Here is a 144,179-nt window from a genome sequence, read left to right as displayed (position 1 = left end):
TAACAGCGCTAAGAAACACAGTCAAACAAGCGACAACAGCCATAGATAGTTATAGTAAGACAAGCAGGGTCAAGATCCTCTTCCACACTTTCTATAAATAGCCATAGGACACTACATCCCTCCTTTTCTTTAGAAATTTGAGTTAAAAGCAATTTTATTAAAGACGTCAGTTTTGTTTAGTTTGTGTGATTCTTTTTACTGTTTCTAATATAAAATGGTTCGTTTGTGTGTGTGTGTGTGTTTTTTTTATCCCGTCCGAAAGTAACTTCAGATTTGCATTCTAAGTCTAAGGGAAGTAAATCTACTACAGAATTGCCTTTTGCTTAGTTACGTCCCTTATTGTCTAAACAAGTCGCGAGAATGTTCAAGCTTTGGTTACCTAGTTATTTGTCTAGACTAATTGTTCTTGATTAAAAAATGTTTTATTTATTTATCAAAGTTGTAGAAAGAGCAGGTTTACATCTCATTACTTCAAAATTTTAATCGTTTTAAGAGAAAAGTGGCAAAGAAGTGTAAGCTTGTGTATGTGTGTATTTATTCCGGACTTTAACAAATAATAACTGTGATTATGGACTAAGATGTCATCTGTACTTTTTGGTTGGTAAATAAGGTTGGCGACATTAAGAGCTCTAGATCAGTGGTTCTCAAAGTATTTCGGACCACCTGACTTATGCCCACGGACCACACTTTGAGAACCACTGCTCAAGATAATAATAATAAAAAATGTTTTTGTGCTTTTCTTGAAATGTTTTGGTAAAATTTGTAAACCGCAGTGCTCTATGGCTATGAGGAAAAAGGCCTCTGCAAAAATAGTTTACGATTGCTAAAAAACAAACATGGTGATAGCCCTTAAGTTAGAATAAATAACTGAGTTAAGACTTTCTGACAAAGTGATGACAGATTGAAAAAGCCTCGGTAGTTATTTTTAAACAGCAACAACCGCAACACAACGAAGCTGTGTTGGTTAAACTCTTTTCTGTTTTGTTTTGATAAACATTGATAATTTCAGCTGCAGAGAAGCTAATTACTAAGATACAAGAGCACTACAAATGCATGTTACAAGGAATAGTTTAGGTCACGTGAACATAGACAGGTCTAACATCAGGAGCTGTGTGACTGATGATTGTTCTTCGATTATGAATTAAACGTTTAGCGAGGAAGCAAGTAAGAAACAATTCTTTCTTACTTTATAATGTGTATTCATGGTCGTGAGCTCTACACCCTGATCTCATTCTGTTGTGTGCATGTGACATTTGTTTACAGGGCTAGCTGCCTTGTCACAGCCTTAGTTGCGGGCTCGGCGTGAAACACCAGTTCTCCTCCCCCACATTATCTCTTTTATCCTTTTTTCAAAAGACATCACAAAATATTACTTCCCGTAGATAAATATATCTGTATTTAAGTACTATTTATATTAACCTCAAAACCAACGATTCAGAAGAACATAGCGGGTGACCTACATATCATATAGGTCAATGAGTTTAGAATTCACCTTACTGACCTTACTAATACAAACTAACAATACGTAGACTGTTTACTTATCAGTAGCTTTGAGGCTGTTTTGCAAAAACTTACTAGTAAATTGGTTTTAAAAAATAAATTCTGGGACTATTAAATTCACAAAGTCTGTTTGGTAAACTTACTCCGAGCATGAAAGGCATTTGTTGACAAAACTTTTATTTGATGTATAGTTTATTATGTTTAAAACACATGTCCAAAGTCACCAAGAAGCTCAATCAAAATAAAGTGAAATTGACGATCAACGATTTTAATCATTTAAATACTAAATTTAAAATCGCATCAAAATACAATTAAAATGTAGATTAATAGAAACAATAAAATAAAAGATTAACAAAAGAGGAAACAAGTAAGACAACACACTGTCACATTCTCATACTCAACAAACAACTGATTTTACGCTTCGAGCTTAGAATTTATTTTGGATACATACAATACCAGCAAACTGTAGAATATTTACATAAACAACTCATATCATGTCCGTGATCAACCTCGAATCATTCTTCGTCAGATGATGTGAGTGATTTTGTAACCTTAATAATACTAAATAAACATAATACTAAAAAATAACACGCCTCTCAACCAACTAAGAATTCTATTGTTTTTCTATTGTAAAAGACATCCCAGTTCAATGTAAGTAGCAGGGTTTGTACTATGAACATTATTTTGTTTGGTTACTTTAGCTTGACACACGCACTATACTATAGATATCATTTTCATCGTACTCTCATTTCTCTTTCGTTTTTATAGAGGTCTCCTGCCGCGCTTTCTTAAAGACCAGAATGAAGGGCTTTCGGCTTTTTTAGGGATAAGTATATATAGGTGATATAAAACTAACCTGTAAATTTCAGCCTTTAAAACCCATCCGTTAATTAATTAACCGCTAGAATTCGTGTACTACGTCACGTTAGTGAACAGTTTACAACAGTCCCAGCAGTCAACAGAGAGAGAGAGAGAGTTCGAATTATTCGGACTCTGACAGTCTACATTTTTTCTAATTATGAAAAACTGTTACTTTAGTACAAAACTATCGCTCATTCTGTCTCTCTGGTGTTGACTGCTGGAAACCTTGTGAATGGTGCACTAGCGTGGCTTGAGTATAGTATAAAATGTGTCTTCTAGATCAGGGGTGGGCAATTAATTTTCCCAAGGGGCTGCATGAGAAATTAGGAAGGTTTTAGAGGGCCGGACTAATTTAGTTAACTCAGTTTTACCCAATATTGTATATATAGTATATATACTGGCGGGTGGGCCAGCGGGCGGGCCGGTCAGAGACAGAAGGCGGGCCGGATCCGGCCCGTGGGCCGGCCTTTGCCCAGGTCTATTCTAGATGAATTCAAATAACCACCAGCATGCTTATGCCTTCTTTGTTGTTGTAAAAGTCAAATGTATGCAATTCATTTTCTTAACAGAGAATATTAAAAAACCGAGTAAGCTGGAACAGCCAGTGATCAGACAAATAATGCTCTACGACCTTGTAGAGACAAAAGTCTGATTGTTGCAATGATTTGATGTTTGGATATCAATGTCCATCTATTTTTTTCTCTACCATTACATCTAACGTGCTTTGCATATCTTCTGCTCAGTTGGGAAATCTTAGAGAAAGAGCAAAGTAGTTACCTTTGAGTACTAATTATTTAATGATTGAATTAGTGATTCTTGAGTTTAGCTCTCTTAAAGGATGGAAAGTTTATCCGCAAAAGACGCTTAAAACAGAATTTCCTTTTTTCTCCAGTTTTCTTTACCGTCTTATTTACCTCCCTTTTCTTCTCTCGTTTTCGATATATTGTTTATGGATAACTGTATGCGGTTTTGCTCCTCTGTGTATGCTCCGAAGGACTTTTTATTTTTTCTCCGTCCCTTCTTTTCGCTTTGTATCAGTTAATCTGCACTTAATATTCTGTACTAATGAAAGGACCGTTCATTGACTCCAGAATGTTACCTTCCTCCAGAGCATTCATCGAGTGGAAAACCTTTGATAGTCTCTGCACATGGTACTCTCACAATAAAAAGGACTTTTTACGACATTCAACAATTAGTAATAAGACCAAGTAACAGATTCTAACGCCCATAAAAGTGACATCTGTGTTGTGGCTTGAGTCAAGAAATAAAAAATGTCATGCACAGAATGACAAGCGATTGATATCGTAGCAAAGACGATCAACCGCTTTGCCCTCTTTGTAGGTCAAAAAGTATTTTAAAGGGAAGTAAATCTGCCAAGAAAGCAGCATAAGTCACGTGAATTGCTTCCCTTGGCTGCATCTATCTTAATGAGAAAAGAGGATGAGCAGATTCCCTGTTTTCTTAAGCTTCTTTTAGCATAAAAATACATGACACTAAGAACTAATGCAGCATCAAAAGTTTTAACAGATAAACTCTTCATATCTTTATATTACAAACACTTTTACTGCCTTTTGTTTTAGAAACAAGCTTTTTTTCCAAATACAGGTAGTCCTCGGGTTACGACGGTCTCGAGTTACGTCGTTTCGTGGTTACGACGCTCATTCCCACTTACGAGGTTTAGCGAAAGTAGACTCATCTGATAACAGTGCATCAAAGAAAAGGAAGGCCATCACCGTGGAGGTGAAAGTGGATATCATAAGGCAATCTGAGAAAGGGAAACAGCAACAGAAATTGCCAGGTCATTAGGACTTAGTCGCTCGACTGTCGCTACGATTATCAAGGATAAAGATCGCATCCTTGAACACGTGACAGGATCTGCTCCTATGACAGCGACAGTGATAACAAAGCGTAGTGTACTAACAATATTTTACTGTACTTATGTTTATTGATAATGATGTAGGGCACTGTGTTAGGATAGGTGTTTGGATAGGCTAAGTGTTTGCAGTACTGTACTGCTATTATGCTACAGTAGTGTATGAGCGTATGATCCGACTTACGTCAAAATTCGGTTTACGACTCCGCGTTAAAAACGGATCCCCGTCGTAAGTCGAGGACTACCTGTAGTCTTAAATGCAACTCTCGGAGACTTCAGCTTTTGTTTACTCAAACCTTAATATACCGACTCAAGGGATGGTATAAAAGACTGATGGACCTCGGGCGCAAATTCTCGATCTACCCATGCATTGGTTAGTCAAAATAAATTAAGATGAAAAAATAGGCGGCACTTGGCTTAGTTAATTCATAAAAAAGACTGTTATTAGCTCAGCAATAAAGCAAAAGCCGGATCACATTAAGTAAAAGAAATGAGCTGTGCAAACCACACATCACACAAAGTTAGTTCTTTTTCAGTTGTGTTTATTTCTCCGTGTTCATGGTAACCTGGATCATCTGTAAAAGTAAAAAGAAAATAAAAGACAAATTTTGGGTTTTTGCTAAAGGATCAGTTCAATAAGTCTGAGCTAACAAAAGCAAGGGAGGAGAAAATTAAAAGTCTTTCATTTTAACAAAGACTATCAAAGAAGGTATTGCAATAAACGAATAACTCTAACCCAAGGAAATAAAAGAAAAAGGAAAAGTCTGTTTTAAGCGTTTATTTGCGAATAAACTTTCCATCCTTATAGAGAGCTATACTCATTCATTAGTAATCTACGAGTTATCTACCTCAACAAAACACCTCTGTCTATAACGAGTCAAGTATTATTAGGAACTTTTGTGACTCAAAGAAGCATCAGTCTGTAACCAGATTAAAGATTAAACAGAGAATATGAAACATCCGACTAGACCGTGATGTGTTTTATGTTGTCCTCACCTTGTCTGTTATATGAGGTCTGATAAGCAACTCATAGTGCTAAGGTAGACACGGACTGATTGCTTTTTAATGTGAAGACTTCATATGTTGTGTCCTATCTATCTATTCCTCTTCGTGCATCAGGTTGCACATAAGGCCTCAACCAGAGTCCGCCACCGATGTCGATCGGCTGAAACCCGCTCTAGGTGACCCCATGTCCAGCTCTTTCCCTTCATCTCCCTTTCCACTGTTCTTCTCCAAGTTTCTTTTGGGTGGCCTCGTTTTCTTCGGCCATCTGGAGTCCATCGTAGGGCGACTGTGGAGAGGTCTGCTGTCTGCTGTCTGCTGGCGGAGCACATGTCCGATCCATCGCCAACGCCTTCGTTGAACCTGCTTGTTGTGTCCACTGTAAAACTATTTCCTGTGTGACGAGTGCTACTGTGAAGTCCTAAACAAGTACATGTATTGTTTTAATTCCTCGCTATCTCTATGATCAACTACTTCTAAATACCGAATTCTCGTCCTAATCAACAGTCTTTCCCTTTCATGGTTAGTAAGCTAGTGCAAACTATTATTCAGAAATTAAATTTTGAAAAAAAGCCTTGATGGCTTGGCTGTGTTTGTATTGAAAATATTGTAAGGATCAAGGAAGTGTCAATGTGCTCAGCATACCCAACATTCACATTCACACAAGCAATGACACCTAGAACAACGAACAAAGTACACAGAATACACAAAATACACAAAATACACAGAATACACAGAATACACATCCATAATAGCACTTTCTCATGCTCACTCGCTCCGCTTCACTCCAGGGACTCTTTTGTTCCAAAGAACGAAACTGTTTAAGAAATAAAAATATGTTGGAAAGAAGGAACGGACCGAAAGAAATAAAGTCGACTAGAAAATGAAATGGACAGCACACTAGATAAGGAATGTGAACGCAGACAGAAAGGGATAGTTAGGCTAAATCTTCAAATAATTTTATTAAAATTTTTGGAGAAGGCAAGAAAGCGATGTGTTATAAACTGTGATTACAAAGATGTCATGAAGCTAACTATCGATACTGAAATAGGAACTGCCGAACAATTCCACTGGAAACTTTTTCTTCGTCTTTGTTCTAAACTACAGAAGAAGAGGAGAGGGTGTGGTGCCTTTCCAAAAGAACGACGGGACGTGTGAGCTGAGTTCAGGCCGCGACAGCAACTGGCTGCAGGTAGGCGCTGCAAGTCACACCAGCCTGCCGGGTCCTCCCAGCACCTTGCTTGTCGACAACAGGTATAGAACAATACGCCGGGGTTTAGTTTCTTGATAAAACATGTTTAAATTTAGTTCACAGCGGGGTAGAAGACACCATTTAGAAACTATCTTTTGTTACTAGAATAGAAGATTGAACAAATCTTTGTAACTTTGTATTCTTTTCAAAAACAGCTTTAATCGTTGCACACCTTTTGCACAGAGATACCTCCACCGACTTCCGTGCCTTCCAGACATCTGCTGTGCGACTCATCATGGGTGTCTATGGTCAGGTCACCGTCAACCACCTTTTGACCGCGAGGTGACCTGTTTGAGTCTAGTGGTAATCCAGTTGTTTTCCCATTTTGTGCGAGTAGATTCAAATAAACACATGCTATCAGTGTAGAAGTTTTATGTTTGTTGATGCCATCAGATCACTTATAGTCTAACAGTCACTAGCAGTTGATTTACGAACTTTAAACTAAATACCCGCTTTAATATCACAGATTAAACAGGGTATCGGGAATCTCGGCGTGAGCACAGACCTACCGGTTGGCGAATCCTGTAAAACAAGTTAATGGATCAGAAACAAATAATGTTAATCTAAATATTTTACAAAGCCCGTCTTCGGCTGTCACTGGTCAATAAAAAACACTCATTGTCTTTCCACAGAGGGAGAGAGAGAGACAGGAAAAGACAAGTTTTGATATCATGTCTGGGCACATAAAGCGTATGAGCAAAGACTAGGATAGGGGAGGTAGTCAAGTCGTATCCCCCACAGTTTTTCAGTTACAAAACTTCCCCAGAAGTCTGTATTTTTGGAAGTTGTGCAGAGATCATCTCTGCGCATGTCTTCTCGTCTTTCACAGCGCCCTCACGCAGCGACACGACCTCTTTATCGACTAGTTTCCGCTTTACCTGAGTTAACGGACACGTCATGACAGATAGAGCTTTGTGCTGGGTACATTAATTGACAAATTAGTAACATTTCTCATATGAAGACTTTAATTATGTTCTCACGATTTCTATTCTCTTTAGGTGTTCTTCCATTTCGCAAAAGTCAGCCACAGCCACTGTCATCAGTCGACGGGAGGTCGTCCTTGGTCTTGTTGGACGAGTAGGAGTGTGGAATACTGTTCAGTCGAACAGACCAGAAGATGAAGATCAGCTGGAAAATGGTCCTGTTTATAAAACCTTAATGCCAACTGCGTAGAGATCGCCACAGTCACCTCCAGAGAATTTGCTCCTTCTCATGGCATCACTGTGTGTGTGTCTCTGTGTTCGTGCATGCAAAGGGATTTCAGCAAAAAAGCATAAGAAAAAAAAAATTTCTGTGCAGAATGACTGTGTTGACGGCAGCACTGATCTGTAGGTGCACGCCCCACTGTGTGTACAGGTGCTTGTACATCGCTCTGTGTGAATAACGGTCACACGCTGCACGCTGCTCATGCGCTTCCTGATGATTGCACGACACACACATTAACACTTGTGAAATACTATTAAAGATTTGACATAATGAAACATTATTTCTTTTTAAAAAAAGTAAAGACATTTTTTTTTCTTTTTCTCTCTCTTTTATGCACTGTGTGTGTGAGTGTTCCTTCAGTCTACATACGTAAGTACGTGTGATTTCCTGTCAGTGACTGATCACGTGCTGTGCGATACAGTAAATGTAATTTTAACATGCGTGTGTCTGTGTGTGCACAGCCCTGCAATATACACGCCCATTCCTAAACTCGACTTACCTTATGTGCTTTATTTTCTCAATGAACATTTTTTTTAACGAAAACATTTGTCTTTAAGGTTTTTAAAACAAAGTTTTCTAGCTAGCGAAAAAAAAAAAAAAATTTGAGAATGCTATTCTGGGACAAAGGGTTTCCTGTAGGCGTGGCAGTAGGTAAGTGTATTTAAATCAGCTTCACAGACCAGGAGCCCACACGGCGCCACTCAGTCACAGAAATGTTTTCCACTGTTGAGAGGTTTGTTGCACTGACGAGTGTTTCTAGTTCTCAACTGACAGGCGCCGACACAACGCTGCTTCTCTTAGGGTTAGTGCTTCACACACTGTCCACTCAAACATTTGTTTCTTCTAACTCAGCGACATTAGCAAACACTTCGCACACAGAGAACCACTCGCGACAGTTTGATAATGAATACTTGTTATCTTCTCTGTCTCTCGTCACACGCGATGTTTCTACTAGTCACGTGACAGTGTCTACCCCTGACGTCACGTCTGACACTGAACAGTTAGACAGGAGACTTACACCGTCTACACTGTCAGATATCGCCACTAGGGAGGATGTGTTAATGAAAGAAAATAACAATACAAGTGTAAACATGTCTTTACGAAATGACACCTATGGCTCCGTTCTTATTTCTCTAAACTACATCATAGATTGTTTGAAGGCAAGATCAGGAGATGCATTCAAAGTAACTGACATGCAGATAAGAATTAATGTCTCCGATTTTATTCCGGAAGGATCTTGTATAATAAAAGTAACCCTACCTGATGACCACATGGCTCATATTCAGGTAACTAGGAAGGCAATGTGTGTGAAATTTCCTGTTATTGTGTATGACGATAAAGAAGAGCACGTGTTAGTCGATGAGGCGGATTGTAGGGATTCTGTAGATACCTTCTCCTTGAGCAATAAAATACTGGTTTCAATGGAGTCATTAACTATAAAAAAAATGTCAATTTCATTATATATCAAAATATCCGCAGTTCATATTCAAAACAGACCTCATCTGCAAGTCATCTATACGACAAATAACTCTGGTACGTAAAAATTATTTTGTTTTTTGTGTGAGTAAGTAATTAAAACACTGTCTTGATATATTTTTTAACAAGGCCGAGACATAAAATTGCAAGAACTAAAACTAAATGTCAACGGCCACGAGAAAGAAGACGTTTACGTCACTTATTTTGACATCACGATTTACATTTGTAGGGCAACACTTCCAGTACCCTAAATCAGCAGGTTACAGTAGCCGACCTTCAATAACAGGAGCTGGGTACTTAAGGTGTTCTACTAACAGGAGCGAGACAAAAGGCAGCTTTAAACAGAGATGGGGAGCCTGTTGACAAGCTGACATTTTCAATATTTGTGATGAGAGGAAGTAAAAAATTTAAGCAATCGATTAGAGGGAGTGAGGCCATTGGGTCTAACTGACAACTTGTTGGCTTGGTTCCTAGTGTAATCGCCTTTACAAGTGGCTTCAGAGACTGGTCCAAACATCATGCTGTTATTCGGTGTCACGCTCGCTTATCTTATATCTTATATCTACACTAAGGCACACATCATAATCATAACTGCAGTAAACTATCCTGATCTGGCATGAAACCTATGAATGTAAAGCTCAAATCAACTATTTGACACAGCCACAAGAAAACACAGTCAAGTGGCTACAATACTCAGGTGCACAGCAACCCTACTCAATACCAATGTCCCACTCTACCAGTTCGTTTCACAAAGTTTCTCAGTATTCTTAAACAGTTCACACATTTGCTCTTACCCTGATAATTCAGCTAATGAGTAGGAAGTTATTATTGTTCCCTCTACGTGGGTGACGATGGTGCCCAGTCACGTGGCACCTGCTCCGCTCTAGTCAGGTGTCTCCTGAACTTTCCCATGCCGGCTCCCGTGGTCGTGCTGTCAAATCTTGCCGTCTTTTGTTCTAACTGATCCTCATTAGATGTCGAGACACTAAGGGAAGGATCATCAATAACTGTAAGCAAAGAAAAGTCATGTTGGTCTCAATATCAAGCAGCATCCTTTGCAGTTGTGATTTGAATACTAGCATTCAGTTTGTAAAGTGTAAGCGGGAATAAAAACTTATCCCGATGAAGGGCATTTGCGTTCAAGTTCTCTTTCAGTATCAGGATGAGACTTGTTTCTGAAGTAAACATCAATGCCTCTAAGAAGTATTGGTCGGTTTGTTGAGTGCATTGTTGTAATCGCACAGGTCATGAAATTCTGAGGGTAAGGTAGAGATGTAGGTGTGATCTTGGTCCTAGCAGGGGGTCTATAGAGGAAAAGGCGCATCGAGCAGTAGGGAGTCGACAAACAAACCTAGACAATCACACTTATGTGGGACAGGTAAAGTAGTAGTAAAGGACAAGTACATGTTAGGTGAGCGATAATCTGTAGATTTTTTCATTGCCGCTCCCTTGTTGTGACTATCCTTGTGTAAAAAAGTTTTTCACACACTCTCATTCATTTTCTGTGTGCGTGTAAGAGAGTAAGAACTGAACTGAGAACTGAAATATTTATTTGATGTTTCGACGAACCTTTCAAAGCAGGGCGAGATATATATTTCACAGTCGGCCACAGCACATACACAGGCAGAAGACGTGGAGTACATAAATACATTCGTATCGTTTGAACCACACATTACCTAGCTCTTACTCTCATGACAGTCATTGTTCGTTTGCCCTCTCTCACTCCTACTTTCATAGACAGCTCGTACACACACACACACACACGCACACTCTACTCACACAGAAACCATTTTTAATTTGTCCCACTCTCCCTCTCTCTCATCTTCCACCCTACACCTACACACCTGCACACACATTATTAGGCCCCAGCCTGCTTTACATGTATATGGTTAACACTGAAAAATATCTTTCTAGTGGAAATTCCTATTTAAACTGTCCATAGGGTGACAAGTAGGTGTAGCGGGCATAATGGTCGACAGAATCACCATTTAACACATACAAGGACACCGTGAAGCACAATTAGAGAGTGAAAGATAGAGTTTATGTCTTTATCGGAATATATGTTTTACTTATTAAAGGCTATGTTCGAACACCCTTCTGGAACGTGTCAATTCCTCCAAGCATGGACAACTGGACAAAGATTCTTATCCCCAATCACCATATGGTAATGGTTAGTTTTCAAGAAAAAGCTATGACTGAAACATATAAATGCGAAAAAGACGAACTCTCTCTGTACAGAGAAGAACCTCTCGATACACATTTGATCTTAAGGACATGTGACAGCAGACAGCCACCTGTTTCTCTCTACAATGTCAGCAAGCTGCACATTCACTTCAGGTCTGCGAGATTATCTGAATGGGCAGGATTTCGACTTGATTTCTCTTTTCACACCCTCTCTGCTCTTCCCCAACAACTGAGGGACGGCAGGTGGAACTGCTCTGTGCCGCACTGGCCCGACTTCCGCCTGCACTTCCCGTGTAACCTGGTGTCCGACTGCGTGGGCAACGAGGACGAAGAGGACTGTCCTTACACCAGTCACGTGTGTGGTCCAGGCTTTCTGTCGGCTAACGTGGCACATGTCTACAGTTTGTAAAGCCAGTCCGGGATGTATCGTGGGAGACAGCTTCGGAAACCTGCAAGTCTCGAGGTCTGGTGCTGATGACAGCGAACACACCTGAAGAATGGGAGGCAATGCGAGATCTTCTGCGGCTTTATTTTCCATACCCCGAGTTTGTGCTTTATGGGGCACGGCAGCCTTCCTCGTCATTGTCCTACATGTAAGCTACTGTAGCTTTAACATTTCTCTTTCCATCTGCTACTAAAATAATCCCTGTAATCTACTGTTTAAATAAACTCTGTGTCCCGAAGGCTGATCATGTTTAGTGATTATTAAGAAAACGATACTCGTCCTTGAAGACCATCAAACCAATTGGTCTTACTTTCTAGAAGGAAAACTCGTAATCCTTGCTGAAACATCTCACACAAAAACCAGTAAAAACTTTAAGCCGTTTTTTTTAATTTGATAACTATTCATATTTCTCGATTACACAGTCTCTCTTTTTGTTTGTTTAATAAGAATTATTATTAGTCAGAATGTTCGATAAAGTACTCATCCCATTATCAAAACTAAATGACAATAATAAAAAACCATTAGATTTTGATACTTTTAAGGGTAAAAAAGAAAGTATACGATCAGACTGAAAGACACATTTAATCACATTATTCTCTTTCCTCTCTTGTTAGGTACAGACGGATGTTGATAGGAGTGGATGGAATAGTAAATTATATGCATACAGTGGATTATTTGTTAAAAGTCAACGACTGCCTGGGAATCACTATTTTCTCAGACGAACCAGACCATTACACTCATTTGACCAAAAACTGCGGTGACAAGTTCTGGTCATGGTTCGCCTGCAAGGTTCCCGTTAGTCCCGATGACACTTTACCACAGATGCCGGTGTTGCTCACAGCCAACTGGTCAGTGGACGTCTTGCAGTGTCCGTCACTCCACTACACACACACTTTCCTCGCTTGTGATGTCAAGAGTGAGTGCTGGGACAAGTACGACAACTCTAAGACATGTAGCACTCCTCTGACGTCACGTCCTCCTTTGTTCTCGTGTATCAACGAGATTCAACGTGTACCTTACTCCTTTGTCTGCGATCATCGTTCTCACTGCTCCGATGACAGTGACGAGAAGTTCTGCATCTTTCCTTCATGTCCTCGGAAAAAGAACGTTTTTGAGTGTGACAACAAACAGGTAAACAGTTGAGTGTCGGGATGACGGTTGCCTTTTTTCTCAACTACTAGTATGGTATGTTGGGACAGATATATCTAAACGTTATTCACATCATGGTTTTACTATTGTTTACGCTAAATGATAAACACGTAAATAAAAAGATATAATTGCAACGAGCATGATCCCGAAAACACACGGATAATTTACATCCGTTGTGCATGTCCATAGCTTCATAAAAACTATTCTTAAGGCTTCTTTGTCAGGGCCAACATTACTGCCAATGAGTAAAAATTTTCTGACTCCAAAGTTTAGTGACTCAATAAGACTGTTTCACACAGGACATGTCTCTAGCTAAATATAGTATTAAGTATAATAAGTATCCTTTTTGTCTTCGTCGTCCCATTTTTAAAAGGGAAATTTTTGGTCTGTGTAAGATCCTTTTTTAGAATCTATATGTCTTCATTTGCTAATATTTTATGCTGACTTACTCTCATTTATTACATTGTTATCGTCTTCTGATGAGCACTTTGATTGACACTTAAACGTTTTCTTTGTTCTTTACAGTGCATTCCAAATCATTTTGTATGCGATGGTTTCTTGCATTGCCTAGATGGCTCAGACGAAAGAAGATGCATGGAATTATATTCAGATAAACTCAAACCCAAAAAATATATTCCTCCACCTGCTATCATAGACATGGACACGGATGGATTGCTGAGACCAGTAAGCCATTAACGACGACACACCAACCTCTGTGTAATGAAACATATTTCCAGTGTCCAGGAGTTGACTATTACTGTTTCCCAGTCTATGTTCGCTGTAATGGTGTCTTTGACTGTCCAGGTAAACAGGACGAGACGGCGTGTGACACCTACACCTGTCCCGGCTACTACCGCTGCCGCTCGTCCCACGTCTGCCTCCATCCTGATCACGTGTGTGACGGTTGGCCACAGTGTCCTGAGGGAGACGACGAGCTGCTGTGTGGCCTTTCTTGTCCTGACACGTGTGTGTGTCACGGACTGGCCTTCACCTGCATTAAGAGGTTTGCAGCTTCCAGTTACTTACAACTGCGGTTTCTTGACGCAAGTGGGTCGGGGATGACCCCCAGCGATGTTGTCAACAACACCATGATCGTTTATCTCAGCTTTAACAACTGTAACATCAGTGTTCTCGACCAAATGAACTTGGCTAACCTTCAGATCCTTGACCTAAGTAACAATTATATTACCTCATTCAGTTCTAATATAATTGAAAACCTACATAATCTTAGGACATTAAGTCTTGCAGGTAATCCTCTTGCATCTTTATACCCAACTGACAGACATCGTCATTCTGTATTAAGGCAAGTAATAGACCTTGATGTTTCCAGAGTTCAGTTTCCAATACTGGATGTTATAATTTCTGTAACATTTCCTAATCTACAAAAACTTAATCTCTCGAGCTGTGGCGTTGAAACCATTGCTGGCGAGGTGTTCACAAACCTGACTGAACTACGAAGTCTAGATTTAAAGGGGTCTGCTGTGAACTATTTCTCACCACAAACATTCACCTCCTTAAGTAAGTTAGAGTCCCTGTATGCAGACAACTACAAGGTCTGTTGTCCTGTCTCACTTCCCGAACGGTTTATTGTACAAAAGTGTGAAGCGCCATCTGACGAGGTCTCGTCCTGTGATGCTCTCCTGCGCTCAGACACATACCGTGTCTTCCTCTCGTTATTCGCGGCTTTAGCTCTGATGGGCAACGCGGGAAGTTTTGTTTACCGCGTGTTTATCAGTAAGAAAACAAGCAACCTTGGTTTTGATGTCTTTGTCACTAATTTAAGTATAGCTGACTTTGTGATGGGTGTTTACCTGGCCATCATAGGAATAGCTGACCGTGTGTACATGGGAAACTACTTGTGGAACGACTTAATATGGAGAAATAGTTGTGTGTGTAAGCTGGCCGGCTTTCTCTGTCTACTGTCCAGTGAAGTGTCAGCTTTTATTATCCTTCTCGTCACATTAGACCGATTACTTGTCATCGCGTTTCCATTTAGTATCCTTCACTTTTGTAAACAATCTGCGTGGATTGCTTCAGGTATAGTATGGAGTGTCGGTGTTCTCATTGCAGTGATTCCTTTACTGCCATCAACATCTGATTGGAATTTCTACAGTCAAAACGGGATCTGTATTCCGATTCCAATCATCAGGAACTACTTTTCGGGAAATGATTACGCTTTTGGTGTCATGATTGTCCTTAACGGTTTTCTCTTCTTGCTTATTACTGCTGGTCAGGTTTTCATCTTCTGGTCTGTAAGAGTCAACAGTATGACAGACACATCCAAGAAGACCAAGGACCTGACCATCGCCCGTCGACTGATGACAGTGGTTGTGTCTGACTTTTGCTGCAAGTTCCCCGTGGCCTTGCTGGGACTTCTAGCGGCCCGCGGCACGCCAGTCTCTAGTGAGGTCATCGTCGCTCTCGTCATCTTCGTTGTTCCCCTCAACTCCGCTCTCAACCCCTTCCTGTACACATACAACGTGATGAAGGAGCGCAGGCGCAAGGCCAGAGAAGAGAAAATGAGAAAGTATTTTATGTCACTTCCCAAATAGAAGAACATTGAAACATTCCAGTGGTTGTGTAAAGAAAAAAATGGCTTTGATTCAGACATTTTTTTTGCTTTTTTTAGTAAACAAATGAATTCTTAACAGAAACATTAAACTTGTGACAAGATTCATGTTAAGCTTTAAATCTGGAATTTGCTTAGTTGTTATAAGGTTCTCTAATCTTTGTCTTTATTATAACTTAATTTTTTGCGGAAAACTTAAATACTGTATTGTTTATTCTAGGCAGCACACTCAGTCTGGTAAAATAAGTTACTAAATAAAAGTGTTTGTAAAATTTACTGGTTTAAAGGTAGGATGCACTGGGACGCTGAAACTGTGTAGAGTAAACTGAAATCCTTTTTTTAGTGGAGGAAAGACAACTCGATCTCGATTCTTGTTACGGACCACATGTCATGTCACGTGACATGTCTAACCCTGACATTACAGCTACTGGAGGATATAAGGACCTGGCACGAATAAACACTAACACAGATGGGGTTGCTGACCGTCAACTAAAAGCTCTATCTCCTTATTACAGCTGTAATGTTACTCCGCGCCATTCTTGGGTTGTGAGGGTTCATCACACACTAGACTGCAAAGTTCTAGACCAGCATTCTTCTAGTACTTGTTGATAAGAATAAACATTTCATTGTGAAGAGCACAGACCTTGTCACTGTGCTGTCACAGTACTAGCTGGACCTGTCTTCTTTGATGTCACAGCTTAGTTTACTAATATGGCAGTGGTCGAGGGCAATAAATAAATCAAATAAATCATATTTGAAATAAGCATCCCCCTGAGATAGAGAAAGCTGTTCCCAAACAGATTATTGATCCCTTGAGCTGTTGCCTGACCACAATTGTATGCAAATATTTGAGGTGACAGAACCACAGGTCAGAAAATAACCCGTAAGTCCCATAGTTGCCAATATTTTAAAGGAGGACCATACCCCACTACACTACTGCCCCCTACTGGGTCCAATATATGGTGTCAAGGGACCACATGTGACAAGTAGCTGCTACAGCCTGCTGACACCGGGCAGTTGACGCCGTAGGTGAAGGTGAGGACGTGTCATGGTGTCGTGGGTAGTTGCATGTGTCTCCACGGATTGGTTGTAGTATAACTGTTTAACAGACAGTCGCTTACAAAGAAGAAAAACACAGACAAGAGTGTTGGTGGCTCGCAAAGAAAGAATGTGACCGATGGCGCTGTTCTTACGAAGCTTATAATAGACAGACATCTGTAACTTGTTTATCATTATAGGTTGACTGAGAGACAACTATAACATGTTTATAATAATGGTTAGACTGACAGACATCTGTAACTTGTTTATCATTATAGGTTGACTAAGAGACAACTACAACCTGTTTATGTTAATGGTTAGACTGACAGACAGCTGTAACTTGTTTATCATTATAGGTTGACTGAGAGACAACTATGACATGTTTATAATAATGGTTAGAGTGACAGACAACTGTAACTTGTCTATCAAGAGTCATGTCTACAGTGTCAATCAATCCCACACTTCTGACGGATGACACAAAGGTGATGTAGGTCTCCCTATTCTTGATGTGATTGGGCACATCAACGAGTGAAGGTTGATATTTTCTTCTAGACAATGGGAGAGCTTCCGTTTTTTTCCGTTGTGTGTAAGTTTGTTTGTCCCTATCCAGACCTTAAGGTCGCTAATAAGGGTTTATATAGGGGCAGTAGCAGAGTAAAACTTAGTAAAGTGCGAGCGGGGTTAGATGTTTGACCATCAACAAACAGACTGGATCCTTCCGGTGAGGTAGGAGTTAAACCACGAGAGTGTAGGTCCAGAAATTCCGTATTGAGTGTGGAGTCTTAGAAAGAGCAGTGGTTGATAATGTCGAATGGAGCAGACAGGTCAAACAGGGTCAATACAGAAACCTTACTACTGTCAAGGGCAGATAATGTCTGTGGTCACTATAAATATAGTAGTCTCGGTGCTATCAAAACGTTGATTTTCACCCTGAGCTTATGAAATAAGATGATGCATTGCCGGAATCAGGCAGTTCTTATTATATCTTGGACATGACTACCTGCCTCCACTTTGTGAAGATGTGGGTTACTCTCTTCCCATGTGAGGTCAGACGAAGGGAGACCACTCGTGGCACTGAACGGAAAGTGCAGAGTGACGACGACAGGACGGTTAGGACAAAGACAGGTAAATCCAGTTTCGTGCACAGGACAATTGGTTAGGACACTACGTAGCACTGCAAAATAAACAAAGTATAGTACATGTATATACTTTAAAATTATTACCTTATACCTGCCCTCTGTCAATAGATATTATTGATTACAATTTTAATTTGAAGGAAAAAAAATTGCTAGATGTAACCATCTTACGAAATTACCTCGCGTTTAAAAGAGAATAGCTGTGAAGAATGCAATGTTTTACACAGACAATACACTTTGTTACAAGATGGCTGTCATGAGATAACTAGGAGCAGAACTATAGTGTTCGTGCCGCGAGACTTCGTAGTACACGAGACGAACACGCGGTCAAACGGATGATATCGCGATAGACAGGCCAAGGAAAACTCTCGGCCATTATCTCCTCAAAAGTTTGGTCAGCAACTGGTAGCCACGGATGACTACTGGGCAGCGCTGACCATTGCGTGTTGTGTAATTTACTGAGGTTGACATTAACTCCGACTTTCTTACAGCCGGCGTCAACCCTGACAGTGAATCAGAAGCTCGACTGTGTGGATCCTCTTCCTCCTTTTGCGGAACAGAAAGGAGAAAAGAAGAAAGGATTGGATAGGCAGCAGGGAGCTAGAATGACCACCTGTCCGTTATGTACGAGATAGGTAGTGATTAGTTGTAGTTCAAAGGCTGCACGGTGTAAATAGAGGCTGTCAGGTGTGTTGACATCAGATCCTCTGTGGGATGTTGGTCGGGTATTTGTGACTGTTTCAGCGCGACATACTCGGGTGTGTGCAGACACCATCAGCAATAAAGCGCTGAACGCTTCATCTCACCAGTGGCTGTCTGGTGTCGGCAGCGGAATCTCGAGGCTGGTTGTAGTCTGTCAATGATACTATAGTTTTGTTTTTTTTCTTATTTTTTCTGAGCAAAAGAAAAGAAAGTGACTATAAAGATTACAGAACTAATCAAGTGTTGTTGAAATGCGCTCACTACTTTAATTATGCTGTGTTTTGTACTAATCACAAATTAATAAAGATTTCTTCAAGAAACATGTAAAGTGTGCAGTGTTACTTGTAAATTATATAAAGCCGGCTGAATCGCTCTGCAGAGTATTTTATGATGAGAGAGTAGAGCCTTTAAAAGTTGTAGGAAGAGTTGCTATTGAGGAAATGTATGTTCGTGCTACATGAATTCGAACGCGCACACACACACACTCGCAAGTGCACGTGGACACATATTTGATGTTACACGCAGATCACTGACTAATTTATTGTATTTCGGATCATCATCATCAATCATCATCATCATCAGTCAATCATCCATCCATAAATCATCCCTCACTCATCCCTCAATAATCCCTCAATCATCATCAAACAGTTGTCATTCCTCAATCATCATCAATCATCATCACGTTTTTCGTAACCTTGATCATAAATAATTAACAAATACAAAGTAAACACTGTCCTGAATATCTGATTACGTTAATTAACCTAAATGGGGAGTAGCAATCGTATCAGCTAGGGTCCAGGGTGGATTGTTCTCCAGTTAGAGACCCTCTGGGAGGATGGGGGGCGTAGGTGGCAGCGTGGAGGTGTTGTGTGAGGTAGAAGCGCAAAGGTGTTATACAGGTGAGACAGGTGTGGAGTGTCACACCTAGTGTCGCCGGATGCACGCTGACAACCGCTCACACAGCCGGCACGAACACACACCCACTCGCTCAGCCAGAGGAAGGACACGACGGACCTGTCGAACCTTTGATGAACGCAGACAACACCAAGGACGAAATGAACGCTACAACGAAGAAGTTTAACAAAAATGTAGATAAATATAAGAGAAAAGAGAAAAGGTGACTACCCCACGCAAAGAAAAGAAAGGTTAACGAGGAATTTTGGTAAGGGAAAATAATAAATGAAAAAAAACCCCACAAAAATCCAGTTAAGCCCCAGCACACACTGCGGCACACCTATGCTAGAGTTGTTTCCCCTGAGGCCTTTAGACCTGAGGTAGATATAGAGAACAGTGTACTCTGTAAACACTGTGTACACTGTAACTTTGGGTTTGCATGGGACAGACTAGAATGCGAGTAGAAAATTCTAAGTCTAAGGGAAGTAAATCTACTACAGAATTGCCTTTTGCTTAGTTACGTCCCTTATTGTCTAAACAAGTCGCGAGAATTTTCAAGCGCTGGTTACCTAGTTATTTAGTCTAGACTAATTATTCTTGATTAAAAAATGTTTTATTTATTTATCAAAATTGTAGAAAGAGCAGATTTACATTTCATTTCATTACTATAAGAATTTAATCGTTTTCAAAGAAAAGTGGCAATGAAAGTGTAAGCTTGTGTATGTGTGTGTGTAGATATATTCCGGACTTGAACAAATAATAACTGTGATTATGGACTAAGATGTCATCTGTACTTTTTGGTTTGTAAATATAGTTGGTGACATATCAGTCAGTGAAAACTATCTGTAAAATAAATTTTGGGGACTTCAGGATTGTTGTAAATGTTATAACTGTAACACCTAGCACTTAGCACAGCCTTAGTTGCTGGCTCGGCGTGAAACACCAATCCTCCTCCCCCACATTATCTCTTTTATCCTTTTTTCAAAAGACATCACAAAACATTACTTCCCATAGGAAAATATTATCTGTATTTAAGTACTATTTATAGTAACCTCAAAACCAACGATTCAAAGGAACATAGCGGGTGACCTGCATATCATATAGGTCAAAGAGTTTAGAATTCACCTTACTGACCTTACCAATACGAACTAACAATACGTAGACTGTTTACTTTTATCAGTAGCTTTGAGGCTGTTTTGCGAAAACTTGCTAATAAATTGGTTTTAAAAAATAAATTCTGGGACTATTAAATTCAGAAAGTCAGTTTGTTACACTTACTCCAAACATGAAAGATATTTGTTGACAAAACATTTATTTCAAGTATAGTTTATTATGTTTAAAACACATGTCGAAAGTCACCAAGAAGCTCAATCAATATAAAGTGAAATTGACGATGAACGATTTTAATCATTTAAATACTAAATGTAAAATCGTGTGAAAATACAATTAAACTGTAGATTATTAGAAACAATAAAATAAAAGATTGGCGAGCGACCCAACATACTTCAGGACAAAATCAAACGATTCCAACTAACAAAAACAACAACAGTCTTCAAGTACTCTGTGGTATATACCAGACGACACGTAGTCCCATCTGAAGGCCCTATAGCTTGCGCCTTTTGACACACATTACTTCTACAGGTAGTCCTCGACTTACGACGCTGATCCGTTCTCACGCGGCTTCGTAAACCGAATTTCGACGCAAGTCGGATCATAGTTCATACAGTACTGTACCATAATAACAGTACAGTACGGCAAACACTTAGCCTATCCAAACACCTATCCTAACACAGTAGCCTACATAATTATCAATAAACATAAGTACAGTACAATATTGTGCAGTACAGTACGCTTTGTTATCACTGTCGCTGTCATAGGAGCAGATCCTGTCACGTGTTCAAGGATGCGATCTTTATCCTTGATAATCGTAGCGACAGTCGAGCGACTGAGTCCTAATGACCTGGCAATTTCTGTTGCTGTTTCCCCCTTCTCAGACTGCTTTATGATATCCACTTCACCTCCATGGTGATGGCCTTCCTTTTCTTTGATGCACTGTTATCAGATGAGTCTAACTGAAAAACTGTGGAGGATGCGACTTGACTACCTCCCCTATCTTAGTCTTCGTTCATACGCTTTATGTGCCCAGACATGATATCAATACTTGTTTTGTTTTTCTTTCTGGAAAGACCATGAGTGTAGTTTAACTGACTAGTGACAACCGAGGACGGACTATGTTAAATATTTAGAAAAACGTTTTTAGTTTCTGGCCCAATATCTTTTATCACAGGATTCGCTAATAGGATGTTGTTTCTCTGCCTTGATTTCCGATACCCTGTTTGAGTCTGTCTTATTAAAGAGGGTGTTTAGCTCAAAAATTGTAGAAAAAAACCCCTGAAAATGACTAGGAGATCGTTCGATTATGTAAAATGGTATCAACAAACATAAAACTACCAGACTGAAGGCATGCGTTGATTCAGAACTGTCGAATCTTCCGCAAAATAGAAAAGAAATTTTATTAGCATGCTACGCAAACAGGTCACTTCGAAGTCAAGAGATAGCTGAGGTCGACCTGGTCATAGACATCCATAATCAGTCGCAGTGCAGGTGTCTGGAAGGCTCTAAGGCGACAGGATATATCGCCGTGCAAACGGGAAACAACGATGAAAGGTGTTTTTGAACAGAACATGGCTTTGTTGTCAGTCACATATCGCTTTGCAGTCTTCTATTCTTGTAACAAAGGATAGTTTGTAGATGGTTTCTAACACCCCGCTGTGGACTAAATTTAAACATGTTTTATCGACAAACTAAATCCCGGCGTATTGTACTGTACCTATTGTCGACAAGCGAGGTGCTGGGAGGACCCGGCAGGCTGGTGTGACTTGCAGCGCCTACCTGCAGCCAGTTGCTGTCGCGGCCTGAACTCAGCTCACACGTCCCGTCGTTCTTTTGGAAAGGCACCACACCCCCTCCTCTTCTTCTGAAGTTGAGAGCAAGATGAAGAAATCTGATCGTATGGCAGCTTGTGTCTCAGGCTGTGTCTATAGATTGTTAGTTTCGTGGCATCCCTGTCATCAAAGTTTATACCTCATCGCTTTTCTTGCCTTTTCCAGAAAGTTGAATAAAATATGACAAAGAATTTGCCAAAACTGTGACATAAATTTATGAAAACACTACTTTTAAAGAAAGCGTCTGTTAATTAAGTTCTGTTTACTTTGTAAATTTCAATTTTAAATATGCATGTCAGAATTATAGCTATAGAATCGATTTTCGATCCTCAAATTATGAGAAAAATAAACAAAATATGTCACATACGCAAGCATATTTAACGGCTAAGCGTGTCTGCTTGAATAAATGATTTAAACCACTTAGAGGTCATTGCGCGAGCACCCCTCTACAAGAGATTTCATTCTTTTTTTTTTTTTTGAGAGTGCAGTGTGTACTAATTAGCGTTAGTGTTAGATATTTAGTGGCTCATGATATTGTCACGGATCAGTCTGTGCCCATATGTTTTAAAGTAAGTTTAATCCCTTCGCTGTTTGTAAATTGCAAGGGTAAATAACAAGTTTGAATGAGTGAGACTGGCAGCGAGAAAAGGGAGATCACTCTAGCGAACAATATAGAAGAAGCAGACGGCATTGGCGGACATGAGAGTGGAGGGATGTTGTGTGTGTTAATGTGAGCGTAGATGCCAGAAGTGATTCCTTCCTGAGACAAGGTTTTTTTTACATCTGTGTGCGGGCGATTGTGGTAGGTAGCGCCCTTGTGATCGACGATTCGTCGACATCTAATCTTGTCGCCTTCGGTGAAGCACCCAGCGGTATGTAGACTGTGTGTACCGTGTGTACTATGTGTACTGTGTGTACCATGTGTACTATGTGTACTGTGTGTACCGGGTGTACTGTGATTATTAACTACATGATAAGAATATAAGAATTGAGATTAAGACTGGAGGTTAGGATTAAGAATTAAGATTACGTCGAGTTATTTGAAGTGTAATTTATCGGGGAAGGCCCCGGATTGTAAACATTGTATGTACCGATACCTGAATTTCGCCGACAGAATATTGTGTTGAGGCGAATTATTATTTATGCATATGTGTCTTGAAGTTTGTGAAGTCCTGAGCCATTCAGCAACTCATTAACATCTTGTAGACAGCCTCAGGCAATCGTTGTTTTCTGTGTTGAAAAAACGCGTACGGACCTCGTGTGTGTGTTACTCGTGTGAGAGAGAGAGCCGGCGTCCGTGACAGATAACTGGATTGGAGATAGATAATACGTGACACCTAGAAAACGACCAAATTTTTCTATTCTGAAATTGTATTTTTTTTTTTTGGTAAATGTTTGAATACTCTCGATGATTAATAACTGTCTTTAATACACTAAATTGCCTTGTGTTGTTCATTGGGGTTAAACGGGCTGGGGTCTTGAGTCAATCAAAAGTGTAATTAGCAATTTAATGTAAGTGTGCGTGTTCACGTAAATTTGTATTTTAAAGGGAAGTGAATCTGCCAAGAAAGCAGCATAAGTCACGAGAATTGCTTCCCTTGGCTGCTACGTTGTGTGTTGCTGCCTCTATCTTACTGAGAAAAGAGAATGAGCAGGTTAAATGTTTTCTTAAGCTCCTTTTAGCATAAAAATGCATGACACTAAGAACTAATGCAGCATCAAAAGTTGTAACAGACAAACTCTTCATATCTTTATATCACAAACACTTTTACTGCCTTTTGTTTTAGAAACAAGCTTTTTTTTCCTAATAGTCTTTAATGCCACTCTCGGAGATTTCAGCTTTTGTTTACTCAAACCTTAATATACCGACTCATGGGATGGTATAAAAGACGGATGGACCACAGGCGCAAATTCTCGATTTACCCATGTCAGAAGCAGAATAGACTGTTGATCACTATTTATTTATTTATTTATTTTACTTGATTCTTGCGAAGTTCAATCTTTGTAGTCTAACCGGCTCGTGTTAATGTAAGCATGAAACACTAAATCAGCTGCACACCATCTCGTAAATATACAAATAAATAATAAACAAAAGCATGCATAAATACAAACTCATGCATGCGTACACATGCTCATCTTTATGTGAATAAATCTTTCAGTTTGGTTTTGATTTTGCACTTTTCTCCGACAAAAAATCTTTACTTAAATCTTTTGGACAAACCTTGAGCATTACAAACCAAACTAATAATATTGGACTTTGTTCTTTGCTTGCTCATTCTCCTTAGAAGTACAAAGCGAGAAAACTTTCTACTGCATCTCATATTTTATTTGCTAAATATCTAAAACCCCATGCATTGCTTAGTCAAAATAAATAAAGATTAATATGAAAAGATAGGCGGTACTTGGCTTAGTTAATTCATAAAAAAGACTGTTATTAGCTCAGCAATAAAACAAAAGCCGGATCACATTAAATAAAAGAAATGAACTGTGCAAACCACACATCACACAAAGTTAGTTCTTTTTCAATTGAGTTTATTTCTCCGTGTTCAGGGCAACCTGGATCTTCTGTAAAAGAAAAACAGAAAACAAAAGACAAAGTTTGGGTTTTTGCTAAAGGATCAGTTCAATAAGTCTGAGCTAACACAAGCAGAAGAGGAGAAAATTAAAAGTCTTTTTCATTTTAACAAAGACTATCAAAGAAGGTATTGCACTAAATGAATAACTCTAACCCAAGGAAATAAAAGATAAAGAGAAAGTCTGTTTTAAGCGTTTTATTTGCGAATAAACTTCCCTTCCTTTTAGAGAGTTATACTCATTCATTAGTAATCTACCAGTTATCGAGCTGAACGAAACACCTTTGTCTATAACGAGTCAGTAATTATTAGGAAGTTCTGTGACTCAGAGGAGCATCAGTCTGTGACCAGACTAAAGTGTTAAGATAAACAGAGAAAATCAAACATCCAACTAGTCCGTGATGTGTTTTATCTTGTCCTCACCTTGTCTGTTATATGATGTCTGATCAGGAAGTCATAGTGCTGAGGTAGACAGGGAATGTTTGCTTTTTAATTGTAAAACTATTTCCTGTGTGATGAGTGCTACTGTGAAGTCCTAAACAAACATTGTTTTAATTCCTCGCTATCTCTTTGATCAACTACTTCTAAATACCGGATTCTCGTCCTAATCAACAGTCTTTCCCTTTCATGGTTAGTGAGTTAGTGCAAACTATTATTCAGAAATTAAATTTTGAAAAAAACCTTGATGGCTTGGCTGTGTTTGTATTGAAAGTATTGTAAGGATCAAGGAAGTGTCAATGTGCTCAGCATAACCAACATTCACATTCACACAAGCAATGACACCTAGAACAACGAACAAAGAAAGTACACTGAATACACAAAAGACACAAAATACACAGAATAGGCAGAATACACATCACTAATAGCACTTTCTCATGCTCACTCACTCTGCCTCACTCCAGGGACTATTTTGTTCCAAAGAACTAAACTCTTTAAGATATAAAAATATGTTGGAAAGAAGGAACGGACCGAAAGAAATAAAGTCGACTAGAAAATGAAATGGACAGCACACTAGATAAGGAATGTGAACACAGACAGAAAGGGATAGTTAGGCTAAATCTTCGTATAATTTTATTAAAATTTTTGGAGAAGGCAAGAAAGCGATGTGGTATAAACTGTGATTACAAAGATGTCAGGAAGCTAACTATCGATACTGAAATAGGAACTGCCGAACAATTCCACTGGAAACTTTTTCTTCGTCTTTGTTCTAAACTACAGAAGAAGAGGAGAAGGTGTGGTGCCTTTCCAAGAGAACGACGGGACGTGTGAGCTGAGTTCAGGCCGCGACAGCAACTGGCTGCAGGTAGGCGCTGCAAGTCACACCAGCCTGCCGGGTCCTCCCAGCACCTTGCTTGTCGACAATAGGTATAGTACAATACGCCGGGATTTAGTTTGTCGATAAAACATGTTTAAATTTAGTTCACAGCGGGGTAGAAGACACCATCTACAAACTATCCTTTGTTACTAGAATAGAAGACTGAACAAATCTTTGTAACTTTGTATTCTTTTCAAAAACAACTTTAATCGTTGCACACCTTTTGCACAGAGATACATCCACCGACTTCCGTGCCTTCCAGACACCTGCTGTAGGACTGATCATGGATGTCTATGGTCAACCACCGTCAGCCACCTTTTGACCGCGAAGTGACCTGTTTGAGTCTAGTGGTAATCCAGTTGTTTCTTCATTTTGTGCGACTAGATTCGAATAAACACATGCTATCAGTGTAGAAGTTTTATGTTTGTTGATGCCATCAGATCACTTATAGTCTAACAGTCACTAGCAGTTGATTTACGAACTTTAAACTAAATACCCGCTTTAATATCACAGATTAAACAGGGTATCGGGAATCTCGGCCTGAACACAGACCTACCTATTGGCGAATCCTGTAAAACACATTAATGGGCCAGAAACAAATAATGTTAATCTAAATATGTTACGAAGCCCGTCTTCAGCTGTCACTGGTTAATACAACTACACTCATGGTCTTTCTCCAGAGGGAGAGAAAGAAAAACACATATTTACATAGATTATTAAAACTGACTGAGAATGTTGCCTAGAATCGAAATATTTAGTTGTTTTCCATAAAAATAATTCTATAATAAGCATTGCAATAAACCTTTTAAATTTTGCATCTGAAGATTATTAAGTATGTTCTGCCAAAGTTATATTTCTTGTAAGGAAGGACTTTCTAACGACAAAAGCAAAAGTTTAGTAACATTTCTCATCTGAAGACTTTAATTATGTTCTCACGATTTCTATTCTCTTTAGGTGTTCTTGCATTTCGCAAAAGTCAGCCACAGCCACTGTCATATGTCGACGGGAGGTCAAGTCCTTGGTCTTGTTGGACGAGTAGGAGTGTGGAATACTGTTCAGTCGAACAGACCAGAAGATGAAGATCAGCTGGAAAATGGTCCTGTTTATAAAACCTTAATGCCAACTGCGTAGAGATCGCCACAGTCACCTCCAGACAACTTGCTCCTTCTCATGGCATCACCGTGTGTGTGTCTCTGTGTTCGTGCATGCAAAGGGATTTCAGCAAAAAAGCAAAAGAAAAAATAAATAAAAATAAATTTCTGTGCAGAATGACTGTGTTGACGGCAGCACTGATCTGTAGGTGCACGCCCCACTGTGTGTACAGGTGTTTGTACATCGCTCTGTGTGAATAACGGTCACACGCTGCACGCTGCTCATGCGCTTCCTGAAGATTGCACGACACACACATGAACACTTGTGAAATACTCATTAAAGCTTTGACAAAATAAAACAATATTTCTTGTAAAAATAGTAATGACAATTTTTTTCTTGTTCTTTCTGTTTCATGCACTCTCTGTGTGTGTGTGTGTGTTCCTTCAGTCTACATACGTAAGTACGTGTGATTTCCTGTCAGTGACTGATCACGTGCTGTGCGATACAGTAAATGTAAATTTAACATGCGTGTGTCTGTGTGTGCACAGCCCTGCAATATACACGCTTATTCTTAAACTCGACTACCTTATGTGCTTTATTTTCTCAATGAAATTTTTTTTTAACGGAAACAGTTGTCTTTAAGGTTTTTAGAACAAAGTTTTCTAGCTAGCGAAAAAAAGAAATTACAGAATGCTATTCTGGAACAAAGGGTTTCCTGTAGGCGTGGCAGTAGGTAAGTGTATTTAAATCAGCTTCACAGACCAGCAGCCCACACGGCGCCACTCAGTCACAGAAATGTTTTCCACTGTTGAGAGGTTTGTTGCACTGACGAGTGTTTCTAGTTCTCAACTGACAGGCTCCGGCACAACGCTGCTTCTCTTAGTGTTAGTGCTTCACACACTGTCCACTCAAACATTTGTTTCTTCTAACTCAGCGACATTAGCAAACACTTCGCACACAGAGAACCACTCGCGACAGTTTGATAATGAATACTTGTTATCTTCTCTGTCTCTCGTCACACGCGATGTTTCTACTAGTCACGTGACAGTGTCTACAGCTGACGTCACGTCTGACACTGAACAGTTAGACAGGAGACTTACACCGTCTACACTATCAGATATCGTCACTAGGGAGGATGTGTTAATGAAAGAAAATAACAATACAAGTGTAAACATGTCTTTACGAAATGACACCTATGGCTCCGTTCTTCTTTCTCTAAACTACATCACAGATTGTTTGAAGAAAAGATCAGCAGGCGAATTCAAAATAACTGACATGAAGATAAGAATTAATGTCTCCGATTTTATTCCGCAAGGATCTTGTGAAATAAAGGTAACCCTACCTGTTGACCACATGGCTCGTGTTCAGGTAACTAAGAACGCATCGTGTAAGGATCTTCACATTGAGTTGCAGGACGTTCAAGAAGATTTCCTTTTAGTCGAGGAGATGCACGGTTTTTATTCAAGATACATATGTAGGGATTATGTAGATGCCTTCTCCTTTAGCAATAAAATCCTGGTTTTAATGGACTCAAAAAGTATTAAAAAAATGTCAATTTCCTTAGATATCAAAATATCCGCAGTTCATATTCAACACAGACCTCAGCTGGAAGTCAACTATACGACACACAACTCTGGTACGTAAAACATTATTTTTTGTTGTTTTTTTGTTTGTTTGAGTAAGTAAATAAAACTCTGTGTTATATTTGTTAACAACCGAGACATGAAATAGCTAAATTAGTACAACAAATGCCGAAGCATATATGCAAATAATAAACTACACACTAAACAGCCGCCATCACGCCCGTTTACTTGTGACTAACAAATAATCATCAAAGACAATAACTGAAGTGCTTCACAGTCAGTGCTGTAATGTGGCAACGAAATGTCATGTAGACACAAAATCACTAACAACTAAATGTCCAGACTAAAACTGACCACGTGAAGAACAGACGAGCTTTGAACTGTAGGGAAGAAGTCTGCAGGGTGGCCGACCTTCAATAACATGAGCTGGGTACTTCAGGTGTCTACTGTGGCAGGCTGATTAGTTGGCTGACACGTCTATAGCTTCCCTTCATTTCCATCGACCTTATCATGGAGACCTAAGCTTTTGTTAGAATAATAACGATAATTACAACAATAATAATAAGTCCAACATTTTTATTACTAAAACGTGCCATTTGTATTCCTGTCAATCACGCTCCTAAGTAGAGTTATTTCGTGGGATGGAGGATATAACAACTCTTCTGATGACTGATAAAAGACAAACAAAGACAACGCAGAGAAGAATCGCATATCAACAGCTCAAAGTCTCTTGCTTCTATCGGGTAAGATGAGGATGGAAGGAGCAATAAACGGAAAATAAGGGGAGTTGAAGAAGGACAAGCATTGTTTGGATGTTTATCAGGACCGAGACAAAAGGGCAGCTTTAAACAGAGATGGGGAGGCTGTTGACAAGCTGACATTTTCAATATTTGTGATGAGAGGAAGTAAAACATCTAACTGACGAGTTGTTGGCTTGGTTTTGAGTGTAATCGCCTTTACAATGGCTTCAGAGACTGGTCAAAACTTGAGGAGCATCCCGAGAAAACATCATGTTATTATTCGGTGCCACGCACGCGGCTGTCACCAGAGCAACACACACAACACGTCCACGCGCATTTTTCACACAATAGACAAACATCTGGCCATGGGCTGCTCGTCTATTTACTGACAGAGGTCTAGTGTGTTGCTTATCACACTAGCCCTCCTAATCCACTGGTCAACACAAATAATAACAGTTTTACACAGCAACAAGCTATCACACTCATATCTTCACTAAATCATAAGGCATACATAATAATCATAACTGCAGTTAACCATCCTGATATGGCATGAAATCTATGAATGCAAAACTCAAATCAACTATTTGACACAGCCAGCAAGAAAACACAGTCAAGTGTCTAGAATACTCAGGGTGAACATCAAACCACGCTAGAACCTACGATACTCAGGGTGCACAGCTCCGCTACTAAATCCCACTCTGGCTGTGTGGGATGATGGGTTGGGGGGGGAGGTTCCTCTACTCGACCACCATCCTTCTAGTTGCGCTGCTGCCGTCCTGCTGGTGTCGTCGTCGTCGTCGTCGTCGTCGTCGCGCCGACTCCCGGTGTCAAACCTATAGCCGTCTCGAGCCCGGTGCCTCACTCCCTGCTCACTTCATACAATCGCAGAGCTTCTTGGAGACTGTGCAGCGTCTCCGGTCCCACTCGTTTCTTGAAGGCCGTGCAGAGCCTCCCCTCGGTAGTCCACAATAGACAATAGTGGTGTCACACCTCGCTCCAGCTAGCAACTTCCAAACGGCCTTTTCACCTTTACACACTGTCTGTGTTAATCCAAACCGCCCCCCTTTTGGCTTTCAACCGTCGTCTATATACACTCCATGTGTCACACTCCACACGGGGTGAGCACAGGGCCGCCGAGAGCCAGCCCGGGCCCCGGGACAGACGACCTCTCCGGGCCCCTTGTACTTGTAATCGTAAATTATTGTCCCAGTATATAATGTATGTTTACAATTCGAATCTCAATATCTAAACTCAAACTCAACTTCTGCATGTGTAATACTTGGGTGTTCTGTCCTTAGACCTTTCTTTAAAAGAAAAAGAAAACGAGAAAAAGAAAAAAAAATCCACTGACCAAGGCCGGGCCCCCTTGACAGCCGCGGGCCCGGGTACAACAGACCCCGCTGTCCCCCCCTCTCGTCAGACCTGGGTGAGCACTTCATGCCTCACACGTGAGGTCCAAAACTCACGTAAGGTCCAAAACTCACGTGGTGTCCAGAATTCACGTGGTATACGATTTTTACATGGCAGAGGGGCAACACACAGGGCTGGCTACGTCACCCCCATCCTCCCTCTATCCCTTTACCGTCTGATTCGGCGACATCATATCTAAAGATTATCTTGTATCTGCGATCTCGTGAGGAAATACTCATTAAAACCTTGTGGTATCTGTGAAGACGAGTAAGTAGTGAACACTCCTACTTCCATATACAGCTCGCACACACACACACTCACGCACACTCTACTCACACAGAAACCATTTTTCATTTGCCCCTCTGTCTTTCATCTTACACCCTACACCTACACACCTACACACATTATTAGGCCCCAGCCTGCTTTACATTTATATGATTAACACTGAAAGATATCTTACTAGTTGAAATTCTTGTTTAAACTGTCCATGGCTGCCACGTGGGTGTAGCGGACACAATGGTCGCCAGAATCACCATTTAACACAAAAAAGGACACCGTGGAGCACAATTCAATTAATAGACGAAAAAAAAAATAGTTTGCTTCTGTGTCTTGTGATTGTCTTTGATTTTCGTTGCTTGATTTTGTTGCTAGAGAGAGTGAGACAGAGTAATAGAGAGAGTGAGAGAGAAAGGTAGAGTTTGTGTGTTTATCGGAATATATGTTTTACTCATTAAAGGCTATGTTCGAACACTTAACTGGAACGGGTCAATTCCTCCAAGAATGGACAGCTGGACAAAGATTCTTATCCCCAATCACCATATGGTAATGGTTAGTTTTCAAGAAAAAGATATGACTGAAACTGATGAATGCGAACGAGATAAGCTCTCTCTGTACAGTGAAGAACCTCTCGATACACATTTGATCTTAAGGACATGTGACAGCAGACAGTCACCTGTTTCTCTCTACAATGTCAGCAGCTGCACATTCACTTCGGTCTGTGAGATTATCTCCAGAGACAGGATTTCGACTTTTTTCTCTTTTCACACCCTCTCCGCTCTTCCCCAACAACTGAGTGACGGCAGGTGGAACTGCTCTGTGCCGCACTGGCCCGACTTCCGCCTGCACTTCCCGTGTAACCTGGTGTCCGACTGCGTGGGCAACGAGGACGAAGTGGACTGTCCTTACACCATTCACGTGTGTGGTCCAGGCTTCCTGTCTGCTAATGGCACATGTCTGCAGTTTGTAAAGCCAGTCCAGGATGTATCGTGGGAGACAGCTGCGGAAACTTGCAAGTCTCGAGGTCTGGTGCTGGTGACAGCGAACACACCTGCAGAATGGGAGGCAACTCGAGATCTTCTGCAACGGTATTTTCCTAACTCCGAGTTTGTGCTTTATGGGGTGCGGCCGCCTTCCTCGTCATTGTCATACATGTAAGCTACTGTAGCTGTAACATTTCTCTTTCCATCTGCTACTAAAATAATCCCTGGTATCCACTGTTTAAATAAACTCTGTGTCCCGAAGGCTTATCTTGATGAAGTGGTTATTCAGAAAACGATACTCGTCCTTGAAGACCATCAAACCAATTGGTCTTACTTTCTAGAAGGAAAACTCGCAATTCTTGCTGAAATACCTCACAAGAAAAACCAGTAAAAACTTTAAGCCGTTTTTTTTATTACTATTCTTATTGACTAATTACACAGTCTTCTCTTCTGTTTCTTTAATAAGAATTATTTTAAGTCAGCATGATCCATAAAAGACATCCTATTATCAAAACTAAATGACAATAATAAATTAGATTTTGATGCTTGGTTTAGTTTTAATGGTAAAAAAGAAAGTACACGTTCAGTCCGGAAGACATTTTATCACATTATTTTCTTTTTCTCTCTTGTTAGGTACAGACAGGTGTTGATAGGAGTGGATGGAATAGCAAATTATCTGCATACATTGGATTATTTGTTAAATTACAACGAGTGCCTGGGATTCGGTATAAGCCCAGACGACTCAGTCCGCCACTCAGGCCATACGATCACAAACTGCGGTGACAACTTCTGGTCATGGTTCGCCTGCAAGTTTCCCGTTAGTCCCGATGACACTTTACCACAGATGCCGGTGTTGCTCACAGCCAACTGGTCAGTGGACGTCTTGCAGTGTCCGTCACTCCACTACACACACACTTTCCTCGCTTGTGATGTCAAGAGTGAGTGCTGGGCGGACAAGTACGACAACTCTAAGACATGTAGTACTCCTCTGTCGTCACGTCCTCCTTTGTTCTCGTGTATCAACGAGATTCAACGTGTACCCTACTCCCTTGTGTGCGATCATCGTTCTCACTGCTCCGATGACAGTGACGAGAAGTTCTGCATCTTTCCTTCATGTCCTCGGAAAACGAACGTTTTTGAGTGTGACAACAAACAGGTAAACAGTTGAGTGTGGGGATGACAGTTGCCTTTTTTCTCAACTAGTAGTATGGTATGTTGGGACAGATATATTTAAACGTTATTCACATCATGGTTTTACTATTGTTTACGCTAAATGATAAACAAGTAAATAAAGATATATAATTGCAACGAGCATGATCCCGAAAACACACGGATAATTTACTTCCGTTGTGCATGTCCATAGTTACATAAAAACTATTTGTAAGTTTTCTTTATCAAGGCCAACATTACTGCCAATGAGTAAAAGTTTTCTGACTCCAAAGTTTAGTGATTCGATAAGATTGTTTAACACAGGACATGTCTGTAGATAATATAGTATTAAGTATTATAAGTATCCTTTTTTTGTTTGTCGTCACATTCTAAAAGGCAAATTTTTGGTCTGTGTGGGATCCTTTTTTCGCATCGGTATCAGCTTCATTTGCTAATATTCTATTCTGACTTACTCTCATTTATTACATTGTTATCGTCTTCTGATGACCACTTTGATTGACACAAACTTTTGCTTTGTTCTTTACAGTGCATTCCATATCATTTTTTTTGCGATGAATTCTTCCATTGCCTAGATGGCTCAGACGAAAGAAGATGCATGAAAATGAACATATATTCAAATAAAGAATTCAAAGACAAAAAAAGTTTTCCTCCACCTGCTATCATAGACTTGGACTCGGATGGATTGCTGAGACCAGTAAAGCCGTTAACGACGACACACCAACCTCTGTGTAATGAAACCCATTTCCAGTGTCCAGGACTAGACATTTACTGTCTGCCCGTCTATGTTCGCTGTAATGGTGTCTTTGACTGTCCAGGTAAACAGGACGAGACGGCGTGTGACACCTACACCTGTCCCGGCTACTACCGCTGCCGCTCGTCCCACGTCTGCCTCCATCCTGATCACGTGTGTGACGGTTGGCCACAGTGTCCTGAGGGAGACGACGAGCTGCTGTGTGGCCTTTCTTGTCCTGACACGTGTGTGTGTCACGGACTGGCCTTCACCTGCATTAAGAGGTTTGCAGCTTCCAGTTACTTACAACTGCGGTTTCTTGATGCAAGTGGCTCGGGGATGACCCCCAGCGATGTTGTCAACAACACCATGATCGTTTATCTCAGCTTTAACAACTGTAACATCAGTGTTCTCGAACAAATGAACTTGGCTAACCTTCAGATCCTTGACCTAAGTGACAATTATATTACCTCATTCAGTTCTAAAATAATTGAAAACCTACATAATCTGAGGACATTAAGTCTTGCAGGTAATCCTCTTGCATCTTTATACCCAACTGACAGACATCGTCATTCTGTATTAAGGCAGGTAATAGACCTTGATGTTTCCAGAGTTAAGTTTCCAATACTGGATGTTATAATTTCTGAAACATTTCCTAATCTACGAAAACTTAATCTGTCGAGCTGCGGCGTTGAAACCATTGCTGGCGAGGTGTTCACAAACCTGACTGAACTACGAAGTCTAGATGTAAAGGGGTCTGCTGTGAACTATTTCCCACCACAAACATTCACCTCCTTAAGTAAGTTAGAGACCCTCTATGCAGACAACTACAAGGTCTGTTGTCCTGTTTCACTTCCCGAACAGTTTAATCTGCAAAAGTGTGAAGCGCCATCTGACGAGGTCTCGTCCTGTGATGCCCTCCTGCGCTCAGACACATACCGTGTCTTCCTCTCGTTATTCGCGGCTTTAGCTCTGATGGGCAACGCGGGAAGTTTTGTTTACCGTGTGTTTATCAGTAAGAAAACAAGCAACCTTGGTTTTGATGTCTTTGTCACTAATTTAAGTATAGCTGACTTTGTGATGGGTGTGTACCTGGTGATCATAGGAATAGCTGACCGTGTGTACCTGGGAAACTACTTGTGGAACGACTTAATATGGAGAAATAGTTTTGTGTGTAAGCTGGCCGGCTTTCTCTGTCTACTGTCTAGTGAAGTGTCAGCTTTCATTATCCTTCTCGTCACACTAGACCGATTACTTGTCATCGCGTTTCCATTTAGTATCCTTCACTTTTGTAAACAATCTGCGTGGATTGCTTCAGGTATAGTATGGAGTGTCGGTGTTCTCATTGCAGTGATTCCTTTACTGCCATCAACATCTGATTGGAATTTCTACAGTCAAAACGGGATCTGTATTCCGATTCCAATCATCAGGAACTACTTTTCGGGGAATGATTACGCTTTTGGTGTCATGATAGTCCTTAACGGTTTTCTCTTCTTGCTTATTACTGCTGGTCAGGTTTTCATCTTCTGGTCTGTAAGAGTCAACATTATGACAGACACATCCAAGAAGACCAAGGACCTGACCATCGCCCGTCGACTGATGACAGTGGTTGTGTCTGACTTTTGCTGCAAGTTCCCCGTGGCCTTGCTGGGACTTCTAGCGGCCCGCGGCACGCCAGTCTCTAGTGAGGTCATCGTCGCTCTCGTCATCTTCGTTGTTCCCCTCAACTCCGCTCTCAACCCCTTCCTGTACACATACAACGTCATGAAGGAGCGCAGGCGCAAGGCGAGAGAAGAGAAAATGAGAAAGTATTTTATGTCACTTACCAAATAGAAGAACACTGAAACAGACTAGTAGTTGTGTGCAGAAAAAAATGACTTTGGTTGAGAAATTTTTTTGCTTTTTTTAATAAATAAAAGTATTATATACAGAAACATTAAACTTGTGACAAGATTCATGTTAATTTTAAAATCCGGAATTTGATTAGTTGCTATAAGTTTCCCTAATCTTGGTCTTTATTATAAGTTACTTTCTTGCGAAAAACTTAAATACTGTATTGTTGATTCTAGGCAGCACACTGAGTCCGGTAAAATAAGTTACTAAATAAAGGTGTTTGTAAAATTTACTGGTTTAAAGGAGGACGCACTGGGATGCTAAGAATGTGTAGAGTAAAATGAAATCCCTTTTCTAGTGGAGGAAAGACAACTCGATCTTGATTCTTCTTACGGTGACTTGTCCTGTCACGTGACATGTCTAACCCTGACATTGCAGCTACAGGAGGATATAAGGACCTGGCACGAACTCAGTACTATCTACAATAATAGTGGAGATTCTTAAGGCACTAACACAGATGAGGTTGCTGACCATCAACTAAAAGCTCTATCTCCTTATTACAGCTGTAATGTTACTCCGCACCATTCTTGGGTCGTGAGGGTTCATCACACACTAGACTGCAAAGTTCTAGACCAGCATTCTTCTAGTTCTTGTTGATAAGAATAAACATTTCATTGTGAATAGCACAGACCTTGTCACTGTGTTGTCACAGTACTAGCTGGACTTGTTTTCTATGATGTCACAGGTTAGTTTACTAATATGTCAGTGAACGAGAGCAGTAAATAAATGAAATAAATCACATTTGAAATAAGCATCCCCCTCAGAGAGAGAAAGAAAGCTGTTCCCAGAACTGATTATTGATCCCTTGAGCTGTTGCTTGACCCCAATTTTATTCACTTACGAGGGCTACTTGGCAGAAGGACAGGCTAGAAAATAACCCGTAAGTCCCATAGTTGCCAATATTTTAAAGGAGGATCATACCCCACTACACTACTGCCCCCTACTGGGGCCAATATATGGTGTCAAGACACCATCTGTAAAATGTAGCTGCTACAGCCAGCTGACACCGGACAGTTCACGCCGTAGGTGAAGGTGAGGACGTGTCATGGTGTCGTGGGTAGCTGGATGTGTCTCCACGGATTAGTTGTAGTATAACTGTCTAACAGACGGCTAGTCGTTTACAAAGAAGAAAAACACAGACAAGAGTGTTGGTGGCTCGCAAAGACAGAATGTGATCGATGGCGCTGTTCTTACTAAGCTTATAATAGACAGACATTTGTAACTTGTTTATCATTATAGGTTGACTGAGAGACAACTAGCTATTACCTGTTTATAATAATGGTTAGACTGACAGACAGCTGTAACTTGTTTATCATTATACCATGACTGAGAGACAGCTATAACCTGTTAATAATAATGGTTAGAGCAGCGGTTCTCAACCTGTGGGGCGCACCCCCCCTGGGGGGAGCGCGACGTGCCTACAATGGGGGCGCGAAGGTGGTGTTTGGTTTCTTATACCGGTATTAGTGAAATTAGTTTACATTGTGTAACCGAGTGGTGAGGGGCCTCAAACTCCAAATCTCTTCTCCCTATTCAAGTACACTGTCTCGGCATGCAGTGACTTCTCACTTCCAAAACTCAAAACACAATCCCCCTCTCAACAATTAAGCCTCCAATCTCCCTCCTCTCGCCTTTTTCCCTCTCTCTCTCCCAATCTCTCATCGCTGACTCCCCTCTCCCTCTCCAGTCACACCTCTCTCTTTTTATTAAAAACATCTAAAATGCAGGCATTCAGGAAACGTCCATCATTCACACCCTTTCGCCCTTGCACGTGCTCAGTGCTAGTACTCTAGGTCCCTGACAGAAGGCCATGACCATGCGGGGTGGGGGCTTAAGAACGACCGATGGCTGCTGCTAATGGACATATTTATCGGACATATTTGAGAAGCTGAACATTGTAAATACTTCTATGCAAGGGAAAGACACCACCATATTACAAACAACTGACAACATGAATGCTTTCGTTCGAAAAATTTCGTTGTGGACGCAAAAGATACGCCAAGAAAATATTTTTGATATGTTTCCGTGCTTGTGTAAGTGCAAGGCTGACGTTAACTTGAATCTTGATCAGGTGAAGAATGTAATTATTGCCCATCTAAACGGACTGCAAGAAAGGTTTCAGCATTACTTCGCTGAAATTGATGTGATTAAATACGATTGGATTCGTAATTCATTTCTGGCTGATCCTAGCACAAGCCGGATGTCCACGGTAGAAGAAGAGCAGCTCATCGACCTTTCGAATGACCAATCCCTGAAAATGGTCTTCCAAACAACACCAGTGCCAACATTCTGGATTAGTGTCAACGGTGCTTTCTGAGAAAGCAATGAAAGTTCTTCTGCCATTTTCAACTTCGTATATGTGTGAGGAAGGATTTTCAGCATTGGCAGCACTGAAGTCTCAATACAGAAATCGTGTGGACGCAGAGGCTGAGCTGCGAATAGCAGTGGGTACGAACATCGCACACAGGTTCACCGACCTAGCTGGCTAAGGGTGGGGGGGGGAGGGAGAGGACGTACCGGTGTTCGTCTGGGGGGGCGTCACAAGTAAAAGGTTGAGAACCGCTGGGTTAGACTGACAGACAACTGTAGGTGATGTAGGTCTCCCCCTCCTTGATGGGATTAGGCAGCAGATCGAGCGAAGGTCGCTATTTTCTTCTAGACAATGGGAGAGCTTCCGCTTTTTTCATTGTGTGTAAGCTTTTTCCCCAATCCAGACCTTAAGGTCGCTAATAAGGGTTTATATTTATCGGCAGTAGCAGAGTAAAACTCAGTAAAGTGCGAGCGGGGTGAGATGTTTGACCATCAACAAACAGACTGGTTCCTGTTGGTGAGGTAGGAGTTGAACCACGAGAGTGCAGGTCCAGAAATTCCGTATAGAGTGTGGAGTCTTAAAAGGAGCAGTGGTTGATAGTGTCGAATGGAGCAGACAGGTCAAACAGAGTCAAGACAGAAACCTTACTACTGTCAAAGGCAGATAATGTCTGTGGTCACTTGAAAAAGAGTAGTCTCGGTGCTATCAAAAGGTTGATTTGCCCCCTGAGCTTATGAAATAAGATGATTCATTAACGGAATCAGGTATTATTGTATCCGGACATGACTGCCTGCCTCCACTTTGTGAAGATGTGGGTTACTCTCGTCCCATGTGAGGTCAGAAAAAGGGAGACTACTCGTGGCACTGAGCGGACAGTGCACGTTGACGACGACAGGACGGTTAGGACAAACACAGGTAAATCCAGTTTCGTGCACAGGACATTGGTTAGGACACTACGTGGCAATGCAAAATAAACAAAGTATAGTGTATATTATCTTATAGCTGCCCTCTGTCAATAGATATTATTGATTACAATTTTAATTTGTAGGAACAAAAATTGCTAGATGTAACCATTTTACAAAATTACCTCGCGTTTAAAAGAGAAAAGCTGTGAAGAAAGCAATGTTTTACACAGACAATACACTTTGTTACAAGATGGCTGTCGTGAGATAACTAGGAGCAGAACTACAGCGGTCGTGTCGCGAGACTTCGTAGTACACGAGATGAACACGCGGTCAAACGGATGGTATCGCGAAAGACAGGCCAAGAAAAACTCTCGGCCATTATCTCCTCAAAAGTTTGGTCAGCAACTGGTAGCCATGGATGACTACTGGGCAGCGCTGACCATTGCGTGTTGTGTACAGTGGAACCTCGGTTAGCGAACGCCTCGGATAGCGAATATTTCGGTTAACGAACAAAAATTTCTTTAAAAGTTTGTCTCGGATAGCGAACAAAATTTCGGATAACGAACAGCCACGTGAACCACACGTGACCGACCAGCATGTCATCATTCGCTCTCGAGACACAGTTACGATAGGTCGTTCCTTATCTATGCGCATTCTTCTTATTTAGTGATTTGTGTGCTTTATTTTAATAAGACAATCCTCAATCATGGCTCCAAAGAAGATTAAGAGCAATTAATAGCAGGGAGGAAATGACAAGGAAGCGGCCAACAAATGAATTGAAGAAGGAAATGATTTCAAAGTATGAAGGTGGCATGCGTCTGTCGGATATGTGATGTCGTATTACCGAAGAGTTTTACAGAAAAGGAAGAAGCAACAGACACTGGACAAGTTTTTTCCCTCAAAGCTACAGAAAAGGGAAGTCACCCCCGATTTTATAATGTCACGTGTGCTCATGGAGGGGGAATCAGTAATTCCACCCCTTCCTCCCCACACCTCCATCCACCTACGCCGTCAAAACGGCAAGTTTTCTAATGTTTAAATGCTTTCGTTAATGTTTTTTTATGTTTATTTAACTCCGTTTATATTGCATTATAACTGTTCTAATTAAAACATATACCTATATAGCCTGTAACTTTCAAATATTAGCGAGTCAACGGGGGCTGGGAACCAATTAAATTTATTTCCTCTATTTCTTATGGAAAAAATTGTTTCGGATAACGAACATTTCGGATAACGAACAGCTTTCCAGAACGGATTAAGTTCGTTAACCGAGGTTCCACTGTAATTTACTGAGGTTGACATTAACTCCGACTTTATTACAGCCGGCGTCAACGCTGACAGTGAATCAGAAGCTCGACTGTGTGGATCCTCTTCCTCCTTTTGTGGAGCAGGAAGGATAGGAGAAGAAGGGAGGATTGGATAGGCAGCAGGGAGCTAGAATGACCACCTGTCCGTTATGTACGAGATAGGTAGTGATTAGTTGTAGTTCAAAGGCTGCACGTTGTGAAGAGAGGCTGTCAGGTGTGTTGACATCAGATCCTCTGTGGGATGTTGGTCGGGTATTTGTGACTGTTTCAGGGCGACATACTCGGGTGTGTGCAGACACCATCAGCAATAAAGCGCTCAACGCTTCATCTCACCTGTGGCTGTCTGGTGTCGGCAGCGGAATCTCGAGGCTGGTTGTAGATAGTCTGTCAATGATGGTGTAGTTTTTTTTTTTTTAATTTTTTCTGAGCAAAAGAAAAGAAAGTGACTATAAAGATGACAGAACTCATCAAGTGTCGTTGAAAAGCGCTGACTACTTTAATTATGCTGTGTTTTGTACTAATCACAAATTAATAAAGATTAATAAAACTAATTTACAGTCATGTCTTCAAGAAACATGTAAAGTGTGCAGTGCTGCTTGTAAGTTATATCAGTCAGGCTGAATCGCTCTGCAGAGTATTTTATGATGAGAGAGTAGAGCCTTTAAAAGTTGTATGAAGAGTTGCTATTGAGGAAATGTATGTTCTTGGTACATGGCACACACACACACACTCGCAAATGCACGTGGACACATATTTGTTATATATATCTATATGTTACATGTAGATCATTGACTAATTTACTGTAGTTCGGATCATCATTATCAATCATCATCGATCATCATCAATCAGCATCAATCATCCACCAATCATTCATCAATCATCCATCAATGATGATCATCATCATAATCATCCATTAATCATCGTTTATCAATCATCAAGCAATCATCACCATCATGATCATGTTTCTGGTTACCTTCATCAGAATTAATTAACAAATACAAAGTAAACACTGTCCTGAATATCTTATTACGTTAATTAACCTAAATGGGGGATAGCAATCGTATCAACTAGGGTCCAGGATGGATTGTTTACCAGGTAGAGACCCTCTGGGAGGATGGGGGGGCGTAGGTGCCAGCGTGTAGGTGTCGTGTGAGGTAGAAGCGCAAAGGTGAGACAGGTGTGGAGTGTCGCCCCTAGTGTCGCCGGATTCACGCTGACAACCGCTCACACAGCCGGCACGAACACACACCCACTCGCTCAGCCAGAGGCGGGACACGACGGACCTGTCGAATCTTTGGTGAGCGCAGACAACACCAAGGACGAAATGAACGGTAGAAATAAGAAGTTTAACAAAAATGTAGATAAATATTAGAAAGAAGAAATATTGAAGAAATACACTTGCACGTACACGCACTAGCAAGAGAAGCGGGGACTAACCCACGCAAAGAAAAGAAAGGGTAACGAGGAATTTCGGTAAGGAAAATAATAAAAGAAAAAAAAAATCACAAAAAACCAGTTAAACACAAGCACACACTGCGGCACACTTACAGTCAGCGGAAAAAGGCCTCGAACCGGATAAAAATAGCCTGGAATATGACGTCATAGTCGTCTGCTGTAACCCTTTGTATTCCCGGGGCGTACCCAGCGCTGAGTCGAGAAACACAGTCAGACACGCGACAGCAGCCATAGGTAGTTATAGTAAGCCAAGCAGGGTCATGATCCTCTTCCACACTTTCTATAAATAGCCATAGGACACGACATCCTTCCTTTTCTTTAGAAATTTGAGTTAAAAGCAATTTTATCAGAGACGTCAGTTTTGTTTAGTTTGTGTGATTCTTTTTACTATTTCAGATAATTTTGTTGTGTTTTTTTTTTCTTGTTTTTTTTCCCTTGTTCGTCTGTTTCTAATATAAAATGGTTCGTTTGTGTGTTTTTTTTTATCCCGTCCGAAAGTAACTTCAGATTTCCATGCGCAATGAGCATTCTTTGGAATGGATACCTGCGCATTACAAATCGACATCATCATCATGCGACAAACTAGATAGAATGCGAGTAGAAGATTCTAAGTCTAAGGGAAGTAAATCTACTACAGAATTGCCTTTTGCTTAGTTACGTCCCTTATTGTCTAAACAAGTCGCGAGAATGTTCAAGCTTTGGTTACCTAGTTATTTGGTCTAGACTAATTGTTCTTGATTAAAATGTTTTATTTATTTATCAAAATTGTAGAAAGAGCAGATTTACATTTCATTACTATAACATTTTAATCGTTTTAAGAGAAAAGTGGCAAAGAAGTGTAAGCTTGTGTGTGTGTGTATACATGTATATATATTCCGGACTTTAACAGATAATATCTGTGATTATGGACTAAGATGTCATCTGTGCTTTGGGTTTGTAAATATAGTTGGCGACATATCAGACAGTGAAAACTATCTGTAAAATAAGTTTCGGGGACTTCAGGATTGTTGTAAATATTATAACTGTAACACCGAGCACTTAAGAACTCTAGATAATAATAAAATAAATTGTTGTTTTTGTGCTTTTCTTGAAATGTTTTGGTAAAATTTGTGAACCGCAGTGCTCTATATCCACAAGGAAAAAGACCTCTGCAAAAATAGTTTACGATTTCTAAAAATCAAAGCTGCTTATAGCCCTGAAATTAGAATTAATAACTGAGTTAAGACTTTCTGACAAAGTGATGACAGATTGAAAAAGCCTCGGTCGTGGTAGTTAAACAGCAACAACTGCAACACAAGGAAGCTGTGTCTGTTAAACTCTTTTCTGTTTTGTTTTGATAAACATTCATAATTTCAGCTGCAGAGAACCTCATTACTAAGATACAAGAGCACTACAAATGCATGTTACAAGGAATAGTTTAGGTCACGTGAGCATACACAGTTCTAACATCAGGAGCTGTGTGGCTGACGATTGTTCCTCGATTATGAATTAAACGTTTAGCGAGGAAGCAAGTAAGAAACAATTCTTTGTTACTTTATAATTTGTATTCATGGTCGCGAGCTCAGCCCCTTTCTCTCTTTCTGTCGTGTGCATGTGACATCTGTTTACAGGGCTAGCTGCTTTATCACAGCCTTAGTTGCAGGCTCTGCGTGAAACACCAATTGTCCTCCCCCACATTATCTCTTTTATCCTTCTTCAAAGGACATCACAAAACATTACTTCCCATAGGAAAATATTATCTGTATTTAAATACTATTTATAGTAACCTCAAAACCAATGTCCAGCCCTTTCCTTTCATCTTGTAAGGATCAAGGAAGTGTCAATGTGCTCAGCATACCCAACATTCACATTCAAACAAGCAATGACACCTACAACAACGAACAAAGAAAGTAAAGAGAATACACAAAATACACAAAATACACAGAATACACATCCCTAATAGCACTTTCTCATGCTCACTCGCTCCGCCTCACTCCAGGGACTCTTTTGTTCCAAAGAACCACACTGTTTAAGAAATAAAAATATGTTGGAAAGAAGGAACGGACCGAAAGAAATAAAGTCGAGTAGAAAATGAAATGGACAGCACACTAGATAAGGAATGTGAACGAAGAAAGAAAAGGATAGTTAGGCTAAATCTTCGTATAATTTTAATAAAATTTTTGGAGAAGGCAAGAAAGTGATGTGGTATAAACTGTGATTACAAAGATGTCAGGAAGCTAACTATCGATACTGAAATAGGAGCTTTGCTCTAAACTTTAGAAGAAGAGGAGGGGGTGTGGTGCCTTTCCAAAAGAACGACGGGACGTGTGAGCTGAGTTCAGGCCGCGACAGCAACTGGCTGCAGGTAGGCGCTGCAAGTCACACCAGCCTGCCGGGTCCTCCCAGCACCTCGCTTGTCGACAATAGGTAGAATACAATACGCCGGGATTTAGTTTCTTGGAAAAACATGTTTAAATTTAGTCCACAGCGGGGTGTTAGAAACCAGCTACAAACTATCCTTTGTTACTAGAATAGAAGACTGAACAAATCTTTGTAACTTTGTATTCTTTTCAAAAACAACTTTAATCGTTGCACACCTTTTGCACATAGATACATCCACCGACCTCCGTGCCTTCCAGACACCTGCTGTGCGACTGATCATGGGTGTCTATGGTCAGGTCACCGTCAACCACCTTTTGACCGCGAAGTGACCTGTTGGAGTCTAGTGGTAATCCAGTTGTTTCGCCATTTTGTGCGACTAGATTCGAATAAACACATGCTATCAGTGTAGAAGTTTTATGTTTGTTGATGCCATCAGATCACTTATAATCTAACAGTCACTAGCAGTTTATTTACGAACTTTAAACTAAATACCCGCTTTAATATCACAGATTAAACAGGGTATCGGGAATCTCGGCGTGAACACAGACCTACCTACTGGCGAATCCTGTAAAACACGTTAATGGGCCAGAAACAAATAATGTTAATCTAAATATTTTACAAAGCCCGTATTCGCATGTCACTGGTCAATACAACTACACTCATGGTCTTTCCACAGAGAGAGAGAGGAAAAAACAAGTATTGATATCATGTCTGGGCACATAAAGCGTATGAACGAAGACTAGGATAGTTGAGGTAGTCAAGTCGTATCCCCCACAGTTTTTCAGGTACAAAACTTCCCAAGAAGTCTGTATTTTTGGAAGTTCTGCAGAGATCATCCCTGCGCATGTCTTCTCGTCTTTCACAGCGCCCTCACGCAGCGACACGACCTCTTTATCGACTAGTTTCCGCTTTACCTGAGTTAACGGACACGTCACGACCCAGATAGAGCTTTGTGCTGGGTACATTCATTGACAAATTAACAAACCATTATAAAAAAGTGATTTCTAAATGTCTAACTCTGCATATTTACATAGATTATTAAAACTGACTGAGAATGTTGCCTAGAATCGAAATATTTATTTGTTTACCATAAAAAATAATTCTATAATAAGCATTCCAATCAACTTTTTAAATTTTGCATCTGAAGATTATTAGGTATGTTCTGCCAAAGTTATTCTTCTTGTAAGGAAGGACTTTCTAACGACAAAATCAAAAGTTTAGTAACATTTCTCATCTGAAGACTTTAATTATGTTCTCACGATTTCTATTCTCTTTAGATGTTCTTGCATTTCGCAAAAGTCAGCCACAGCCATTGTCATCAGTCGACGGGAGAAGGTCAAGACCTTGGTCTTGTTGGACGAGTAGGAATAAGGAATACTGTTCACTCTAACAGACCAGAAGATGAAGAACTGTGAAGAAACGACAATCAGCTGGAAAATGGTCCCGTTTAAAATGTTATCTGCTTAAAGATCGCCACAGTCACATTCAGACAACTTGCTCCTTCTCATGGCATCACTGTGTGTGTGTCTCTGTGTTCGTGCATGCAAAGGATTTCAGCAAAAATGCAAAAAGAAAATAAATAAATAAAAAATAAAAATAAATTTCTGTGCAGAATGACTGTGTTGACGGCAGCACTGATCTGTAGGTGCACGCCCCACTGTGTACAGGTGTTTGTACATCGCTCTGTGTGAATATCGGTCACACGCTGCTCATGCGCTTCCTGATAATTGCACGACACACACATTAACACTTGTGATATACTCATTAAAGCTTTGACAAAATAAAACAATATTTCTTGTAAAAAGAGTAATGAACATTTTTTTTCTTTTTCTCTCTCTTTCATGCACTCTGTGTGTGTGTGTGTGTGTGTGTTCCTTCAGTCTACATACGTAAGTACGTGTGATTTCCTGTCAGTGACTGATCACGTGCTGTGCGATACAGTAAATGTAATTTTAACATGCGTGTGTCTGTGTGTGCACAGCCCTGCAATATACACACTCATTCTTAACTCGACTTACCTTATGTATTTTATTTTCTCAATGAAAATTCTTTTTAACGGAAACATTTTTCTTTAAGGTTTTTAGAAGAAAGTTTTCTAGCTAGCGAAAAAAAAAAGTAATTACAGAATGCTGTTCTGGGACAAAGGGTTTCCTGTAGGCGTGGCAGTAGGTAAGTGTATTTAAATCAGCTTCACAGACCAGGAGCACACACGGCGCCACTCAGTCACAGAAATGTTTTCCACTGTTGAGAGGTTTGTTGCACTGACGAGTGTTTCTAGTTCTCAACTGACAGGCGCCGACACAACGCTGCTTCTCTTAGGGTTAGTGCTTCACACACTGTCCACTCAAACATTTGTTTCTTCTAACTCAGCGACATTAGCAAACACTTCGTACACAGAGAACCACTCGCGACAGTTTGATAATGAATATTTGTTATCTTCTCTGTCTCTCGTCAGACGCGATGTTTCTACTATTCACGTGACAGTGTCTACACCTGACGTCACGTCTGACACTGAACAGTTAGACAGGAGACTCACACCGTCTACACTGTCAGCTGTTGTCACTAGGGAGGATGTGTTAATGAAAGAAAATAACAATACAAGTGTAAACATGTCTTTACGAAATGACACCTATCGTTCCGTTCTCATTTCTCTAAACTACATCACAAACTGTTTGAAGAAAAGATCAGCAGGCGAATTCAAAATAACTGACATGCAGATAAGAATTAATGTCTCCGATTTTATTCCGAAAGGATCTTGTGAAATAAAGGTATCCCTACCTGTTGACCACATGGCTCATATTCAGGTAACTAAGAACGCATCGTGTAAGGATCTTCACATTGAGTTGTATGACGTTCAACAAGATTTCCTGTTAGTCGAGGAGATGGAAGATGTTTATTCAACATACATATGTAAGGATTATGTAGATGCCTTCTCCTTTAGCAATAAAATCCTGGTTTCAATGGAGTCATTAACTATTAAAAAAATGTCAATTTCATTAGATATCAAAATATCCGCAGTTCATATTCAACACAGACCTCAGCTGGAAGTCAACTATACGACAGACAACTCTGGTACGTAAAACATTATTTTGTTTTTTGTGTAAGTAAATAAAACACTGTGCTATGTTTGTTAACAACCGAGACATGAAATAGCTAAATTAGTACAACAAATGCCGAAGCATATATGCAAATAATAAACTACACACTAAACAGCCGCCATCACGCCCGTTTAATTGTGACTAACAAATAATCATCAAAGACAATAACTGAAGTGCTTCACAGTCAGTGCTGTAATGTGGCAACGAAATGTCATGTAGACATCAAATCGCTAACAACTACATGTCCAGACTAAAACTGACCACGTGAAGAACAGACGGGCTTTGAACTGTAGGGAAGCAGTATACAGGGTGGCCGACCTTCAATAACAGGAGCTGGGTACTTAAGGTGTCTACTGTCGCAGGCTGATTAGTTGGCTGACACGTCTATAGCTTCCCTTCATTTCCATCGACCTTACCTTATAGACCTAAGCTTTTGTTAGAATAATAACAATAATTACAACAATAATAATGTCCAACATTTTTATTACAAAAACGTGCCATTTGTATTCCTTTCAATCACGCTCCTAAGGACAGTTATTTCGTGGGATGGAGGATATAACAACTCTTCTGATGACCGATAAAAGACAAACAAAGACCACGCAGATAAGAATCGCATATCAACAGCTCAAAGTCTCGTGCTTCTGTCGGGTAAGATGAGGAGGGAAGAAGCATTAAACGGAAATTAAGATGAGTTGAAGAAGGACTGATATTGTGTGGATGTTTATCAGGAGCGAGACAAAAGGGCAGCTTTAAACAGAGATGGGGAGGCTGTTGACAAGCTGACATTTTCAATATTTGTGTCACGGACGCGGCTGTCACCAGAGCAACACACACAACACGTCCACGCGCATTCTTTCACACAATAGACAAACATCTGCCCATGGGCTGCTCGTCTATTTACTGACAGAGGTCTAGTGTGTTGCTTATCACACTAGCCGTCCTAATCCACTGGTCAAGACAAATAATAACAGTTTTACACAGCAACAAGCTATCACACTTATATCTTCACTAAATCATAAGGCATACATCATAATCATAACTGCAGTAAACCATCCTGATATGGCATGAAATCTATGAATGTAAAACTCAAATCAACTATTTGACACAGCCAGCAAGAAAACACAGTCAAGTGGCTACAATACTCAGGGTGCACATCAAACCACGCTAGAACCTACAATACTCAGGGTGCACAGCTCCGCTACTAAATCCCACTCTGGCTGTGTGGGATGATGGGTTGGGGGGGGGAGAAGGTTCCTCTACTCGACCACCATCCTTCTAGTTGCGCTGCTGCCGTCCTGCTGGTGTCGTCGTCGTCGTCGTCGTCGTCGCGCCGACTCCCACTGTCAAACCTATAACCGTCTCGAGCCCGGTGCCTGACTCCCCGCTCACTTCATACAATCGCAGAGCTTCTTGGAGACTGTGCAGCGTCTCCGGTCCCACTCGTTTCTTGAAGGCCGTGCAGAGCCTCCCCTCGGTAGTCCACAATAGACAATAGTGGTGTCATACCTCGCTCCAGCTAGCAACTTCCAAACGGCCTCTTCACTTTTACACACTGTCTGTGTTAATCCAAACCGCCCCCCTTTTGGCTTTCAACCGTCGTCTATATACACTCCATGTGTCACACTCCACACGGGGTGAGCACTTCATGCCTCACACGTGAGGTCCAAAACTCACGTGGTGTCCAGAATTCACGTGGCTCACGATTTCTACATGGCAGAGGGGCAACACACAGGGCTGGCTACGTCACCCCCATCCTCCCTCTATCCCTTTACCATCTGATTCGGCGACATCTTATCTAAAGTATATCTTGTATTTGCGATCTCGTGAGGAAATAATCATTAAAACCTTGTGTTATCTGTGAAGACGAGTAAGTAGTGAACACTCCTACTTCCATATACAGCTCGCACACGCACACACACACTCACGCACACTCTACTCACACAGAAACCATTTTTCATTTGCCCCTCTGTCTTACATCTTACACCCTACACCTACACACCTACACACACATTATTAGGCCCCAGCCTGCTTTACATTTATATTGTTAACACTGAAAGATATCTTTCTAGTTGAAATTCCTGTTTAAACTGTCCATGGGCTGACACGTAGGTGTAGCGGGCACAATGGTCGCCAGAATCACCATTTAACACACACAAGGACACCGTGGAGCACAATTCAATTAAAAGACGAAAAAAATAGTTTGCTTGTGTCTTGTGATTGTCATTGATTTTCGTTGCTTGATTTTGTTGCTAGAGAGAGTGAGACAGAGTAATCGAGAGAGTGAGAGAGAAAGGTAGAGTTTGTGTGCTTACCGGAATATATGTTTTACTTATTAAAGGCTATGTTCGAACACCCAACTGGAACGGGTCAATTCCTACAAGCATGGACAGCTGGACAAAGATTCTTATCCCCAATCACCATATGGTAATGGTTAGTTTTCAAGAAAAAGATATGGACGAATTTGATGAATGCGAACGAGATAAACTCTCTCTGTACAGTGAAGAACCTCTCGATACACATTTGATCTTAAGGTCATGTGACAGAAGACAGCCACCTGTTTCTCTCTACAATGTCACAAGGCTGCACATTCACTTCCGGTCTGTGAGATTATCTCCAGAGACAGGATTTCGACTTTTTTTCTCTTTTCACACCCTCTCCGCTCTTCCCCAACAACTGAGGGACGGCAGGTGGAACTGCTCTGTGCCGCACTGGCCCGACTTCCGCCTGCACTTCCCGTGTAACCTGGTGTCCGACTGCGTGGGCAACGAGGACGAAGTGGACTGTCCTTACACCAGTCAAGTGTGTGGTCCAGGCTTCCTGTCGGCTAATGGCACATGTCTACAGTTTGTAAAGCCAGTCCAAGATGTATCGTGGAAGACAGCTGCGGAAACCTGCAAGTCTCGAGGTCTGGTGCTGATGACAGCGAACACACCTGCAGAATGGGAGGCAACTCGAGATCTTCTGCTGCGGTATTTTCCTGACTCCGAGTTTGTGCTTTATGGGGTACGGCCGCCTTCCTCGTCATTGTCAGACATGTAAGCTACTGTAGCTGTAACATTTCTCTTTCCATTTGCTACTAAAATAATCCCTGGTATCTACTGTTTAACTAAACTCTGTGTCCCGAAGGCTTATCTTGATGAAGTGGTTATTCAGAAAACGATACTCGTCCTTGAAGACCATCAAACCAACTGATCTTACTTTCTAGAAGTAAAACTCCTAATCCTTGCTTAAACATCTCACACAAAAACCAGTAAAAACCGTTTTTTTATTTGATTACTATTCTTATTGACTAATTACACAGTCTTCTCTTCTGTTTCTTTAATAAGAATTATTATAAGTCAGCATGTTCCATAAAAGACATCCTATTATCAAAACTAAATGACAATAATAAAAACAACTATTAGATTTTGATGCTTGGTTTAGTTTTAATGGTAAAAAAGAAAGTACACGTTCAGTCTGGAAGACATTTAATCACATTATTTTCTTTCCTCTCTTGTTAGGTACAGACAGGTGTGGATAGGAGTGGATGGAATAGCAAATTATCTGCAACAACTGGATCATTTCTTACGACACAACGAGTGCCTGGGCATCAGTATTTCCTCAGACTATCACTATGGCCTAAGTGTCGAAGTCTGCAGAAAAGACTACAGGTCATGGTTCGCCTGCAAGTTTCCCGTTAGTCCCGACGACACTTTACCACAGATGCCGGTGTCACTCACAGCCAACTGGTCAGTGGACGTCTTGCAGTGTCCGTCACTCCACTACACACACACTTTCCTCGCTTGTGATGTCAAGAGTGAGTGCTGGGCGGACAAGTACGACAACTCTAAGACATGTAGCACTCCTCTGACGTCACGTCCTCCTTTGTTCTCGTGTATCAACGAGATTCAACGTGTGCCCTACTCCCTCGTGTGCGATCATCGTTCTCACTGCTCCGATGACAGCGACGAGAAGTTCTGCATCTTTCCTTCATGTCCTCGGAAAACGAACGTTTTTGAGTGTGACAACAAACAGGTAAACAGTTGAGTGTGGGGATGACGGTTGTCTTTTTTCTCAACTACTAGTATGGTATGTTGGGACAGATTTATTTAAACGTTATTTACATCATGGTCTTACTAATGTTTACGCTAAATGATAAACAAGTAAGTAAAGAGATATAATTCCAACGAGCATGATCCCGAACACACATGGATAATTTACTTCCGTTGTGCATGTCCATAGCTACATAAAAACTATTTGTAAGTTTTCTTTGTCAAGGCCAACATTACTGCCAATGAGTAGATTGTTTCACACAGGACATGTCTCTAGCTAAATATAGTATTAAGTGTAATAAGTATCCTTTTTTGTTCGTCGTCACATTTTTAAAAAGAGAAATTTTTGGTCTGTGTGGGATCCTTTTTTAGAATCGGTATGTCTTCATTTGCTAATATTCTATGCTGACTTACTCTCATTTATTACATTGTTATCGTCTTCTGATAAGCACTTTGACTGAAACTCAAACGTTTGCTTTGTTCTTTACAGTGCATTCCATATCATTTTGTATGCGATGACTTCTTCCATTGCCTAGATGGCTCAGACGAAAGAAAATGCATGGATATAGACATTGATTTAAATGAAGGAGTCAAAGACAAAGAAAATGTTCCTCCACCTGCTATCATAGACATGGACACGGATGGATTGCTGAGACCAGTAAAGCCATTAACGACGACACACCAACCTCTGTGTAATGAAACCCATTTCCAGTGTCCAGGAGTTGACTATTACTGTCTCCCAGTCTATGTTCGCTGTAATGTGTCTTTGACTGTCCAGGTAAACAGGACGAGACGGCGTGTGACACTACACCTGTCCCGGCTACTACGCTGCCGCTCGTCCACGTCTGCCTCCATCTGATCACGTGTGTGACGGTTGCCACAGTGTCCTGAGGGAGACGACGAGCTGCTGTGTGGCCTTTCTTGTCCTGACACGTGTGTGTGTCACGGACTGGCCTTCACCTGCATTAAGAGGTTTGCAGCTTCCAGTTACTTACAACTGCGGTTTCTTGACGCAAGTGGGTCGGCGATGACCCCCAGCGATGTTGTCAACAACACCATGATCGTTTATCTCAGCTTTAACAACTGTAACATCAGTGTTCTCGACCAAATGAACTTGGGTAACCTTCAGATCCTTGACCTAAGTGACAATTATATTACCTCATTCAGTTCTAATATAATTGAAAACCTACATAATCTGAGGACATTAAGTCTTGCAGGTAATCCTGTTGCATCTTTATACCCAACTGACAGACATCGTCATTCCGTATTAAGGCAAGTAATAGACCTTGATGTTTCCAGAGTTCAGTTTCCAATACTGGATGTTATAATTTCTGTAACATTTCCTAATCTACAAAAACTCAATATGTCGAGCTGCGGAGTTGAAACCATTGCTGGCGAGGTGTTCACAAACCTGACTGAACTACGAAGTCTTGATTTAAAGGGGTCTGCTGTGAACTATTTCCCACCACAAACATTCACCTCCTTAAGTAAGTTAGAGTCCCTCTATGCCGGCAACTACAAGGTCTGTTGTCCTGTCTCACTTCCCGAACAGTTTAATCTGCAAAAGTGTGAAGCGCCATCTGACGAGGTCTCGTCCTGTGATGCCCTCCTGCGCTCAGACACATACCGTGTCTTCCTCTCGTTATTCGCGGCTTTAGCTCTGATGGGGCAACGCGGGAAGTTTTGTTTACCGTGTGTTTATCAGTAAGAAAACAAGCAACCTTGGTTTTGATGTCTTTGTCACTAATTTAAGTATAGCTGACTTTGTGATGGGTGTGTACCTGGTGATCATAGGAATAGCTGACCGTGTGTACCTGGGAAACTACTTGTGGAACGACTTAATATGGAGAAATAGTTGTGTGTGTAAGCTGGCCGGCTTTCTCTGTCTACTGTCCAGTGAAGTGTCAGCTTTTATTATCCTTCTCGTCACATTAGACCGATTACTTGTCATCGCGTTTCCATTTAGTATCCTTCACTTTTGTAGACAATCTGCGTGGATTGCTTCAGGTATAGTATGGAGTGTCGGTGTTCTTATTGCAGTGATTCTTTACTGCCATCAACATCTGATTGGATTTTACAGTCAAAACGGGATTTGTATTCCGATTCAATCATCAGGAACTACTTTTCGGGAAAGTATTACGCTTTTGGTGTCATGATTTGTCCTTAACGGATTTCTCTTCGCTTATTACTGCTGGTCAGGCTTTCATCTTCTGGTCTGTAAGAGTCAACAGTATGACAGACACATCCAAGAAAACCAAGGACCTGACCATCGCCCGTCGACTGATGACAGTGGTTGTGTCTGACTTTTGCTGCAAGTTCCCGTGCCTTGCTGGGACTCTAGCGGCCCGCGGCACGCCAGTCTCTAGTGAGGTCATCGTCGCTCTCGTCATCTTCGTTGTTCCCCTCAACTCCGCTCTCAACCCCTTCCTGTACACATACAACATGATGAAGGAGCGCAGGCGCAGGGCTCGAGAAGAGAAAATGAGAAAATATTTTATGTCACTTCCCAAATAGAAGAACACTGAAGTTGACTAGTAGTTGTGTACAGAAACTAATGACTTAGGTTGAGAAAATATTTTTTCTTTTTTTTTAATAAATAAAAGATTTTTTTTTTTACAGAAACATTAAACTTATAACAAGATTCATGTTAAGTTTAAAGATCTACACCATCATTGTTCTAGTACTTGTTGATAAGAATAAACATTTCATTGTGAAGAGCACAGACCTTGTCACTGTGCTGTCACAGTACTAGCTGGACCTGTCTTCTTGATGTCAAAGCTTAGTTTACTAATATGTCAGTGATCGAGGGCAATAAATAAATGAAATAAATCATATTTGAAATAAGCAGAGAGAGAAATCTGTTCCCAAACAGATTATTGAGCCCTTGAGCTGTTGCCTGACCACAATTCAAATATATGAGGTGACAGAAGGACAGGCCAGAAAATAACCCGTAAATCCAATAGTTGCCAATATTTTCAAGGAGGACCATACCCCACTACACGACGTCGCTCTCGTCATCTTCGTTGTTCCCCTCAACTCCGCTCTCAACCCCTTCCTGTACACATACAACGTGATGAAGGAGCGCAGGCGCAAGGCCCGCGAAGAGAAAATGAGGAAATATTTTATGTCACTTACCAAATAGAAGAACACTGAAATTGACTAGTAGTTGTGTGCAGAAAAAAATGACTTTGGTTGAGAAATTTTTTTGCTTTTTTTAAATAAATAAAATAATTCTTTACAGAAACATTAAACTTGTGACAAGATTCATGTTAAACTTAAAATCCGGAATTTGATTAGTTGTTATAAGTTTCCCTAATCTTGGTCTTGATTATAAGTTACTTTCTTGCGGAAAACTTAAATACTGTATTGTTGATTCTAGGCAGCACACTCAGTCCGGTAAAATAAGTTACTAAATAAAGGTGTTTGTAAAATTCACTTATTTCAAGGTAGGACGCACTGTGACGGTAATAATGTGTAGAGTATACTGAAATCCTTTTTTTAGCTGAGGAAAGACAACTCGATCTTGATTCTTCTTACGGAGACTTGTCCTGTCACGTGACATGTCTAACCCTGACATTGCAGCTACTGGAGGATATAAGGACCTGGCACGAACTCAGTACTATCTACAATAATAATGGAGATTCTTAAGGCACTAACACAGATGGGGTTGCTGACCATCAACTAAAAGCTCTATCTCCTTACTACAGCTGTAATGTTACTCCGCGCCATTCTTGGGTTGTGAGGGTTCATCACACACAAGTTCTTGACCAGCATTCTTCTAGTACTTGTTGATAAGAATAAACATTTCATTGTGAAGAGCACAGACCTTGTCATTGTGTTGTGATAGTACTAGCTGGACCTGTCTTCTTTGATGTCACAGCTTAGTTTACTAATATGTCAGTGAACGAGAGAAAAATACATGAAATAAATCATATTTGAAATAAGCATACCCCTCAGATAGAGAGAGAGAGTTGTTCCCAGAACAGATTATTGATCCCTTGAGCTGTTGCTTGACCCCAATTGTACTCACTTACGAGAGCTACTTATACCACCTGACAGAAGCACAGGCCAGAAAATAACCCGTAAGTCCCATAGTTGCCAATATTTTCAAGGAGGACCATACCCCACTACACTACTCCCCCTACTGGAGCCAATATATGGTGTCAAAACACCACCTGTGAAATGTAGCTGCTACAGCTGCTGACGCCGGGCAGTTGACGCCGTAGGTGAAGGTGAGGACGTGTCATGGTGTCGTGGGTAGTTGCATGTGTCTCCACGGATTAGTTGTAGTATAACTGTCTAACAGACGGCTAGTCGTTTACAAAGAAGAAAAACACAGACAAGAGTGTTGGTGGCTCGCAAAGACAGAATGTGATCGATGGCGCTGTTCTTACGAAACTTATAATAGACAGACAGCTGTAACTTGTTTATCATTATAGGTTGACTGAGAGACAACTAGCTATTACCTGTTTATAATAATGGTTAGACTGACAGACAGCTGTAACTTGTTTATCATTATACCATGACTGAGAGACAACTATAACCTTTTTACTTAAAATAATTGTTAGATTGATTAATAGACAAGCAGATGTAACTCGTTTATTATGAAAGGTTGACTGAGAGACAACAAAAACCTATTTTAGACTGACAGACAGCTGTAACTTGTTTATCACTATACCATGACTGAGAGACAACTATAACCTGTTAATAATAATGGTTAGAGCAGCGGTTCTCAACCTGTGGGGCGCGACCCCATGGGGGGTGGCGCGACGTGCCTACAAGGGAGGCGCGAAGGTGGTCATTTTTTAAAAGTTTCTTATACCGGTATTTGTGAAATTAGTTTACATTGTGTAACCGAGTGGTGAGGGGCCTCAAACTCCAAATCTCTTCTCCCTATTCAAGTAAACTGTCTCGGCATGCAGTGACTTCTCACTTCCAAAACTCAAAACACAATCCCCCTCTCAACACTTAAGCCTCCAGTCTCCCTCCTCTCGCCTTTTGCCCCCTCTCTCCCCCAATCTCTCATCGTTGACTCCCCTATCCCTCTTCAGTCACACCTCTCTCTTTTTTTAAAAAAAACATCTGAAAGGCACGCATTCAGGAAACGTCCATCATTCACACCCTTTCGCCCTCGCACGTGCTCAGTCCTAGTACTCTAGTTCCCTGACAGAAGGCCATGACCAGACAGTGCGGGGTGGGGGCTTAAGAACGACCGATGGCTGCTGCTAATGGCATATTTATCGGACATATTTGAGAAGCTGAACGTTGTGAATACTTCTATGCAAGGGAAAGACACCACCATATTACAAACAACTGACAAGGTGAATGTTTTTGTCCGAAAAATTTCGTTTTGGACGCAAAAGATACGCCAAGAAAATATTTTTGATATGTTCCCGTGCTTGTGTAAGTGCAAAGCTGACGTTAACTTGGATCTTGATCAGGTGAAGAATGTAATTATTGCCCATCTAAACGGACTGCAAGAAAGGTTTCAGCATTACTTCGCTGAAATTGATGTGACTAAATACGATTGGATTTGTAATCCATTTCTGGCTGATCCTAGCAAAAGCGGGTTGTCCACGTAAGAAGAAGAGCAGCTCATCGACCTTTCGAGTGACCAATCCCTGAAAATGGTCTTCCAAACAACACCAGTGCCAACATTCTGGATTAGCGTCAACGGTGCTTTCTGAGAAAGCCATGAAAGGTCTTCTGCCATTTTCAACTTCGTATATGTGTGAGCAAGGATTTTCAGCATTGGCAGCACTGAAGTCGAAATACAGAAATCGTGTGGACGCAGAGGCTGAGCTGCGAATAGCAGTGGGTACGAACATCGCACCCAGGTTCGCTTCTCTATGCAACAGCAAGCAGGCTCAACCTTCTCATTAATCAAAGTGAGTGTCCAATAAAATAATATTTATTAGCACCGCAGAATTTGCTTTAGTAAAATTTCATTAACAGTTATACTTCTTGCAGATACGAACTTTGTTCTTCCGTTGTTGAATTGGATTGATTTCCTCGACGCGGCGTTCGAGGTTAGCTAAGGCTAACCTAAGCCCACCCTCTTCCACCGACCTAGCTGGCTAAGGGGGGGGGGGAGGCTCGGACGTACCGGTGTTTGTCAGGGGGGCGTCACAAGTAAAAGGTTGAGAACCGCTGGGTAAGACTGAGAGACAACTGTAACTTGTCTATCAAGAGTCATGTCTGCAGTGTCAATCAATCCCACACTTCTGACGGATGACACAAAGGTGATGTAGGTCTCCCCCTCCTTGATATGATTGGGTAGATCAAAGAGCGAAGGTCGATATTTTCTTCTAGACAAGGGAAGAGCATCCGTTTTTTCCATTGTGTGTAAGTTTGTTTGTCCCAATCCAGGTCGTTAATAAGGGTTTATATTGGGGCAGTAGCAGAGTAAAACTCAGTAAAGTGCGAGCGGGGTGAGATGTTTGACCATCAACAATCAGACTGGATCCTGTCGGTGAGGTAGGAGTTGAACACGAGAGTGCAGGTCCAGAAATTCCGTATTGAGTGTGGAGTCCTAGAAAGAGCAGTGGTTGATAGTGTCGAATGGAGCAGACAGGTCAAACAGAGTCAAGACAGAAACCTTACTACTGTCAAGGGCAGATAATATGTCTGTGGTCACTATAAATAGAGTAGTCTCTGTGCTATCAAAAGGTTGATTTGCCCCCTGAGCATATGGAATAAGATGATTCATTACCGGAATCAGGTATTATTATATCCGGACATGACTGCCTGCCTCCACTTTGTGAAGATTCAGGTTGCTCTCGTCCCATGTGAGATCAGAAGAAGGGAGACCACTCGTGGCACTGAGCGGACAGTGCACGTTGACGACGACAGGACGGTTAGGACAAACACAGGTAAATCCAGTTTCATGCACAGGAGATTGGTTAGGACACTACGTGGCAATGCAAAATAAACAAAGTATAGTGTATATTACCTTATACCTGCCCTCTGTCAATAGATATTATTGATTACAATCTTAATTTGTAGGAATACACATAGCTAGATGTAACCATTTTACGAAATTATCTTGCGTTTAAAAGAGAAAAGCTGCGAAGAAAGCAATGTTTTACACAGACAATACACTTTGTTACAAGGTGGCTGTCATGAGATAACTAGGAGCAGAACTACAGCGGTCGTGCCGCGAGACTTCGTAGCACACGAGACGAACACGCGGTTAAACGGATGGTATCGCGAAAGACAGGCCAAGAAAAACTCTCGGCCATTATCTCCTCAAAAGTTTGGTCAGCAACTGGTAGCCACGGATGACTATTGGGCAGCGCTGACCATTGCGTGTTGTGTAATTTACTGAGGTTGACATTAACTCCGACTTTATTACAGCCGGCGTCAACGCTGACAGTGAATCAGAAGCTCCACTGTGTGGATCCTCTTCCTCCTTTTGCGGAACAGGAAGGATAGGAGAAGAAGGGAGGATTGGATAGGCAGCAGGGAGCTAGAATGACCACCTGTCCGTTATGTACGAGATAGATAGTGATTAGTTGTAGTTCAAAGGCTGCACGTTGTAAATAGAGGCTGTCGGTGTGTTGACATCAGATCCTCTGTGGAATGTTGGTCGGGTATTTGTGACTGTTTCAGCGCGACATACTCGGGTGTGTGCAGACACCATCAGCAATAAAGCGCTGAACGCTTCATCTCACCAGTGGCTGTCTGGTGTCGGCAGCGGAATCTCGAGGCTGGTTGTAGATAGTCTGTCAATGATGCTATAGTTTTTTTTGTTTGTTAATTTTTCTGAGCAAAGAAAAAGAAAGTGACTATAAAGATGATAGAACTCATCAAGAGTCGTTGAAATTCGCTGACTACTTTAATTATGCTGTGTTTTGTACTAATCACAAATTAATAAAGACTAATAAAACTAATTTACAGTCATGTGTTCAAGAAACATTTAAAGTGTGCAGTGTTGCTTGTACATTATATAAAGTAGGCTGGATCGCTCTGCAGATTATTTTATGATGACAGAGCAGAGCCTTTAAAAGTTGTAGGAAGAGTTGCTCTTGCGGAAATGTATGTTCGTGGTACATGGATGCGAGCGCGCACACACACACACAAACACACTTGCAAGTGCACGTAGACACACATTTGATGTCACACGCAGATCATCATTGACTAATTTACTGTATTTCGGATCATCATTATCAATCATCATCGATCACAGTCGATCATCAGTACCAGCCTCCCAGTCCACCCCTAGCCTAGTGGTCACTACTGGCTGCTGTGTAAACACGGCACCTTGCCCAGGCGTCTCTCACCTTTCACAACCACCCTCTCCTCTCAACACCCGATGAAGATGCCCCAAGGGACGCTACGCTGTGAGGCTCGCTTCATTGTCTCCCAGTGACTGGAACCAATGGCCAGCGTCCACAACACCCACGTGACGCTACAGCTCGTGACGGCTTTCGGCGCCCAAACTGCCGACAGCGTTGGGAGGGCCTTGAACAGCGGTCCCCCATTGTTACAACAAGCAGCAGACTCAGCATCAAGCAGACGACTCGTGACGTAGCATACGCATGACGTCAGGCCTTGCTACAGTCAGCGGAAAATGGCCTCGACCTTTCCCCGCGAACCGGATAAAAATAGTCTGGAATATGACGTCATAGTCGTCTGCTGTCAGCCTTTCTATTCCCGGGGCGTCCCCAGCGCTGAGAGAAACACAGTCAGACACGCGACAACAGCCATAGGTAGTTATAGTAAGCCAAGCAGGGTCAAGATCCTCTTCTACACTTTCTATAAATAGCCATAGGACACGACATCCTTCCCTTTCTTTAGAAATTTGAGTTAAAAGCAATTTTATTAAAGACGTCAGTTTTGTTTAGTTTGTGTGATTCTTTTTACTATTTAAGATAACTTGTGTTGTGTGGTTTTTTTTTTTTTCGTTGTTCGTCTGTTTCTAATACAAAATGGTTCGTTTGTGTGTGTGTTTTTTTTTTATCCCGTCCGAAAGTAACTTCAGATTTGCATGCGACAGACTACAATACGAGTAAAAGATTCTAAGTCTAAGGGAAGTAAATCTACCTCCGAATTGCCTTTTGCTTAGTTACGTCCCTTATTGTCTAAACAAGTAGCGAGAATGTTCAAGCTTTGGTTACCTAGTTATTTGTTCTAGAGTAATTGTTCTTGATTAAAAAATGTTTTAATTATTAATCAAAATTGTATAAAGAGCAGGTTTACATTTCATTACTATAAAATTTTAATCGTTTTAAGAGAAAAGTGGCAAAGAAGTGTAAGCTTGTGTATGTGAGTATGTTTATATTCCGGACTTTAACAAATAATAACTGTGATTATGTCATCTGTACTTTGAGGTTTGTAAATATAGTTGGCGACATATCAGGCATTGAAAGCTATATGTAAAATAAATTTTGGGGACTTCAGGATTCTCTCTATGGTCCTCTCTATGTACTAATCTTCTGTCGTGGGCTTCTGCCCGTGATGAACAAATGTTTCTTTTTGTTAAGCAGTGCTTTTAGGCCCTTGGTCACCCAAGGTTTGTTGTTAGGATAAACATACACTGCTTTGATGGACTGGTGCAATCAACACTATTTTACTCCTCACTTTTACTTCTAACTGTGTGTTAAATGTCTGTATGGGTATGTGAGCAAAGACAAATTTCTGTCCTCCTGGGCAGACAATAAAGTCTGTTTTGATTTTGATTTTGATTTTGATTTTGATTCTTGTAAATGTTATAACTGTAACACCAAGCACTTAAGTACTCCAGATAATAAAATAATTGTTGTTTTTGTGCTTTTCTTGAAATGTTTTGGTAAAATTTGTAAACCGCAGTGCTCTATAGCTATTAGGAAAAAGTCCTCTGCAAAAATAGTTTACGATTTCTAAAAAACAATCTTGGGTATAGCCCTTAAGTTAATATTAATAACTGAGTTAAGACTTTCTGACAAAGTGATAACACGCCTCTCAACTAACTGAGAATTCTATTGTTTTTCTATTGTAAAAGACATCCCAGTTCAATGTAAGTAGCACGGTGTATACTCTGGACATTATTTTATATGGTTACTTTAGTTAGACACACGCACCATACTATAAATATCTTTTTCATCGCAGTCTCATTTCTCTGTCGTTTTTATAGAGGTCTCCTGCCGCCATTTCTTAAAGACCAGAATGAATGGTTTTCGGCTTTTTAGGGATAAGTATATATAGGTGATATAAAACTAACCTGTAAATTTCAGCCTTTATACCCATCTGTTAATTAATTAACCGCTAGAATTCGTGTACTACGTCACGTTAGTGCACCGTTTACAACAGTCCCAGCAGTCAACAGAGAGAGAGAGAGAGAGAGAGAGAGAGAGTTCGAATTATTCGGACGCTGACAATCTACATTTTTCTAATTATGACAGACTGTTACTTTAGTACGAAACTATCGCTCATTCTGTCTCTCTGTTTGGTGTTGACTGCTGGAAACCTTGTGAATGGTGCACTAGCGTGGCTTCAGTATAGTATGAAATGTATCCTCTAGACTAGATGAATTCAAATAACCACCATCATGCTTAAGCCTTCTTCGTAGTTGTAAAAGTCAAATGTATGCAATTCATTTTTTTTAGAGAGAATAACAGAAAACCGAGTAAGATGGAAACAGCCAGTGATCAGACAAATACTGCTCTCTGACCTTGTAGAGACAAAAGTCTGATTGTTGCAATGATTTGATGTTTGGATATCGATGTCCATCTCTTTTTATCTCTACCATTACATCTAACGTGCTTTGCATTTGATTTTCTATTCAACTTTTCTTCTTCTGTTTCATTCTTTGTTGCCCGTTCTTTAGAATCGCTAGAGGGAGGGAAAGCGGTAGAGCAAGGGGAGATAATATTAGGTGCACTCTGTGTATTGTAAGTATTTTGTGTTTGTGTGTTGCGTGTATTATGAATGTTCGCGCTGATGTAAATGTTTGGTATGCTTAGAACAGTCCCTCACTTCTTTACTCATTCCTGTATTTTCAAACAAGAAACACGGTCAATGCATCAGAGCTGATGAAAATTTTATTTGTGATTAAACACATCGTGGACTAGTCGGATGTGGGATTTTCTCTGTTCATCGCTAACACTCTCATCAGAAGGACAATGGGCTGACAGCTGGAGATGTGATGTAATGCCATCCCACTATCGTCAGCAACTAAAATAATAAAAGTCAACAACAACACCTCAGTTTACATATTAGACAATGTAAGAATCTTAACTGCTGTTTATTATCGAAAGAATGTCTTGAGACAGCTGTTGAACTTGTGTTACTCCAGTTTAGTATGATATATGTATTATATGTATTAATATGCATGAATGTATATCTATGCATGTATTAGCAAACATCTGATATATGTGCATATAAAACATGTTCTTTTTAATTTATGCTTTTGTTTATTTCCCACATAGATACATGAATGAGATCACTTGTTAAAACATTTCCTTACACATATTCTGACTAAAAGATAACTAACTCCAGCCAAAGTATGTCACTCACTCTTACATTTGGCTAATACTAAGGTTATCAACATTATCCTTACATTTTACCATGCTTAAGTATATCCATGTACCTGAATACTCACCTGTGTGCCTGATGTCAGTCTCTACCTGAACAACCACATCTTGCGGACAGCGCTGCGCTTAGAGTTGAGTGTGAAAGTGCCTCCAGTTCCAGAGTCCGCAGGTTCTGAAAAATAAGCATTTTATATTAAAAAAGAGACGGAAAACAAAAAAAATTATCTTGGATTTCTGTTATTCTTTATAGTCTAAACTATTTTGATATCAAAGTTAGTATCGGTATATTGTAAAGAGTAAATTAGCGCGTTGTGACAGAGACACATACAAGACTCATACACACAGTTCGTACAAGCGAGTATCTAACATACATTTGCACACACCGGTAATACAGTAACTTAATATTTGTTATATCTTTACCACAGAGATTGGACACAGCCTTGTAGTCATCTTCACATTCACAAGTAGTCATGCAGTAGGCACCCGACACACAGTTGTTTGCATTTTCGCCTGAACACTCCTGGCCTTGTGTCAGCACTGCAATCAGGTGTTGTTTGTTTACACAATAGTACTGAGCATGCACACACACAAACCTTTTTCATACAATTTAGGGGTTTACTGAAATCAGATTTTGGTCACTTTATAACAAACTTATAGGACACCGAGACTGTGTTATTTACCAGTTGCACAGTAATAACAAGTTATCGTGTAAATACAAATTTCAACTAAATTTGTCAGTCTTACAAATAAAAGAATAGTTATTTTATAAATTAAGCTATTCAGGGCATATTAATTAGCCACTGATTGGTTACCTGTTTTCATAATAGCAGTAATGGGTTAATTCGGTCATGGTAGGATCGGAACATTTGTCGCTTATAAAAATGCAAACTTGTGCAGCTGCATCTCTTTGTTTTTTAAAGTCAATATTGGATTTTAAAACATTTCTTGTCTTGTACAATGAAAAGAAATACTTGCAGCACTTTGCGTTAAACGTATTTCCGTTTTCCTTTCTCGTCTCGGATGAATGGCTTTGTATAACTGTCTGCAGTTTTCAATTTGTATTTCTGCTGCTTAAGTCTTTTCCTTTCTCCATCCTTTTTTACCGTCGTATCAATTAATCTACAATGTATATTTTGTAACAACAAAAGTAACTTTCATCGACTCCATAGTATACTTTTCTCTAGACTAGCATACATTAAGTGCAATACCTTCTGGAATGGTCTTTTCATCCCACGCGTTTTCTCACTACAAAACACGACCTGTCCATACTGATAGAACTGACCTTCATTAAAACCCAAATATTTGTATTTTTTCTCTTCACTTTAACTGAGGATCCATCTTGTTCTGAATATGGGGATATGAAAACACGTGAAAAAGAACTGATTGACTTAGTGTGATGATGGGTTTGTACACTTCATGTCTTTTACCGAATGCAATCGGGATTTTGCTTCATTGTTTACCACAATAAATCTGTTTCAGGCATTTACTAAGCCAAGTGCCATCTATTGGCTATTTTTCATAATAATATTGAATAATCTGAAGTAAACAATAAACGCTGTTTTGCAATATTCAGCAAATAAAGGATGTCATTTATTAATGTTTCTTGTTTTGTACTTATTAGGATAACGAGCAAGCAAAGAACAATGTCCAATATTGTTAGTTCGACTTTTCATGCCCTAGCTTTGTCAAAATGGTTTAAGTAAAGTTTCCTTGTCGGTGAAAAGCCCAAAATATAAAATAAAGTGAAAGATTTACTGATATAGAGATGAGCATATTGTACGCATTCATGCTTTTGTATTAATGACGGTGTGTAGCTGAATTTTGTTTTGCAATAGTAGAAGTTCTTTAATTACAAGACCTGGTTATACTATAACTTCACAAGAATTAAATATAAAAATAAAAATAATAAGAAAGCAGTCTGTCTAGCTTCTCGTATGGGTAGATCGAGGTTTTACGCCTGTGGTCCATCAGTCGTAAGTCATCCCTTGGGTCGGTCGACTTGAGGTTTGGATAGACAAAAGCTGAAGTCTCCAAGAGTGACATACAAGACCATTAGAAAAGGAAATAAAAGGTGTTCCTAAAATAAAAGGCAATAAAGCTGTCTAGAAATGATGAAAATGAAAAGATTTTTTGTTAGAACTAATAATGCTGCAATAGTTCATATTATCTTAACATAACAAGGTCTCGTCGCATTCTCTTTTTTAATAGGATAGGTGAAGCGATATATAGCATTGTAAGCAAGGGGAGAAACTCCCATAACTCAGTACAATGTTTTCTTGTCAAATTTACTTCCATTTGAAATGCTTTCTTGACCTACAAAGAGGTCAAAAAGGGTCAAAGAGATACTTGAAACGAACAGATTGTAAGGGATTTTCTAAAACACTTGCTTCTCTACTCCGAAAGAATTTCGTGAAAGAGCATCCATTCATTTCCTGATAAGTCCAGTGCAACTTCACTAAGGATGATGTCCCAGTTCTCTACAGCAAATTATTCTTTCATCACAGGTGCTGATACCAGTGGTGATACTGGAGATGTTAGTGGTGCATCAAGTGCCTGCAGTGATACTACGAATACTGTGTGCGACAAAGTCTATGAAAAGTGTTGTTAGTGTTTCTTTTATTCTCCGATGAAGAAATCGTGTCTTTTTTTCTGAAGGACGAATATAACTTTGGCGGCAATGTACATTTGACTATAAGGCCAGTATTTATGGCCGTTATTTCATGTATGGGTGTGTCCATTGTTAGCTGTACAGTAAGTTTTCAAATCAAATCAAAATCAAATCAATCAAAACAGACTTTATTGTCTGCCCAGGAGGACAGAAATTTGTCTTTGCTCACATACCCATACAGACATTTAACACACAGTTAGGAGTAAAAGTTAGGAGTAAAATAGTGTTGATTGCACCAGTCCATCAAGGCAGTGTATGTTTATCCTAACAACAAACCTTGGGTGACCAAGGGCCTAAAAGCACTGCTGAACAAAAAGAAACATTTGTTCATCACGGGCAGAAGCCCACGACAGAAGATTAGTACATAGAGAGGACCATGATGCTATCCGTTGGGTGGGCAGAGGCTCTACGAGCATACTAGTTAGTCCGCTTTCAGTAGTTTGCCGGTGGACCAACGAGTGTCGACGAGATTGAAACAGAGGTCGAGTTAGCTCTCGCCATAAACCCGATGTGTCAGAATGCGGCTCGTGTTACATCTTGAGCTCGCTGGAGGACCTGCCAGACGTCGAGTGTTGATGCTTCCGCATGACACAATAGATACGCCGAGAAAGATCTTGGGTGTCCTAGTGGAGGCGTACGGCGAACGGAAAGATGTCGACATCAGTGCCACAGCAACGTGATGAGGTGGTCGACGAATACGCCGCGAAGCTCCAGAATTTAAGCAGGCGAGGTAGAAGGCGGCGCAGAGCGTCGAAGTGGCGGCGATTGACACCATCTCGGAGGACTGCAGCCCGACCGGTCAGGGAAAGTGACTGCCCCCGTTTTCCGTAACAGGATGACAGGGAAATAAAGTGTAGCTGGCCTGACTGGAAAGTGTCCGACGGCGGAGGTTGTCATTTATGGCAGTTGAGTGATGGCGTTGCTCGACACCGGCAGTGAGGTAACGACGGTCACTGACGAGTGGGCACGAGGGCACATACAGGACTTACAGCTAAAACAAACTCAGGAGTGGCGGTGGTGGACATGTTTACGGCCAGCGTCCGAGGACGTTCCTATCCTGGTGGTCAAGGACCTGGTCGATGTGGTCACAAGTGAGCGCAGGAGGCGCGTGTCGCTTCTACTAGGGAAGAACCCAGATAGCATGAAAACATTTTAAAAACGTTTTAAAAACGTTTACATGGTTGTAATAAGGTTTACGTTTTAGATAAAACGTTTTAAAAACATTTTAAAAACATTTACCAAAAAAACATTTTTAAGTAAAACATTTTAAAAACATTTTTAAAATGTTTGAAAATAAAACATTTAAAACAAAAATGTTAAATAAATGTTTTATAAACGTTTACAATGTTAACCTTTATGGCTGCGCGTCATGACGTAATTTTTTAAAAGACGTCACTATTTGATTCGCGGGCATTCACTTCTCCTATGGAATTTTAGAGCCAGTCCACGGTGTAGATACTGAAAATCCTCACCAAAAAGCTTTTTTAAAGACTTTGTTATATTTGTCTTATGACTAGGTTTGATAGTTTAAAATCATTGCAGTTTTTAAAACATCAATGGTACGTAACTAAATATTTGCTCTTCTTCTTGTGGATGCACTTACTCCCATGATTCCACGCGGCGCGACATTTTCTCTGCTGATGTACTGTATGTTTGAAAACCAAGGTTGTAATCTTTTCTCTTTGTTTACCACACACGTACTGCAGGTTCTTAATTATAAAACGCTATATACCGTGTTCTAGTACAACACACATTTAATGTCTGCTTATTGGGTGTGATGTGTCAAAGTTTACTTTCTGAATTGAGCGCTCGTACATAATCTAACACGTTAAGGCAACTGATAGTTCACATCATGTCGTCCTACTGGACGAAGCGGAGAAAAGTTAATAAAACTTGTAGAAGCAGAGTTGGCAGAACTGACAGAAGAAAGTCAGATGTATTCAATACACACTGATACAAACATTCACGATCCACTGTCGTAGAGAAGGTGCTCACAGTTTTAGATCTACAGAGTCAAATTAATAACAGTTCGAACCAGCAGACACCAGAACTCTCAGCGATAACATCACGCCAGCAATATTTACCGACTAAATACAATTTGGATCAAAATAATGATGATGATGTTGTGAAATCTAATTTTAGTGAATTTGAAGATTATATTGATGATCAGTTTGATTCAGCGATATCTTCAGACGCGACAGTGAAACAGATACAGATTTGGCCACACAGTTGGCATATTGGGTCGCAACATTTAACATTTCCAACAGTTCACTTTCAGTACTTCTTGCCTTGTTGCGACAAAAGCATCCTGTAATAACTGCTTGCTTGAATTCATTGCTAAACCGTTATCTATGGCTGAAATGGTACCACTGGTATTGTGTAATCATTTCTCATTATCGTGTATATTTGTGTTACATGTTCTTAAAATTTACGTTAAGGATGATAGAGTTTTTAATAACATTAAATAACGTGACATTATAACATTGCATGCCACAGAAGCAACCTGCAGTCAATACAATCATATCTCAGCTGAACAAGATTAATGCTATCCTCCCTGTATTTACCATAGTTCCTTGAGTATAACAGTGTATAAAAATATATGCAGTCATAATCTCTGACGGAAATATGACAGATGAAGTCAAACGTCCAACACTCCCATAAAGACACACAGTTAGCCTCCCTGGTAAGAGTTCATAGAGGATTGTTTATTTTTCAGCTCGCGAAACGGTTAGCATACTGGCCACCAAGTGAGCTGACAAAACACCTTAAGGAGGGAGCTCTGCCAGATAGACATACCTGGACTCTTCAAGCTGTTTGCATTTTGGGTTCAAAGGGTACTTTTATACTTTTTTTACTCATTGTCATATATATGTATATTATAGAGATTAGATGTTTGATGACTTCATCAGCCTAGTTAATATTTGTGTGGTCAGTCTCTTGATAAAGTTTAAAAGTATTGTTCATATTTATTTTGTAAAAGGTTTTAAGGTAGTCTTAGTGTCTTTAGTCCACGCAGACCTTGCTTAGGGTTTATTGTGGTTACAGACTGGAACATACAGCCACATGACCATTAACATCTCAGCGAACAGACAGTTAACTGATTTTGTCATGTGAAATTCATATTGTTCTCGATGTTTATTATAACTTCACAAAATAATAACCCTTTCAGATGAGTATTTGGTTGCCAGACAAAAAGTGGATAACAGCCAGTATACATCAAACTTGGATACAACAGATGATGACAGCACTAAAGGTTGAAAAGATGGGAAGAGGAAGAGAAACAAGTAGTCACATTGTGTCTTGTTTGAGTTATAGAATGACAGGGATTAGGGAATCCCTAGGTTTGGAGAACAACTTACAAGATCAGTACAGATTTCAGTATTGCAGTTCGTTTCAATTTTTCATGAGGGTAATATTGATATTATGATAGTTATAGCCTAGGAATTATTTATTATTTTATTTCTTAAATCTTTTACTCCAGAAATTCTTAAATTTTCATAATTGTCATTTCACTGCACACTTATTAATAGGTATGCTTGTTAATTAGGTTATGGCTAGAGAGCCCAGACGAGGAGGAAGAAGACGACTTTAGATGGAAATCAGTGCATCCAGCAGTGCCAGCAGGACCATTGCCAGACTCATTGCAACCACAAGTGGAAAACAAGCGTTTATGCCCACAGGTAAATGCACTAACCACCAGAATATTGCCCCCACGACGTGAGCACCCCAGTGACCAACGTAGTGACTCAGCAAGGAGTACAAGAGGGGACAGACCTCACAACTGCAGCAGTAAAAGGCGGTACCCAGAGTGTCTAATGAAGGTAATTCAGACAATTTTATATTATGGGTTACTTTTCTTGCTTTTTGCCTATTTAATTTTGTTGTGAATTTCCTTCACAATCTGAAGTTGAACATAGTGTTGGTTATACAAGTTTCTTACTGCCTCACAAACCACCATTGATAGGCTTCATTCACCTATAAAAATTAATTGTTCACTTTTGCTATCAGTGTTATGTTCATACTGTTGCAGCATTAGCCCGGCTCATTCTGAAGCAAGACACAGAATTGAAATGGATTCTACAGAAAGTAAAAGATATGGTGAGTCATTCACTGATAAGCAAAGACCAGCCTGCTCCAGCAAAGGATGCCTGAATGTTGCCAGAAGATTTGATCCTTCCAATTAGAACACAGCAAGAGCTGTTGGAACTGGATGGACGCCTTGATGATGATTCCTTTCATGAATTACTCGTACGTAAAGCAGATGTCATTGTTAAAGCCATGATTGAAATGATAATCTGTAATAATTTAGGGGAATTTTAAAGCATAGCTTGACATTTTTGAAAAACTTATGTTTTTATAGGGAATTCATTTGAGAATGATCAGTTCTTGTAAATCTATCATACATATATAGTGTGGAACACAATAAGTCAAATTTTAAATCCAGTTTCAAAGGGTTGCAGCCTCATAAACTTTATGGTTATTGAGGAAGGAAACATTAAATGTCAGCTTTTTGTGAAAGTTTTCAGTTTATAATTTTTGTATGGCCCTTGAATTGTAAATAATTAAAGCCATGTATATTTTCACTACACCCTTTCTTGTTTATGATGTGTGGCCTACTTTTGACAGATATGTTTCTTGTGTTCTAATGATTTGCAAGTCAAAAGCCTCTCCTGTGTGGGTAGAACGAATGCAAAGGATTGTGCGAAAAGAATCTTGCGGCGACTCCTGACCGACAAGGTTGCTCGGAACTATAACTGGAAAGGACAAAAGGGAGAGATGTGTGCTTTCAAGGGACTGAAGGTGCAGGCCATGATCTACAGTAAGTGATGATGTATACATGTTAGTGTATATTATTATTAAAGGTATAGATATATGATATATTGTCTACACATACTTTGACAAAAAAGAGAAGTGCAGATCTAAGTGCTTATTTTTGTATAACATGAATTGACATTTTTCATTGCTAGCTCTACAGTTTAAAGTTATTTATAGCTCTTGTCAGTATTAATTGTGCTTCTATGGGTGAAACTAGCGTAAAAACGGAAAGACATGGGGAACAACCATAAGCACCATAAAACTGAAACAATATGTTTAGTGTGAGACTTCTTTAGTCCATCTTTAATCTATAAACCTGTAGCGCTTCTTTAATCTACAAATCCCATTTTTGCTATCTGCAGAAGCTGTACAGAAGAACCGTGGGTGTATGGAGGCTTCCGATAAAGTTAGTGCAGGAGCCATCACAGAGTGGAGACCAATGCTTCAGCAGACAGTGCTTCTTCCAGTGCAGTTTTCCTTCCCGCCCGAGCTGCCATCCGCATCAGAGAGCGACGACTCCTCTCCCAGCGACAGAGAAGTCTAGAGATATACACGTAATGTCTACGATGACTGCAATGCCACCTACAGCTGCCGAATGCCAGTACTGGTCACATAGCCATTCGCTTCCAACGGCAACAGCAGGCAGTCCTGACAGTCCTTTGTCACTGGCTCTCCCCCACGCTCAAGAGCTGTCTCCCACATATAACACTTCTGTGCTTTTGCCTCCTTTTACTCCTCTACACTGGCATGTATGCCTAACTTTGCTGCATAAGGAACATCAGGCTTATCACCAAGCCACTCTTGACCCTAATTGGGACGCTTGCTGATATTTAGCAACAATGTCTCATATTTGAGATATCTAATAATTACATATAAGAAGGTTTTAGTATGTTAAAATGAAGGCATGTGGATCTGATAGTGTTCTAAGTGCATTTTTCTTAAAGCTGCTTTACCAGACATACATGAACTTTTAATTGTTCAGCCTTATTTTACGGTATGGAAATTCTCATATTATTAATTAATTGGAATGATATGTCCCTTGTAGAAGGGTAGAGATGATAATGTGCATGTTGTTATCTACAACAGGGTAACTGTACTTTTCGGTGTATTTTGTACATCATCCAATTGTATTTACAATTCACTGTTTTTTTGTAAATCTAAAGGTCTATAAGTTTAGTTTTAGTTTAATTATTCCTTGGCACTCTGCACGGAGCACAGTGCCGCACCACCTCACCTTTAAGTATTTGAAATTGAAATATTTAAAAGTATTAATTTAAGGAAAAATCCTATGCATTGATTTGTCGGTGTTTAATTAATTCATATTCTTTTTTCTCTTTTTTTGAGTATTATTTATTCATTTTTATCACAAATGGTCACCATTTTGTACTTGCTATTGTATAATGTAAATGTCTCCTGGGTTTATTCCCAACGACACGAAATATGTTTTAATTAAAACAAATGAAAATCTTCTCTGTACATCCTTTTTGCCATGTTTGAAGTGAAACTGCAGAAAGTATGTGTGAAATGTGGAACATTTAAATTAGTTTAAAAAACATTTTAAAAACGTTTTAAAAACGTTTACATACGAATATTTATTAAATGTTTTAAAAATGTTTTACAGAAAAATGTTTAAAAAACGTTTTATAAACATTTGAAAAACGTTATAAAAATGTTTGCAGAAAACGTTTTAAAAACATTAGTTTGATGTGCATGATAAACGTTTTTAAAACGTTTTCTGCAAACATTTTAAAAACGTTTTATGTAAACATTTTAAAACGTTTTTACAACGTTTTTAAAACGTTTGCATGCTATCTGGGAACGTCCTTGATCGGATAATGGACTCTACCGCAGATGTGGCGCAGGCAGTACAGGCAGCCGTGCATGAAGCTCATCTTGAGAAGACATTGTCAACAAAAGGACTGGCTAGGGCCGCTGGCAACACGCCCGTTCCAGGATGCCAATGGGTCTGACGTCCACACCAGCCACTTTCCAGAGGTTAATGCAGACCACCATGCCGAACTGTTTAATTTCAGTCCTTCTAGTGTACCTAGACGATCATTTGGTATACTCCAAGATAAAGGACATTCAACTGCGGGAGGCGCCATACCTTCAGGATGACGACAGTGAAGAGGAAACGCCAGGGTGGTATGCTACTCTTCCAAACCATCACCACAGAACTCTTGTGACAATGCCTGTGGTGCCAGAAGTAACAGTGTCTGTGGTGTCAGATGACAGTACCAGAAATGAGTCCCTATCGTGTCCGAACCGCGCAGATCGCAGCGACTTACGCGAGACAGGCAACAAACTCGCACAAAGTGTAGGATGAAACAGTTCGTGCGACGCTATGCCATGGCAATATGAATACCATGGATATATTTTTTAGTTGCGGTGATCGGTGACACCGTAGATGACACGTACGCATTGATCAGTTGTTTATTTTGCTAATTGTTCATTTTTCTTCAACTTTACCGCGGCTGCGTCCAGAAAATGTCATTGACAAGAATGACACACGAGGTGATGGCTGACAATAGATGTCAGCACTCACTCTTCTTCAGTCTCTGTTTGATTCCTCCTGAGTCCTTGTGCCTTTATTTAGGATGGTGATGGCTGCTGGCACGAAGACCTCTGGTAGGCAGCTTCCTTATGCGTGGTACCTTATAGCGCCTGCCTGAGGGCAACAGCTGGAAGCTGGTGTGGAGAGGGTGTTTCAGGTCCGAAATGATGTTATGTGCCATCCTTCTGACTGCATGAAGGTACAAGTCAGAAAGTGGCAGCTGTGCTGACCAATAATTTTATTTGCCTGGTGGATGATTCTGGCCAGCCTTGCCTTGTCTTTGACTAGTAGATGACCATACCAGCAGCGATGTTGAATGAGAGGATGCTCTCAACAAGAGACCTGTACACAGTCTCCAGCACCCCAGAGCTGACGTCGAAGCTGCGAAGTCTCCTCAGAAGGTACAGCCGTTGCTGGGCCTTTTTGTACACTTGGTTCACGTGATCACTAAATGAGAGCTTTCCGTCGATCACTGTACCAAGGTACCTAAACACAGCAGCCCTCTGCACCTGCTGTCCCTTGATTTGGAGTGGTGGGGAGAGAGGGGTTGTGCCATCTCTTCCTTCGTAGGCTCTTCCAAAGGCCATCTCCTCCGTTTTGTCAACGTTCAGATCCAGAAAGCTGCGGTCAAACCACTCCTCCAGCTCCCCCACACAGGCCAGGTACTGTGACAGGGACTGCTCGTCTTTCAGGCAGCCCACAAGGGCCATGTCATCTGCATATTTAACAAGTTTGAGAATAGCACTGTTAATACTAATCCCATTTGTATATACAGAGAACAGGATGGGGGAAAGCACACATCGACATTAATAGCCTAGAATTTTAAATGCACACAACACTAAAAGAATATTTACAGGTGAATATCGTGTAACCAGCCAGTCGAAATTGTCAACTACAGCAGCGACCTTCTTAATTCAATTTTTATATATGTATAATGTGTTATATAACTGTAGTTGATCATACTGTGGTGTTGGGATTTTCTATCAAAAGGCAGTGTTTAAAACTAAATGAAAACAAAATTTCCCTTGTTTTTAGTATAATGCAGCGCAAGCATTTCATCTACGCAGTGATTAACACTTGCACAAGTTTAATTAAATGTCCTTTAACTATGTAGCATTTTATGATCCTACATTTTTTTTTTTGGTTAGGATTTGTGTTCCCATGTACTGAAATCAGCTTCTGAAATCAGTAATTTTCGGCTTTCTACACTATATAAAAAATTATTTTACATATAAAGACATTTTATACCATTCATTTACAAAATATTCTGTAGAGAGGACCACAGAAAAAAAGTTGGTCACGTGTTTAAGTTAAGGAGCCTTAAAGGAAGCTAAAAGCTGACTTTTTGTCTTTTACAAGGCGCCATGTATTAGAAATACTTGATCTCCATAAAAATTCCGGTATCGGTCAGATAAATTTCTTTTTGTGTCTGAACAAAAATTATGTATCTAGCTGACTCTAGTCAAAATATGTCCAACTGCAGATGTCTTCGTTTGCTTCTTTGTGCTTATTCATCCTCTTGTTATACTTCTTCCCCTCCCTCCCAATGTGTTTATGTGTGTATGTGTATGTGTGTGTGTTTATGTGTATGTGTGGGTGTTTTTATATATGTGAGCATGTGTATGTGTGTGTGTGTGTGTGTGTGTGTGTGTGTGTGTGTGTGTGTGTGTGTGTGTGTGGTGTGTGTTTGTGTGTGTTTATGTGTGTGTGTCTATGAGTATGTACGTGTGTCTGTTTATGTGTATGTGTTCTATGTGGCTATACGTTTTATTTACTCGTTTTTTTATGTCGGCTCGATAAAGAAACCGCTTATTAAAGATATCAGCGAATGTAAGCAGGGACCTAAAATACAAAAAATGTTTTCCTTTTCTAAAACTGATCAGTCACTTTGCACATTATATATTTATATCTATAAATTATTTCACTGACTAAAGTAGGAAAAGCCTGTACAGAAGCAAATGTAAACAACTGAGTTCTCAAGCTATTCCTCCTAAAATATTAAGTTATTGTATTTTGTGTTTGTATACTGTGTCTATTTTATGTATTCGCGCTGATGTAAATGTGAATGTTCGGTATGGTTAGAGCAGTCCTACACTTCTTTCATCATTCCTATACTTTCATACAAGAAAAACAGTCAATGCATCAATGCTTTACATTTTATTTCTGATTAAACACATCGTGGATAAGTCAGATGTGTGACTTTCTGTGTCTCGCTGACACTTTCATCTGGTCACAGACTGATGCTTCTCCGTGACACAGAGCTTCATGATAATCACACAGAGCATGGTAGCAACACAGTCATCAGCTGACGATGGACAGACAGGTGCAGATGTGCTGTGGTACTCTCCAACTGGTGTCAACGACTAAAAAAATAAAAATCATAAAAATCATCAACAATATGTCAGTTGACATATTAGACCATGTAAGAATCTCAGCTGCAGTTCAATATTAAATAAAGAATAGTGTTTAAATAGCTTTTGCACTATTGTTGCTCAAGTTTAGTATTGTGTTTATATGTGTATGTATTAACCAACACATATATATATATATACACCTACAAATGCATGTTTATTATGCACTTATTTCTCGTATGGGTAAGTAAATGCGATTACTTTCTACAAACATTTTCTTAAACTTATTTTGTTTAAAACGATTAACTAACTCTGGCGAAAGTATGTCTCTTACTCCGACATTTGGATAATAAGTAGGCTAGTAAAATATAGTTGACATTTTATCATCCTTATTTACAGCTACATGCCTAACTACTTACCTGTCTGCCCAGTAGGAGTCTCTACCAAGTCATCCACATCTTTTTATGAGTGTTGCGCTTAGAGTTTCGGATGATGTCTCCAGTGCAGAGTTGCAGGTTCTAAAAAAATAAAAACTTTTATATAAAAAGAGAGGAAAACAAAAAGTATTTTCTCACATTTGCGTTTTTCTTTATAGTTTTGAAAATTTTGATATCAAAGTTTGAATCAGTATGGTATAAAGAAAGTGTAATAATTAGCGCTTTATGACAGACACATACAAGACTCATACACATAGTTCGTACAAACGGGTGTCAAACATACATTTGACATACCAGTAATGCAGAATTTTAATATTTGCTTATATCTTTACCACAGAGATTGTCCACAACCGTATAGTCATCTTCACATTCACAAGTAGTCAGGCAGTAGGCACCCGACACACAGTTGTTTGCATTTTCGCCTGAACACTCCTGGCCTTGTGTCAGCACTGCAATCAGGTGTTGTTTGTTTACACAATAGTACTGAGCACACAGACACACACACACACTCACACATACACATAAACACACGCACACCATGACTGTGGTATCAGTTGTACAGAAATAACAAGTTATCGTATAAATACAATTTTCAACTAAATTTGTTGCTTATTTCATTTGACTTTTTCCTCACCTGGGATTTTTTTTTTACAAATAAAAGAATAATTATTAGTTAATGTCAATAGTCAGGACAATGCTATATAGACCCTGATTAATTTTTAAAGCCTTTACATTAATAGTTATCAGTGGTTTTCGGTAATGATAGGATCTTAACATTTGTCGCTTACTTATAGTAAATGAAAACTTGTGTAGCTAAAATTCCACATCTTGACCTCTAACTTTCTACAGTTCGCAGGAGTTCTAAATGCAATTAAACAGTTTCAAAATAAATTACAGATCAAAAACTGAGGAACTGAGGAAAGAAAAGAAAAGGTACGGGAGATAATTTGTAAAGGAAATAAATCGGTACAATTAATGCTTGGAAATTCTGACTCCTTGCCTAGTGGAATTGTGAAATAAAACTCTACCTTTGAAAACATACCATGGAAACTTGTTTTTAACAAATGCCATAAGACAACATCTGATAACCAACTAAAATGGTTCCAGTTAAGAATTCCCCATAGAACTTTGCCAACTAACAGGTTTCTCTTTATAAGAATGATTGTTAATTCCCCCAAATGTGCTAGATATCTTAACGATGTAGAGACAATAAGTCATCTGTTATGGCAATGTCAACATGTTAGTGCTTTCTGGAGAGATTTACATTTAGTCATGATTAGTAAATGTACAACACTAAGAAATTTTAATTTTTCTGAAAACTTATTTATTTGTGTACAGGACACATTTGTACGGTCAAGTGTTAGACCTAATTATCTTGTTAGCAAAATATTTCATTCATGTATGCAAATGGAAAAATGATATACCCCTCTCTACATGCCTTTTGAAGATTGTAAAAATACAGATATAATATAGAAAGATACCATAGTATTTTAGGTAATGAATTAGACCTATTTGAAGTTATTGGAACCATATCAAAATTATTAATATAAGCGCAATTAGTGGAAGCTGGATGTTCTCTGTCACTTCTTCTAAACATCTTTCCTCTTTACTCTTTTCCCCCTTTCTATACTGAATGAATCTAGTAATCAATGTCATAAATGTTGTGCTATTAAAAAAAAAGAAAACTTGTATAGCTGAATTTTTATTTTCTTTCTAGTCAATATTGGATTTTTAAACATTTCTTGTCTTGTAGAGTCAAAAGAAATACTTGCAGCACTTGGCATAGACTCGGTCACAGACAGCGCCAGTCACGCAGGTGTCGGCAGCAGAACAGGGGGAGCCTACTCCAACATTGGTGGCCGCTAGGGTCGCTGTAACAACATGGCATAGCAACAACACACAGCACCACAGCAACCACAAGCACCAAACACACCTTTGAGGGTGACGTGGCGCAAACTACCAAAAAAGGTATATATATATATAGGAAAAATACTAATATTAACGAACAAGTGTCATCACTGAGGTGTTATGTGCAGTTATCTATTAGTATTTATGCGTTTAAGCTGTAAACAGAAAAAAACGAGCTTATAAGTTTTTTTTCAGTGACATAAATATTTATGTTTATGAGACTAACATGTCTTTTTGAACTACATAAATTGTTGCATAGGGCAGACGATATGTATAGGATGTACTTACGGTTAGCAGCCAGAGCAAGAAGCAAGAAGACAGTTTCAAGCAAAGCCAGCTCCATGCTCAGTCGCAAAGGTCTTCGTGTCTAACGATGGTTCAGATGATCTTCAGAGATGTGGTGATGCCATCGCACACCCTTATATATCTTTCTACTGAAAGTGTAGACAGTGTGTGTGTGTGTGTGTGAGAGAGAGGGAGAGAATAAATCCCAGTATCTGACATGAATGTCGTTTCCACACCTTTTGTGTCTTCTTTACAGCTCTCTATATTTGGCTTACTTCACGTAGGTGGCAGCAAATCATTAGAAATTGATATCAACAGTCATTGATGATGGGGTAATCAAAGGTTACCCTCTTCATAAATGATTCTAAAAGCCTTTACGAAAGACAGAAATCTCTGTAGTCAAAGTAAGCTCACTGCCAGCTGTTTGCTGTTTATAGCCACACGTGTCTCATATATATGTCTTTTCCTGCTTAGTCCGGGAATCTTAGAGAGAGAGAGAGAGAAGTAATGACTTCCTTTATGTCAGTGCTAATTAGCCGATGATTGAATTAGTGATGATTTAGGGAAACTTTCTTAAAGAAAGCATAGTTATTTTTATTGCTAAAGATATTTTCAACGGAATCTTTCTTTTCTCCTTTTTTGCTCCGTTGAACTTACTCGGCTTTTTTTCTCGTCTCCGATAAATTGTTTTGTATAAACTGTCTGCACTGTTCCTCTTCTATCTCTGTTCCGTAGGTCTTTTTCTTTCCATCCGTCTTTTTCAACTTCGTATCAGTTAAATCTACAATGTATATTTTGTAACAACGAAAGTAACCTTCATCGACTCCATTGTATACTTTCCTCTAGAGCATTCATTGAGTACAATACTTTAAGGGATGAACTTTGCACACGGTGCTTTGTACTTCTGTAGTTTCATCAGTCATTGGAGACCGATTTTTACACTGATCAAAATATTTATTGGAATGAAAAAAAAAACTCTATCTTGTCCCGGTGCGAGAAAAATAAGCTTTTGTGGTTTTTATGGGGTGTAGCTTAGAAAATAACTAGGTGTCAAGCAGTCTATGACTGACTTTTATAAATCCATCACTATATTTACTTCGATCATGTTTTCGATTACAGCTCCTTTTTGGGTACACAATTGCAGTTTGTACATAACTGATCATAGAAATGATAGAAACAAACTTCGTTTCACAGAAGACTAACAGTTTGATTGTTATCACTGTGAGGGATGCACTGACAGTACACACCAGCAAACACTTTCTCCCACGCGTTTCTTTCTCTCTACAAAACACATGGGAAAGTGCAGACAGTTATACAAAGCATTCATCCGAGATCTGAGAAAGGAAAACGAGGTAAGTTGAACGGCAGAAAAAAAAAAGAAAAAGGAATTTCAGTTTTAAATGTCTTCTGCGAATAAACTATCAACTTCATAAATCATCACTAATTTAATTATCGACTAATCAGCACTCACATCAAGGAAGTCATTACTTCTCTCTCTCTCTCTAAGATTCCCGGACTAAGTAGAAGAAGAAATATGAATGAGACGTGTGTGGTTGTAAACAGGAAACAGCTGACAGTGAGTTTACTTTAATTTGAGAGATTTCTGCGAGAATGTTGCCACCACTCACGTTTCCTTATTGTGGCTTTAGGTATTAACTCAGTCAGGCTGTCTTTCGTAAAGGGTTTTAGAATTATTTATGAGAAGGTTGCACGATAAACCATTATCATGACCGGTGAGATCAGTTTTAATGGTTTGGTGACACCTACAAAAGTAAGCAGATATAGAGGGCTAAATAAGAACGAACGTGTGGAAACGACATTGATGACAGATCCTGTGATTAATACTCTCTCTCTCTCACACACCCAAACTGTCTACACTTTCATCAGAAAATTATAAGGGTGTGTATCATCACCTCATCACTGAAGATCATCTGAACCATCGTTTAGACAGGAAGACTTTGAGACTGAGAATGGAGCTGGTTTGCTTGAACTGTCTTCTTCTTTTGCTCTGGCTGCTAACCGTACGTAATCCTATACACATCGTTGCCCTATGCAACATTTAAGTAGTTTGAAAAAAAAATTTAGACTCATAAAACAGAATTATTATTGACACTGACAAAAAATATTAATTTATAGACACGCTGATAATTTTCCATAAAAATTGTGAAGAGAAACTGAGTGAAGCTGGAGGAGTTTTCAGGGTGGCGTTAAACGGTCGGTCAGCCTGGAGTAAATTTTAGCCACAAGAAAGCTCATTTGTCTGTTTGAACTTACTGCAAAAAGTTATATTTTTTGGTTTACAGCTAAACTTATGAAATACTATAGATAGTTTTTACATTCACTTGACGCAAAACACACACAAGCTAAGCATCAATTTGAAAAGCTATGAAACCCTAAAATTCATGACCATCTAATACATTACAGAATTTAACATCCTAAAATAGGCATTGCACTTGCTTTCATCGCTTCTTGTCTGAGGTTTACACAGGTTTAAAGTAAACGGCCTAATATACCTCAGTAATGTCAGGTGTTTGTTGATATTAATATTTTTACTTTATATTTATATATAATAAATTTTTATAGTTTGTTCCACGTCACCCTCAAGGACATCTTTGGAGCTTGTGGTTGCTGTTGTGCTGTGTGTTGTTGATATGTCATGTTGTTACAGCGACCCTAGCGGCCACCAATGTTGGAGTAGGCTCCCCCTGTTCTGCTGCTGACACCTGCGTGACTGGCGCTGTCTGTGACCGAGTCTATGACAAGTGCTGCAAGTATTTCTTTTCACTCTACAAGACAGGATTTCAAAAATCCAATAATTGACTAGTGACATTCTTTAATAATAATTCTTTCCATTTATAAAATACTGACATGTAAGAAAAGCAAATAAATAACTGACAAAATTTAGTAGAACTTGTATTATTACTATAACTTGTTTTTAACTGTACAACTGATACCACAGTTGTGATGTTCTTCAGTTTGTTATTAATGGCGCAAACCTGATCTCAGTAAACCCCCAAACTGTATGAAAGTGTGGTTTTGTTGTTTATATATAAATATGTGTGTGTGTGTGTGCTAAGTACTATGTGTAAACAAACAAACCTGATTGCGTGCTGACACAAGGCCAGGAGTGTTCAGGCGAAAATGCAAACAACTTGTGTCGGGTGCTACTGCCTGACTACTTGTGAATGTGAAGATGACTATTTACAGCTGGTGTCCAATCTCTGTGGTAAAGATATAACAAATATTAAAATTCGAATTACGGTATGTCAATTGTATGTTTGGACACCCGTTTATACGAAACTGTGTGTATGAGTCTTGTATGTGTCTGTCATAAAGAGCATTATACACTTTCTTTATATCATGCTGATTCAAACTTTGATATCAAAATTTTCAAAACTATAAAGAAAAACTCAAATGTGGGAAAATACTCTTTTTACATCTCTTTATATATATATAATTGTTATTTCTTTGAAGTACCTGCAAACTCTGGCACTGGAGACATCATCCGAAACTCTAAGCGCAACACTCATAAAAAGATGTGGATGACTTGGTAGAGACTCCTACTGGGCAGACAGGTAAGTAGTTAGGCAGGTAGCTGTAAATAAGGATGATAAAATGTCAACATTTTACTAACCTGTTTGTTATCCAAATTTCAAAGTGAGTTATATACTTTTGCCAGAGTAATCATCCGTTTTAGACAAAATTAGTGTACGAAAATATGCGTACAAAATGTTCTCATTTACTTACTCATATGGGAAAATAAACAATGCACAAAAAAACATGCATTTGTAGGTATATATGTGCTGCCTAATAGATACATGTATAAATACCATACGGAACTTGAGAAACAATAGTTCACGAGCTGTTTAAACACTATTTTTACTTAATATTAAACAGCAGTTGAGATTCTTACATGGTCTAAAATTTTAACTGACACATTGTTAATGATTTTTGTTATTTTATTATTTTAGTCGCTGACAACAGGTGGAGACCCCGACAGCACTTTCCAGCTTTCTGTCCATCGTCATGCTGATGACTCTGTACCCGCCATGCTTTAGCAGATATCTACATTAGAAAAATATTTGCCTATAAATAGTCAGTAATTATTATAACAAGCTCTGTGCTATAAAGAAACATCAGCCTGTGATCAGATGAAAGTGTTAGGGAGAAACAGAAAAAATCACACATCTGACTAGTCCGTGATGTGTTTCAACTTGTCCAAACCTTGTTTGTTATTTGATTTCTGAGAAGCCAGTCCTGGTTCTGAGATGGACATAGACTGATTGCTTTTTAATGTGAGGACTACACGTGATGTATCCTCTTGACAACTAGTACCACTGTAACGAGTGCTACAGTAAAGTCTTACACAAGCATTTTGCTCTAATTTCTCGCCACTTTCAATTAAAAACTAAATTTCCCATGGTGCACCTTGTTGTCTAACCGCGGCTATTCGACAATATTTTCACTGGATGTTTAGTGAATTAGTGCAAATTATAAATCAGAATTAAAATTTTAAAAAGCTCTGAAGCATTGACTGTTTCATGCTTGAAAGTTTGGGAAGGATGAAAGAAGTGTAGCACTGTGCTAAGCATACCGAACTTTTGCATTTACATAAGCACGAACATATAGCACACTTATTCACAAGACACATACAAAACACAAAATATAATTCACAGAATGCACAGGCCTGATAACTAAAAGCTCTGCCACTATCTCTCTTTCATGCATGTGTACATATGTTCATCTTCATAGAAGTAAATTTTTCATTTTGTTTTTGATTTTGCGCTTTTCTCCGACAAGAAAACTTTACTCAAATCATTTAGACAAACCTATGGCATTGGAAATCAATCTGACAAAATTGGACAATGTTCTTTGCTTTCTCAATATCTTGAGAACTACAAAGCAAGAAAACTTTGCAATACATCACATATTTTATTTGCTGAATATTGCAAAATCGCATTTATTGTTTAGTCAAAATTAATCGAGATTAAAATTAAAAAAGTGACCTATAGACGGCACTTGGCTTAGTAAATGCCTAAAGTAGACTGTAATTAGTTAAACAATAAAGCAAAAGCTGGATAACATTCGGCAAAAGACATGGACTATGCAACCTACACATCAATGAAGTTAATCAGTTCTTTTTTGAGTGTTATTTCAGGGCAACATGGATTCTCTTGTTTTTGATACAGGTCACTTCGCACTTTGTCTTGTTGTAGGTGTCTCTGTCATAAAGTGGAAATTATTATAGTTTTGACCTTTTTCTAAATTGTTAGATTGATATTCATAATACAACAGGTTTTTGATGAAATCAAAAGTCATTCCTCAACATTTTTATCAAAAGAAGACATGATAATCATAAATGTAAGCAAACGTTTGCATTATTTATGACAAAACCAACGTTTCACTTTGATTTTATTTTGTTTCGGCAAATTCTTCCAGACTAACCCCACGATATCTTTCTTGTAATTGGTGGTCTCCATCTCTATTTTCTATGTCAATCTCTTAGTCATTTTTTTAAAGTTTATCTCTTTTTTAACAAGAACAAGAACAAGAACAAGAACAACAGCAACAAGAACAGGAGTAATCTTTTTCCCGAACACTCAACTAGAAGCAGGAGGAGGCCAGCAGATGTACTTTGCTGAATGTAATGAACTAAAAGCCGCGGCTGCATCCCACCTACAGCAAGTTTCAGCGCCATTTTGTGAGCGGCAGATGTCTCTCCCTCGTCATGTGTCGCTGATCTCAGGTGACCAGACGTCCAGCTTTTGACCTCGTGTCCCGCCTGCTCATGAAATGTCCGGGTGGGACGACCAATGTCCCGCTTTCTGGCAAGTCCATCAATGTCCCGCTTGTCTTTAAGGCTAGGCACCTGCCAAAAAAAAAACTTTTACGTTTCACGCGATAGCGCGGATTTTTTTGTATCAGCTATTTAGCCCTTGACTGAAGGTTCAAAAAATAGTTTTACTGCACTTGTCACACCATCGGTTGCCATGGAAACAAACCAAAATGGCGCCCAAACAAACATTTTAAAAAATACAAAACTTCGTCAATTTTGTGAGTAGACTCGAACTTTTTATTGAAATAGTTACTTAAAAGACAGATCTACATTTCTATGAAAAGATATTTTGCAAAATCGGCTTAGGTTTTTTTTTATGAATTTTTGTTGTAAAACAGTGTGTTAAATTTTAAGAAATTTTGATTAAAAACAGTATAACTACCAAACTACTAAATATTTCTTTAAAAATCGTTCATAGAAATGTTTATATATGTATGAAGAATTACTCAACCAAATTGCACGACTATATCTCTTGTCGATAAAAAGTTTTGTCCTTTTGAAATAAACTGTCTGTACCCAAAACAAGAAACTGAGAAAACGAGGAAAGAAAAACTGAAAGTTTAGTAACTTCTAAACTACTAAATATTTTTTTAAAGCGCCCTCATTTAAATGTTGACATGTATATAAAGAAACTCTCAACCGAATTTCATGACTATATCACATGTCAATATTAATTACAAGCTTTTGAACTAACCAAGCTTACCAAAACAAGAAACTGAAAAGGCAAGGAAAACAAACCAAAAGCTTAGTAACTACTAAACCACTAATTAGTTTTTTTAAAAGCTCTCATGGATATGTTTAGATATGTATAAAGAAACCTTCAACCAAATTTTAAGCCTGTAGCACATGTTAATATAAAGTTATAGGGTTTATAAGTAAACAAACTGTAACATAAACAAGGAACGGAAAAAGCGAGAACAGAAAGTTCAAGCTTAGTAGCTTTGTTTTATCTAAGCCTTTCATGTAATTTACCTGTTGAATAAAAACTATAACCATCTTTCAATGTGTTACTACACATAACTTTAACATTACTAATAAAATTAATTATTTTGTTCACTTTTAGAAAAGTCAACATGGTTGTGTTGTGTACCCAAATGCTGACTTGGCTTCAGATAAGTACACAGTAATAAAAACAATGGTGTTTGCAAACATTGAGCAACACATTTATAGGTTTAGTTAGTTATATAGAAGTTCAGTGTCCACTAGCTTCATGGTTTTATGCCATCTATGGTCTTTTGCTCTCTAACATTTAGTGATGCTGTCTCACATATTGCTTTCAATTTTTGTAAGCATCTACTGAAGTAGCAGCATTAGTAGGAAACACTCATCTTTCTTTGCCTTCAGTTGCAGGGTTATGGGATGAACATCAAAATATAATTCTTTCATTAAAGAAATTATTTCAAAAGCTTGTAGCAGAGTATAACCTATTCTTGCGGCCCTATATGCTCCACTGGGGGGCGAATAGGAATAAGAAGAACCTGTTCATGAAATCTAGAGATACATCATTTAGTGTACCAGAATTTGAGCAGCTGCTCATGTTCTGTTCCTCTGTATGCTAGGATTATTTTATGAATTACATCTGTAGTCACATGGATTAAAGATGTTTGATTTTTGTGGCTAGGTGGTTCTTTTTTTCTGTCAAAAATTTATGGGAAAAGCACCAGCTGTCTGGCCTTTTAGGGCGCTGACAATGATGTGCTCTCTAGATACTGAATGGCTACAAACTTGACTAGATAGCAGTTTTCATTCTATTTTTTAGGAATGTTATTCATAATTGTCTTCACACATTCTGTTTGTGACATTTGGTCGGAGAAAGACAATCCAACCCCCACCCAACCTTTGTTATCTGTGCAAATGATGTAAGCTCTGTTTCCCTACATTCCTGACAAAGTACATAAATAACTAGCATTGCAAGTTGACTCAAATGTGTAAATGTTCGCATCTAGTCCTGATTACTACCGAGATTTGCAGCAAAATTAAAAACTTCGCTTTATTTTCAGATCGCTTACCACATGACTGACGCTGATTTCGACAGCCGAATTCGGTTCACTAAGTTACATTTTTTTTTAGCTGCTACGACGGTCTAAGAACGTCCACGTGGTTTTTATTCTTTCGCACGTGGTATTGTGAGAAGAAATGAGCGTCTGACAGGCACAATGAACATTTAATATTAACGTTAATGTCCCAGAAAGAAAATACCCCAGCATTAGCTTTGAGTTACTCTCGACCTTGTTTACATCCGGAGGCCATGACAGTTGCCTTGTGGATACCCGAACACTGCCGAAGAGTGTTCGTGTGACCTATGACCACGTCGAGGTCGGCGTTAGTGAATTCTGATTGGCTATATGCTAAGTATGTTACGCATGCATCCATATAAGGAAATTTCCGACCCTTTGTGTCGTCTAGAAAAGACCTCGTATCATAGCGTGGGCCTTCTATGGGCCTTGAACCAGCCTTTGTTTGAAAGTTCATTCAGTGACCTTTCGACCGATATACGATGTGACGATGTTTCGCACGTGGTCGAGTGTGTTGCTATGTCCCAAACATTCTCTATTCTCGCTAATTCTGCGCTCGGGAAAAGTAAATAGGATAGAAGTAGTTGTTTTTATTGACAAAATAGACATATTTCTAGATTGTTTTATGAAAATCCACTCGGTGAGTGAATAGAACAGACTTTGAACTTTCACAATATGCCATAATCTCAAAATGGCTAAATCTTAAAATTTTCGACAATTTTTACCCAGGTGCTTGGCCTTAAAAATCTGAATACCGTAAACTGATTCGCATCCGCGCCTTTGTTTTAGCTTTTGCCTTTTGGTGGTGTCTTGTTGATCCCGATTTCTTTTTCGTCGCTCTGCTGGCTCCGGTGTTTGACCCGTGACGACAATGACCTGCCGGCCGACATCGGCCGACGCACGAGCAGCTGGTACATCGCCGGTGGTCGTCTGCTCGTCCCTCGTAATGAAGGTGTCAGCTTCTTTGGTTACGGTTGTCCAGTGGCATTAACTTTCATCCCTACCCTAGCCCCACGCCAGCTGACTACACACCAAACCTAGTGATAATGGAATGGACAACAAATAAGTACACAATGGCTTTCACCTGCAGAATTTATTGTGTAAAGTGAAGCTTTTTGATGTCGCTCGCTTTCCTTTGTAGGCAGCCGCCCCCTTTGCCCTCTAACGACTCCATCAGACATGTCAGTCTGTTATTATTTTTTGTCTTTTCACTTTCTCTGTGTTAGAATGCTACAGACTGCCGATTTCTAACTCTGTTGTACTTGATATAATAATTTTTTTAGAAAATTAACCTAGGCTGATGTTAAAAACATGAAAACAAGTGCATTTGACATTTTGGCAGACGATGCCGATCCAAAGGCATCCACAGGCCGAACTTAAGCCCACCCCTGGTATACAGTTGTAGACTAATGTAGTTTGCTGGGTGATGGAGAAACGGGAAGAGAAAGTTTTATTTTTTGGTGAAGTAACTATGGGAAACAAGCTCCTTTGACATCTCACTCAGGGCTTAGAGGTTGCGGTGCGAGCGGCGGGCCCCATAGTCTCCATTCACAGAGTGGCCATACATCAGTAGCATACCTATCTCTTTACTGTCAATTCCAACTTGCTTGCAGGTCCCCCAAGTGGCACATTAATTCAGAGACCTCAATGCACGAATGTTCTTCTAGAATCTAGAATCTAGACGGTTCATGCACGATAAATCCTGGGTGTCCAGCGGCCTTCTGACACCTGGCCCGCTACCCCCGACGGCCCCTCCTACCTTCGGCCTGGAAATTGTATACTGCAGACTTGAACCTCAACATCTGCAGGTGTAATGCTTAGGTGTTTCGTCTTTAAACCAGAAAAAGAAGAAGGAAAACAATCCACTGACCTAGGCCGTGCCCCATTCACAACCGTGGGCCCGGGTACACCAGACACCAGACCCCAGACCCTCCTGCCATCTCATCAAGCCTACGTCAGCACATTTCCCCTCATCTCTCGGCATTTCGTCCTCCCGCGTATTTTCCGCTGCCCGGCAGTTAAAGGTGGAAGCACTGAAAGGACTTTTAATAGTGAAGTGCAACTTTAACAGCTAAAATTTGGGAAATCTTTGTGAAAATCTTTTTGACACTATCTTGCAAGAACCGAAACTTTACAAGGAGATTCATGGTCTATGACAGGGGTGGGCAATTGATTTTCCCAAGGGGCCGCATGAGAAATTAGGATGGTTTTAGAGGGCCGGACTAATAAAGTTAACTTAGTTTTACCCAATACTGTATATATAGTGCATATACTGGCGGGCGGTCCAGCGGGCGGGCCGGTCAGAGACAGAAGGCGGGCCAGATCCGGCCCGCGGGCAGGCCTTTGGCCAGGTCTGGTCTATGAAGTACGCTTTGGAAGCAACAGCCTCGCAAGGTGACGAATGTGCCGGATTATCGTCGATAATTTGTTACAGCGCCTCACTTGCACGTCCTCAAAGTTGGCTGAGCTGGAGATAAGGTAGGAATATTTATATTTAAATTAAAAAAACAACATTTTTCTTTTTAAAACGGAATACTGTAGTGGCGTGGACAGATCTGCCGTTGAAAGCCTCACTACTCGGCAAAAGTCAGAGGAAAGGTTCCCCCCCCCCCCAAACCTCCTTTTTCGGCTTTCTTTGTCGGTGACATCTGGTCACCTTACGCTGATCACATCTCTGTCTGTCCTCTCTGGTTAATTGTTTGGTTGATTTAGTAGGTTAGTGCTTAAGTACTTCCTCTTTGGAATGTATTCACACTGAGAGGACGTAGTCACGGGTAGGGGTGGGGTGGGAACAGATGTCACATATATATATCTTTCATTCTTTCCAGCGACTCCGAGTAAGTAGAACAGATGTCACATATATAAAATATATTGAGGACCATTGCTGTATTTGAAAAACCTAGATTTATCTCTATGACCTATCGAACCTGGACTTGGTGGACTTTATACCACAGAAATTATGTTTGATATTTGGTTTGTGCTTCCATATCGGCACACTTCAATAAACTGTATACAGAAAGGTTAAATACTAGTTTAGCAAAATTAAAAATTATAAGTGAAGTGCATGTTGTCTTAAGCCTTAAAAAATGACTTTTTTCTTTTTTACTCATGAGTTTCTGTTGCTGTATGCTTCATGCTTACATTTGCTACAAAATTGGTTGGAGCTGAAATGATTTTGTGCAAATGCTTGCTCCATTTTTCTAAAAAAAATCTTTCTCTCTTGTCATCGCACCTTAGCCCAATTCCAAACATTACTAAAGGAAAGCACCAAAAATCTTCATGGTTTTTGTTTATTTGTTATTTCTTTATGTCTTGATATTGACTGAAAGTCCACACTGGCAAGAAGATTTTCATGTCACCGTTCAAGCAGATTCTTAGAGCACACTACTACAAGCACTAAACTTGTTTGAGTGAAACTGCCGTGCTGTCGGACAAGAAAACGCATTCTTCAAGTTGCCTCAAACTCTACACTAGACGCTGTCAACAGCACCTTTGAACTCTAACCCCGACACTAGACCTTACGAAACGGAGGACAAATACAAATTCCTTCCACTGCTGGCCTTTGGTACCCCGTCTCCAGCTCCCACCCCACTGGGCCTGCATTTTGTCAATCATCGGAACTGTTTGACTGTTGTCGCTGTCGTTAACGTAGTTTCAGAACGCGACAGCCAGCGATGTGTGCTACAACGTAAACCTCACGTACACCTGTCACCAAGTAGGCTACAAGCTCTGCACAGACATGACAGTCCCATCAGTACCAGCAACAGACAGGAGGACATTCCTGTATACAACATACGTACTCCAAAGTCTTAAATCATAATCTCTCTGTATCTATATATCGTGAGTATCACTCAGTTGGAGACGTGGAATAGGCAATCCTACAGACACCTGGTTCTTCAACACCTGTGTGCTAGCAGGTGAGAAAACTAAAGACATCGCTTTACTTCAAAAGATACACTTTACCCCTGTGGTACTATTTAACATCAAATCACAGCTTCGTCTGAGCTGTACCGAAGAGGTAAATGTTACTAAAGGAAGAAAACGGCTTCCGAAAATTCCCCACCCGTCCTTCTTCTTCATTCTGTTACAATCATTTCATTCTTTCCAGCGTTCCTTTGTCTTTCCTGTAGTTTTCTGTTTCTATTGAACTAAAAAATTTTCCATTTCTGTTTTATTCAGTCTCTTTCTGTCTTTCTCGCACACGCTTTTCCTCTCAGAGGTGCGATTTTTATTGCTGTCAGATAGTGCACTCTTTTCACCCCGTCTCTAATTATAAAGCAATTTCCTTACAACTTTTAAAGCAATAACATATTCAGCACATTATCTCCTACGATCACGCCTAAGACTTTTTCCGTCGTGCAAACGTGCAAAGTTTTTATCTGCTCCACGCAGTTGTTTGTTGTTTACGTGGCTGACGTAATGACCACGTACGATACTGAACAATGTGGGTTTGTTCCTCCCTCTGCTCTGTTAGTTTATTGCTTCTTCGAACCTTCAGACCCCGCCTGAGAAAGTGTAGACCTCCCCTTAACATTGCCCCTTTCGGCAATTACAAACAAGATATTTAAAAAAAATTCTTCTGTGTGTGAGTGTGATTAAATAGAAGGAAAAGAAAAGGGGAAAAACGTAGTGATAAAACAATACAAATACAATACAATTTCATATATCTATAAGACATATCCAGACATCAATTAACTTAGTGGTTTGAACTTGTAAAGGCCTACTGAAACTATAAATTCAAGGGAACTATGACAATATTTTTGAGGATGATATGGTGGTGTCGACAATGTCGCGATCTAAAGTATCCGTTAGCAGGTTTATCGGCTTGTAAGCCTATATGCTGTTTGTCTATCGGTTTGTCTGTCCGTCTGTCTTCCATGAGCATGTTTGTGCGTTGATTATCGTTATTTTATTAGGTCCAATACTCCACGCTTCATTCTAAAATTTTTATTGCACTTTTAGCTCAAGAATATATATTTTAGTCTACCATTCATGCACCTCACTAGATTAAGGCGTATTCGTATGTGGAGGACAATGATCCCAGTCAGCTCAATAGTGGGTTTTGGCGGATATCTTTTTTCGTTCAAATAAAACAATGTAAAGACACATTCGCTGCAAGCCCAATAAGGCAACAAAGAGTACAGTCTCGCCCATATCAAGGTTTCTTGATCATCTGATACTAAACGAATTTAACCGTATAAAAGGATCTTTGATTTTCTTTTCTTTTTTTTTTCTTATTTTTTTTTTTTTTTTGAGGACTCACACGCACCTGAGCGACTAGAAATTGTTTCTTTAGCAAATAGGCAAAGTTAAGTTTGCATCACTGTATTCTACAGATATTCTCGGCTGTCTTTGTGATAAGCGAATTTGTCTCTGGAGGGATTAGACATGTTGATAGAATAAAAGTATTTACAGTTAGACAGTATGTTTATCGAAGACGTACAAGAAGTTTTTTTTCGGAATGAGGACATCCTTCAGAGAATCCTATTGGACGAAAGCTCGCACGTTGGTTGGTGATAAAATGAGTCAGTTACTAAATAAGATTACTAAAAGTACACGATCGCATTGCATCATAAGCACTTGTTAAAATACTGACCAATCGGAGGACACTCGCTTCGAAAGACATGACCACACCTATCAACATTTGCAGTTGCTGTGGTGTATATGGATAAAAGCGTCTCCCCACAGTCAATTCGCACCAGACGAGATCTTCTGAGTTAGCTGGCAGTTAGGAAAAAAATATTTTCTCCTGGAAATGGGCTTTACACTGCGTGGAACCTTCTTCGTCTTGGGTCTCATGGCTATCACGAGTAAGTAGATCATATAATATTGACTATTTTACTCTGAAAGACAAACAATTATATTTCTTAAAAGTTTTACTTCATATCTTACATCCACGAATATTTTACATACTGTTCTTAAGCGCATGTTTAAAAGATAATTTCTTAGAACAAAAGAGAGTTCAGGAATTTACATATGATCGTATTTATCGCTTTACGAAGCCGCCTTCTGTGTGATGTAATAATCATGTATTAAGGAAAATGGATATCCATAGCAGATGTCTACTTGCGCGTGTTATTTATTTATCTTCTTCACTCAATATATCGAGTCTGTTGATGTGCTTTGTATGTGATGTTGATGGACACGCAGAACGACCTTCGCTGGTTACACCTGTTCCTCCCGCTTTAAACTTTTTACCCACTCATTAACCTTTTGTTGATTCATAAGTGCATGCCGAACCCACATCCGACTGCAAATTTTGGAGTTTCACTCTCTCTGCTCTATATCTTCATTCGAAGTAAGGAGTAAAGATCCGCAAAATATTTTGATTGTACATTTCCCTTTACGAAGTAAAGCGCGAATGTACATTAATGACTGTTGGTTGCGGTTTGTTTAAGCCTTCAACACAAGCATTTCCTTGACTTTTTATGACAAGATTACAGGAGCTTATTCAAGTACAGTGTAGGTAAGTGCAGTTAGTGTATGCAACAGGAACTGTGGTCAGTCTGTTAGTGTACGTATCTATGTAAGAACAAATGATTGTTTTAACGGGAGTTAACAGCACTGTAACACTGAAAGAGCGTGTAGCATGCATGATACCAGACTGCTCTCTAACTGAGCCCAATTTTGTATGTATTTGCGTACTTTGTACTTTTAATAAATCTTTCTCGTTGTGCTTAAGTCACACGTCGTTAGGTATTTCGTTTGGGGAGTGAGCCGTGTAGTGACTGACATGAATTAGTACATAGTGCTTGTCTTCCCCTACAAGATTCCTGGTGTTTTATATATTTGTTCACATCATTTTTTTCTTCTTTTGTATATATATATATATTTTTTTTCCTGCGCAATGCGCATTCTTCGGAATGGATACCTGCGCATTACAAATCGACATCATCATCATTAAGATTATGTTGACGTGGGTAGTAAAAGTTAACGCACTGATCACTTGAGTTCAAATTATAACAATGACCGACACATCCTGTCCCTCGCTTACGTCACACGCTGCAACCTTTGCTAAACCTTTAATAAAGAAGTAATAGTCTTGAAGTATTACGTGCTAAGCTGTTATAAATGAACCTATGTAAACCTTAGGCAAGAAGTGATAAAAGCGATCGCAATCGATATTCCAGGATGTTTAACTATGTGGATTACATAATCAACAAATTTAGGTTTTACAGCAGTTACAATTGAAACTGATGCTAGTGTCTGTGTGTGTGTGTGTGTGTGTGAAAACAGGGGCTCTGCTCATCCTCTTTTCTCAATAGGAGAGATGCAGCAAAATATAGCATGGCAGTAAAGGGAAACAATTCGCATGACCCATTATTATGCTTTCTTGGCAGATTTACTTCCCTTTGAAATACTAGCTTGAGCTATAAAGAGGGCAAAGAGGGTAAAAAGGGTCAAAGAGGTTAATCGTCTTTGCTACTTATCGATCGCTTGTAATTCTAAGCATGGCATTTTTATTTCTGCAAACAAGCCACAACACACATGTCACTTTTATGCGCGTTATAACTTGTTACTTGGTCTCATTACTAGCTGCCGAATTTAAAAAGAGGCAAACAGTTTAAGAAGCAGGAAATTAAATTATCGTATTTTAATTTTGTTTAGGAATGCATTTGATTTTAAAAAGTACATTTGCAATGTCATAAAGAAGTAGATAATATAAATTTCTAAATAGGTTAAACCAAAATATGTGGATTCACTAAAGAGCATTTGCGTAAGCCTCTTAAACCATTTTGCCGGCCACCTAGTATTATGCTATTGATATACAGAGGGTATCTCCCGCTCTCGCTATATACCATATGGATAGGAATTTTAGTGTCTACACACATAAACCTTTTAACAGCAAATAAATGAACCTTTTCTATCTCCTTTAAAGATGTCATACCCCAGATCTCAGAGGAATATAGCAGGACAGGTAAGATCTGGGTATCGAAGAGCTGTAACAAAGTATAGTTCTCTAAAGGAATTTTAACAGAGGTGTCTACATTGTTATTTTTATGATATTTAAGCTGCATGTGCAGAGAAAGAAAGACAGAAGTGAGAGCAAAGGAATAAGGAGAAGGGTACGCAGGTGAAAAAAAAAAAACATCGAGGAAGGCAGGGAATGTAAAAAGAGACGATACTAAAGAGACGATAAAGGGAACTGAAGAAAGGTAAAAAAAGTGTAAGTGTGTGTGTGTGTGTGTGAGTGTGACAACGGTTTCCAATTATGCCAACTATGTTTGCTCAAATAATGTTCTCAAGCTGGAAATATCTCATTGTGATGTATACGATCCTGTTAAATATAAACTAATCGCAATAAACTGTCTGAAAAACTGGATACAAACTACAGTCAAAACTGGCAAAGGTGGAGAGGGATAAAAGAACTTATGAGAGCCAAATCGCGCTCTTTAAGCACAGAGCAAGGTTGTCTGGGTGAGTAACCAGACACAAACATTTAAAGCTGGAAATGGGGTTGATATTGCATAGAGCCGTCTTTTTAATTCTTTACTTTGGCTTTTGACCGTACGCACTGGTACCTAGTGTATACATGTATAAATGTATACATATATATGTATAAATACATATTATTCCTTACTTCAACACTAGCGTAATCCCATAAAATTTGTCTAAGAAAGGGAAATTTGAAAGTATATTCCATAGAAAGCAAACGATGGTAGCGAATATGACATGAACTAATTACTTTGCTTCTGATACGACTACTGAATTTATAGCTAAAATATTTTAAAAGCCACTTTATTCGTTTCCTTATTGCTGGTACAGAAAGGAGAAAAAATATCTTTGTCTATCATTCCTATAATCTTTGTGGGTTTCTTGTACGTGTCACAAGTATTTTGTCTTTTTATCAATAATCCGTCCAGAAAAGTCTCATAATTTAATCACTGGTTCAAAATCAAAACCAAAATAAACTTAGATAATTGAACTTTACTCTTTTAAACTATTCTTTATTGGTACAGGAAGAAAACACAAGTATGTTTTCTTTTTTAAAGCCTCACGTGAGCCTCAAGTATGAGCGCAAGTACATAAACAAGTGTAAATGACCTTATTTATATTAAAAAAGTACTGTCTACCGATTTACATTTTACAAACACCAATGTATAAATGCAGATAATGCCATTAAATCAATCTTCAAACACACATCAAACGATATATTTGTTAAAGTTTGAAAGAGAAGGTGCATGTGTCAATGCATTATCAGTGCAACAGCCGTTATTACGTGTAGCTATAGGGAGAACGTTCAACAGAACAGCAATCAAGAGATTACATCTGACTGATTTAAGTTGGTAGAAGCTAGTTACGCTGAACAAGAAAGACTAGGTAGCATGCAAAAATTATACTTTCAATATACGTAACAGAGGCTGCAGTAAATAACATCAAATTTAAAAGTGAAAATACTGATTTACCTTTAAACAAGGGTTCAATGGCTTAAAAGTCTAAAGGTAGTGACTACAACTTTACATGTAAATAATTGCCTAATGTGGATACTGGCTTAATATGACTGTGTGCATGTATGTGTGTATTATATGTTTATGCACGCGCATTAAACTTTGAATATGTTTTTTGAAAACTCGTGCACCTTTGAATCTAAATCATTTGAAGCTTTTAAGAACGATAAACTGAGAAAAGGAATTGGACAGAAATAAAATTAAGCGAAAATAAAAATCTTAATTTAAAAAAACAATACTTACAGTGCACTTTTCGAAAGTTAAGTCTCTGTTCACGTGTTATCCATTTTTCATAAACAAACTTGCGTTCTCAAAAACCCAAGATAAAATATGTCAGCAAGGGAGAGCACTGCAAGCGATTACATGAAGTGGCAATGTCTGTGTAGTGTATTTGAACACATGGATCACATCCACACAATTTGCTGGCAACTACAAGCTGGATATTCGACGCTGGTTGAGTTTGGATGATTACATTTGAGTAAATCAAGTGAGGAATCGTTTGGTAGGTGCTTCATTTCTGTATTTTTTTTTTTAAAAAAAAGGTAGAGTTCGTAATTTTTTTGCAGGTTTTATTGCACGTCGCATGTGAGACAAAGAAGCAGACAGGAACCTTGCTTCGTTAAAAATACATCACAAAAGCAGCAATCTGCAGATTAACTCTGAAAAAAGCATTGCTGTTCCCATTAATTCAACTCCTAACATATATGGCAAAATATGGTATTTAAAAAGGTAAACCTTCAGTTTTTTCACAAAATTTATTATAAACGAAAAAACTCGCTCCAATTTGAGTCTACAAGTGCGCTCAATGCTTCGTAAAAATAAATATTGACTTTAGATACACGATGTTAGAAAAACACACACTCATATCTTGAAAATATATGTCCATAAAAGTTAATCATTATAAATAATAAGCGAATGACGTTTACGAAAAGTCGAATACTTTAATAAAGTCTAGTAATATTGGTTTTAGGTTTTATTCTGAGATGTGACTGCAAAACGAAGACCAAGCAATTGTATGGCTGGTGGGTTTTAAAATGTTTTCATTAGACTAATGACTTTTTTTCTAAAATCCTTGTCAGTTGATCATGTACATTTTGTGCAGGTGACTTCTTCTTTTTTCGTGTTTCGTGTTTTGCGTCTCACATTTCTGAACGCTAAACAGGAGTAATAATGATAAAATGCTCTCAACAACCCTTTATCATGTGTGCCGAACGGAGGACAAGTATGGTTATAAACATCACCGTGATCGTTCCATCATAATTCACAGCAATATTTAAAAGGCTATCATAAGGTGAATGCATGTCATAAACATTTAATAATGGGTAAATAATCTTGAAGATGAGAGGCTTGCATATCTGAATTTACCACTCCAAACATATGAATTTAATTGTAGTGGAGTTACAAAAAAATGTTATGATTCTTATCTCATTTTACAATAGCAGATAATTATTTAATAGAGGTGTGAGACGTGCTAAACAAAATTTCACACTCGCTTCCCCACTCCACTGAAATTGTAATAAACTTTGACATATAGTCTGTTTTTACTTGGACAAAACATGGGCAAATGATTAACCAAGTCTGGCAAAGATTTTATGTAATAATCATTTAACAACTTTGACAACTTTATGAAACTTTCTGACCACTTTTAACTACCTTCAACCTCCCTCTCTGGGACTGCAGCTGAAGGTGAAAAGTCTCTATTGTTTATCTTAACTACAACTGAAAACCATCAGTCTCTAATTTCTTTCACCTTCGTCTGCGGGGGCTTGTCAAGCGTTATGTGTTTGTAATTTGTCGGACTTATGCGGGAGTAAGTGTGCTTTAGGACATATAACAACCAAAATTTTATTATATAGTATCTTCAGATCAGGCTTACCCAGTGATTAGCAAAATCATTACCCAACTGCAATATTGAGATCGTAAGTCGAGGTTTGTTAGGTGAAGACTCATCTTCTCGCAGAAAATATTTATTATGCAAATTAAAAAAAAGAAATAAGGCCTTCTTACTGGACCAAGACACAAGTATAAAGTAACATAACCATACGACTGCTATTTGTTCACAGCTACTATTTTCATCTAGAGAAGTTGAAGGAGGCTTACAGTAATTAAGTTCATTTACGTTCAGATATGGCGTACATCACGCAGGACAAACGTTTTACCACATATAAACAAATAGCTCTTCATTCTGCTTGGTAGATTGTTTACTTAAAATGAATCCATGTATCAAGAAAGAAAAGGAATGAAGTGGGGCACGAATATGCAAGGGTTACCCCTTACAGGCAGACTTAATGTGAGATGTGGAGTAAAATATAAAAACAAAATTGCATAAAACGTAAAAGAGGGGAAAGTAGCATAGAATAGTAAACAGGTAAAAAGAATCTTAAACTATTTATTTTAAAACTAAATATAGTGTATATAGGATAAGCTACTTTGTCTCCAAGATTTTAAGCAGAGGGTAACCACAGTAAAAATATATTTATGGGAGGTGTATGGCTAGAAGCACTGAACAGGCAACACAAGCCATAGTTTGACTCAAGAGGCTGCCTCTGAGGTGTTACCTGTCACCTGAAGTATCGTCTATGGCTCGAACCTACTGACCTGAAAAGAAAAGGTGTAGTATATTACACATCTTTTGGCACAGGAGCTATAAACTAATAAACTTGCCTTTTATGTTCGTCGCTGCTAAGTGTCAGTTAACAATGTTTTGCTGACTAATGTCTAGTAAGGAAACTAATCTTTTTCTTTAATGGAGTTATTTATGTGGCTTTTTACTACTAATAAGTTATAATAGTGTTTAGTTTTTGTAAGGATCATACAACGAACTTCTAAAAAAAACCCGAAGCTATATATCCAAACAAACACTTGACAATAATAACACGTTATTGATCATAAAAAGAAATTACAGTTTTCTAAATTGGAATGATAAAAGGTTTTAGCTGTGAGTAGACAAGTCAAAACGGTCGCCGTTATAAGAAACAAATGCACACGCGAAAATTTATCGAAAGATACTTCACATGAATGGAGTGTCTATTTGTGTATGCAGGTTAACACCGAAACCAGATCAGATTAGTTGTGTCAATCAAAGGAATTATTGCTTTCCTTTTCATACAATTGTCGATTATTTAGTACTTAACTTGCGACTTAGTAGCAGTAAAGAGATAAAACGAAAAATAGCTTCAGACTGGAAATTTATACTTTTTAAAGACCCAACCTTAATGTTCTCTGTTGTAAAGCCTGTTGCACATATTTTGTCTGGTTTGAGAGTATTTTTTGACTTTGTTTAAGACATTGCAAGAGTTTCATACATATAAAACCTAGAGTGTATTTAGTTCATGCCTGCCTCTTTCTTGATGTTGGGGAGGGGGGCATAGAAGTGGATTTACCTTGTAGAGCTTAGAATGAGTCACATGGTGTGCACTAACAAAAAAAAAAAATGATTAGGAAAGTCTGCTGAAAACTTGACCAATAGGTCTAGACTTTTCACTGTACAATAGCGTCACGTGTTCACGCCAGGTTGCTAAGGGTAATTAAGATAAAAGGTCTTAGGGGCCCCACTGCAAATTAGTTGGCACGGTGCGTCGGCGCTGAACACAAAAGAAGATAGAAATGAAGCTTGTATTAGTTACGCCACTCTTCTTATACTTCCTTGTGACTGGTAAGTCAACCGTTTTCAGTTTGCATTTCTTTAGCTTTAAATAACTGCGGTCAAAGTGTATTTTTAATTAATTGCTCATTAAAAAAATAAACGTGATATTTTTCATTTTGACTAAAGATGTAACTAAAAACCGAAAAAGGTCGACGTATGATTAATTCTAAGAATTTGCCTGAATGTTTTCGCATCTTAAAGGCTGTTTAAATCTACACAACAGTCAATTCTTAACATTTTAGACTAATAACTGCATCATAATTTGCATATTTTACAGTCTTTCAATGTGTTGGTAGTTTTCGGTCAGAAATATAGCTTTAAAAAAGTAACCACATTGCCCGAAGCATCCTTTACACGGATTTTTGTCAAGACAAAGCAAGCTGATGAATCAGTGGTTCTAGGCATATTTTGTAAATATACTTCACATGTGTCAATGGAGAACTACACAGTATCAAGAAATAAAGACAAGCCTTATGTAGACACACCATTACAATTTAATTTAAGTCTTTGCTTCACTAAAAAAAATCAAACAACAGACAAAATAGTTATTTATAATGATGCAATTAAATATTTTACGACAGCTTTCCAAATGTTTTAGAATCAGGCTTAAAAGAAACAGCTGAAATAGTGCTAACCCGTGCTTTTTTAAAATAATTTTGATATGTGGATTTTTATTTCTTATAAAAACTTAAAAGCGACTTTTAGATATTGAAAACTTATTTTTGAAGGGGGCTCATCGTAGTGGAGGGCCTGGTTATTTTGTTTCCTTTTAGTTACAAATACACACGCGTATCCGTGCGAGCGTGGTTTTGTATGTGTGTGTGCATGAGAGAGAAAGAGAGCGTAGTAAAGTATGTACGGTCAAACCAATGTCTTTCCAGTTAAGCAAAAATGATTGAACCACTAATAGAACATAGGACCTTTTTTCTATACAGAATTTATATATATATGTGTGTGGAAAATTAAAATTATTTACGATTAACGTAAAACTACCTAAACCTTTCATATAAGTTACACATGTGATTATTGCACAAGATTGTTACATAATTATAAAGGTTAAACATAGATAATACAGTATTAAATCTTTGATTTCTTGACAAAACTGCATGAATTTAAATATCGATTTGAACACATCAAAATTCAAACATAAATGACATGAAATATTAGATGTTAATGTGCAATGTATTTAACTATATATATATACACACTTTCATTGAGTAGATCTACATTGTAATTAAGTATTTTAATTACTGACATTTATTTAACGTGAGAGGTGGGAGCGAGAGAAACTAAGAAGAAATACACAAAGATAGATATTGAGAGCGAGGGGGGACACACTATCTCTATCTCTCTCTGTCTCTCTCTCTCTGTATATATATATATACCTTTTCTGAAACAGGTGCTGGAAATGTTCACGCGACTACCTGCAATCCTGCATGCACCGATGATAACATCTGTGATAAAGTTCAAGAAAAATGCTGCAAGTATTTTAGTGATCAGAAAGTTTATCAGAACAAAACTGGTGTATTGTGTTTAATCAGTGATGAAGATCCGCATGAAGCTTAACATTTTCAAAGAATATATTTAGAATTAGGAGATGACAGGCAATCATAGAACTTATAAATCCTTACTTTTTAGATAAGAAAGGGGTTTACAGCAGCAGTACATCGATGTCATGACGGTCAAAATAACGCATTGAAATATCTTGCAAATAGGTGTGTATGTGAAAGGGGGTGTTGCATGTACGAATTCTTATTCTCTTGTAAAAATGTTTGTGCGTGTCTGTCACTCTGTACTAATTGTTGATCTTGTTCCACTCCTTGCCTCTCTGTTTCTGTGCATATATGCATGTGTGTTTGTGTGCGTGCGTGTTTGATTTTATTTCTTAAACTGAAGTGATAAATGTAGTGATATCATCTATTTTACTAAGTAATTTACTTATATGATTATTTAACGCTAAATACTTTAACACTTTTTCCCTTCTTGTAGAAAAAAGGTCAGCTATGCTTATGCCAAACGTTTTCATTTCAGTAATCAAGGCAGGCAAATCATGCGCGACAAGGGGCGAAAACAAATGTGTATCTGGAGCTTCTTGTGACAAAGATCTCTGCAAATGTGGTGACGGTTACACAGAAGACGGTGAAATCTGCAGTATGACTATTAATTTTTTTAATATTTGTGCGTGTATGTTTGGTAGAATTGTATTTGTTCTGAATGTCAATGCATGTCTACTTTTGTTACCCAGCAGCGTTTTCTGGCAAAAATCCACTTTATTTGACGTGATCGAGAATATTTTTTGTATCTTGTCTTCAGAACCTAAAATATCGGGAACTGTTGGTACCACCTGCACATCTGGAAATACCGAATGTACAACACCAAATTCTATTTGCAGCAACTTCCTAGCCTGCAAATGCAAGACTGATTTTTTACTGAATATTGATAATGGTCAATGTGGTGAGTATTTTGTAACAACACAAAAATATAAAGATACGTTATCAGCGGAATTAGAAAGAAAGGGAAGTGCTTGGACACAGGTGTCGGGCACTGTCACAGCGAACATAGTGAGTAGAATCAACACAAGATCAATGAACAGTGAAGCTGGGTGCCTTTAATATACTGCCTACATATCTATATAGAAAGAGAGTGATCTTGTAGGTAAAAATAATACACATAAGCTTGTCTGAATTTGTATGGAGGATGAAATTTTGTGAACTACACCTTAGTTGTAGGCAGGTATACAGAAATATAAGATATTTACCAAACACTATAGCGGGAGATTTTATTACTTATCTTTAGATTAAAACCACTTGTAGAAGAGCAATTAGAAAATTAGACCACACACAATATGCTGAAAGAATGATAGAATTTTATCATTACTCTTGTACCTTTGCAGACGGGAAGCTAGAAACAGCTTGTAAGGAAGGAGACACGTGCGTTGTCTCGACCGTCTGCGACAAAGTTGCTGAGAAATGCTGTGAGAACGCATTTAGACCTCAAAACAATAGTTTGAAAGCAAAATATTATAGTGTAGAATTCCATATTTTAACCCTGGTAATGTACTTTTCAGTTCACAAAGATGAAGACCTATGTTGTCATTTAAATGTATTCTTTTTCACGTCTTTCATAATGTCAGAAATCGCAAACTGAGTATTTAAAAGCGATGTATAATCTAGCATTTTTGCAAGTTATTACCTATTTTGTACCACTCAGTATAAATCATTTACAATGTATATTTTCAGTGATAAAACACGATCAGTCATGCACCGATCATTCTAACAAGTGCGTGTCCAACGCTTCATGTGATCAAAGCCTCTGTAAGTGTGATGCCAACAAAGCAGTCTCTGCTTCTACAGGACTGTGTCGTAAGTTCTTTTCTTATCAAAATGTTTAAAAAACGCTGAGATGTTGCAAGAATGATACTAAAATAACATCATTTTAGTGGCAATATAATATTTTTCACTATTGCGAACCGACATCGCACTTAGGAACAGACTACACGCACTGCATAATGATACACTCATTGAGGGACAGATTCTCGCTTTATTGATATATATATACACACCAAATTGTGATAATCTGCCTGGAATATAAGAACTAAAAGAGATCATTAGCGATAGTGAAATACTATAGCAACAATAAAAGTCAGGATATGGAGTAGGGCACAGATCACGTGCTAGCAGAAATGCTGAAGTCAGCAAGGAACAGGTAGTTCACTTTATAACTAAGTATTTTAATTTAATTTTCGGTAGCGGGCAATGTCTAGCTTTCTTGAGGGAAGCTATTATTGTGTCCATTTATAAGGCAATCGCGAGTATCCCAGCAATTACAGAGGAATGCATTAGTGCATTAATATTAAATACAAGACTATACCTTAGGTTTGATAAACAAAACTTTTACCTCCGACAAGCCCAACATTATTTTCACTTTGTATTTTATTTGTGAACGAAATATCTGAGAAAATGTCCACCGGTGGCAAACATAGTGTTCAGTTGTCTTCTGATTTGGTAGAATTGCTTATCCTCGTGTTTGTTGTTTTAGATTTATTATCAAGTGCACAGACTGGACTTCAAAACCAAACAAATTGACTTGCTACGTCATGTCAGCAGTTTGCAGTAGAAATTAACTGTCATGGACTTTAGAAAGGGTGTTTTCGTATTAAGACAAAGGGAAAATGTCTGCTGTCAGATTTTTTAACAACAGCATGACTTATCTGCTGGCTTGTGATTTTATGCTTTGAGAACGGTTCTGCAGGTTATATGACTATGGTAGTAGTTTTTTTTCCATAGATATGTGGGACTGAGTAAGTGTGTGGTAGTATGGGAATGTTGAAGTATGTGTAGTATTTTATGCCCCTGATGTTGACAAATGTATTTCCGCTGTGGATTAATAATAAACTTGTCTTGTCTTGTCTTGTCTTGTATTTACTTTTACTTCAGGGCTTAAGACAAGCCAGTCCTGTACAGTAGAGAACTGTGTAGTCGGGGCAATATGTAAGGACTCAACTTGCCAGTGTGATGTTGCAAAAGCAGTCTCTTCCAATACAGGCCTGTGTTGTAAGTTTCTTCTCTATTACTTTGAAATTTACAAAAAAATGTAAACTTATTTCTAGCAATTCTTTTTCTCATTTCATTTAAACAACCTTGCTTTTTATATTTAAAGACATTTCTTTTATATTCTCACATACGCATACAACGAACGAAAGTCCAAATATGACTACTTAAATGATTATGTTACTTTGTTGTACCAAATTTAATAATATTATAATAAAATCTATAAAATATATGTATGACTACTAAGGCAACTACAAAACATGGTGTTATTGCAGCATCTACTTGAGTTGGCTTTCTGAAATATGACTAAAGGTGTTTGCTATGCATAACGTTGTTGGGAACATCAGTGCAGATAACAATGAGCATTTGTCGCAGATACAGGTATAATCAAATAAAATGAACCTTTTGTAATTATTCAGTACTTAAGGCAGGCCAGGTGTGTGAAGAAGATATATGTGTTTACGGGGCAACTTGTCAGTCCTCGAGGTGTCAGTGCAATGATCGCTATGTAGAAAACAGCATTACAAAGCTCTGCGGTAAGACAAATATGTATTAAAGACTGCTTAGAGAATGATAGAAAATTTATGAATGCAAGAAATAAATAAAGACATATGATTTAGCATCATTTATGCCATAGATATGCCATTTCTAATAAGCATACCGAAAAAGGGAAGCAAGGAAAAAAGAAAGAAAAAAAAAAGAAAGAAAAAAAGGTATATAGGAAAAGAGAAGAAGGGGGATGGAGGAAAAGAAATACATTTCACTGGTTTTGTTTATTTATTTGTTTTATTTTTGCAGATGCAAAACCTGGGACGGCTTGTTCGGCAGATGTAGTCTGTGTCGCCTCCTCAGTTTGTGAATCCGGAACATGCTGTGAGTGTTGTCTTTGCACTCCCAGTCAACTACTGAAACCTCCATGTCAATTAAGCTGTTTGGAAAAGACACAGAAAAATATGTTTTTAATTAGTGTTATTTTCTGTTTCAGATGCCAAGCCAGGAACGACTTGCTCAGAAGATGCACCTTGTGTCGCCTCCTCAGTTTGCAAGTCTGGAACATGCTGTAAGTTTTTCCTTATGCCTGTACATGTATAGAACAGATTATCAAGTGAATGCGATTAGGACTATGATTATCTATAGGGCATATACAACGGTTTTCTCGTATGTTTTATTTAGAAAACTTGATATCATGCGTACCCATACAGTCAAGGCACGCATAATTTAAGGAAATCTTAAGCTTGCTTTCATACCATTCTGTGCTCTCACGAAGCAGGTTAATCCGTAAAGAAATATCCAAGAACCGAGGAATAAGACCATTGCATCTTGCCTTGTCACTGTAAAGAGTTATATTTGTGATTTTTAGCATTAGATATATCCTAAAAATCTGGAAAAATACATTGGCCGAATCTTGCGTGTTTGCTGGGAGGTAATTTTTAACACCTCTGTTGTTTACTACCCCGTTAATAAATCATTAATGTTAAATTGGAAGCAAGTCTGTTGTGTCTGAAGTATCGTTGTGGTTTTTGGAGTACCAGCACCACACCTTATACGGATACACGTTTTATCTCACATTTATGTTCAGTGTCTGTGTTTATGTTATTTTAGTTATCTACGAAATTCTAATTTTGTTTCTACCCTTTTCTCTGCGGTTTAGTACACGTTGATTGGAAATATCTTTAAATCTTTATCTCTGCATTTTCATCGCCAATTAAATACGCGTTTCTTATTTCAGTAATTAAGCATGGGCAGTCATGCTCTGACAATACAGACAAGTGTGTGCCAAACGCTGTATGCCTGGAAAATGTCTGTAAGTGCGATGCCAGTTCGGTGGACTTGCCTTCCGGATTGTGCAGTAAGTTGAAATTACCATTTATGTTTTACTCGTGTAAGTATGAATTATATTATGAAAATTTGTTATCTATATATTTAAAGCTGATATTTCTATCGTTTCTCTCTTAGGTAAAGACAGTAATACGCTTGTTTATGCAATGAAGGGGTAAAGGCATGAGTGTTTAAATTTTCTTCTATGGTTCGAAAATGCATATTAAAGGCCATATGTACCTTTATACTTACACATTTTGTTGAGTGTACGAGACGAGAGCTTGGAATTAAAGGAAGACAATGATAGTAATAACTACAATCAACTCAGCTGTAAATAAAATAGGACTAGGTACAAAGCTTCTAAAGAGAATGCATATTTTTATTTTAGCCCTAAAGAGCGAGAGTAGTGCTTCAGGAACACACTTCTTCTGGCTGCTGTTGGTGGCGCTGATGACATTGACTCAGGCTGACTGTGTGATGTAGCCCCTTCCTCCTTCGCTACATCAATGGCTATGTCAACCTGTTGAGGACAAAAATCTGCATCCATCCAGGACTCGGAACGTATTTTTGTTTGTGAATAAAATTAAACTCTTATACTATGAACAAGCTTCTTTGGAAAACCTTGACCACCTTCTGCCATATTTGATTGTTTAAATATTCGAAGTTTAAATATTTCTTATAAATGTTGCAATTCGTTTTACTAAATTATTCAGATTATTATAAAAATATATAATTCTTTTAGCCGATTTAATTTAAATTACAAATCAGTTTATTTTTCAACTCGACTTTGCCTTTTACTTTCAACTGTAAACTGTGTGGTATTAATATAGTAAACATTCATGTAGTAAAAAGAATAAGATGTAATGTAGGAGGTAATTTTTTATTTTGCCACTGATTTGAGAAAATGTCTTTCCCTAAGTTTTTTGAGGCCTCATCAACAAAGTAGATAATTTTCCTTTTGGATTCCTGTTTGTTTTCTTAAAATAGTTTCTCTGTTTTCGCAGACGATTCATGTCATCCAGCTCATGGTGAAAAAGAATGAGCGCCTATTGCCAAGAACTGGCTTTCTTTATTGCATGCACAAATCCCTTTTTAATTCACATAAGTCCTACCCGTTCTTTATACAAACATATTAATAACTAGCTATATCTCTTACGTTAGGGTCCTGAGTTTTGTACTCGTTGAACTGTGTTCTACTCTTATTTTATCAGAAGTTGTGCCATATAAACTTACCTAATTTAAAAAAAAATCACAATAAAAGTAAAATCTACCACACATCCAAAATTCCGTTTTACTTGTATGAATGCTTGCCGCAAGGCGAGATATGAACCTAAAACATGTGATATTGAATTGCAGTTATGGGTGTTGCATGAAAAAAGAAAGGTTTTCAACCGCATTAAAGTCTTTGTCAATTTAACAATTGTACTCACAATGTATGTAACTCAACCAAAATTTTATTATTATAAAAGTGATGTTAAGAGAAACGGAAGAAATAGGGATCGTATCATCACTGAAGTTAAGATAGATTTTAGTCACAAATAATAACGAAAACGTGTGTCAAACATAAAACTCCAATAATCTCTGCCAGTATGTTAACAGAAACCTGATGGTTTGGGCTGGAAGTTATTTTCTTTACATCATTTTAAGTCATTGTAACCTAATACTGGGAGTTTTGTTAGTTATTAATTCACTGAAAAGTACACTCAGTATCAGAAAATGTAAGCAAAGTGATTTTAAAGATGAAAGCTCTAAGAACTTTGCCATATAAACACCAAGAAGTATTTCTCATCAATGCTAAACTATTAGGTTAAATGGTTTAATAATTTACATACACATATATATTGGTATAAAAGTTAGGTAGCAAATCGCATGTAACACAAACATTAATTGTTCAACATTTGGTGAAATATCTAAAAAAATACATTTTGATTTTCAACGTCCACGATCAAGAGAAAAGCTTTGGGAACATCGTTATTTTAACTGAAATTTGTAAACTTGATGTTTGTAATCTACTCATGGAATAGTCTGACTTCCTATGGTGAAGGTAAAGGTTTTTTCCCTATCCTTTTCAGATCCGTTGAGATATCTCATTCTATCCCTCACTCAGCTATACCCTGCCGCACTTTTTATTTAAGTCCAACTGCTATCGAATCAAACGATGAATACATGATCAGAAACATAATTATTGTTGGGCATAAAGTACATTTTCTTCTAATGAATACTTGTTTCATCATAAACTTTAAATTTTGCCATCACTCAATTTTCTAAAAAAAAATTTTAAATTCAAGTGCATGTTATCTTGTCTTCTAAAACTTACTCTACCGTTGTAGTTTAAAAGTCTAAATCTTCTATTCTGACATTTCATTATGCTAATTTTTTGTTAGTCAAAACATACAATCGTGGTCTTTGATATTTTTATGCTCAGTCCGTAACATATAATCTTTAACACATCTTTTTTATGATTTATAGTTCTCCAGAAATATGCGCGAATATAACTATATCCGGCTACTTTATTATAAACAGACATGCCTGGATGCTTGCATATTTACCATCACACACTATCGAGGAAAGAGGGAGAATTCAGACTGGTAAAAATGACAGGAGAGTTAGTTTGCCTCCCTTGATTATGTATTTGGCTTAAAACTAAAAACTAAACATACATCTGAAGTTTGCTGAAAGAGATGAAAAATAAGCGAAAAATCACATGTCAGGAAGTTAACAATTAACCTTTCACAGTTTTAAAACATTTTAAGTGAGAAAATGTAAATAGGCTTCCTAAGGAGAGCTCACTTTTATAGACCGCTTTTGCAGGTTAATGGAATTTCATATTTTTAACGTTGAACTTGAAAAGATATACTATAAAATCGCATGTTCGATATACAAGAGCTCAACGAGCGCAGTCCTAATACATAAATGAAAGTTTCTTTATACACGGCAGCAGTATGCAGACTTATTTTGAAGAATTTCATGCGTATAGCCCCTCACAATCCTCATATTTCCATTTGATAGATTGAAGACTGATTTGCAACCAATGGATTACAGACGACTTTCATCTGACATTAATGACAACAAAGCTGCAGGATCTCAGCAGCATACAGACGGTTGAAATTCAATGCAATGGGAACCAGCACGAACACGATTAAAGTCATAGTAATTGGCAACAAAAACAAGGAACATATAATTATGACTTTGTATGAAGCATGGTTGCGGGACTTGAAGCTCACCAATAACTAGTATTTGATACAGTCAAACAGAATTAGTTTGGTCTGAACGACACTGCTCTTTGTAGAAGACTATTCTTCAAAGTACAAATCCAGAGGAAGGACTAGGCTATAAACGTCAGGAATGGGACTGACCATCCGATTCAGGACCTGCTCATCATCGCCCAAGACTTGCCTCAGTTGCGGGCCTTGTCAGCTACCCTGTCTATCCATTTGCAGATCCCAGTGATGGGCACCGATCAATGAAAGAATAAAAAAATGTTGAATTACCACTTGAGCATAAACTGCAGAAATAAAATGCCCTTAGACTTAGCTTTTCTGAGATTTTTAGTTTTTAGGTAATGCAGAAGCAACATAACAAATAGTCGTAGAGACAAAGAGCTTTTTAAATACTTCGATAACTAGAAAAAAAGTGAGAATGAGTCCAGAGTAGAGCATAGACACAGAAAAAAGAAGAAAGACGCAAGCTAACGATAGGAGACAACTGTTAAAGGTAGTAACTGATAAACTGTTGAAATAAATGCTATAAACTACACGCTTAAAAAAAAAAAAAGAAAAGAAAAACTACGAGATAGAGCAATGCAGGAAAGAAAGAGAGGGAATGAAAAAGGGGTGAAGTGCTATTCATCTTCCAAAGGAGCTTAACCTGTTTCCTTATTTCAGTCTCCCCGATACTTCAACATGACACAAATGACAAGTCGACTTACTCTGTTTCTAAGATTCTACACTGCAGGAGAATGTAGTTAAGAAGATTTATGTGACGAGTGGGGCTGTAAACATTTACACACGACCTACACGACCGACATAAGGCTTATTTTTTTGGAGATTTCCGCCATCGTGTTGCCTGTCATCTAACGATTCTGGTTTTAAGATAATACTGATTGTGTCTGTGATAAAGACTGACACACAATCAACCTTCTACAGCTCATGGATACGGCCTGAAGGTTTTAGAGCTCTTTACCCTCACCGCATTAACTTTTTTTTAAAACTTAGAAATAGTTTGTGGCAATAATTCTAGAGTTCCTCACTCTAATTAAATGATGATTTATAATACGTATTGATAAAATATTACGAAATATGAGAGTTGCAAGCGGTATTTTAGAAAAAAATATGGATTTGCTCTTGTAAATGTTTACCAATATTTATAAATGTTGGTAGCTACCTTTACTGACATCTCTTTACTGCTCTCGTTTATAGACTGTAAAGCTGATGTGCAATGAAATGGCAACATTTATTTTAGTGAGATCAGTTACGGTGTGTGGCAAATGAGTGCTGCTATACTCTGCCTATATTTAAATAAATATGTCATATTTTATTTAAGTTAAATGAATATGTCATGTTTTATTAAATGTAGTAGTGTTGCAGGCACAATACTGTTCTTCCCTAAATTCGAGATCGATTTCTAGAATCAAATCCGAAATTAATAGTCAATGCTCTAAAACATTATCTTTACAAAATACTCTGACAAAAATCTGTAATTATAATATCGACCTTCTTTAGCATCAAAGACTGTTGGTCTTAAAACCTGGCCTAATCCCTGAGAGAGGCAACAAACTAAAGGTTCACATAATTTGGAAAAGCAAATTTAAAACTATAGAATTGTATGATATTGAATAATTATTTTCTTTATCTTTAGTATTTTTAGAACGTGTGGATTTTTTTGTATTCAGAGAATCAACCATCATGAAGCAATCACAATGATTCCGACCGACCCGTCTACCTAGTACTAACCAGGAAACAAAACGCTAGAATTTATTTATTTGTAGAGACTTCAAATTAATCATAATCATAATCAGCATAATCACAATCAGCATACTTATAATCCTAATAATCATAAGGATCATAATCATCATAAACATAATCATAACAACAGCAAAAAAAAAAAAAATTCAAAATTTGTAAAGAGTATACTCACATTCGTAAGGAGCATGCTCTTAGCGACTGACAGCAAGAACGAAACATGGACAGCATACAGCGTTGCCCAAAGATTGTACTTTTACTTTCAGATGCAAATGATTTTGTAAGTCTAGAAACTATCATTTAATAAGGAGTGTAGACAGAAAAAAGAGAAAGAAATGAAGTAACACGCTTTACGAGAACAGTGGCAAAATAGAGATGTACATGGTATGCAAAATGCAGAAAATCCAACAGAGGAGCAGACAGACACGTGCTTAAACTAAAGACAGGGAATTGGAGAAGGAAAGTATGAGAGGCAAAACACAAAGAGAAGTCTGGCTTATCTCTTGAAAACATTTACGCCCTTACCCACCAAAGCTGGTTTATTCTTGCATGACCTAATCTTATCTCGATGGATCAGCCTGATATTTGCTTTATTGGTCTTCTACATTGCAAACGGAAATAGCTCAGAATATTTATAAGGTGGTTATAGTTATTATCACTGAATATGCCCAGGTTAAAAAGCTTTTTACGATCCTGTAGTTCGTAATCTCTACCATCTTCTGAGACTTCCTATAAGGTAAACCTGCCTATGTACTAGCAAAGATATAACATTACACATTAGTGACCAAAAACCCATAACATGCTGGCTTTATCTTTTCCTTAAAAGGTTTAACTTCAAATACCTTGACAAATGCTAATATTTCTTCGTTGCAGTACAATATGCCTAAATATACAAACAACAGAATCAACTACACAGAGGTGGAAGTGCAGTTCCATTAAGCTTCTACTTAAGGGCACAATTTTAACATTAATGGGGACACATCGATAATTAACCAAGATTATTTTTATTTTATCTTAACGTTTTCTTTTGTAGAGGCTTAAGTGCCTATTCTCAAAATGAGGAAACTATAGTCTAATAGTTACAGCAATCGACTGTGAAATAGAAGTTTAAGATTTTAAGCCTTGTTCATATTTGCCCATCTAACAGCTCTTAGATAAAACATGTATTTGATTTAACAGAGAATAAATAAGATGAAAAGAGATAGGGTTTACCATTTACATTCAGTACCTTAAAAAAAGAGAGAAAAGATGATACAGGAGAAAATAAAACAAAAATATATACGAGCGACAAAAAATGTGTAATACTTTGTGTTATTGCCTGGTGCTAATAGTGCTAAATGCCTAGATTTGTTTTTAAATTTCAGTTTTAGTGTCGTAATCCAAAAAATAAATTGGCCACAAATTTGAGAATAAAATTATTCTGCAAACGGTAGGCTGTCTTTTTTTAAGGACTTTTGAGATTTTTATAAAGTCTGTAAATATCTTAAAAATGGAGGGGTGCAAAAACGCTTTTGACCTGTCTGCTGTTTATGTCACTCACATTGACTGTATGATGTTATGTGATGAACATACATCTAACCAGTTGGGAAAAAATACACCCGTACAAAACTCAAAGCATAGTCTCTGTTGTTAAAAAAAATACTAGCTGATTTTGTTACTGTAGTTCAAACATCGATATAAACATTTCAGTATTTATCACTTTTGTATTCTAATTAATTGCTTTTGAACTTGGTGATCGTTTTAAATGTTTCAGGTGATAATTTTAACAATCGCTAAGGAATGTAGCCTTTTGTAATTAAAGCATTACTAACTTTTCGACAAGAAATAATTTACTACCATTAATTTACTGCATCTAAGGGAACTAAAAATCTTCTTTAAATGTTAAAAGTAACCGATGCAGAATAAAAGGGATGGTTCTTTTAAACTAAATTTGCTGTCCAAGCTTATGCACGAAACTTAATAAGAACATTCATATTCTCTAGTAATATTCAGATTATGGGTGCTGTTCATAAGGCTTACTTGAAGTGAACAAGAGGGTGGTAGCTGTGAAAACATGTTGAGTTGGCTAAAATTTCTCACACGTGAAAATTTCTAAAAACTGCCTGGCACTCGACGAGGTAGTAGACGTAGAGTATGTCAGAAGTTGTTAGCTAGCAAGCTCAAGTGAGCGTGTTGTTTCCAAGTTTTTCTTCACAAGTTTGAAATGTTTTATGACCCATTAAGAGCGAATGAAGAGGATTTATTTTAACGATTTATGTATGGCGACCAACGGAGAGAAAACATTTTATTTATGATGCCTCTCTTTGAAATATGCTGTTGAAAACGATTAAAGGGGTCTGTTCAGTCTTATGTTTAAAACAGAAAAAGGAACTGTTGAAATAGGACCGTAGTATTAACAAATTTCTAAGAAAATTATAGAGGATCATAACTTCATCGAGAAAGCAATACCCTTTTTCATCCATGGACGAGACATCACCAAAGAAACACATATATGTTTTAATGATCAATGGTCAGCACTAAACTTTGGAGAAGTTATGAAACAAGAAGCAAGTCACAGCAAGCCTTTGAAGTAGAAATTTTCTTTACAAAAACATTTAATCGCTTACCTCCTTCGCACAGACACCATAACTGCAAATAAAATAGCTCATGAAAAAAATAAAGAAGAGTCTCCATCTAAAAGTCTGTGATTTGTTTTAACATTTTAATTTCAGCTGGTGACATATAAAAATAGATGTGTGTCCTTTAACAATGCTAAAATTAATGAACGATATCTAATGCTCACAGAAAGTGTTCATAGAGCTTTGTGTTCGTACAAATATGATTTGTTTATTAACAATATAAAAGCTGGATAATGTAAAAGTAGTAAATAACTCACAATTATAGTCAGATTTATGTTCTTTATTTTTCTCAACATCTCTGAATTAAAACATGAATTTATACTTGATGTCACGTAAATTTATTAAAATATATTTTGTTATCATTACATGTAGTTCTAATAAAAGAGTGACAAATTATAATATTGTGACATTTGTTTGAATAACGTAACCAATTCAGTCCATTAACATTTATTTTAAAATATTTCGTTGAACATAAAAAGTGTTGTCACCCTAAAAGCACCCCATATTCAGGGGAACTAGCACACCCCTAGTCAAAAGTGGAATATAGAGAGAAAAAGCTAGAGAGATACAGTGAGAGAGAATAGGGAAAGAACTTTAAGACCGATCAAACGGGTTAAGCTTATTATTAATTAGTATTTGTTATCTGCACCAATAGAGAGCAAGTAGGCTTACTGCCAATGGTCGGTGTCCTTATAAATACTGCTCGGAACACACTCTGTGTTCTATCGACTTCTTCAACTCCTATTGTACAAGATACATTTCACAGCGCAAGAAACATGAACTTTCTGCTGAGAACATTGTTTATTCTCTTCGTGCATGTTTGTATTATCAGTAAGTTTTTATGACATTTTAATTAATATTTGACTAACTTACCTACTAACAAAGTATAAAAGTTTGTACACTAAACGTTTTTGGTGTTTGTGCTACGGTATTTGACTAATTCAGTGTGTAGAATATTTAAATTTTCGTTAGAAAACATATGTGGGAAATGTTGCAACTTTGTTTTTGATGTGGTCAAGATTGCCTTTACTTGGCTTCACACATGTAGAGATTGTGTTTCTAGACAAGATAAAAGCAATAGTAATCATTATTATTCTCACTCGCCCATATACGAGCCTGTTAGTCTTATAGAAGGTTAGTCTCTATGAATAACTAGAAAATCAGGAAAGATGTAAAAGCAAGAGAGAGAGAGAGAGAGAGTGAAAGGCAGAGGCTTAGTGAGAAGTTAGAGAAAAATCATTTACTCTCAGCTGCGGAGCATGCAGTCGGAGACACATGCATGGGAACTACAGGAACCCAAGCTGACTGCGCCGATACTCACGCCATTTGTCCGGCATCAGGAAAGTGCGAGTGTAAGGATGGATTCAATGGACCAGCTGGAGGAACCTGCAGTAAGTTGGCTTTTTATCTAAAACATAAACGTCACTCATATTCTACATTTTGTAATGTTCCAAATGCTTCACATAGACTAGTCATTCAACCAAGACCTCGGCTGTAGATACAGACCACATGAAAAACTGAGACGCACACATATATATCTATACTGCTGAAAACATTTTGGTGCCAGTGGCAATTTTGCCGGTGGTGAGTAAGCAGTGTAGAAGCGAACTCGCTGCGGAATGAAACAGACTTTGTTATGCGATTGTACAATGTATATAAATGAACAGTTCTTAATATTTGCTATTACTCTCTCGAGTATAAATAAAGCTACCCTATTGGAATAAATGATCAGTTGGTGGACAGAGAGACTAATACAGTAAAGAATCAGGTATATGACAGATTGTCTGAACATTATTCTTTCTTCTTCAACATTTACAACTTCACTGCCAATCAATCCAAGCGGCGATGATCAAATGACTTTTCTTGATTTATAAAACTGAGAAGAAGTTTTCTTTTTCTAGTGTTATGTTTACACTTTGATGATACTGCTTAATATATGAGGAATTTTGTTGAATCTATCCAGAGACATAATAAAATAGAAAATATCACAAACCATTAAAGAACTGCTTTTCTCTGTTTCCGCCTGGTATGGAGCCTCTTCTGCTTTGATTTCCTTAACGTAGGTGCTAACCCAGTTATTCGCTCCGCTCCCTCAGCCCCCTGAGGGTAAAACGGCTTCGTGTAAGTTGTCCGCTTCCACAGCCCAGGGATGCAACACTGCGGTAACCAGTGTAGTGTCTTCATTTGTAACCCTGTATATAAATGAATAAACACATAAGGGAGGTAGCACTGGAACCTTTAGGACTTGTTCCTCCAAAGGTTACTTCCCTGTAAGGGATGAAAAAGTCAATCAATCAGGTATTTTTACGTCTTAAAACAACGCGGTGGTTTGTTTACTTAAGACCCTTATTGATATTCGCTGCAGGTTACTCGATTGGACATGGGTTTGTACTCAAACAACCAAAAATGAGAAGTAATATTAAAATTCAAAGGTATATTCTAATGAAATATATGTCTTTTTGTACTTTTGTGTGTGTATATATTTTATAAATATTTTTTTCTGATTGTCGAACTTTTGACCTACATCCCGATTTGTGAGTTCTCCGTCCTATAAAGTTACAGTCTTTCAGTCGATTTTACTACAAGACAACATAACGTATATTTGTTAAAATGTACACCACATAAATCTATTTTAAATGATCTTTAAAACGGAGTATCACAGATAGTTGTTTTTATTGTAGGATATTAAATATAAAATTTTTTAAATACCGGTCGAAATTTCATTCGTGGTCATTCGCCGCTGCGCTGGCCGAGATAGAACGGGCTACCGTAGCACCGGGTCGAATGACTTAAATATTGCTGTACCTAGTTGACTAATAATACATGGATTTGTAGTTTTTATAATGTTGCCTTCCCCTGGAAGGTGATGGCGATTTTCCGTTCAGAGACCTTTTGGCAAAGAATAGCAATGGGTTAGTTGTTAATGTGAGCAGCTCGGGTGTGATGCTGTCAGTACCACGTGATTGACTCTCATCGGATTGTGCACTACTCTTTCGAAAACTTGATTTGGGACTGTTTGACTGGAACGATGTACGGGCTGTTTTTATGGAAGTTATTCATAAATATGGAAGTTATTCATAAATTTGCAACACCCTGTCATTTGAGTACAGATATATTTTCTGCAAGAAGATTGTCATTGCTGTCTTTGATGAGGTCTTGTATGTTTTCTTGAGGATCTAAAACATTTTGCTATCACCCCGTGCCATTTTCTCCTATGACCAGGCCTCGGCCTTCGGTCCAGTTCTCCCTAGCTGTTTTAATCACTTTCTTAATGCCATTTCTGTTACTTCTTTCATTCTTGCATTATATTTGGAACCTACTTTGGGGCCATTTTTCCTCTTTCCTTAAATCGTTGTTTTGATCACAGAGATATAGGTTTTTACCGTCATCCTTTTTTTCGCCCTAACCAGGGCTGTTAACAATAGCACTTCTTGAAGTTTCAAGCGACGGAGTCCACCATGGTTATCGCAGTAATTAATCTGACATTTTGGCCTTGGGATTTTTGGCCTCTCCAAATCAAAGAAAAATATTTTGAGATGTTTGATAAGCTTTTGTCTTAGTCTCGTTAAAACAAGGTCGTGGTGACTACGTTTGGAAGTACCTGAATATGTACTCATATTGGGGTTATTGATTTTGTTAGGGACTAAACCATCTGGAGAATACCACATTGCCATCCTCGATTTATTGTGCGATTGTAGGGTACTTGCTAAGGTGGTTCTAGGCAAATACCATAAGCTTAAAGGCCCTATCACTGGTTTCACAAGGGCCATATTTATACTCCGTTACTTCCTATTGTTAGTAAGCTTCCTCGACGATCTTGGTATTGTAACAGCTATTCCATAGTACCACTTTTTACTAGCTTTTAGTCATTTAGTTTGATGGGAATACCAAAATGATCTTAGACATCTTTCTAGAAGTTTACCGAAGGCAGTTCTGAGTCTGATTAACAGGATGAAAACCTTGGTAGGAATTTGTTTCATCGTGGAAACATATACCTGTCTCTTTTGAGAATGTGTTTTTTGTCTGTATTCAACTCTCCCAGCAGGAAAAAATCACCCACTTACTTTACTAGCAGCAAATAACATTCATGTCCCTATTGGCGATGTTGTACCGTACTCGTATCTTCTGATGAGAATAAAACAATTCATTATTTTGATACTTTCAGAAATATGGGAATTACTCAAACTTTAATGACATTGTATTTGAGAAATGAACACTGAATTCCTGGTCACCAAGCCCGCACTGCTATTATTGCTGGGGTAGGGTTTCCTTACCTACATTTTGGAATGAAATAGTTCGCAGCAACGTTGTGTTGTCAAATGATGACATTCAAACATGTTAGAACATGATCCCTCAAACTTTTTGTAGATGATCTTTGAGTGAGTTTACGTCTTACTCATTGGCTGCTAGTCCATAGGTGGTGAGCGTCGAAATAAAAGACTACCGGCTTCTGCGTCCATCGCATAGGGTGGATACTATGGTGTCATGGTATAGTTTGCAACCCAGTGCGTAAATGAACGAATATACAAAGGAGAAAGCACGGAAACCTTTATGACTTGTTTCTCCAACGATTACTTCCCTTTAAAGGCTGAAAAAAAGTCAACCAATCAGGTTTTTCCTCGTGTTGTACCACTTTATGTTTTGTTTACTAGGGCGCCATATTGACATTCGTTTGGGGTTACTCGATTTGACGTGGATTTGTACTGAAACAACAGAAAAGGACAAGAAATCAGTAATTAATATTTAAATTCTAATGTATAGTCTAATAAAATATGTTCTTGTTTGGTACTTTATGCTTGTACATGTATATGTTATGTAAAATCATTTTTCTTAATTTCTGACTTGTGGCCTTCCGCCCGGGGGGGGGGATTCTTTGTCCCATACAGTTACTATCTTTGATGTGAGCTTACTACAAGAAATCAGAACCTATTATTCTTGAAACTAACACCACGAGAATGTTTTAAAAAAGCTCTTTTAAAGGGTGTATCACATATATTTGTCTGTTTTGTAGTTTAACATATTTATTTGCTTTGCGAGTGATTTGTTTTCACGCAGCTCTGTAACTTCTTAGCGAACCGATAATAATATTATTAAATCCATCAATCTGATTTTATTTTGAAAAGAACAATGTTTATTCATTTCAAGTTTATATGCGGTTATTAAAGTGTGATTCCTGGGGGTGTAACTTGTGCTAGCAGGATATATCATGTGCAACCATGTGTGAACATTTTTTTAAAATTCCATTACACCTACCTAATTTGATTTGGAATAGCTAATAAGTCACTGTTCCTGCAGGATTCAGATGTAAACATTTTTGTTTCACACATTTTGATCTCTTATTATTAGTTAAAATTGTTTTTCTTTCTCTTACAGTTGTTTTTTTTTTTTTTGATTTATTGAAATTGGTGAATTTCCAAGCTAACGAGGGCAGTGTGACCTCGTTGAACCCTGACGTAGCCCTTACGTTTTGACCTGCAGAAATCCAATTTACTCAGCCTGTTGTTGTGCGGGGCATAAATGAGCTCCACCCCCTTACCACATAGGGTTCCGCCTCTGTAAAACGTATCTTTTCTGAAAAAAATGTGATTTTGATGTGTTTTATGATCAGGTCGTTTCAAAATATAAACAGCTTTCTTGAAAATAAAAAAAAATTACAAGCTAAAATTACGAATAGTCAGTAAAATTCATTGTTAAAAAATAACATAGTGATCATCAGAAAAAAAAGAAATTAATACAAAACAAGAATTCCGCAGCAGTAGTACAAAAGTGACATTACAAAATATTTTTAATATCTCACATAAACGGATACACTGCTGTTGTGTAATAAAGTACGAATATTAAAAAAGCTTAAGGTATTCATTTGCTTTCGAATTTCAGATTTTCCTAAGTAAAGAAATCCTATAGCACTATAGTATACAAAAGATTTAAGATTCTTTAAAATTCTTTTTAAAAAACCATTAAAGGTTACCTTTGATGTATTGGTCTAGCAGTCAAAATAACAAGCAGTTATGGAGGAGTGACCAGTTATGTGTAGCAGGTTCAATAACATGTAGAATAGCACTTGAACATTTGTGCTGACATTGGACTTGATGTCTGTTAAACAGGTGAAATCGCACAAGGTAAAGTAAATGGAGCGTGCACTGACCAAAGCACATGTACAGGGACACATGTGACCTGTGACAATAACTTCTGCAAGTGTACGTCGGGGTTTACTGCCAATAAAGGCGAAGACGACTGTGGTGAGTATTGGCTGAAAGCATATTTTTCTGATTTTTTTCACGGCATATGAATTTCCAAGTAGAATGATGTGTTGACTCTCCTTGTTTGTTCTTGTTTGATGGTTTACGTCATTATATCTGTCCTAACTGCCAGGCCGCCCTCTGTCTTACATACAGACATTTCTGATACTTGTAGCTGAAGAATGACTAATGATGACAATGGTCGCTAAACACAAATCGAACTCGTTGCTTCGAAGAAAAGGTTTCTTTGCGTACTTTCTTCCTCTTTCTATAACCTTCTAGTTCAGGTTTTATTTCACCTCTATCACTTTAAAGTAGCAGAGCTTAGATTAGAAGATTTATGGAGATTTTTAAAACAAACTAAGTAAGCTTTGTCTACAAATAAACGACGTGAAAGCAAATACAGGTTTTTCACATGTCTTTCGAATACCAGTTCCTAATGGCTGCAAAATAAGTTTCTAATTGAATAAGTGGCATATTTTCTTACGTGTCCGTTTTTAATCCAATCGAAGGAAAAGTCACAGCAATTGCAGAAGAAAAAAAAATTAAAAATACCCAAAAGTAGGCTTTCTTTTGAACTAACAAGAAAAACAAGATAAACATATTAAAACAAGACATTAAAATAAAAGGTACATTAAAATTGACAGTAATTTGTTTCAACATAATGAATGCCCAGTTACTGAGCACAAGGTTGGAGCCATTTGTGCACCTTCTGGTGGAGGAAAGGGAGACTGTGGGGATACCAACGCCGTTTGTTCAGCAGCTGGAAAGTGTGAATGCAAAGACGGGTTCATTGGTCCCGTTGGCGGAGATTGCGGTAAGTCTTCTTTTATTTATCTGTTATCATTTTCAGCAATGGTTTCTATATTTATACAGTGCCTAACATTTGACATGTACAGGTTGTACTTTGAAGTAAACCTGATGACATGGATGCACCAGACCCTATCCACTGCCGCTTGTGCTGTTGCAGTTATAATGTAGATAATTGTCGTCGATCTGTTCTTCTTAGAGAGAGTTGTTCAGCAGCACTAAAAATGTGATAACCTTTTCTCACTTGAAGTCTGAAAGTTACCAACCGTTATTATCAGTTTTGACAAACCAAAATACATGTAGCCGTTAATCAGCAATTATCAGTCAATAGATGTGAGAATGATGAAAAGCACATAACCTTTCCAATATATCTTCTTAAGATCGCCTTTACAAAAAATGAAAGATACTGACACTTTGTACATTGTTGTGAAAAGGTAACATAATCTCAAATGACATCTTCGTGAGATAAAAGTGCAGTTTCAATTTTCTAAAAGCAATATGTCTAAAGATCTCTATGTATGAAAATTGTATAATCAGTCTGTGATAAAAGTAATTATGCGTCGAGATTTCTAAAACTAAACGGAATTTTAATATGTTTAATGACAAGGTCACTAACGTTAAGCCCAAAGTCAAAACATAAAACCTGAAAATGTTAATAAAAAAATTATCCTACAGAATTCAATTCAATTCAATTCAATTCAATTTAACTTTATTATCTCACTAGGAGAAATTAAAAGACGTGGTAAAACAACTGGCTGATAATAAAAATTAGAATAAAAACAACTTAAATTCCATTCAAACTATCATCTCACACAAACACTACAGTCCATGTAAATACCCGACTAAATAAGAAACAACACTAAACTGTATTCCCAAAACCACACACCCACACCCTCACACTCACAATCCTTCCAACACTTATTCAGTAAGACAACAGACTGGATTTGTTAAAACTATTCCGAGAACGGCAGTGGAAGCTCTGGGTACAATAAAACGTCTCTTGGACGGCAAGAGGTTATAATATTGAGCTAAACATGTGTTCTATCTTTCGCAATCACTCTCGCTTTCCGTACTAACTCGCCTCTCATCAACAACTCACTCAGACACTCCTGCTTCTCCCCAATCACCTTCCCACTCACACTCACAACTCTATCTAACACATTCCTATTACTAGCTCTCAATCCTCCATACAACATAAAAATCCAATGTCAACACAGACTCAAGAAAACATCTATAAAAAGCACTTAAACCTGTTTGTTGACATCCAGGGACGGAGTTTTTTGTAAACAGTACAATCTAGATTGACATTTCTTATGAATAACCTCAGTATTGGTGTAAAAGTGAGTTTGTCGTCAATCACAGTTCCTAAATATTTGTAACTGATCAACACGTTCAACCTTGGCACCATCAATATAGAGGTCAGGATTTAACAGTGCTCTTGCGTCTGAAATCAATCACCAGCTCTTTTGTTTTCTTACATTTAGATCAAGATAGTTTTCTTTGCACCATTTATGAAATTTATCTACTGCATCAACATAGGCAGAGTGTGAGTTGGAGAGTGTGAGTTGTGAATGGCAATTTTGTTGTTAAATTGTTGTCATGCGCCTGGAAAAATGGTATAAAACAATAAAAATACGTTTGCTCGAGGGCAAAACGACCCACACAAAATACCAATCCTAAAGCAAAACGGAAAGTACAATAAAAACAAAGTAAATAAAGCCAAGTGCACCAGTACAACTTAGATGTACCATTGTGTTTGTAATGTCACCTACAGTTTCCCTAATGTCGAAAAGGACTTAAGATAAAATTTTTAAACAGAAATTATAAGGGGATTCTTTAATGCTATTCTATCCTTTATATTTTATAACCAATCCTTCGTGTCATTAGACTTGATGTCTGTCAAACAGCTACGATCCCTGAAGGTAAAGTGAATGCAGCGTGCAGTGATGATCACAAATGCGCAGGTTCACATGTTGCTTGTGAAAACAGCTTTTGTCAGTGTTTTCTGGGGTTCACTGCCAACAAAGGCCAAGACAACTGCAGTGAGTGTTCAAAAACTGCCTTAAACTAATTTTACTGATTTTTTTCTGATCTGAAAGCATTTTTTTAGACTTTCACATAAAAACAATATGTCTAAAAATATTTTTGTAAATATATATCTGATGTCTAAAATTCAAAAAAAAAAAAAAAAAAAAAATACAAACAAGCACATCCATCTGTCCATACCTAAAACAAAGCAGATCGCATCCGCAAAACCAGTGAAACATTTAAGTGTTAGACTATTTGTTTAGCTCTTGAGTCTTTGTCTTGATGTGGGGGAAGCACGAGTGACGAAACAGCTGACATCGCTGTCAATTGTAGTTTTACTTTATTAAGGAGAGATCTTAAAACAATCTTTTTTTTCCGTAGTTTTTTTAATGCCACTCTTTTTCTCATTGTAACCCTTATGCTGTGAAATGTTACAGAATGCACTTTTCGTGTACCAAACGAGCTAGTGATAGTGCCGCCGACCTTCTAATTTGTTTTTCGTTGAAGAGAGGTGGAAAAATATAGAAATTAAAAAAAAAAAATGCCGACTTTATTGAGAATATAAAATAAATTGTCTGACGAAGCCAACACCTCAAGAAAAACATATAATGATGCAAAACCTGTAAATTCAAAACACACACACACTTTCAGAACATATCTCAAGTAAAACTAAAATATTTTTGTCAGAAACATTATATTAAATGAAACAGTAAAGCAATATATTCTTCACAGAAATCAGTTGCAATGTTATTATTAATATGTATATAGCTAAAATTAAAAAAAAACTGTCACCTTGAAAGCTTCAGTACTTTTACATATATAAAAATACAGATAGAAATGTAATTCTATAACGCAATTTTTAAATGGACAAAATAAACTAAAGGTACTTAAAATCATTTGTCACTACCAGATACTTAGTGACTGCAGTTTAATTTACTTGACTTAAAGGTCCAGCTCCTGGAAAGATTGATGGATCCTGCACATCAAACACAGACTGTGAAGACACCACCAATGCCAAATGTATTTCTAACGTCTGCAAATGCAATGATCATTACAACGCTGAACCTGGTGCATCTAAGTGTGGTGAGTACGTAGACACTATTCACCAAAGAATGTAAAGACATATAAATACCACAGGTGAGATTTACTGATATAGAGACAGTAAGTTGGAGAGAAGGTAAAATACTTTATTCGTAGTTAATGAACTAGGATTAAAGCAGCAACAGATGAGGCAAAGGGAGACTGGAATAACGCCAACTCATCTTGCCGTCCTGCAAGAAGATGCACTTTTAAACCTTGCTGAAAACAAATCTGTAGTAGGTTAACAGAATTTACAAAGAATACTGCTCAGGTATATGCTTCCTTTGCCAAGAGGTGCAACTTTGTCTCAAGTTTATTGCTACTTCAAGGGAAAGCAATATGTTTTACAGCAACATATATGGAAGTTCATACAACATGTGCAGTACCTCTGCATCACACCATCAGAACTAATTTACAACAGGCAGACTATTTAATCAAAAAGGGCGTTAAAGGTAATTTTTCAGGCTTTTTTTTAAAAAGCAATTATATGAACAAAGCATTTGTAAACTCGGCAGACAGTACACTTCAGACAGTTATGTCAGTAAATGTGAACTGAATACGAAATCGAAACACTACAGGCAGACCTACACATCAATGTATAATACACTAGTCTCGAGGTGTCACAAGCAGGCCTCATTCTTCTACTTTTAGAAGGAAGTAGACGGATACCTGCGGTCCTACTGAGTTCAAAGGAGGAGGAATATACACAAAATAATTTTTTCATGTGTTGATGGGTAATCCAGATAAACACCCAGCTAGATAGCACGGTTGATAAGTTACGGTCTCATTCACAGTCTCGGTGCCAAGATGACGAACCAGCAGTCGTATGTTCCATGACTTTTGTAAGTTTTTAAAACTGGGGAATTGTTGTTTTCTAGTTTCTTTTTTGCGCAAACGTCTTCTGTAATAAATCTACTGTTTATTATTATATTTATTTAAAATTTGATTACGCTTAGTGGATCTTGATGTCTTATCATTTGTTCTTTGTTTTAAGGATGGGTGTTCAAGCATAATCCTTATTATAGCATACATCGTCCATAGACACTATAGAGGGGGAAAAATATACGAGCATGCAGCACTTCCAAATATTAAAATAAATTTCAGTTCTTGAACACACAATTGGAGCCGCCTGCACACCTAAAGATGGAACACGCGCAGACTGTGATGATGCCAACGCCATTTGTCCGGTTACAGGACAGTGTGAGTGTAAAGCTGGTTACAGTGGAGTTGCTGGAGAGACGTGCAGTAAGTTAATAATGTTTACAAACATAGATATATAAACATATAGTTTAAATAACTCTTGAGACATTAGCGTGCGTAACGTGAGTCTGTATTTGACTTGTACGCATGTCTGTTATATGCAAATATCGGTGTATCTTCTTCTTCTGTCCTATTCGCCCCCAGTGGAGCATAAGGCCGCAACCACACGCCGCCATCGGACCCGGTCCTGGGCGTCCCTTTCCAGCTGGCACCATGTCATCCAGCTGTCTCCGCTCTCTGTGGGACTGATCTCTCCACGTCTGTCTGGGTCTCCCAACCTTGCGCCTCCCTGTGGGTTCCAGCCCAGAGCCTGTCGCGTTATATTGTCGGCTGGCTTTCGTAATGTGTGGCCAATCCAGCCCCACTTTCGCTTCTTGATGTCTTGGCTGGCAGGGTTTTGGTTGGCTCTCTCCCACAGGTCTGTATTGGAGATCTTCTCAGGCCATCGGATGTTAAGGATGCGGCGCAGACATTTATTGATGTGCAGAGACAAAGCCTTGGAGTGCCAGATAGGTCTTAGGGTGTGGAATGCAAGCCTGGCTTTGTTTATTCGGCTTCTGACATCGTCATCTGTACCTCCGTCCTTGCTGCTGACTATGCTGCCAAGGTAGGTGAAACGGTCAGACTCTGTCAATACATTCTCCATGTAGTTGGAGTGGGGCTTCTTGCTTTGTGTTGACCCCGCATTACCCTCCGTCTTCTTGATGTTGATGTCAGGCCAGTCATTGCTGCTTCTTCTGCGAGCCGAGTGAGCTTTGTCTGTGCGTGTTGTTGCTTGTGGGCAACAGGCTGATGTCATCCGCAAAGTCGAGATCCTCAAGCTGCCTGGCGAAGGTCCACTGAACGCCCGTGTTGCTGTGAGAGGTTGTTCTTCTCATGATCCAGTCTATGACGATCAGGAACATTGTTGGTGAGAGCAGACAACCTTGCCTCACTCCAGTCCTCACTGCAAAGGGGTCGGTCAGCAAACCCTTGTGTAACCCGGCATGTCGACTTCTCATACAACTGCTGGATGATGGCAATGACCTTTGGTGGAAATCCGTAGTGCTGCATCAGTTTCCAGATGGTTTCTCTGTTTACGGAGTCAAAGGCCTTCTCAAAATCTACAAAGGTTATGCATAGTGGTGACTGCCATTCGATGGACTGTTCGATAATAATTCGCAGAGTAGCGATTTGGTCGGTACATGATTTTCTCTGCCGAACGCCTGCCTGTTCTTGCCTAAGTCTCCTATCGAGGGCGGTTTTCAGTCGCTCCAGGATGATTTTAGTCAACACCTTGCTTGGAATGGACAACAGTGTAATCCCTCGCCAATTGCTGCACTGTGTCAGGTCACCCTTTTTGGGTAACTTCACTAGGTAGCAAAGCTTCAAGTCCACTGGAACTTGCTCCTGCTCCCAAATTTTCTTCAGCAGGGGATGTAGCATCTCTGCTGCGGCTGTTGGGTCTGCCTTGAGTGCTTCTGCAGGAATGCCATCTGGGCCTGCCGCCTTGCCAGAATTCAAGGACTTGATGGCTTCTATGATTTCTGTCTTGGTTGGCGGGTTGGTATTTACTTGGAGCTGTTCTGCAGCTGGGGGAATGTCCAAAGTGATTGTTGGTGGTGGTCGGTTAAGTATTTCATCAAAATGTTCCACCCATCGTGATCTTTGTTTCGCATCCCCGGTGATGACGCTGCCATTCTTATTTTTTATTGGTCTGCACGCATTGGTGTTTTTCCTTCCTGACAGAATTCTTGTAATTTCGTATAGTCTCTGCTATTTTTCAAAACTGCTTGTTTTGCCTCTTCTGCCATCCTGTGTGCGAACTGTCTCTTGTCGTCCCTTGCGCTCTTCTTCACTTCCTTGTTTATTTCCCAGTATTTTGCTCTGAGCTCTACTTTTTCCTACTGGTCTTGACATTGGTTGATCTTCTGCTTCAGCTCTTTCCTTTTCTCTATCTTTTGCCAGGTCCCCAAAGCCATTCCTTGTGCTGTTTTCCTTTTTTCCCCAGAACATGTGTGCAGGCATTCGTCTAGGTCTCTTGTAATCCTGTCCAGTGGTTATCCACTGTTTCTTCCAGGAGTCCTTCCAGTGTCGCAAATATGTTTTTAACTTCGCAGTTGAACTCATGTTGCTTTTTACGGTCTCTAAGAAACTGCACGTTGAATTGCACAGGCCGAGGAGCTTCATGTTATAGTTCTTCATCTCCTGTGCTATCTGAGCTGCTTTTCCTCTCTCGTTTAGGGTTCGGATATTCCAGGTCCCTATCCTGGTTTTTGCCTTGGCCGTGAGAAGATGGGTCGGCGAGCTGGCTTCCCGAGGGCTTTCACCAGCACGCGTCATAAACCCCTCCGAAGAGGGATTTTCCCGTCCAGACTCCAGATGTACAGTTATCGTGCTTGCGGTTTCTGTAACAGTAACCTTTTTACATGGTCGGGTTGTATTAATTCACATAAAGATCGTAGTGGTGATGGAGTGACAACCTATGAAATAGAGACCATTTTTCCTTTGTTTGATAGCGTAAAGCTTATGTAGGAGATATGCTCGAATCTCTTAAGGTGTGCGGACACTGGTATGGCTTTCTAGGAAAAGGCTGGACTATGAATTGGATGTTCGTGAGTCTGACTCATCTGCATCATTCAGTTTGATGTTAGAGTTCGGAAGCAAAGTCATTACCAAACAGTGAGGACATTCACCTTAGTCACTGCTTGCACCGTTGGTGGCGTACATCAGAACTAAACTATTTACTCCATCCACGTTGTTATGGAAGAAATTAGTCAACATGAAGGAAGAGAAAGTTATGAAGAGCGCTAGGGCCACCACCATGACTTGGTAAGAATATCAGTGGAGGCGAAGGTCATTGATGTGTCTCTCCTTCCATCATGTTATGGCATGGCTAGTATAACGGTTAGTATAAGTAGCTGCTAAAAATTCTCAGCAATCACTCATATATTTCAAATCACTTATTTCATGGTGATGTAGTCAGTAAAACAGCAGTACTTAGAGCGAGGGTGCAGCCAGGACGTCCTATTACTCTGGCTCTTTTCAGTTCTGGATTATTTTTCACATAAACAAACACACGTGTCGGAAGTTCACAATATCAAAGGATACAATACACGTGAGGGAGACATACTGAGTATTGAAATTAATAAGATAGCATAAAACTTAATGTAATACAATTTTATAACACACATTGTATTACACACATTCACACACTGGCTTACCTATTTACAGTAAAGTAATATAGATTTAAATGTATGCAACATTTTTTAATGTAGGTTGAAATGTATATCAGCAGAAAATAACCAGACTGGCGACAACAAGGGGAGAGCATCAGGAAGCGTCTTCTCACCGCTTCTCTTCTTCCTGGTGCTTGTGTCCATGGCGGTCTTCATGGGACAGTAAACAGTGAATAGTGAACGGATTGATTCTCATGGTTCTAAGCGGAACTCGACCAGGCTTCTCTGTAATAAGAAAATGTCATGAAAATACCATTAACATTGTTTCTTTTTAACTTGTAAACGGTCTTATAGAAGAAATTTTAGCTTGAAAGAAGTGAATGAAAAATTTCATAAGTAAAGTGCCTTGTAAAATTGATAGTGAGTCTACTAAACCCTTGCATAAGGGGAACGATTTTTATTTGATTTTGTCACTGATGTGCATAGACTTTTCATAATTTACAACCACTTTCCTTGTGTCGAAATGTATTCTAACTGAAAGTTTGTCCTTAGAGGCATAGTAATGTGCAAGAATTAAATCCCCATTTAATGATCCAATGATTCAATACAATCGCTGACATTTTAAAAATACCACAAACTATTAATATAAACTGCTGCAGCACATTAAATGTTATCTTTCAGTATACTACAAAACAAAATCTTTTACACGATTATGAAACTTGAAACAGGCAATATTAACTGTGTCTACATAATTAAATGTAAACTGCTAGACACATGCTCTATGCATGCTTTTTTATGAAAAAAAGAACTTTACGACTGAAAATCCGTTAAAGGTCTCTGTGCTCTCTAAGGACATGCATGTCAAGCTGCTGGACTTTGTTCACGTTTGACTGGAGAACCACGAGACACTAAAGTTCGTGGGGAGAAAGGTCCCTAGAGATCACAGAACAAAATAAATTCTGTGACTGTCGTCAGGTTGTGCTTAACTACATTTAGCTCCCTCGTCTTTCTCGTCTGTCTTTCTGAAGGAAACTAAAACCTTTATGATATATATATATCAATGTTTATGTAACTGCAATAAACTCTAGTTAAGAAATTATTTGTTTTGTTATATTTTTTTGTTGGTTTTTCATCCTCATAGCATTTTCTATGACACACCGGGGATTATCTTGACAAATGCTCTGCTGCAGTTCAAGACTTTTACAGCAGTAAAATATACTACTCAAACAGTTAAAAGACAGTTGCAATTTTTTTAATAAAGAAAATGAATCGAAACCTATTTTAAATACATGTGAAAGAAACGGGATACTGGGAGTTACTGTATTTTGTGTGAATGACTGGTACTTGCTCTGCTCTTACTGTATTTATTTGACACACAGTGATACATGAATTGTATTGTGAACCGAACATTTCACTGCACACAATACAATAGGCATTCTGCACTTGAAGACAATGTGTCCCATGGTGAGTGCTGTTCACCAGTGGTTTAGTAGGAATGAGTATTCAAACGAGACGAAAACAAAACTAAAACGAACAGGTCTCCAAGATGTTTCAATATAGTGGATTATGTCTTTGCTTTGGGCATACTCCAAGAGGTGTCCTTATGGCTGTTGGTGAGACATTTAGTTCTCTCACTGCATACACATCCTTTAAAACGACGACGGCATCATCGAAGTTTTACAGACCACCAACTGTTCTTAGAGTAAGTAAATAAAGTAAACAGTGAGAAATAAACTAATGTTTTAATTATCAAGCTGCGAAAATTATTATTTTGAAATCTTGTCAAGATTATTTAACTATTTTGTTGTTTCCTTGTATATGTTCGCAAGGAAAACTTAGCTTTTGTAAAGCAATTTATTAAATGAACTAAAATACCATTCTCTCTTTTATCACTGCCGTCCAAGAAAGATATGTTAGCACTTTTTGTGTTTTTTGAAAATTATTTTTCCCTGCTTGCGCATAGACGTTATACCCTATGGACAGTCAACTCAGGCGCGGGAACAGATCTCTTACGCCACGCATGCGCTGGACCACGGGTGGTACTCGCCTTTTCCGGCTTCGTCTTTCACAGTGTGTCACAGTGCTTCTGTCGTGATTTATTTATTGTTTTTTTTTTTTTAGATGCCAGGCAGCAGCTGTGCGATTCCGGGATGCCCTGCTTGCAAAGTTCGAATCAAAGGTTTATGATCATTTTTCCGCATAAGAATAGATAATAAAGACTGGGATAACGTCTCTGGCTTGCGTAAACCCATCAGTAGTCATGAGTAGCAGAAAGGGACATAATAAAATCTGTAGTTTGTGGTTGAGATTGCATAGGTTATTGCCCTTTTCTTATGACTTACACGGTATTATTTTTGTTTACTATTAAATATCTAGGCTGTCACGATATCCCAGCGTTTTCTCATCAAACGCCTACCTGCAACTCTCTCCTGACAAACACAAGACCTGAGAAGGTCCATCTGCCACAAACGTCGTTCACATCTCCACTGAGCAGCTGCTCACATCTGGCTCGATCCTGCCACTTCTGGTCGTCTGCCCTGTAGGCTTCTTCCCTACAAAATTATACACATAATCCCTTTAATTATAATTATTAAGTGCTCTCTGATCAAATTTAGTCTAATTTTGAATGTGGGCGACTTTCGCCTTCGACTAAAGATTAAATTTTTATTTATAATTATTATTAAATATTAGGAAGAGTTATGCAAAACAATATTCATTATTTTGATGTTTAAAACAATTATTGCTAAGTATAAACAGATACCCATTCTTCAAGAATCTTCTTTGATCCTCATCAAAATGTAAATTATAGATGTCTAATATTCGCTTAACATTTTGAATTCCCCGACTGTAGCAAGTGACAGAGTGACATCGGCATGTAAAGCGGCATACATAGAGCAAGCATTAATAAAGACAGGTGCTTATAGGTCTATATGTTTGGGCTATATATTTGACTATGCATTTGGACTATTTGCTTGGATATATAGACCGATAATAGTATTATTGTACTTTCACCTCACAACGAACAACAAAAAATTGCGTATTAACAAATCAAAAGATTTTGTTACCATACCGTCTCTGAGAATTTTCTAATATTTTTTGGACTGCAAAAACTCGCAAAGAGAAGAGACATTACACCACCACTAACTTCCAGCGTGTAGGAAATTTCAGTGTTTCTATCCGATTTGAAACACTTAGATTTGCTTGTCAACCAACGATGCAGTGTTTCTGTAAAACTGTAAAAATTATGGATGAATAAAAAAAAAAAAAAAAAAAAAAGAAAAATGAGAGGAGCAAAAAGAAACGAAAAAATACCGCAGAATGTAAAACACTGCAAGTTTTGACTTAACCTTCTTGAAACTAATGCTATCTCACTTAGTTGTACCTCAGTATGTGTAAGAAAGTATTTTTTTTATCTACGAATATATTTTAGTAATTAAATTTATACGACTGATTTGAGTGAATGGCACATTTTCCCTGCTTGCGTAAACCCAGTAGTAGTCATGAGTAGCAGAAAGGGACATAATAAAATCTATAGTAGTGATCACAATCACACATCCAAACACTGAATACTCGGTGTTAATTTACCACGCACGTCAAATATCTATTTCTCGACATCATATATCTGCTCATGATCATGCTTTACAGAACATCTAAAACTAAATTCATCCATGTCTGAGCACTATATCCGGAACATGTTACACATTTCGACAGGAAGCCGACCCTTGTGCCTCAGTCATGGTACAATGACTCAACCGGAAAAATCGAATCATGTGGGTTTTCTGCGCATGTTTTTCGCGCACCTAATTACTAAAAGGAGAATAGCGTATTGCTGAAGAATGGAATTGGAGTATTTGTAAATAGCTGTATATATCTGTAAAAGACAGACCTGTTAATATATGTTGTTGTTGTCCTATTACTGATCTTGTTCGTTCATTGTGTTGGACGAGAGACTCACGGCAACGCCACCTGACAACAAGGTCTTCTGAGTGCGATGGCAAAGCCTATACACACCCGTGTAACTTATTTGTTTGTCTTAGTGTTTTGAAAATAATAATTTCTTTGTACAACAAGCTACTGAATTAGCTAGCATAAGTAAGTAGAAAATTACACCAAGTAAATGATAATGTAAGGAGTGAAATAGGTGCAAAAATAAAATGGGATAAGGTTTGCCTCGAGATAAGAAACGTGATCCCTGAATGTTCTCATTAAATGACATCAGCTATCTGTACAGAATTTTGTACTCTGCGCAATGGCAGAGATAAACAGTTTGGTACTTTAAAACTCATTTTAAAATATTAGAAATGTGTATGGTGTTACTTCCTTATTAACTATAATAGAAAGTCAAGTAGACACAGAGAGGAGAAAAATTAGGGCAAAGCCACCAGCCCTGTTAAAAGATGGCTCATGCAAGTAAAGAACAGCGTGCCCTAGAAGAGATCTGAACCCAATACAACAACTCCTCACTGTATTGGTGACAGGCGCTAGTCGCTGCAGGCCGCCCTAAGGACAAGAATGAGTAAAGGGGATATCTACCTATCTGTCTGTCTGTGTGTACCAAACTGAATAGCTGTTTATAGACACACGCCGTTTACTAAATCGTTCGACTAGAGATATTGTACATAGGACTGATGCGAACACAGGAAACATTAAAGTGTCGGCAGGATAATGATGCACAGTTTCTAAACGATATACAATGAAGACATTGTAACCATTATGAAGAGTTGTGAGTGGTAAACAAGACTATATATATAGACCTGATACAGGAAGTCGGAATATGAAAACTAGAATGTTTGAATTCTGATACAAAGGACAAAGGGATAGAATCCAGCAAGATTAACATTAACTTTGATGTGATTTTATTTATATTGCGTTAAAAATACGAACAATATACCATTTCTTAATGCCCTTAACAGTTCAAACATTAAATTTAAAGGAATCAACTAGCATATTCTGCCTTGAAGTGTTTTTTTTTTATATTAATTTGAAATTATGGAACTTGTGCCATACAAACTAAAGAAAAGATGGAAAGCTGATTTTTGTTTGTCGATAGCTATTGGAATTTTTGAAACGACACGGCTAGCATCGTACAAACAAGATGTAGTGCGAGACGAGACTCACATCAAGAAGGTTATGTCACACAGTGTGTTGCTACCATTAAGTGTTTACCCTCATCTCAGTTTCCTTCCTGTTGTCGTGGTCGTATGATGCTCGTTGACAGTCTCGATACCAACGTGGGTGTGTCGCCACTCAGATGCTGTCAGTGAAAGCTTTTCAAGGTTCCTGAGAAGGTTAGTTCCGCCTTAAATTTTAGAAGAAATGGCTTCCTTAATTCGCATTAACAGGTAAATACGACGACAGATATTGTGAGTGTGTAGTGCAAATGTTCGTTTTTATTAAGAAAAAGAAACGGTTGTATGCCTAAATTTTAATCTTACTTAAAAACTACTGAAATAAATGCTATGAATTTGCCTCATGTGTTTCGTTCGACTTAGTCCTTCAGCTAACTTTTACCAGGCGTGTCATAACGCCGGTTATTTCACCTTGCAGCGAACTTTTTCCATTTTTATTTTTAACTTTACTGTAACTAGAACACCTGTTCATGTCTATATTGTCCACCGGGACAAATAAAGTTAATCGTTGTCATCATTGTCATTGTTAATACGCACTAACAAAAAAAGGGAATACTGAAGGGAGGTAGCTACTGGACCCTTAAGAATTGATCCACTATGGATACTTCCCTTTAACTGCAGAGGGAAAATTAAGAGAGAAGGTTAAAAAAGTCAACCAATTGTTATTTCGTTATGTTTTTAAAGTAGTCAAAAGCTCAGTCTACGAGCTTTAGTTGAAGTTCGAAGCTTTATTTTAGAAAAGTCAGTTGCCGATATTTATATCAACATGGATTTGTATTCAAAACAACCAAATACGAGAAAAAATATAGTATTCACATTTTAATATATATTCTAATAAAAATATGTTTTTTGGTGTTTTGTGTTTTTATATATTGTGTAAAATGTTTGTTGTTAATTTCTAACTTTTGACCTTATTTCAGATTCGTGAAGTCTTTGTCCAATACAGTTACAATCTTTCATTTGATTTTACGACAAAAAACCAAAATAAAACCTATAATTTTTTATAATTCACACCACGTATATGTTTTAAAATACTTTTTAAAACGGAGTATCGCAGTTGTCTTGATTGTAGATTAACATTTTGTAATTCTTTTTAAAATACCCGGCATTTCATTCGCGGACATTCGCCGTTAAGTCCGTTATAAGATGACTTTGCTGTTAAATTCTTGTCGTTAACCGTGTTGCGACTGTTGTAGGAGCACATACAATAATACTGTTTAGGTATAGTACAAACCTCTTATGAACAAAAAACTGCTGACAAAACTGTTGTAAAGGCACACACAATAATACTGTATAGGTATAGTACAAACCTCTTATGAACAAAAAACTGACAAAACATCACTAGAGGATGCAAACTGTGCAGATTTTGGCCCTTGTTTTCATCAATCTGTATAAAATATTTGCTATCCAGTTATACAGCCATGGAACATTTTAGAGCAGAGACCAGTTTCCTGTCCTAAGGCGGATGGACGACTCTGCTCCTGACAATTCTGTTTCTGTAGCTCGCTGTCTGCCATGTCTCGCCATCAACCATCTGCTGTGCAGCAGGTAGTAAATGTTACTTTTTACAGGTGTGATCATCGCCACTGTCATAGGACTGCGATTAATAGAATATTTCAACTCAATTTGTGCAATTGAAATAATTTCTTATAATTTTATTTCTTTCACGATTTTTATTCGTAAAGGCAGTCCATAAACAAATTAACGATTGGTATTTTATTCCTAATTACTTTATTTATGTGTCTATAAGTATGTCTATCTGCAAACATGGATTCGAACACTCATATTCCAGCCCATCCTTGTCAACAAGTGTATCTTAAACATATGAATGCATACGCACGCGTTTGTTTGGGATTTTGTGTGTGTCTGTGTGAAAGAGAGACGGAGTGAAAAGAAACTTGTACTGGTATAAAAATTTCTGTCTCCTACAGTTATTTTGTTTATCTAATGGTATGCACTCTTTAAAAGTTTCTTAACTTTTTTTAATTTTGACTCTGGAATAGACCTAATAAAATAACATGTTAAAAGTACTAACGGCAAAGTTACTATTAACAGTTGAAAGAATTTTAATAAATACGACGCTACAAATCCAACGGAAGCACCCGCAAAATTGTAGTTCGATTAAAATATCATCCTCATTATCATTGTCATCGTCATCGTCGTCGTCTAGCGTGTGCGCACTCTATGTAGCCCATTAGGTAGGTAATGTGAATTAAATAAATACTGATATAAGTAACATGTCTATGGTGTATATAGTGTCATAGCTAACACCATTACATGTATATGCATGCTATCAATCGTAACACATTTGGCTCAATGTAGGGATCCTGCCCAGCACTCGCCCAGTCATTCTGGCTACAGTGGGTCGAGAAGGCATTTCCTAATCTCGACTCTCAAGCCTACTTCATCCCTCCTGTCTACGTTAACCGCGTGCCAATGGCCAGATGGTCGACTGCTGGTCGGGATGTCCTGGTTCTTCAGTCAGCACCTGGACAGGCTGGTCAGACCATGCAAGCATCTTCACCTTCCCCATCAGCATCCCAGGTGTCCCTTCCTCAAGATGCACGCATTTCTGACAGTGATGTTAGAGATGATGCAGCCATGCAGCGAGTCTTCTGTTGCTTGCAGAAAATGGCCGAGCAGAACGGAGAAGTCTTAGTAGGTCTGAGTCAGCTTCAGTTTGGCCAGTACCTGTCTGAATCCTGTTATGCTGCTGCAGCAGCCCAGCTACCCCTACCTGCAAGTCTTCCTCCTAGTCTGCCGCGGAAGTGGAAGAGAGGAGACTTCGATGTACTTCTCATTCACCAAACTTACGGCTTTGTCGTCTGTGAGGTGAAGGCATTCGGAGATAATGTCGCGAAACTTAATATGACAAACAAAGATATAGAAAACAATATCAGAAAGAAGCTCACTCAGGCTGTTTCACAGCTGGACAAGTCGCAAGGTCTGTTGTCACACCTGGTGTCTGACATCACTTCCGGCCTGCGCATCACAAAGACGATCGCTGTTCCGAACCTAACGGTTCTAGGTACAACAGGCCATCGCTGGCGACGTACGTTTGGCTCAGGTAGGATTGTTCTTCCAACTTTCTCAAGAAAACAATTGTGTAATTAATTGTTTTAATTGGCGGAAAGTAAGATGTAAAATTATACTGTTTAAGAAGGCTTCACTCTTGGATGTCGCTAGCAGTTTGTCTACTTCTTCTTACCATGCTTTTTGCAAGGAGACTTTTAATATCTACTGCAAGTGTCGATGATCAAACATAATGTTTTCATCGTCTTTACTCGATAACACACTTTTCTTAATACTTTTTCTTTGGAAGGATCTGTGTCGATGTCTTGGAGCAACAGATTCGACAGACAATGTGGATTGGGGTCTTATGTCTTGGTGATCTGATCAGTTGTCTTGACCCCAAGAGCCCATGGGTATGTTAACAGCGATAGTGGCTGAGGGAGCTGGGGTCTGTGGCAGCGACGTCGTGGGCTTGCAATGGACCGGCGTCAGATGGCAGCAGTCTTCACAAGACGTTGGGATGGCCCGGTTAAATAATAATAGAACTTTTAACATAATCAATTGGACATTAACATTATCTAACTATGGTGATAATTGACGTTTGTTGTAAACTTGGAGTCATCTGATTAGTCCATAGACTGATTACACAATTTTAAAAATGAATATGAGTTTCGACGAAATGGCACTAGAAAAAAGCAAAAGCCCAAGTATGTTTGATTGTTCTGCGCATTTTTGTGTGTATATATATATATCGTGTAATGTTTATTTCTTTTGAAATAAAACTGTGATTTCCTGTTAAGACTCTTTGATAATGTTTCATAAAGGTGTTGTGGAAAATACTGCTAGTCAACTATCATTTAAATAGTAATACTCCAGTCTGAATCAACGTGCTTATCCATGTAGGTAAAGATTCGTTCAAGCAATATACTGTTTTGTGTTGCCACAAGTGTTGGATAGTGTTTGTCAGTTTCCGACCAATATTGGTAAAGTGTGATTATTCTTCTTTGCTCAGTGTGTGTCTTTTCTTCTTGTTCAGGTTTGTGGTCCAGGCGACGACAGTGACTGTGGCCCTGCACATCTGCCCCCGCGTGTGTATCAAGACATTGAAACCGTCAGGCCGCTGATCCTACACGGGGATCGTGTTCACCAGCTTTGTCATAATTATTCTTCTGTTCTCCGGAGCAGGTTCACATGCTCAACGCTTCCCTCGGTCTTTGTGGCACGGAACCCTCCTGGACAGCAAAACCGTGATGGCTGCTGCCTTGATGGGCACAGAAATGGCTGGCGATGTGGGCGCGCAGACGTTTGTTGTCAGCACTTGCGAGTGGGAGTCGTGTAGCATGCACCATGCTGCATCATGATTGTCTGTTCTCTCGCAGACAAACTCAACGTTCAACAAACAAGAGAACAAACAGGGGGGACACGGGGCAAAGTGAACCTTACTGAAGTCGTCGACCTCGAAGACAGCGTTCTCGAAACCCGCAGCACGAAAGTGCAAAGGTCGTAGAGAAGGGCCACTGAACGGATGTAGACGGCGGCGATGGAAGGGCCGTTGTACGTTATCGCCCGCACTGAAGCAATACAGAGCTAAGGTTCGGTCGAAGGAGTGGCGATGCACTCCATCATCGTCAATGGAACATGGGCTTGGTTGTACAACCATTTATAGGATGGGTATTCATTTGAATATAGGTAATACCATGTAGAGGATAGGTAAGATTGATCAGGGTTACGTACTAGTGTATTAAGAACAGAAGAACATGTATAAATCAAATTTAGGTAGCATCTTTAGAAGCACACCAGAGAATGTAATAATTTAAAAGTACTTTAGGATCTTATCGCACATTGCCGTAGCAAGACCCGCACAGGCAGGTCATACATGAAAGTATACAATGCTGTCTTGTGTAAGGTCAACTGCAATTCCTACAGTTTATTGTTGACAGAGTCTGCTGGGAAACGACATCCTCGCTCCAATCTTTCGGGCGGTAACTTTTGCTTTTAATGATGTAGCCTGTTGGCTGGCAAAGAAGGAACTCGCTTTAACCCGACCTCTCCGTTATCCTCCAGTTGTCGTCAGCGGAAGTGAGAAGGACAAGCAGTTGGCTGTACTTCTTGCCGTCGTGTAGCAGCCGTAGCAGTGGAGCCGTGGGGGTACCCGACCCCACCCGACGGTCCAGTACTCGACTGTATCTGGAGTCAAGTTAACCATTCTCCACCTAGTTCAGCGCCCGATCATTTGGGACTGTTGGACATGTCGCGAGACCTGGTGGCCAGCTTTACACAATCTTCATCGTTGGGGCTCAAGGTAAAGATGCTTTGATATTCGTAAACGATGATGTGTGCAGTGCCAGTCTAGATTAGTTATGATGTGATACATGAAAGCTCGTAAAAAACAGCTAGAGAACGCGTTAAGAGACAGTTTCCAAGGAGTTTTAGTATTTGAACGGCCAGATCAAGTCAGTGGGGCTCCAGAAAGAGCATTTGATCGTGGTATTCGTGCCACCGACACTTTTGGCATTGCTTTATGTTATTTACAATGTATTTTCCACTGGTGTTGTGACAACTTTCCAGGAGTTAAAGATCCACGGTTCTAGTCCCTTCATAACCTAACCCTTTATTTCGTCATTTGTCTGGCACGCTTCTTGTTCTAATTTAACCCTGGACTATTAATGTGTTTTTCAAATTTACATCATTGTTATATTCTGTCTGCAACATATTATTTATAAAGGCTTGTTTTATTGTTTAGAGACTCCTCTCATCTCTACGACCCATCTCCAGCAGTGGGCACACGTGTGTGTTGGGTGGGATGTGCTGGTGGTGTACAGGATGCACACTTTGCTGCGTAGGCCAGACGAGCTTTTCAGCGCGCTCTCGTCACACGGGAGTGGTCTGCCGAGCACGTGGTGTGGGTGCAGGTAAAGGGCGTCGGTTAGAGAAGAATTCGTCTGGAGCTATGAGTGATGATCGGCTTTGTTCGTCGGTGCACGTCAGTTGTATCATCAGATTCTTACTTATTTTGTTGATTTACTTGCATATTTTTATTTACAACGCTAGACTTGAGTTTGCCATCTAGTAGTACGGTGGTTTACTACCAAGCCATGGTGAGCAGGTTTTAGCAACTTATCGGTGGATACGATTTATACAACTCGTTGTCCTGAGATGGTGCTCTGTTAGTCAGGGCAACGTTGTCTATAAGTAATGTTGATTGTTTTCTAATGACTTTTATTAAACTCGTGTTTTTACTCATTATTTTTTTAAATGGCTTTTTACTTCCTCGACTAGTTATCTTTACATCCTTAATATGTTTATACATATTCCATGGTGTCTCTGATGTATTTTTTTTGATATTAATTCTTATATGCGTGGGTGCGCCATGTTGAGTATATTACTCATATATTATAGTTGGGCTTGTAATCTGTGTGCGGCAGGTTTTGTTTACAGTTTGGTGGTCTCTCTCTCTTCTCCGGGTGTGGTGCTTAAAAACGGGCGGTAGTGGCGGCAGTTTGTTTGTTTGTTTGTCGCAAACGTCTTCGAACATTCCACGCGATGTCACCCGTGTGTGGATGGAGTCAACTGCAGATCCCGCCAGTTCTGCTGTAGATGCCTGATGTTTGTAGAGATGGCTACTTTCAGCATCGCTGAGTCATGACGAGAGATCGGACCGGTGCTGGGTATTTTCTTAGACAACTTCACAGAGTCCTGTACCTATGTCTACTGTCTAACCTGGTTACAGGGACTACAAAGAAAAGGATTTAGTGTATTTAAAGATAATTTCTGGCTAGCCGACGTGATTTTTCACCAAGGGTTTTAAGGAGAGGAAAGAACCACGAGGGAGTTATCAAGTGGCGCTGAAGGGTCAGGGCTTGAATTATTTTATTAGTATTCCGTATAGTTACAAGTTTATGGGTGTCTTGTTACATTTATATTGCCACCATGTTGCTTTTATGGTTGCTTAGCATAAGATAAATGTTTGCTTCGTATATTTGTATTTGTTTGTGTGCCGGGTAGAAAGCCTGAAATGTTTTTTTTAATTTGTGAGAAGATGTCAAATGTCGCAAGTCGCTTCGACTCCGGCGGCGAAATCCCACCGGGTTTCATCAATTTTGCATGACTTGGGATGGGTGCCAATTGAAAATTTTTGGCAGGCTTTCTTGTAGGGCTTTTGTGTATAAATAGATTCCTGTATGGACTGGTATAAGGAAGAGTGCCGGATGTGATGTTGCATTCGACGACCCGTTGGTCCGTCCCCAGTCGGGCAAACCACTGGCGTTCATGAATTATTAGCGTGTGAAGTGTTTATCCGAAACCCACAACCTAAGTTTAGTGTTGTGTTGACCAAAGTATACTCTTACATTCAGAACACTCTCTACAGCAAAAATGTCTCAGAGACTGACTCCCTTAGGAGGGAGAAGAGCTCTGTTGTGCCCGCATCGCCCCCCCATTTCAGACAGCTTTATCTTTTTACTGATATCCGTCCACTTTAAGTGGCTTAATACGCCTACTTCTCTCTCTGAGTTATACACTGCAAAACGAGATAGGTTTATGTGAGTTACGGTTTATAATATTCGCGCTGACTCAGTTTAATTTGTTTTTGAGGAGACTTCGTGTTTGTGTGATGTTTCATCTAACATTTCTTCTTTGTCACACGGCATGGCTGTAGTAAGTAAAGCTGTTGGATACGGCATATTTCATTACATGTAGATAACAGTTACAAGTCGTTTTATTCTGTCTAACATTTAAATTAACGTTCTGTAATTAAGCATGGCAGCCTATTTTGATTAGATATAGAGGCATGATGTATTGTGTTGATACGGCTTGTATGTTTAATCATTTACTTAATCATGTTACATGTCCTGAGCATGAAAACATCTGGATAAGATTGATGACTGTTTGCGATGTGCGATTCTTGCGATTTCAAAATCCGATTTTCAGTATATAATTCTTGTTTTTCTTGCTTGATTTTATTTTCGACTGTTAAGTAATGGCTGCCTTATAGTAGATTTTTACTTTCATGGTATTTTTGTGAGATATAGACTAAAATCAATGTTGGCGTAACAAATAATAAGGAATTAACATTATTTGGATGCATTTCCGCTGTCGCTTTTTACGGATAAGTACCGTTGATGAACGCGGGTTTGCACTATTTACTGAGTTTTCTTTGATTTTAGACAAGCGCCTTTATAACGTGGCAAAATATTATGTCAGAACGCTTTAAATTAATTATATAATTAACCATGCGACTCTCGCTATGTATTTAGGCATAACTTCATTTGCAAAATAGGAGGTTTAAGGAGAAGTCTAGCCCTAAACTTTTTATTGTTTCATTTTACACAGTCCCCCGGCACACAGTCGTGCATTCTACAAGAATAAAAAATTTTCGGAGTGTGAGATTTTACTTGTTTGATAAGATATATATAGAATAAACTTAAAAGACTAGTGTTTTATTTCCTACCATTGTGAGATTCCGGAAATTACAGATGGTGTTCAATGATGAATATGTTTCTTGTCTATATGGCCGCTTTTCCAACTTGTTATTTGTTGGTTACGGAAAATTTGTTATTGTCTTATTATATTTAGAATGCATAATTTGTGCTGCTTTGTGATAAAACCGGTTTTTTTAAGTCTATCTACATTTAGTGAAGTCAATCAGTGTAAATTCCTCGCTAAGCAGCACTTTTGATTGACTTTTTTGTTCGAGTAGGCGCGATGTCATTATGCTGTTGTTGCGGTTGTTTAGATTCAAAACGCATTTATTGAGTTTTTGCTAGCAAGTCAGCTTAGTCGTCAGTGTACTAGTGTTAGGTACCACGCAAAGGTCAATTGATTGCACGAAAGTTTGGGGCGGAGTTATGACTTGTTCAGATAAAGTTCTTGAACGATGACTGGACGGAGGTTCTTTATGTTATTTATCGTCTTAATTCTATTGTTGTAAAGCCCTTGTAAAGTTGGAATCCCCACATTGGAAATTCCCTCAAATTCAGTTGCTATGGACTATAAATCTTCAGTCTCGACTCAGTATCAGTCTGGACTCCGCAAGCCGAACGAAAGTCACCAATGGCGCTGATCTGTGGCACCCGGTCTTTTTCTTCTTGTGCTGGTACTTGCACTTTTATTCTTGTTTTCGTTTTGAAGTTTCTTTATTTTAAACATATTGTATTTGACTGATTAGGATGCTAACATTTTGTATTTTCTTGTAATCAGGCTGCGTATGATTGTTTGATTTAGAGTCTTGAGTTTCTTGTTATTGCCTTTTTGTTTCTGTCGGATCATGGTTCTTCATTTATTCTCCGTTCAGTGCTAGCACGTTATTTTGTGTTGTATAGTGTGTGTTAAATTTGTAGTGTGATTATATTAACAACTGCGTGATGTTGTGTTGACTATGTGCACGACTTCCTTTTTTCTTTACTATTTTTCTGGCTTACGTAGTTATATGCTTACTTCTATTATGTTATTGGTTTTATTGGGTTTTTATAGTGGTTATTTTGTTGTCTATGCCAGAAGATGTCATATCGCATATTCGCAGCAGTTATTTGCGCACAAGTTGCTGTCTTACAATGTTAGTTTATATTTATCTGCTCAAGAAGCCTCACCCTCTATTTGTGTGTAGACCGTATTAAAAAGAGTTGATTATAACATTTATCAAAGTACTTTATTAATTTTGCTTTTATAATGAGCGAATTGAATGGTGCACTCGATATAGTCTTGCTAATAAGTGTGAAGATGGATGCAAAACAAAAAAAGCAAATTCACCTAATGTCTCTAAAATTTTGTTGTATATACTTTAATATTAAATGCTCCATTTCTGTGTCGAACGAAGTTGTTGTGCTCTAAGTATACTTAATTCGTGGAACCATCAAATAACACTAGGTAGCACGAGAACAAATTTCAAACGGCTTAGCCGATAAAAACGCGTTTAACATTACCAAGGTTGATACAGTTTCAGTTTATTGTTGTTTTACAGTACTTGCTAACCTTACAATCAGTAAAGTCTTTCTACAATTTCGCATTAACTGTTTTCTCTCTTTTTTGAAAGTGTTTGTCTACTGCTGACATTTCTAGTTGGCACTGCTTGCATGCTGTGACCCTGCCGCAATGCTGTTTGCGATAGTTATGCAATGCTGCAAGTATTCTTTGTTATTTTCAAAGATCATTGATTTAATTATTCCTGTTTTTGACTGTTATTGGAGAATTAGGTAAATAACTTTCTGACTGTATTTAGGTTGAGAATTTAATGAATGTTTTTCCTTTGAACTACTCTTTCGTGTGGCTCTTACATACTTACTCTACAGATTCTTTGTTGTCGATGTCTTTTGTACTTCTTTGTTATTTCGTTTAGAGATAGAGATCCTTATGTGCTCTTATTCTTATCTGCTGTTCATTATCTTCTAATACATATGTCTATCATCCAGAGTTTGTAAGTATATTGTTGCTGTTAATTTGTCTGAGCTTTTTAGAGAATTCTTTACTGGTAGGTGTCTCTTTATGTGCTTCTTGCTGGGCTTCCTTAATTTTGTCTTTGTGAGTGCATAGGTGATCCTTGTTGTTTGCATGTTCCGTGCGTTTTTGCTCAAGTGAATTGGCACCCAGGGACTAGGGTGTGTACACCCTCGTATCTTGCGAAACATATAAAACACATCGTCCTATTTTCTCACATGTCAATGATTGCCTTCCCATGCTTTTCCCGATAAAGCTGTTCCATTTAGTGCACATTACTGATTTATTAAGCTCAAATATGACAATCATTACTACATCTGCTCATGTAGGGATTAGGGGGGGGGCTAGCCTTTTTTATTGCATGTGATGTGTGAATCCAATACCACATTGGCTCTTCATGCGCACACTACTTATCTTGCAGTTGTTGCTTGCTCTCGTTGCATCTTCTGCTTTCTATGTGCGAGTCACCCTGTGATAAGAAGTCTCAGTGCACCAAATTGCGTTATAACATGTGTTGTGTCCGTCGACTTCGACTGAATATGCACGTACTCTACGAAAGCGTGCATGCGGTGACGAAACGATCTCTTTTGATTCGTGACTCTTCAGCCGTTGGAGTCGACGTCTACTTTTCAAAGTATTCGTTGTCTTGAATCCTTTTAATTCAACAGTGGACACATGCATCCATTCCTTCTCCCAACTCTTTTGCGTCTTGCCTTAAGCCTCGTCTTGAGAGTGAGATGGCTTTGAGTAGATGAGTGCTCAAGTGATCCTTTATGATGTCGTGCCGGAAGTTCTGCAATGTTTGTTTCTCCTGTTGTACATTTGAATATTTACAGCAAGGGTCCCGTTGACGCTACTAGCGTCTTTTTCAATCGCATTGCGCGTGGACTAGGGAACCATTCCGCCTCTGCTTTTTCACTTACAGGTTTGGCGTGAAGTGACTTCCTTCCCTGTTCATTTTGTTCTGGCGTCAGTGGGAAATTGTGTTTCTCCTCGTCTAACTCAGACTTCCTATCGAGGGACGTCAGATGTCTTTAACCTTCGCGGGCCCATGTCTTTCTCAAGCCCCATACTCCATAACATTATCGTTGCACTCGCTTCTTTCTTATATACTCTTGATTTCGAATTAGAACTCAGTATGGA

The 144,179-nt window shown here is 38.7% G+C and overlaps 3 protein-coding genes and 2 long non-coding RNA genes across 5 annotated transcripts; 3 read left to right on the top strand and 2 right to left on the bottom strand.

The window, feature by feature from the left end:
* The first annotated feature begins 32,877 nt into the window (after nt 1-32,877).
* On the top strand, nt 32,878-35,937 carry LOC112572091. Its single transcript, XM_025251619.1, has 3 exons — nt 32,878-33,360; nt 34,198-34,633; nt 35,579-35,937. Exons 1-3 carry the CDS (start codon nt 33,049-33,051, stop codon nt 35,935-35,937), a joined length of 1,107 nt encoding a protein of 368 aa, XP_025107404.1. The 5' UTR covers nt 32,878-33,048.
* Nucleotides 35,938-62,594: 26,657 nt separating this feature from the next.
* Nucleotides 62,595-63,505, bottom strand: LOC112571454. Its single transcript, XR_003100829.1, has 3 exons — nt 63,399-63,505; nt 63,047-63,150; nt 62,595-62,619 (listed from the first exon to the last, which is right to left on the bottom strand). It is a non-coding gene; the product is annotated as an uncharacterized LOC112571454 (long non-coding RNA).
* An 11,652-nt stretch (nt 63,506-75,157) lies between these two features.
* LOC112572126 lies at nt 75,158-78,109 on the bottom strand. Its single transcript, XM_025251675.1, has 5 exons — nt 78,000-78,109; nt 77,576-77,674; nt 76,136-76,252; nt 75,786-75,884; nt 75,158-75,378 (listed from the first exon to the last, which is right to left on the bottom strand). Exons 1-4 carry the CDS (start codon nt 78,052-78,054, stop codon nt 75,844-75,846), a joined length of 312 nt encoding a protein of 103 aa, XP_025107460.1. The 5' UTR covers nt 78,055-78,109; the 3' UTR covers nt 75,158-75,378; nt 75,786-75,843.
* Nucleotides 78,110-81,196: 3,087 nt separating this feature from the next.
* LOC112572225 lies at nt 81,197-82,519 on the top strand. Its single transcript, XR_003100958.1, has 3 exons — nt 81,197-81,222; nt 81,471-81,571; nt 81,968-82,519. It is a non-coding gene; the product is annotated as an uncharacterized LOC112572225 (long non-coding RNA).
* Nucleotides 82,520-133,446: 50,927 nt separating this feature from the next.
* On the top strand, nt 133,447-136,966 carry LOC112572090. Its single transcript, XM_025251618.1, has 3 exons — nt 133,447-134,141; nt 134,916-135,660; nt 136,791-136,966. Exons 1-3 carry the CDS (start codon nt 134,109-134,111, stop codon nt 136,964-136,966), a joined length of 954 nt encoding a protein of 317 aa, XP_025107403.1. The 5' UTR covers nt 133,447-134,108.
* The last annotated feature ends 7,213 nt before the right edge of the window (nt 136,967-144,179 follow it).

Source organism: Pomacea canaliculata, linkage group LG9 (assembly GCF_003073045.1).
Source record: "Pomacea canaliculata isolate SZHN2017 linkage group LG9, ASM307304v1, whole genome shotgun sequence".
Classification (NCBI taxonomy): Eukaryota; Metazoa; Mollusca; class Gastropoda; order Architaenioglossa; family Ampullariidae; genus Pomacea; species Pomacea canaliculata.
The sequence above is the reverse complement of the archived record's forward strand: the minus strand, read 5'-3'. Positions and strand labels throughout refer to the sequence as shown.

Coding starts and splice junctions, on each gene's coding strand:
- LOC112572091 (XM_025251619.1), top strand. CDS start 33,049: ATGCCGGTGTTGCTCACAGCCAACTGGTCAGTGGACGTCTTGCAGTGT. Junction 33,361..34,197: donor TTGAGTGTGACAACAAACAG/GTAAACAGTTGA, acceptor CCAGGTAAACAG/GACGAGACGGCGTGTGACAC. Junction 34,634..35,578: donor GAGGACATTAAGTCTTGCAG/GTAATCCTCTTG, acceptor GTGTCATGATAG/TCCTTAACGGTTTTCTCTTC.
- LOC112572126 (XM_025251675.1), bottom strand. CDS start 78,054: ATGGAGCTGGCTTTGCTTGAAACTGTCTTCTTGCTTCTTGCTCTGGCT. Junction 77,675..77,999: donor TCTTGCTCTGGCTGCTAACC/GTAAGTACATCC, acceptor ATGTTGTTACAG/CGACCCTAGCGGCCACCAAT. Junction 75,885..76,135: donor GGTTGTGGACAATCTCTGTG/GTAAAGATATAA, acceptor TTATTTTTTTAG/AACCTGCAACTCTGCACTGG.
- LOC112572090 (XM_025251618.1), top strand. CDS start 134,109: ATGTCTCGCCATCAACCATCTGCTGTGCAGCAG. Junction 134,142..134,915: donor AACCATCTGCTGTGCAGCAG/GTAGTAAATGTT, acceptor GGCTCAATGTAG/GGATCCTGCCCAGCACTCGC. Junction 135,661..136,790: donor GCGACGTACGTTTGGCTCAG/GTAGGATTGTTC, acceptor TCTCCGGAGCAG/GTTCACATGCTCAACGCTTC.